This window comes from Pteronotus mesoamericanus, unplaced genomic scaffold, assembly GCF_021234165.1.
Source record: "Pteronotus mesoamericanus isolate MK-2021 breed Mesoamerican mustached bat unplaced genomic scaffold, CSHL_Meso_final contig_82, whole genome shotgun sequence".
NCBI lineage: Eukaryota > Metazoa > Chordata > Mammalia > Chiroptera > Mormoopidae > Pteronotus > Pteronotus mesoamericanus.
This window is the reverse complement of record NW_026555265.1, coordinates 5,539,536-5,683,714: the sequence shown is the minus strand read 5'-3', so window position 1 is coordinate 5,683,714 and position 144,179 is coordinate 5,539,536. Positions and strand designations below refer to the sequence as shown.

The following is a 144,179-nucleotide window of genomic DNA, read 5'->3' as shown; positions in this document are numbered from 1 at the left end:
TTAAAAACTCACAAAACAGGCTCCTAGTGGCTACATTCCGGCAGCATTTTCTTCTTGCAATCACTTTATCGTTTTCTACTTTTTAGACATCTTATAAATTCTCTCTATGTAACTGTTCACCTTGATGATAGCATGACCACCCTAATCTCATGAATATCCCTGTTAATGTTGCAAAATAGCCTGTTATTTAGAGATAATAGGGATAGTGTCTAAGTTATTGATTATTAAATCATAGAAAAAAGTTATTGAGAACAAAACTTCATTGAAACAAATTTAAAGAACTTTCTGTAGTTATTTTTTAATACATTGGCCCTTGTTACTTCTTAAAATTTTTCCCTACAAAGTCTTTCTTTGTGACTCTCTCCTTGCACCCATTCTCAGTCTCTGAGGTTCAAAGATTGCTGAATACACCAGTCATAGGATTGAGCATGTGACCCAGATGGGCCAAATGAATACTACATTCCTCTAACCACAGCGATTGGATCAGAGAGAGACATTTAAGTTAGCCTGGGCTGAGAAGACATGAGATTTTTTTCTGGCACCATCAAGAAAAGCCTCGCCCTCCTCTTGGGGTTGCTAAACTGAAAGAATATGAAATTCACATTCCAGTAGTGAACTTCACTCTCACACCAAAAGAGTTCAAATGCAAACCAACATAGGGAACTCAAACTCTGAAAGACTCTTAGTGACAGTGTTTAAACACCTGAATCCAGTTATGCCTGAAAATTTGTCTCTTACATTTCCCAGTTCTATGAAAAGAGAAAATTAGAACCCTTTTTGGGTAGTTATTTAGGCTAGATTTGAGTATGTTCCTCCTGCAGCTCAGGATCCAAACAGAGAAATTTTACTATTTAATTATGAGATATAAAGACATTTTCTTAATTTTAATGCTCACAAAAGTATAGGGTATTTTATTATTATTTCCAATATAATCTCTATGAAAATGGAAATATTATACTTAAGGAAGCAAATATTCAATATAATATATTCTCTACTCTAATCCTACATTCTCTAGAGCATTTAGAAGTTTTTAATGCAAGAACGATATTCTAGAGAAAAAGATTATAAACACTAGAAATAATTCGTATACTCCTTTTTACAAGTTATAAAACATCATAAGAATGTTAATTACTCATCCTCCTACTCCCATAACAAACTTTTAAGGTGTATGGAGTGTTAACAACCTCATTTTGAACATGGACAATTTAACCAAAATGACAGAGCTCAGGATGGGAGAAGGACTTGAAAACAAGTATCTCAATTAACTATTTACATGTTCATTAAACTACATCGACTTAAATCAGGATGAACAAAATCTGACTAAATTGAAAGAGTTAATCTAAATTGTGACTTTTCATTTTTATTTGGGTTCTGGAAATTACAAGGATTTCCTCTTTTACATTTGCAAAGCAGTTAATCTTTCTGTTCCATTTTTCTTTACCAGCCCTGTTCAAAGAGCCTATATCTGCATTATACATAAATATTGACTTTGCTCACCAATTTAAAATAAATGATATTTTTAAAGTATTACTTATGAAGAGTGTAGGGGAAACCCTTTTTCATTTATAACAAGAAAGTAAACAATTCTTAGACAGTTGCCTGGAGCTATTTTAAAATAACTTAATTTGACTCAAAAACCATTTATGGAGTTGATGCACTTATAAACCCTAGGAAAAGATGCTACTAGTTGTTATAGATAAAGATGACAAAAATGAGCAAGAGGACTAAGACACAGGCCACATCCTGGAAGAAAGAGGGAATACAGAATGGGCAAAGGGATAGTGTGTCTTTCTCAAGATTTAGAATTACAAACCACAAAATTTCTTCCATTAAAAAAAAATCTGCATTGCACATTAGGTCACTCAAAGTAATATCTTAGAGCCCAGGGTGGCCAACCTTTTGGCGTCTCTGTGCCACACTAGGAGAAGAGTTGTCTTGGGACATACATTAAATACGTTGCAACATATAATTTTTAAAAAATTCATAGTGTTTTAAGTAAATTTACAATTTTGTGTTAGGCTGCATTCACAGCCATTCTGGTCTGCATGCGGCCCATGGGCCACAGGTTGGACACCCCCATTAGGCCAAGATAGAATCAGAGCTGGATGCATGAAACCAAGAATGAAGTTCATAGACTGCTTTTGCATATCCTACTGTTATTACCAATAGAGACATGTACTATAGCTCCCTGGGCACTGGACACCAGAACCTCTAACACCGCTGGCCCAAAGGCCAGACACCTGTGCCACCAGGCTTGCTAAGAAATGGTTCCCAGGAGCGTGAGTGCTTCCTCACATTGCTTTCTTAGGAGGATGTCTCTGTTGGGAAGGTCTATGCTCCTGCTGCAAGGAAGGCTAGGAGGACACATTTCTGGTTTCTGGATTGATAACACAGACACAGAATTAAATCGAGGGAAATTCCTCAAATAGAGGAAGACTATTAAAGGGCTCCTGACATTTTCTAATCATGTCTACAAAATAGAGTAGAGAAAAATATAAGGTCGGTTTTTAGCATGAAATACTATGCCTTGTTTTAACAGGAAAGAGCCTTCTGATAGAAGAAGTGGGAGACAGACTTGTAGGTAGTCAGTCTGAGAAGGATTGTACTTGAAGCAAAGATTAGGCAGCAAAGGTGTACTGCCCAGCTCCCTAGTTATTCTACTCTCTTTACAGGGCTCATGTATCCCTTTGCTCTTTATGCCTTGCATATCTCAAATAAGGCAAATTATTCACTAAAGATGATTTTAGAAGGTTTCAAAGTAGTTTTATAGAGAAAATAATACTAAAATGTAAATTGTCTCACCAATGTCTCAAACTTTAAACTCATAGATGTCAAAATCTCAACTGAACCCAAGTATACTGAAGCAATTAGGCAAATATATAAAATAAAACTCCAAATTGTAAGATTAATACCCAAAGTAAAATGATGAAGCAAGCAAGCCAGTTCACATTCAATTCTTTGAAAGGACTTTCAGTGTGCTGAATTATGATAGCCTTGAGCTGGCATAAAGCTGGTTCTAAAGAAATCTTTCATCCTTGCTTTAAATGTACAACAAGCAGAGCATTAGAGAAATGAGCCAGCTTCTACCAAAGAAGGGTAAGGCTTAGTGATTACAATGCCCCTCAGGAAGGTATATGACACCAAATCACAGGACAAAATCCCTGACTGGTAAATATTAATGCTCCCACCTATGTCTTCTCAAAGGAATGATTAACTTCCAGATTGATGTTCACCCAGTGCATTTAAATTATTTTTTAATATTTAGGTTTAAAGGAATAAATTAAAAAAGTACCATACACTCGTTTTCTGTATGTCATATACACATTGTTTACATAATTGTATTATTTTCTGAAATTAATTTAATTAAAATATTAGGTATTATTATTTAAAAATAGAATATTATGTAATGATTATAATTTTGTCTGTGAAGAATTTCAGGACACTAAATGTCTTTAATACGTCACTTACATTTCTGAATGCAAAGAAAAAGAGTCTGGAAAGGCATGCCTAATTTTAACAGATTTTATTTGTTTAGATTTTTCTGTTTATTTGATTTTTAATCTCTATTTCTTCATACTTTCTTAGATTTACATAGTTTATAAAGCACATTTATAATGTTCATCAAGAAAGTAATAGTGAAGAATGAGTTTAGAGTATCAAATTACTTAATTGCAACAATTACTTGAGTGCAGTGTGAAATACATGATAATTTATTAATGTCTTAAATGTATGTAATACCCAGAAACTTATTTTTTAATAATAATTTTTTAATAAACTATTTGGAAAGTTGAGCTTTCTAAGCTGAACTACTTCTGTTACTGAACAGCAAGTGGGGTCCTTCTAGGCAAAATTCCAGAGGCAAATGTTTGGTAATAAAGGAAAGGAGTCTTTATTCAAAAGCTACACAATTTTGGAATAACAGCTTTCCATATGCATTAGACACTTAAGTCCATCAATTAAGACTAAAATATTTAACTTTTTAGTTACAGCTTTAATCACTTAAGCTTACCAATTAAGGCTAAAATCATTAACTCTTAAGTTCCCCATCATTTCCCCTGTTAATTTTTAATTATCTTATTTCTATAGGATTAGTTTACAAACTAAACAACGTACGATACAAAAGTTACTAATTTCTGGAAGGATGGCGGGTTTCTGTCTCAGAGCCCGTCCCCTCTAGAAAACCCAAAGAGGAATAACCCTGCCACCCGCTGCCAGGCCAGCCCAATCCTAAACTGTGCCCAGAGCTGCCTCTCCCATCCAAAATAGAGGTCTTTGGGAAACGCAGGCACGATCATCCAGGCATCCTCAAGGAAGAGAGCCAGAGAGCCAGTCTCTGCCCTTCTTTTATTTTAAATCTTCTGGCCCATAATCTTGTGCACTCCAGAGGTACCCAGCTTCTCAGCCAATCCTATCCTAAGCTGTTTACCATTGCCTCCGGCAACCTCCTTCTATGGCCTCTCTCTACTCCTTGTCCTTGATCTCATCAGATCTCTGTATCACTTCCTTATTGATAAAGAAATAGCAAGCTTAAGAATCAGTGATTAATATTTTCTCAAGATCTCAAATCAACATTATGAGCACCCCCTATTCAAGTATTGTTTACTGTAACACTTGGTGTCTCCAGACTGCTCTATTTCTGAGGTCTTTTATTTACATATTGTTCCCTGGTATGTGTTTCTGTGAGGTTTTACAGCTGTGATTCTTGCTCTTTAATGTCAGAATAATTCTCTTTGCCCTCCCTCTCTCCTCATTAGCAGAAGCATGAGTGAAAAGAGTATGTCTTTGGCATCGTAAAGCCTACACTTGAATTCAGATGTGAGCATTTACTAGTGTTCATGAGCTAACCATTTAATATTAAATCAGAACCTCAGTTCCCTCCTCTGTAAAGTAGGCACAGAGATAAATCATAGTACCCAATAAACTAGTGATTTTCAACATTTTTCATCTCATGCACATATAAACTAAATACCAAAATTCTGTGGCACACCAAAAATACGTTATATTTTTTGACAATCTAATAACAACAAAAAAATAAGTAGTTTTGATTCATTCACATTAGACAGTTATTGTGTTGACTGTTGTTATTTTTTTATTTAACAATCTAAGGGAAAAAATGTCAGTGCCCCTGACTAAATAGTCAGGTATAGCATGTTTTTAAAATTCTTGCAGGACACCAATGTACCACTTGTGGCACACTGGTTGAAAATCGCTGCAATAAACCAAATAGCATCTTGTAGTACCTAACAATAATAATACCCAGCAAGCATTTAATTTGTTGGAAAATTAAATTAATTGGGACATATAAGAGCAGTTTTCAAATTATAAAGCAATATACAAATTATTTCATTCTTTTCAATTCTAAAATTATTCATTTTAATAAACTATGGCTTTAAAAACCAGATAAACATATTAAGTATAATTAAGGGTATAAATAAAATCTAATAAATAAAGTTTTAAATGTTTCCAGGGGTGTGAATTGAACTAAAGATATCAAGTTTCATTTATTCAAAGACCTTGTACATATTTTTCCAGTTTCAATATTTCTAAATTGGGATGTGTCTTAAACTGATGATGCCTTGTAATTTCTGTCACCAGGTGACATTGGCAATGTGGTTGTTGCCTGCCTAAGTCCAAGCATCAAAAACACCATCCTCAACCTTTGCAAAATGGATAACTGAAGCTTGGGAAGAAATCTCAGAATAAAGGATGAAGCACTCTTAAGAAATGCTGCAACATCAATTCTCCTAATGGTACAGCAGATGGTATTGTGACAAATGGCATAGATGTAGATGGCTCTGAGTCCAAATACTGTCCGGCAGAGCCAGACTCTGAATGTGGAAGAGCATCAGAAAAATTTCACCAATTTCTTTATGTTTTACTTTTTAGGTAGGTACAAAGGGATATGCATTTTTATAAACTGCCACAAATGACTTAAAAAGCTCTGTCAATAAATGTAAAATGAAAAACGGTATGAAAGCATGTATTATATTTATTGGCAGCATTTTTCTCTCTTATTAACAGTGGTGCACCTTACAATCAATGTTGTCTTAGATACAATGAAAAGGAGTAAATGTTCAGTTATTAAGATTTTTTATTCTCCTGTTAATCTGAATACTTCAGCATGATTTTTATGAGGAGTATAGACATTCTCTTATAAAACTGTGGAATTACTATTACATCACAGAAAATAAACAATTCTTCTATAATAACATCAAAATTCCAGACCATGTTCAAACTTTTTCAATTTTCCAAACATGTCTTTGATACTTTGTTTTAAACCGCTATCCAATCAAGTATCATGCATTGCATTTGACTAAGATTGTCATTTGAATTAGCACTGTGTATTCCAACTACTTTCGGTAGGGAGAGATTTATTTTGTCCCCCTATTTTTATCTTATGGAGCTCTTTTCAAATATGAAATACTTAGCAACCTTATGAAATAATTTGTCTATCTGGAATTTATATTATTGTTTTTACTGAGTTTTTTAATCTCTGAGAAGAAAAAGAAATAGATTGCCATTTCTAAACTTAACTTTTATTTTTTTTTTTTATCATTTAGCAAAATTTAATATCCATTCTTTACAAATGATTAAATAAAATTAAAAGTGATAAATAATCCTTAACATGATGAAATTTTTATCTTGACTTAAAAATCCAACAACTTAGTGGAAAAAAACTGGGACTAACTTTTAAATTGTAGGAGGACTAGGTTGCTGTTAATGAACTAACTAAATTACTCTCTGGAGCAATATGTACACCACAGAGGCATTTCCTCTTAAAATCTCAGTGTAACATTCCCTGAGTGTTTGGGGTTGACTAATTGGGAGTAACCTCTTCATTTTGCTGAAACATTCAAATCTTTCTGTTGCCACATTGAAATACTTAGTTCCCTTACTGTCTCCTTTAAATGGAAGTTAGAGTTTTGAACATGAGGATTGCATCTTGGGAATGTTAGCATCTCTTGATAAATGATATTATTTTTTCAACAAAGAATTTACTATTCCATTATCGTAAAATGACTTAATGTTAGTGTTAAAAAATGTATAGACTTGAGGGAAGTTTATGGACTAAAGAGCAAAATAAATTGAATGTTCAAGATAGTAGGAAATGAACACTGTGCATTTCTTATTATGTTTCTCATTTAGGTCAAAGCAAAAGAAAAATGAGGCTTTTGGGAAAATAATTAGACACTAAAAGTCACATAATCTAATAGCCAATATAAGGTACAATGGAGATTATCAAATATAATATATTTAATTTTGGTTGAATAGTTTTCTATCAATGGGGTCAAAATATTTAACAAATTATTTGGCAACCCTAGTGATTATATTCCTATTCTAAGTTGTTCAGAAAGGATATTCTTATTCTAAGTTGTTCAGAGTGAATAGTTTGTCTGCTTCTAGTTCTCCATAGGGTTTTCCATAAGTAAAACTTTGAGACAGATTTCTGTAGGAAAAGTTTTCCTGTTTATAAAAATTATCTGTTATTCAGTTGCTAGTAAACAATAAGCTAACCCAGAAATGTGCAATATACAGTAATGTCTAATCATATGTTTAGCATAACATCTCTCATTAGATTGTTATATGGACTTATTTTCAGAAAGGATTAGTCTTAATTTCCAGTCAACTGATATGTTATTAAATAAATGAACAAACTCTGTCAATAACATTCCTTTTCTTCTATTTCTACTATACTCCCAAAATACTAATTTTTAAAAATTCAAATATTTGATCCTGGAATGGAAGCTTCCTCAATTATGCGTCTAAGAGCCATTATTACTCTCTCAGCACCAGAGCATCTTGGTAGGCACGTAGAGTGAAGGTTGTTCCTATTTTCCGAGGTTCCTGGTTGCAGAATTTAGAAATGCCAAAATACTGCTCCAAAATCAATGTGCAGCCAGTCCTCTAATAACATCGTTTCATTTAATGTCATTTCATTATAACAATGATGAGATTCCATGGTCACCTAACTCAAGTTTATATCAATTATCCTATGGTAAAATTGGTTCTGTTTTATGTTGTTTCACTTAAAGTTGTAGAACCTAATAATGGCATTAAGTGAGGACTTACTATATGTTAAAGGTTTACATTTATCAAATTAATTATGTTCATGCTCTGGAAAATTCAACCCTGTATATGTGACATCTTGGAGATAATATCATAAATATGTATTTGAGTCCCAACTTTTTGAGAGGCCCTAGAGTCTCCAGTCACTAACATTAAATCATTTACAGTCACCTTCAGTTCTGTAAATGATTTTCAACTATTTACTATAGCTCTTTGGTCATATGTGTATGTAAATATATGCCATGCTAAAGTTACCAAACATTGACATCCACAGCAATAAAAAGAAAAAAAAAGATTAAAAAACTATCAGTATCTTGTCCCACACAACTTTTGATAGGAAAAATAATTTTATATTTGTACAAGACTATAGCATTTTAATTTCATGGATACAATCAGAATGCATGTGAAAATAAACTAGAGTTTGAAAATCCCCAGAAATATTGACATTTCATCATTTTTTTAACTCACAGAGGAGATTTCTTTTACTTTACAAGATGATTTACCCCAACCGTGTCCATCTGTAAATAGCTGTATTCCCACGTGGTCTTACCATATCTCTGCAGTCTCACAAGAAAGTTTATCATATATCAAATCTAAACATAATCCTTCAAACTGTGCCTTAAATTATATGCTTCTTCCTTAAAAACTTCGCAACACCTTCTTTCTTTTCTTTATCACAACAGCTCCCTCTACAGCCTCCTTTCTTTTCATAAATAAGTAAATAAATAAATAAATAATCTCTCCCCCACTATTACAAAATAAATGTTCTAATTTTCAGGTTCTTCTAGCTATCATCTCATCTCCCTGATTTCCTCTGTGACCAAGTTCTTTATAAGAAGCCTAAATTTTTTCCCTTGCCACTCTGTATTCATCCCACTTCTATTTGATTTATGTCCTAATGTCTCCAGGAAAATTTTTCTCACAAAGATGATCAGTTACGCTATTATTCCTAACAAAGTTAACATATTTTTCCCTTAATCTTACTTTGTTTCTCTGAGTTATGGGTAAGTCCAGACCAAATTTTTATTGACATTGTCCCCTAGAAGGTTTCTAAGATACAATTCTTGCCTTTTTTCCATTGACGTATGTGGCAACTTCCCAACCTCTTACATGGGTTCTATTTCTCTCAGCTACCCCTTAAGAGATGGTATTTCTCAGGATTCCATCTTTGTTATTTTTGTCTCACTGTATTTGATCTGCCTGGGTGTCTACTTTCATACTTTCCATATCAATTAACACTGTGTAGATAAAGCACAGATCTATTCTTCTAAACTAGATGTCTTCCAAGGTCCTGTCCTCACTAAATGCCCTTTGCACTTGTCAATCTACTTATTCAAGGATCACCTTGGACTCCACAGGATCACTCAATACTTCACATTATCTTTCCAAATCTCCTCTTTTTTCAATCAATGGAAGCACCGCCTTACCTAAGTCAGAACACAAGAATTATGCCTGATACTTTCCTCTGCCCTACTCTTCATATACAATTGGTCGCCAAGTCCTGTTGAGCCTACCTGCAGAAGGTCTCTGGGTTCTGTCAGATGCCATTCCCCTGCACAGTTCCTGATGCTTCATTAACATTACGTGTTTAGCTCTTCTCCCCGCCTGCAATTTATTCACTTTCAATATTTCTACCACGCTATTACCAGGATGATCTTTCTAAAATGCAGGACTGATCAAGCTATTTCTCTTCTCCAACATTGCTTAAAACAGCTCATTGGATTCCTCCAGCCTTCAAAATAAAATATCGACCCTGAGGATTGCCTCTACAGCCTGGCACTGCCAATCTCCATGGTCTTGTCTCTTTGAACATTTGCTTTGCAGCCTATGTTTCAGTCATTTTGAAATGTATATACCAAATACTGACTTTTCAGTCCCACTGAAATCAATGCTCTGAATGAATCCAGACAAACATTTGCACCTCTGCATATCCACCTCTTTTGACTCAGCTTGAGCATCACCCAGAAAGCGTTGTTTGTTTTCTCCTAAGGGACTGGGGAAATTCTCTGGCTATGCATTCTCATAGTCCATTAACTAATCTGAGCTGTAAAATTGTCTTACTGTTTCAGGATAGTCTGTTTTTACCTTTATAGTCTCTACACCAGTAAATTCAGTGTCCCTTGAGGGCTTGAATCCTGTCTTCCTCTTCATATGCCCATGGTCTTTCTCAATGCTGGGTACATGCCATGCACTCCATCAGAGTTGAATGAATGAATGTATGCAAGCATTTACTAATACTCCTTTGTGGTTAGCCATATGATGAAAGCATAGAGTCTAATTTAAACTTAAAAATATTTACCTTTGTATAGGTGTATAGGTTGATGTATAACCCAAAAATAAATCAAGAATTCATCGGTTGGTCTTTCCTGTTGTAGCCATTAACATCTCTGTCCATAATGTTAAATACATGTCCCCAAGTAAACATTTGTGCACAGAAGTTTCTCATTCGGTATGGGGAAGATAAAAGGTGGTGGAAGGAGACTTAACTTGGGGTGGCAAATGTGATATACAGACGATGTATTATAGATTTGTACACCTGAAACCTATATAATTTTATTAACCAATGTCACCCCAATAAATTCAATAAAAGGGAAAATGAAAGTTTCTCATAGAAATAGAAAATATTTTAGGGAAAATTGGAAAATAAAATGATTAAAAATGCTTCTATAAATTGAAAGGACTGTTATTGTAACAAGGCACATGTAACTGGAATATGCAGATGAAAAATATCTTATGTAGGGAAAGGTATTCTATTGATCTATTGACATACTTGAAATTATAATTCCAATTTAATTAATATACCTTTAAAGAAAAGTACTATATGTGGGTCTCCCTAAAACATTATTTTAAAAATCAAATGCATCTATGAGACTTCAAAGAATGTTAGAAATAACATTGAGACCCAGGAAACATACCTTGCATAGAATCATACAGCATGTAAAAGGAAAAATCAGAAGATTATTAACCAATGTCATACCAGTAAAGTCAACATTTTTAAATTAAGTACATCAGATTCTCAAATAATATAATTGCCCACAATGTAATTTCATTTTCACATTGATGAGATGCCATAGGAACTTCACTCTTGTTATATCAATTAGCTTATAGTGAAATTGGTTTTGTTTTATGTCATTTTGCTTCAAGTCACAGAACCTATTGATAACATTAAGTGAGGATTCAGCGTACATCTATATTGGAAATGTTAGGTTTGATTTAAAATACTGTAACCTTTCGGGGTTTTTTCTCTGTAATCATAAAACCTTATTTAGACTCTTAAGACAAAATAAAAAGAATAGTGATTCTATGTGGTACTGACTCATTACAAGACTTTTTTATGTGAATGTAATGGGTACTAAAGGGGCAGTTTACACTTTATCTGCTTCCAGCATTAAATTCCTGTCAAGCAGGATCCCTGGAATACAACTTACATGCCATTAAACCGTTAATGTCCTTAATAAAGTAGGAACCTATAGTTAGATAATGTCAACCATAGCTTAACCGTTCTGAGGAGTCTAAACCATCAGATTATAAGAAAACATGCCCAGAAAAGCAAACAATCCCCTTCCAGGATGAATCCCACCACTATCAGGGCTCTCTACACCAAGTAACCTGGTGAGACGACATCAGATATACAGAAAGCAGGCCAGGAGATGGTAAGAGGGTGATACCTCTTTATTATGACTATTATTATGACTATTGTCACTTATCACGTTATGGGCCTTTTCATTAGTATCAATTAAATACAAGTTAATATGAAAAATAAAGACAATTACTGAAGAAGATGCAAGATACAAGAAACATTGTATGTAGGACAATGACACCTCAGTCCCCTTCAAAGTAGACAACTTAGAACCTCACACAGTTCTCCCAATCACCATCAGCTGCCCTATCATATTTTCCTGAACCTCATCAATGGTCTGAAATCTGTTCCTTGCAAAGATGATTTTGGTTTTGGGAAAAACCAGAAGTCACAGGGCACAAAATCTGGGCTGTAAGGGGGCATAGTCACTTGGGTGATTTGATATTTCACCAAAAAACTGCACAAGACCTTATGCGTGAGCAGCATATTATCATGTTGAAGATGCCAATCACCAGTTACATATAGCTGTGGCTTTCTGAATCATCCCAATAGTTTCCGTGGAGGAATGTTCAAGCTTAACACAAAACTTAGTGCAGATTCATTGCTCTACTCACTCAGTCATTTTAAATGTGACAGCCACACAGTATACATGCTCACTCAATGGTGTTTACTGTCCTCACTGACTAGTGCAGTGAAGTTGTCATTGTTTACGCAGGCACATTCCAGACCACTCTCCTTGGCTACATCAATGTCTCACAAACCATTCTTCTCATATTAACAATGGCTGGTCTTTTTCCAGACAGACCTCATATAATAAACAATACATGAAGCATTCTAGATAGAGTTCCCTGACTCAGGTCACTAGTATTTTTTATTTCCCTGAAATGTTTCAGATTCCAGGAGAAATTTGATGCTCACCTTTAAATGTTATTATATATTCTGAAGATTCTTACCCATTCAGGATAATAAAAACAAATTCTACAAGTTAAATAGTATAATATGCAGTTCACAAAATTCTCTCATATATGTTTCATTGATCTCCAAAGTCATGTAAGTTTTTAAAATATTTTATATTACTGAGTTGTATTAGGTTAAAGGATATTGCCTTAATTCGGAGTTCACACACATATTACCAGCTGGTAAATCCTAATATTGACCCCCTGTCTTTGGACACCAAGTCCAATGTCCTCTCCACTATTTAATTCTACAGTGTTGTTGAAAACAATGTTAAAAAGAAGATTATGTATTTTTTCTTCAACAAAATTATTCAAAGTAAGTAAATCAATTTTTGGTTTCGATTATATTTGCTCTGTTGAGATATGCTTCCATTACAAGAAAAGAGTACCCAAACTTTCGATTCTCTAAATAAAAAGTAGAAACTACTATTAAAGAATAAATAAACTTAAAAGATGGAAGGAGGGAAGGAAGAAAGGAGATAAAAAAAGGAAAGGGAACAAAAGATAGGTATTTCATTTTCAAGGAAAAAAAAAGGTGCACTGAGTAAAAGACTTTCCCCTTAAAACTCTTTAGCTCTTGTTAGTAAATTCTATATAAAATTCTTCATATGTAAATCTTCACATTTTCTGGGGAAATGAGTGTAAGACTAAATTATTTTTTTAGGGGCCAGAAAATAATAGGGCAAAATGTTCTAGGGGTAAAGAAAAAGCAACTAAATAAAGCAGAGCAAATCTTTGGGGGAGTTTATGAAATGCTGGGAATTTGAATTGAATCTTGAAAGAGGTTGAATTTCAACAGAAAAAAAAAAGAACATTTCATGCTACCAAAAAAGTAGGAGCAAAAACACAGAAGAAAAGTATATGGGAAAATACACATGCTGCAGCGTAATGGAAGCTTAGATTGTGTTTAAGGGCTCCTTCAGGTGGGTCAGAGTGCTCAATGAAGAAACATTGATCAGAAGGCAAATCTGTTTTCTTGTTGTGAAAGCAGTTTTTTTATCCCCAGTGAGAAAAGCAACAAGAGTCTCTGAGTTACAAACTACTGTTTTCCATGTTTTACTTTACAGAGAAACTTAAGCCCTAAACCTACAGTCCAGCTCTGTGCTTTTTCTTAGTTCTTATGCACAAGCAATAGGCCGTAGTTGTATTCCATTATAGACAGCCTCAATAGCTGCTTGTTGTGCAATGTACCTCTGCATCAATGTCATAAACAATTGGTTAATTTCTTCCACTGAAAAATCAAACACTTTCCCCTAAATACATGGACAGAACATTCCTTAAAGGATACTTGCGTTCGTTTAGTGTGGATTCTAATTGTAGTTCTTTCGAACAACCTGAATTAGCATCCCAACCTAGATCATCCTCATTTCTCTCTCAGAGCCTTTAACACACTTTTATCCACCGGAAACATTTCCAGTTCACACTGTTCAAGAAAACTGGGTTAAATGGTCATGTGTGCCAAGAGTAAGTTTATTTGCTCTTTTTCATTACTGTCTCAGTCCAGCACGTAAATCTTTAAGGAAAAAATTGACTATCATGTGGAAATAGCTTTAGAAAATTAAGGTTCATTGATTAGATGAGCTGCAAATTCCTTCTCTAAAAATTCTAATTAATCTTTTCAAATTCCTTTACAGGAAAATATTTTTTAAATATTTTGCTACTTTTCAAATTGCCTTATTACAATGGAAATTGTACCCTAGATTATTAGATACTGTGCAGTTGCACCTAATAGAGAAGTTAAGTTCTAAAATTAGCGCAGGTAAAAATCCAATTTTCAAAATTCTCCTCTATGTGTTTATATGTATGTATAAATATTCATATGTAAAATGCACTATGGCAATTTATTAAAGTTCCTACCAAAGATACAGAGAGAACAGACAGGAACTCATGAATTACAGAGTGAAAAGTGTATACAGTTGAAAATTAGTAAATTAAAGTACCATTTAATAAAACTTCATTATTTATTTATTTATTTCTAATTATATTTTACTGATTATACTAATGCAGTTGTCCCAATTTTTCCCCCTTTGCCCCCCTCCACATACCAACCCCACTCCCGCAGGGAGTCCCCACACCATTGTTCATGTCCATGGGTCATACATATAAGTTCTTTGGCTACTCCATTTCCTATACTGTACTTTACATCCCCATGGCTATTCTGTAACTACCTATTTGTACTTCTTAATCCCTTCACCTCTTCACCCATTCCTCCACACTCACCTCCCATTTGGCAACCATCAAAATGCTCTCTATGTGCATGATTCTGTTTCTGTTCTAGTTGTTCGCTTCGTTTGTTTTTTAGATTCAATTGTTAATAGATATGTGTATATTGCCATTTTATTGTTCATAGTTCTGATCTTCTTTTTCTTAAATAAGTTCCTTTAACACTTCATATAATAATAGTTTGGTGATGATGATCTCCTTTAGTTTTTTTCTTGACAGCAGAAATAATACACGGGGTTGGCAAAAGGAGGTTTACAGTTGTGAGTACACAACTGTTTGAGGAGCTCTGTATCTGCCCTTCGATTCTAAGTATCTTTGTTGAGTAGAGCAGTCATGGCTGTAGGTCCCTGCTTTTCATGACTTTGAATATTTCTTGCCAATCCTTTCTAACCTGCAAAGTTTCTTTTGAGAAAGCAGCTGGCAGTTGAATGGGGGCTCCCTTGCAGGTAACTAACTTCTTTTCTCTTGCTGCTTTTAAGATTCTTTCTTTATCTTTAATCTTTGACATTTTAATTATGATATGTCTTGGAGTGGGCCTCTTTGCATCTGTCTTGTTTAGGACTCTCTGTGTTTTCTAGACTTGCATGTCTATTTCCTTCACCAAGTTAGGAAAGTTTTCTTTCATTGTTTTTTCAAATAGAGTTCCAAGTTCTTGCTCTTTCTCTTCTCCTTCTGGTACCCCATGATATGAATGTTGGAATGCTTGAAGTTGTTCCAGAGACTGTTTACATTATTCTTGGTTTTTTGGATTCTTTTTTCTTGTTGTTCTGATTGGTTGATTTTGCTTCCTTATGTTTGCTTCCAAATCAACTGATTGATTTGATTATCAGCTTCATCCACTCTACTGTTGTTTCCTTAAAAATTGTTCTTTATCTCAATTAGTGTAACCTTAGTTTTTGACTGGATCTTTTTTATGTTGTTGAGGTTCTCACTAATTTCCTTGAATATCCTTATAACCAGTATTTTGAATTCTGCATTTGATAGATTGCTTATCTCTATTTTGTTTAGTTCTTTTTCTGGAGTTTTGATCTGTTTTTTCATTTGGGCCATGTTTCTTTGTCTTCTCATTTTGGCAACCTCCTTGTGTTTGTTTCTATAAATTAGGTAGAGCTGCAATGTATAACTCCCTGTCTTGGTAGTATGGCCTAATGTAGTGGATGTCTTATAGGGTCCAGTGGCATAGCCTCCCCTATCACCCAAGCTAGGGACTCAAGGTTGAGTGGGCTGAGTATATCCTTCCCTTGTAGTTGAGCCTTGATTGCTGTTGGCAGGTCAGTGGGAAAGATTTACCCAGGCCAGTCAGCTGCAAGGACTGGCTGTAACCACTGACCACCAACCTCTGCCCTCTGCGGAGGATCAGCTATGGAGGGGCAGAGTGGTGGTGTTCCAGCATGGTTTATATCTATCCACTAGGTGCACAGGACCTGTGGTTTCCCAGGTTGTGCAGGCCATGGTCAGCCCCAACCTGTGTTCTGCCCAGGACCAGGCTGCATGAGCTATAAAGCAATCTGAGATGGCTGCTACTTGAGCTGTGCTCGGGGATCCCCAGGCGAAGCCAAGTTCTGAATCTAGGCTGGCTGCTGCTAGTGCCAGGCCTGGGGCCACTTAGCAAGGGGTATGAGGGCTGAGGTCTTACTGAGGCCAGCTGTTGCTTGTTTGATAGGATTTAGGAAGTTGTGAAGCATAAGCCAAGACCAGCCATTCACATGGAAAAGATAGTTAACAGTTTGCATGGGCTCATAAGTTGGATGGGATGGAATCTCAGAGGATCTCCAGGAAGGTGACAAAAAGTGTTAGCCAAGTTGATGGAGTCACAGATATGGCACCCACCTGCTCTTCCTGTAGCAATTATTCTAGGTTACCAGTGTTCTCTTTTTGCTTGTGTGATGATACTCCAAATCAAATTGCTACTTTAAGTGACTAATGTGGTTTCCATTTTCCCATCGGGATTCTGACTAATGATATAAAGAATTTCCAGATGAGTGCCAGTCTGTATGTGTTTCACCATTGCCCAAATGACCATGGAATGGGTATGATGAGAAGATTAAAAACACATTAGAGAGCCAGGGGTACCCTTTGAAGCCAGCAAACATAGACACAAACACGTGCTGAACCCAGTGAGCAAAAGATATATCCTCTGAAGTTACCCAAATCAAAATAAAATTCCCTACACATCAATCACTCAGAAAAGAGGATGTGAAAGGAGAGCAATTTTGAGAGAGCTTTCCACTAGAAAGTAGGACAAAAAGGAGGGTGATGGTGAGGAATAATTCTATCTTCACTTTGAGAGCTTCAACATTATTTTATGCTTTTCAGCTTCAAAAATTGCCCTGTTCATAAAAATTTTGAGTAATTTAGGTATTTTCTGAACAAAGGTACAGACCACACAATGAGTTTCTTAGTTCAGGGATTTTCTTCATTAGCAACCAATTTCTGATTCCTCTCGAAAGGCACCTTAGAAATTTTGGTCTTGTTCAGCTATCACACTTTCATTTAGTGAAGGATTATATGAAAACTGAACAGCATCATTTTAATGTAACCTTGGGGATAAAATCAATGCTATTTTATATGTTAAACATTTTTATTCCAGAAAGCAGCATGGCACTTAAAATTCTTTTTGAATAAAGGAAATAAATAGCACTGATAGGCCACCCATTCCTGAAATGTAATTTTATAGCTACACTCAAGTCTTTGATATGTGAATCATAACAGAATTGCAATGAGGATTACAATAAGCACATTTATATTGACACCCTCTCAGTACTGCCAGCAGAAATAGTACATGGGGTTGGCAAAAGTAGGTTTACAGTTGTGAGTACACAAAAATACAGGGTTTATCCTTGAATTATTATTTATTAATTATTGTATTATTTTTCATATGAACAACCGTAAACTTATTTTTGCCTCACTCTGTATAATCAATTGAAAATAACCAAGGATCTTCAAGGCCTCTGAAATAGGGAGACATGTGTAGCTCACAGGTGTTAAGAACAACCACCTGTGAGTGTTCCAGCAGAACTATTAATTCATTATATCACTGTTTCTAGAGGCACACTATCTTATCAAAATAGTTTTACCCTGCTCACTTTAGACTTCAAAATACAATAGTGCAATTCCATATTTTTAGAAAGATGGTCAAATTCTTTTCATATCTCTTACTTAATCTGATCCACACAGAAGCATCATTGACTTGACAATGGAAAGCATGACAGCTTATGGAGGGGCCTGGGTTGGATCATGTGGCTACCGAACAGAAATCCAGGACTGAGCACTCAGAATCGTCAGAAAGCTGGGAAATGGGTCTTCACCATTCCCAAACAGAGACGGCATACTCAGCATTTAAATCTTATTTTCTCAAAGGAAAAAAAATGTTATATGATTTCAGACATGTTCCAGAGATGTCAGAGGATAAATTATTTCATCCAGATCCAGGAAGATTTTGTCCTGTATTCACAGGGACAGAAAAACAAATTACTGAGTTACATTACATTACTTTGGAGATAAAGTCTTTCCTTTGAAAGACAAAATCCAAAGAATGAAAACTTTAGTCTAACGGGAGCTAGAACTATCTTTGAAATACTCACAACTCACATGCGTATTAAAATATAAAGGATGTTGATGGAACTCTACAAGTTAAAAAGCAGTTTAAACATCTTATGCATAACTATAGTAGGTAGGTTTCCAAAACCTCAGCATAATGTAGAGCAGTGATTCTCAAAATACGGTCCCAGGTCCAGCAGCATCAGTATCACCTGAGGGCTTGTTAAAAAAGTAAAATCTTGGGCCAACTGAATCCTATACTCTGGGGGTGGCCTACATACAAATCTGTCTTTCACAAATGATCCCAGGTAATTCTGATGCATACTAAAGTTTCAAAATCTCAAGGCTTATGAGAATTAAATATAAGGTTAAATTTGAATTTATAAACAGATTCGATTGCCTGCTATGTAACCTAGGGTAAGTGCTTCAATTTCTCATAGCCTACATTTATTCAGCCAAATGAAAACTACACCTCTTTGTGTATCTTTTTTTAATTTGAAATAATCGTAATAGCCAGTACCCTAACAAGAGAGGAGAAGCAAACGATCGTTGCTCTAGGAAATTAGTACTAAGATAAAATTCCACTGACACCTGCTTCACCTTGAGCAATCCTTGGGCCATAAAAGTTTAAGAACTACAGACATTGCCAAAAGACTCCCAGATGGAGAAGACAATTCTGTAAGAATGCTGAGTATGGTTTATGCATTGAGGCAGAACTCAGGCCTCATCCATATTGCATTACTCCTTTGAAGAGTGAATGTACAAGATTTCAGGCAATAAATAATTTACCTAAACACCCATGGATCTTCTAAGTATTAGGGCTGTCTTTTTAAATAGGCCAAAACCTGTGAAAATTTGCCAAAGTAAGACAGTCATACTGAGCAGCAAAAACTATGCATTAGTGAGATCGAGGGCCAGTAATAGAATGACAATCATTCCTGGACTAATCTTATCCTTGGAAACTGGGGATTTTCTCATTCTCTTCCCACTGAGTCTGAGAGACCTCAAAACCTTGCCATGGGTCTTCCCAGTTGCTTCCAGGATAAGTCTAATCTAGCTAGTGTCTAGCTTCAGAAATCTAACTTTCCAGAACCTCCTGCACATCATTCCAACTGGTCTCCCTCATCCCCCAGGGTTGAGTTTAAGCATTTCTCCTTACCACAGTGTGGCCGGTGGTGGGCAGATAATACAGAACTTTCATGAACTAGGGACCTGTATTTTGGCTTAGTGGCTCCTAGAAGGTCCATCTCCTGGAAGATGCAGCCTCCTCTTCTTCTAAGTAGTTTCCATTGCTTCTCACTTGTAATCACCCTCTTTTTATTTGAATCCCTCAAGCACTAAGACTAGCCTTCCTGGCCATAAAAGGACTTAGGGTTTCTGAATCTAATCAGTGTCTCTAAAGGCTCTAGAATCTGGAAATTTGCTTAAAAGTCTCTCAAACCATTTCAGAAAGCTCCAAAGTTATGAAATTCCAGATAATATGTGAATTAGAAGGAAGCCCAAATCTTTCTGCAGTTCACCGTATGTGTGAGAACACCCAAAGATTGTCCTAGACTCTCCTGTGGAAGCCAGGTTAGCCAGGGACTCTATAACTTTCTTCCCCAAACCTGCAATAGTATATGCTCCCCCAGAGTCAGAATCGTAGCATCTAAACTACTCCTAGGTCTCATGAACATGCCCAGGCTGCCCCTTAACCCCCAGGAATCTCTTTCCTGACCCTGTCATGAGGTAAAATCCCCAGGAAGAACATGGTCCTAGAGGTCACTGGGAGCAATGGCATCCCAAAGACTCCCCTAGATCTTCTGGAGCAAGCAGAGGCTGTCAGGTTAGAGCAAAGCAGAGGCTCTCAGGTTAGCGCGAAGGTCAGCGGTCATTAGTCAGTGTTACTATCGAGGTTCGAAATGAAACCTGTTGCAATCCATCAGAGCTGCCTGTGAAGGTCTCAATGGCAGCACAAGGAGCTGCAAATCAACTTTGCTGAGGATGGCGCCATCAAGAACTGGAATGACACCTGCAGTTGGAGATCGTGTTCTGGCCACATCGAAAGGACATCAATTTTGAGACCTCCGAAATCTTATCCTAGGCTTGGGTAGTTAATATTACTGTGTCAGACAAGTCTTCTAGGCGGACGTAACCAGATTCTGGGGGAATGTCAACTTCATGTGAAGAGACACGATATGACTGAATATGAAGCTTAGTGTCAGGAGCTTGGTGTTAGAGATTTTCACTGGAAAAAAAAAAAGGAAAACCAACAAGCAAACAAAAACAGGCTAATCCAAATCTAGGGAAGCCTAGCTTCTAGGGAAATCTGACAGTTACTGGAAAACCTCATTGTTTTTACAGTGGAGACACCTACAGAAGAAATAGCAAGGCACAGAAGCTCTCTAATAGTACCGATCGCCTTCATTTAGTAAGACCCAAAATGTTCTCTAGGTAACTGAGACTCTGCTAAGCCATCCTGTAGTCACTTTTATAGGTCAGGTTTAGTATTAGCTGATGCTGATGTTTCCTTTACAAAAGTTCCTGAAACCAACTATTTTTTAAAATAAAACTCAAAGGTAACATGTTTTCTATAACAATTAAAAACAAAATAAAATTTTTTGTAAAATAAAACTAAATTTTTTCTTTCCAGAACAATCTGCCATATATTTACTTGTACTTTTTTCATATAAATACATATATACATATACATATGTCTCTATATATGTATAGACAGATGAACATGTATATGCATTTGGCTATTCATTAAATCTTTCTTGTGAAGCTCACAACTAGAATTGTACCTATTGTAGATCTAAGATAAATGGTAAGCAGCTTGAAGACTGTGTACTGGCACAAGCACCTACACATTATCCCAAGATGATCTTTTAAGTAGTAATTAAATGATATTGATGAGATGCTGCTGTACTGAGACAGTGGTATGATTACAAGGTATTTATAACTATAGACAATCCAGGACTGATAGTTTCCAAAGCTCAGCTTTGTCCCTTGTGACCACACATGCCTGAATGTGTAACGATTTCAGGATTTTGCAAGCTGTGCATAATAGTCAAAAGACCCCACTCTCTACTGGTGTCATGAATAACTTGTTGCTGCCTTTTACTTATCCTTTCATAAAGTGAAATAAATTTGGTGCTGAATACCGCCTATTCTTTCCCTCATGAATTTATCAATCCAGACCTGAGATCAATGCCACCAGTCAAGTAGAGTGGACATTGCAGTCCTAATTTGCATTTCCCTGACCACACTTAGGTTTCCCATCCTCATTTCTTCTCCAAACCATCTGTTTATATTTTTTAAAACTTTTTTACATAGGTTGTTTGGGCTTTTCTTAATTTGTTGGGAGATTTTGCATATTAGGTACAATAATTATTTATCAATAAGGGTTATGCTGTTTCCTCCTATATTATTCTTTCTTTTGTGACTTTGAGTGCTCTCGGCAGTGCAGAAGTTTTTATTTGTATATAGTTAAATTAGTCCTCTTGTGGTGATTTGGGTCTTCTTGGATTCCTAAGATTTATACAAAGCATTAAAATTTTTTTCTTGCAATTATTTTAATTTATCACTATAATTTACTTGATTTTGTTTAGACTACAATGTACCATTGCATATTGTATGCCTATATTAATTTCTTTTTTAAGATTTATTTATTTTTAGAGATTGGAAGGGAGGGAGAGAAGCATCAATATGCAGTTGCATCTTGTGCATCCCCTACTGGGGACCTGGCCTGCAACCCAGGCATGTGCCCTCCACTGGAAATTGAACCAGCAACTCTTTGCTTCGCAGGCCATCAGCTAGGGCATAATTTCTTTAAAAGGAAAGTCAGTTGCCCAATTACAACTTATTAAATAATTCAACCTTTTTCTTTTCTTCCTGAATTGAAATGCAGACTATTCAGATACTAAGAAATCATACACATGTTTATATTTAATTCTGTTTTCACCCTCTGTGCTGGTCTACTGATATATTTGTCTATTACTGGTGTGTGTGTGTGTGTGTGTGTGTGTGTACGTACTTTAAACCATAGTAGCATTATAGTAAGTTTTACTCTCTGGTATTCAAGTCTCCCACCTTTATTGTTTGTCAAAATATTCTTAAGGTTCTATTGGATAATGATATAAGTGTTTACACTGGATTTACAAAAATATAGTTTTGAGCAAGTCACTTTCCCTTTCTGAAACTTATTTAGAAAGTTAGATGAGTCATTCTCAATGTGTTCCATGGTGGTTCATGTATTTACACCCTAGTTTTCAGATCTTTCCTTCATGTTCCTGGGATTTCCTACTTCACGGCCAACTCAGTTGTGCTTCTACCAGGATATCCATTATGTTTCATCCGATATCCAGGCAGTTGTGCATGTGTGTATGCATGTGTGTTGGGGACAGGTTTCTGGTCAGATAGTGTGCCATACAGGTAGCTGTAATAGAAGTCCCCACATCTTTAAGTCTCAAGTAATTTGTATCTAAAATAGCAAGTTGAGCCAGGCTCACAGGGGCATCCAACCTTTTGGCATCTCTGGGCCACACTGAAAGAAAAAGAGTTGTCTTGGGCCACACATGAAATACACAAACACTAATGAAAACTGATGAGCAAGAAAAAAAAGCTTTTAAGTAAATTTACAATTTTGTGTCGGGCCACACTCATAGCCATCCTGGGCTGCATGTGGCCTGCGGGCCGCAGCTTGGACACCCCTGAAAGAGTGTTCCCTGGCACAACAGCATGGGCATCCCTTGAGAGATGATTAGAAATGCAGAACCTAGTCCCCAACTAGAAATGCATTTTTAATCAGGCCCCAGGGGATTGTTTTGCATATTCAAGCTTAAGGAGCACTGAACTACAGGTCCTCTTATATCCCTGCAACTCCAGCACTACAGAAGTCAATAATTAAGTCATAATCTTGGTTTTTCGTGATTGTTCTTACATGTCAGACTGAATTATATCTGGGAACATGCTCCGCGGTTTAAGGCTTCTTTAATGAGTTAGCAAGAAGGAGGGAGAAAAAGAGTAAATTAGGTTTTCCTGTCAACTTCCTGGTCCATGATAAATATAGACAATGCAGCCCCTGCTCACTTTTGTGATCACACGTCTCTGTTTCTTCCTTCCACTCTTTCCGCGGGTGTCTTCTCCCCAGCTGACGCTTGTTCTGCTGCCACAGCTCCACTTAACTTACACAGCGACACTGTAGCTATTTTATATATTCTCCTAAGACTATTTGAAAATGGGTCCTCTGGTATAAAAAATAAATCAAGAGCTTATTTATCTCTACTATTCTTATATTTTAGAATTAGTTAGAAAATGAGAGATCGCTTCATACCAATCAGAATGACTGCCATCAATAAATCAACAAACATTAAGTATCAGTGAGAATGTGGAGAAAGGGGAACCTTCGTGCCCTGTTGGTGGGAATGCAGACTGGTGCAGCCTCTGTAGAAAGCAGTATGGAGATACCTCAAAAAATTAGAAATGAAAACTGCATTATGACTCAGCAATTCCATTTCTTGGAATGTATTCAAAGAAACTTGAAACGCTATTTTGAAAGAAGATGTGTACTGCTGCGTTCAGTTCAGCATTATTTATAGGAACTAAGATTTAAAAGCAGCCCAAGTGCCCATCAGTAGATGAGTGCACAGAAAAGCTGTGGTACATTTACACAATGGAATACCACTTGTCTGTTAAAAAGAAGGAAATCTTACCTTTTGTGACAGGATGGGTGGACCTGGAGAGTATCATTCTAAGTGAAATAAGCCAGTCTGAGAAAGACAAATGCCATATGATTTCACTTATATGTGGAATCTGATGAGCAAAATCAACAAACAAAAAATAGAAACAGACTCATAGATACAGAGAATAGACTGAGAACTGTCAGAGAGGAGAAGGGTGGGGGAGGCTGGGTATAAAAAATGAAGAGCTTAAGCAAAAACAAAAACAAAACCACTCGTAGACAACAGTATGGTGATTATGAGACAGATAGGTGGTTGGGGGAGGTAGAGGAGCGTAAAGAAGGAATAAATGGTGATGGGAGGAGACTTCATTTTAGGTGGTGAACACACAAAACAATATACAGATACATATTATAGAATTGTACACTTGAAACCTGTACAATTTTATTAACCAGTGTCATCCCAATAAATTTAATAAAAGTTTTTTTAAAAAGAAAATAAAAGATACTTTACTTAAGAAATATAAATAGCCAATAAGTGTAGGAAAAAAGGCAACTCTTTAGAGACCAAGGAAATGTGACTTACCACAGATGTATTTCAACTATTAAGTTGAGAAGGATTAAAAATAATAGCCAGGATTATGCAGGATAAACATGTCTCTCAAAGAGGAAGCATATAACATTGCCCCCATACTGAAGGGAGGAATTTGTATCAAAAATTTTTTTTAAATTCATAGTAATCATATTTCCTGCAATTTGTCCTAAGAACACACTGGAAAAGATGCTCAGAGTTTTATCTATAGAGATAGCTCTCCAATAGTGTCTCTGTTAGGAGAAAGAGGAAAATAAACTTGAAATGACAAGTAAATGTAAACTAGTTTCAATTGTTTGTTGTAAAATCACAGTGGAACATTTACACAGAAAAAAATAGTCACAATACATTAATTTTAAAGGATGTGTTACAAAATAATATGATTTGATTTTAGTAAAATCAGCATGTGCATGTGCATGCGAGCTTTGCCTGAAAAAAGTAAATGAGTACCATCTATCACTCTGGATTTATAAGTCCTTTTTTTTTCTTCTGTATTTTCTAATTTATCTTTAACATTTGTGGCTTCATATATATATAATATGGAAAAATTTATTGCTATCTTTGAAAAAGTACAGTCTTTCTCTCAAGTCTGATGGAAGAAGAGAAGAAAGGAAAAAAAAACAAGGAAAAATGCACCTTGCTTTTTTAAATTCTCTATTTCTTCAGTGTTTAGAGGGAAACTCCAAATTAACAGATTGCCTTTTCAAGCACAATGACTGTTCTGCTGTAGCCAAACTAAATTACTTGGAGATTGATTATTCAATAAATAAATATGTAACTACTCTCTGGTCCTTAAAAAGAGATTTCTCTTTGTGACTAACTTTTGGTCTTTCTGGAAGCTTTTCGTACATTTGTCAATGGGTTTAAGAAAATTGTGTGTGTGTGTGTGTGTGTGTGTGTGTGTGTGTGTGTGTGTATTTATCAACACCACTCAATTCGTCAATTTTCAAAAGCTACAGGTAAAATTGAAGTGTTTAAAGTAGGTGAGACCTATTGATTAAAGTTTGAAGAAGAACGAGATTTTTTTTTTCATTTCACAGCTAAGAAAAACCAAATACAAGGGAAAGCCCTGAATTGATTTCAGTAAAATAGTCTCTAATATTTTGCAAATTAAGAAGCAAAATAAATATGTGCCTTATAATCTCAATTTCTAAACAAGATGAAATAAAATCTAACATAATTTTCAAATATAATAATTTTATTATTTTTCTCAATTTAACAAACATTAGTTATTCAAATTAGTCAAGAAAATAATAGACAAAAAAAGAAAAAATGTATTAAACTCACCCATAATCCCTCTGCTAAGGACTGACTATCCTAAACATTTATAAGCTAATTGTTCCAGTCTATATTCTATTTTTAAAATATACATGTACGTGTGATTTATAAAACTTGAATCATAGAATGACTATCATTTTATAAGCCTTCATTTCACTAAAAAATAAGTCATGAAGATATGTTATGGATTATTATCTTATAAATGTCATGGCAAAACAAGATGATCTACGCGACAGCTGACAAAAATTCATTTTCTTTTTCATTTATATTTTGAAATGTGCAACTCGCAAAAATAGGCGCTGTCATAGTAAAATATATCCTAAAATTCTTTCACCCAAACTCCCTAAATGTTAATATTTTTCTGCATGTGTTTATCTGTGCATGTCTCTCTCTCGCCCTTTCTCTCTCCCTCTCTCTTTCCCTCTCTCTGTATTATACATTTTTTCTGAACCTTTTAAGAGTAAGCTACGAACAGAATGATGTCCCTTTACTCTAAACACTTGAGGACAACTTTCTAAAACAAAAGACATTATCTTTCCTCAACACAGTAAAATTATTAAAATAAAAAATTTAACATTGATGGGATATTTCTGATATGTAGACTTTATGTAAATTTTTCCAAATGTCCCATTAATGTCATTTATAGAACAGGAATTGTCTTTCCCTCATCCAGGACCCAATCAAGGATCATGCATTGCATTAATGAATTGGGTAAAGTTGGATCACAGTGCACATTAAGATGTAGGTCTATTAAGAACTTTTTACTTAATCTTATAAAAATAGGAGGCATTGTCTATTTGAAGCAGGGGATAAGATTCTCAGATCCGATTTTGTTTCATGTTTTTATAAAGGCAATTCTGTTGTCATTACAGAAAATGGTTTTGAAGAAGAAGGTGCTTTAATCACTTCCTGGAAGAGTGAGCGGCCAGAGGACAGAGCAGGCACTGCCTGGACGGTGAGAAGGGAAGATAAAGGGAGGATCACAACGCAGCGCACACAGGTAACATCGTCTCCTACGGGAATAAAACAATTTGTGCTACCAGACCTTCTGTCATCGCTGGTATGAAAATTCACATACAAGAAAGAGGGCAAGAAATGGTGCCTGCTTTTAACTTATGTTTGCCAAGGATACTTTAAGATTGACCCTGTACTGGGTTGCTCGCATCTCAGTGGGAGGGAGCAGCACAGTTTCTCACCTACCCATTTTATTTCTAAAAGTTGTATACTGTCACAGTCCCCATTGTTAGATGTCAAATTAAGACAGGCCAAAAGGCTTGAAAGTCAGCCCCCAAAGTCTTTACTGTATCTAACTGTATCTAACTGTATTATCTAACAGTAATCAGTTAGAGATCATTCCTAGCCTTTTACTTGATTTCAAGTAATCATCTCTTTAGTTACTGATAGTACTAAACTTTTGTCATGTAACAAGCTAAATTGATTGACGGCTTATGGGTTGAAATGAAAATATATGCACAATATATTGTTTTATAATCCTGTAAAATCTAAACAGCCACCCTAACAAAACACACCCATCAATTAACTGAAAAAGCTTCACCAGAGCACCTAGTGCACCACCCATTTGTCTGCACAGGAATCTTCTGGGAACTGAGTTAAAAATGCAGATTCTGATTCCATTGGTTTGGGATGAAGCCTAAGATTCTACATTTCAATATTCTGCCGGGAGTAAGACCACATCATGAATAAGGAGATTGTGCAAATCTTCGATTGCCTGTCAGCAGATAATGGATTTTTACTTGAAAATGGAAACGGGACAGCAGGTTGGAAAGAGCACAAGGTGGGGTCAGGATGAAGCATCCGCGACCTGTCTGCCGTCGACAGACATTGTGGTTGTTCGGTGCCTCATTTCCACAATGTGGACATCAGCAATAGAAGAGTGAAGGGTTTTTCTATGACACGTGTTTTTAACAAGATTTTAATGGAATTCAAGCCTTCAGAATGATCAAGCTGAACCGTAGTTGTATAATTGCAGTAAACATATTTATTTGAAAACGGCAAATATTTTCCTGCTGAGAGTGCAATTTAAAATAGTTACCACGTGATTATAAAGAAAATGAAACACTAAATTACATCTGTAAAAAAGTGACCCTTTCTCTTTATGAAGTCACAGGCTGAAGGAAACAGTAAAATAAGAACGTAGTCAAAGAACCATGATTCAGGACGTTAAAATATTTCTTCCCACATAGGAAGATACACTACTTTCTGCCTCAGGTATGGCATTAGCAAAATATACTTTTTTTTAAAAAAATTTAGAATGAAGCACAGTTTTTTATTTCATTTCTACATCTACTTCTGAACTGATAGGAAGAAAGGAAAAACCAAGCATTGTCTCTTGCTTGAAGAAGCGTTCAGATCAGCAGAGTCAGGATCCCCCAAACAATAAATGGGGTCCAGTTGAAACACCCCAATTGAAAACTAGTGTAGACAGTGTATAGAACATTATTTCCTAATACTTTTCAAGGGGTAAATTGGAAAGTATGGAGAGAAAAAAGAAAGTGTGTGTGTGTGAGAGAGAGAGAGAGATCTTTAACTTGGCAGAAACTTATCGTGAGCATACTCATTCGCTTTCTCTCAGTCTTTGGAATTAGCTGTGTTTTTGAACCATCTGAGTATCCAGGGGTCACCTATTGCCAGCTGCCTGAGTCCTGTTGCTTTTGATCACTTTCCCTGACAGACGTGATGTGATCCTTACGGCCAGCGGCTCCTCTGCATCTGCCAACTTGGTGCGCACGGCTGGCTTTCATCTCTCTAGCAGGGCTGCCTCTGGGTGAAAGCACTTACTCCTTCCGAGGCCATCCCCCCTCCACGGGCCCTGTCATCTCCTGACATCCCAGGCACCCATGGCAGACGCAGTTCTCCCTCTGGCTTTGGTGTCAGATTCAAAGGCCTGCCCAGCTTCCATCAGCAGAAGCTGCCTCTTAATTGCTATAGATGAAGAAGTGCGGAACACGTCAACTAAAACAGAGTGGAGAGGGCAGAGCCAGATAGCAGAGATCTGGCGTATATACGAAGGTAGCCCGTTTCATGGTGAACAGATGTCTTTCTCTACACCTCACGGTTCTGCTTGATGAACGGACAGGCCACTTCCCCCCCAGCACCACAAACACAGCAACCGAAGTCAGCGTCTGTCTTATTTACCCTTTTCTTACTGACTTTTCTCTTTCCTGCGATTTGTTTTCTTTCTTAGCAAAAGGGTTTGTCCCTAGAACTACCACCTGTTTTCATTAGAGAAGGACCTCCAAACCACACACACAATTCATTTCTTTTTATTCATCTATTGGGTCCTTCGTTCTTTCCTATTATATTCGATTGACATGGCTAAAAACTTTATTTTTGGAGCTTGAAGGGGGATTCACTAAAGAAAGTTTAACAGATGAGTAAACTGAGGCCCAGAGAGGTAAACTGACTTGCGCAGGGCTCCACAGAGGCCCCACCTACTACCCGACATTTTATGTGGTGAGCACTTCCATTTCACAGCTGCGTTCCTATGCACATCATATTTCAATACCCTAACCTGAGACCTAGAGAGACAATCACATGCACTGGTTAAAAGGCAAGCCTGCTGTGCTGCATTGGCCCTGCATGTACTAGCCTTCCCTCCTGCAAAGTGAGAATTCATAGCTGCACCTGCCACATGGAGTTGCTGGGAGCATTAAGACTATTAGCGTTGGTAACGTTTTCTAGTCCTAACACATGGCGAGTTCTACTTCATGGACTCTTTCCATGAGGGAGTTTGGAAAAAAAAAAAAAAGAAATTGGAATGTCACTATGACCTCTCCTTGCTTGCCCTTCTCTGAAATAAGTCACAGATCCCCACGTGAGAGGTGCCCTCCCTGTACCAGGAGGAAGGAAGACATTCTGATCCCTGGAGGTAGGAATTTGGAATGAAGAAATCTACACAAACAAACCTGCTTAAACTAACACTTATCTTCCTAGTTACTTTTTGTTACTTTTCCATCATTTAATACCCCCAACCCAAACCCCTCTCTTGCCAGTTCTTCACAAAAGTATTGTTTTCTTTGTCTAAAATTACATAAAATCTTCCTACTTTGGTTATTTCTTCTGGTCTTTATTCTTCTATGAAGGCTCCCATGTACATGTCAAAATATAATAAAATTTGTATGACTCTTTTCCTGTTAAATTTGTCTTTGTTAAATTAATTTTCAGATTCAGCCAGGGACCTGAAGAGGGTGGAGAAAACCCTTTCCCTTCCTTACAAAATAAAGCATGTATTGTTCACTCAACTTATCTACTGTATCTAAATAAGTTAGAGGCCAGTGGTCTCTAATTTGGTAGATCAGCAGATTGAGAAATGTTATTTTTCCAAGTAAGCAAATTAAAAAATCCAGTAACTAGCACATCTCTCTTGTAAACTAAGAAAACACATAAATCCAATATGGTGGAAAGAGTATCATTTGAAAAGTAAAAATAATCCTTTCAAAAAGAAATAAGAATTCCGGCTTCTGATGAGAAAAAAGTTGTCAAGGACCAGTGACAGTACAAACACTGGGGTGTGGAAACCCTTTGCCTCTAACTCCTCATGTCTAAGGAAGAAGCCCGAGACTGTGTGTAGTCCCTTCCCTGCCTCCTTCCCACGGGGGCCAGGGAGGGTTAAAGCTCGGGGGCTTTGACTGTGAAAATATTTCCCAGGGTCCTAAATGAAGCAGCTGCCAATCACCCCAGCCTTAGCCAGTGTTCTTCAAATCTACACATAAATCCAGTCTGCCAGGATCAGAATCCAGAAAAAAATCATCAAAGGTAGAGCAATAGGCAAATCTGCAAAATGAAATGTAAGCTGGAGAAAAGAGCAAGCCCTGTCTTTTGCTGTGAAATTCATCTGTACTTCTAGGGAAGTCTGTAATAGTGATGTGTGAAAATAACAGATGTAAAGCTTAATAAAAGATCAATGCAGGCCTTAGCTGCATGAAATGTGTCCAATCTTAGAGTGGTGGCAGCCCTACTCAGTTTTCTGGAATTCAGATCAGGCCGGGAGGTAAGGTGCCAATAGGGACAGAGAGAGACTAAGACGGGCAAAATGGCAATCAGAAGTGCAAAGAGCCTGAGCTGTGTCACTAAGCGATGCTGCCAACTCAGGGATGTCTGTGTCAGAGAAGTGGAACTTCAGGGGAGGCGCAGTCCCTGTCTTCAAACATCTAAAGGGCTGTCAGCAGAAGAGAAAAGAGGACTCACTAGAGGATATAAGAAGGTCAGATGACTGGAAATAAAGAAAAACTGATTTATGCTGCATAAAGGAAAACTCTCGCTCTTACAGCTGTCCAAAGAAAGGAGAAGAATTAAAAAAAAAAAAACAACCCAACTGAGCAGTTTTCATGAACAGTAGTGATCTCCCTACAGAAGAAAATATTCTGAGAGGCCCGGTGAAGTTCCTTTAGTAAAGAATGCCCACACCAAGAACAAGGTAGACCACCTTAGTCTAACGAAAAGAGAGAACTCAAAGCTATAGTTTCTATCTGGGGGTTAGGGATCTTGATAATCTTGCCTTATGATCTTGAACATCTCTTGGCTTCTTTCTCTGTTTTGTTTTGGCCACAACCGAAACTATTAGAAATGATGAACTCAGAGCATCCTTCCAGTTTGAATGTGGTCTGGGTTGTGTTAATAAAAATAACTGGTTTGTTTGTTTTTCTTAGATTATGGCAACTGTCGTTTATTGAATATTAAATATTGAAAAAGGTTCTGTAAAATTTTGAAGTAGATTATATTATTATCTCTGTTTTATAGATTGGGAAACTAAGTTTCAGAATTGATATGTAATGCATCCAAGCACTGCAGTTAGCAAGAGAGTCAAAGATATCTTTTAACCCAAATCTTTCTGAAGCTCTTAAATCCCATGGTGCATGGCCTAAAAACAGTTCACATTTATTATCTTGAATGTATTCTCGTTTTACCCTAGCAGCCTTTGTTACATTGCCAAGTCCTATGCCTAGAAATTGACACAACATCCTGGTTACCCAAGGTTATCCAAGGATTACCTTGGAGATTAGCATCATAAAATTATTCTTCTTCCCAGATCTGTTTTCTTTGTTATTAATGCAAATTAATATTTATGACAATGTCTATTTTTATGTTCTGGGACTCAATGCCTATGTAAATGACAATTTGGACAACTTTGGATTCCATGTCCTTGACCCCAAACTACAGGCATATCTCTTTGCACACCACTTCAATTATTTATTCCTTGAGCTTATGTGCTTTTCGGGATATAAAACATCCACTTTCTGATCAAGGCATTTGATCCTGTACACTCACTCCCTCATTTCCTGACCTGTACACTCTGACCTCTGTGATCTCTTGGGGAATTATTCCCTCTTCTCCAACAATGTCACTTCCGTGCCCCTTGGCCTCATCCCAAGATTTCATGGTGCCCCACCTCAACCTCTTTCTATTGTTTGGCCTTTTGACTCTCCTTCTCATGGCCATCTGAACTTCAGCAACGGGTCACTCTCAACCATTTATATCTTCTGCTTCACACATGGACTGCTGATGCAGCTGCTGAAAACTGAGCAGCCACGAAGATTGATGCTGCCGTAAATGTGTAGAATCCAATCACAGCTGCTCTCAATCTATGGTTCTCAGCAATTCCTCGTCAGTCTCTCCATCATCTCCCCCAGCTATCATTCCAAACTGCCACCATTCTTCACAAGTTTCTAAAGCTCCCTTTTCTGTGACAGAATATGACTTTGCTTCTTATTTCATACTCCTGAAACTCCCAACATTACCCTCTCATTCGCAGCATAGGAAACTCTCTTCCACCACACATAAGAGAATGAAGGAAGGAAGGAAGGAAGGAAGGAAGGAAGGAAGGAAGGAAGGAAGGAAGGAAGGAAGGGAGGGAGGGAGGGAGGGAGGGAGGGAGGGAGGAAGGAATGGAGAGAGGAAGGAATGGAGGGAAGGAGGGGGAGGGAGGGGGGAGGGAGAGAGAGAGAGAAAGAAAGAAAGAAAGAAAGAAAGAAAGAAAGAAAGAAAGAAAGAAAGAAAGAAAGAAAGAAAGAAAGAAAGAAAGAAAAGAAAGAAAACTCCATCCAGTTCCTACCACCAAGTCTGTGCCACCTGCACACACTTTTCTCCTGCTATCCTGTTAGGTATGATCTGTTCTATAATGTTATTCATAAGGTCAAACCCTTATACAGAGGTCTATGTTATACATATGTAATGTGATGACTATGTGTGTCTAATTCCTTACTTTACCATGGATTTTATTCCATCGGCAGTTCCATTTCTCTCTCCAATAGTTGTGAAAATTCTTCAAATTCTCTTTGCTCTAATTGATCATCCCCATCAACTTTTAAGCATGCTCAAGTGTTCCTGACCCCCAATTACCCTTAATATGACTATAATTATAAGGAGTTGAGTCCTGTGTAGAGGGAAGAGCCTGGAACTGAATGTAGTAAAAAATGTGTTTGTGTTCCAGGGAGAGTATGGGTGATTCATTAATTGATTTAGATTCTACTTATCAATATTCTAAATATTTTTATAACTACATATGATACTTTTATGAAGTACTGTTTTTGTAAAAGTATGAGTTCTCCTAACACATCCAGCCAGTCCTTGAAAATGTGCCAAGTCTCTGAGAGCTTTAAGGTTTATGCTGTCTTGCCAGCTTAGCTCTCCCTCTGCTGGCAAAATGTCAGTACAACAGTCAAAAACACAGTCCGAAGGTTTAAAAACAGTGATTTATCAATTACTTTGCAGTTTATAAGATTTTACTTTCTCTATTGTATAACAGCTAGTTAACATGTTAAAATGGTACTCTCCATGTCTCCATTGGAGCTGATGTGTAATAGATATGTCATGAGCCACATGTGACTCCTGAGCACTTGAAATATACCTAGTTTCAATTGACAGTCCTGTTGAGGTAAAACACGTACTATATTTCAAGAGTTATTATGGAAAAAGGGCTTTAAATAATAATTACTAATTATTACACTTACTACTTGTTGATATTTTGTGTGTATGGGGTTAAATAAAATAGGAAAATTAATCTCACCACTTCCTTTATTATTGTTTTGTATGGTTACTAAAACATTTAAAGTTACATGCATGGATTCCATTGTATCTCCACTCTACAACATGCCTTGGATGCTATATTCTAAAGTTATAGTATCATGCATAAATATCAAAGTAAGCGGCTAAAAATAGTTGGATGGCTCCTGAAATCCTCACCTATATTTAGGACGTAAGACTGGGAAAGTAAAGATGGGAGAGGGATTGACTGCATTTTCTGCCACTTTAGGAGGGAATTGTTGATGTGTTGAGTACAAGAAGAGCCAGCTCCCCCACCCAGACAGGAGGGAGGGTGGGCAGTGCCTACGTCCGCATCAAGCCTACGAGGGGCATCAGGGCGCCCTGGCCCTGAGGGAGCTTGCCAAGAGGTGCCCAGGGTCTGTGGGAGCAGAATGAGAGGAGTGTGATTAGGGAAGTCACTGCACTTCTAGACTTTGTCAGAGTAAAGAATGCTTCTTTCTTCAGGCTAGAAGCAGGCTAACTGTATCAAAGTCACATTGCGTTGTTCATGCGCTCTCTGAGGGCCACCTAGAGGGACTGAGAAGATGACAGCACATGAAATTGGAGGTGAACTACTGAATACTGGGTAGTTCAAAAGACTCTGGGGATTCAATGCCAGTAATACACAGTGATGGGGCGTGAGGAGACAGGGGAGCAGATGCGTCATGTGACATTCGGTGCCCTTGTGAGTCGGCCAGCTTTCGCCGACTCCCTGTTTTAGCTAAAACTGCAAAGAGTCTTCTTTCACAAATCTCTGAACCTAAATGCGTGGCACTCATTTGGAATGCTCATTTCTGCAAAGAGATTCTATAAACAACTGATGGGTTGAAAACACACCTGCTGTTTCCCGGTGGCTTTCTCTGACCCTTATGTTAGATCCTCCCTAATATTCATTCATCCATTCATCAGACCTGAAGTAAAACTCTTGTTGAAATAACATTCTAGGCCCAAGATGGAGCTGCTCCTGCTCAGGGTGCCACATCAGCAGAGACTTAGATAACTTCTGTATCTCTGCAAATGCTCTCCTTGACCAGATATGCAGTATATCCATCAGCCAATCCCCAAACATCATGTTAACACTGGGCTCTATACTTACTTCCTTGTTCCTTCTCACCCAAACAAGGTTGACCAGGTGGCCCCAGCCAATCAGGTATATTATATTTTTCTCTTCCTTGTTCTTTATTTTTTATCCTATAAAAGCTTCCTGCCTTCTGCCTCATTTTTAAGTTCTTCAAAAAATGGACTATCCATTTCATGAAGTGTCCCTGAATTGTCTTTTTAAATCATTTTGAACACTGCATAGTAACTGGGGATCCCAAGAATGTCAGGGTTGGAGAGGATTTTAGGAGTCCTTTTTTTCTTTCCACCCATATATTTACTCAACATAGAAACTTCTACACTGAGCTCCAATGTTTCAGGCACTATGCCAGGCAACAAGAATAAAATTTAGTCCTAGCCAAGGTTGCATTTGGTTAAATATCACCATCCCCCTGTATAGCCCATACCACTGAGCAAATTCTCATATTAGAAATATTTTGTTCATATCTTTGCATACAATTATCAAAGAGCCTGCATGTTTGGACAAAGTGAGTTTAAAGTGTTTGGAGCACAGTGTGGTGGATAACTTGCTACTTCCTGAGGCAGTTCAACCTAAATGGTTTTGACTGTTAGAAAGTTCATTTGCTGCTTTGTCAAATTATCTTGGTAAAGTTTTCACATTTACAAAATGTTTTATAAAATGTTTCTTTTTCTCTAGTAATATTTAAATTTTTTAATTGATTGATTTTTGAGAGGAAGGGAGAACTAAAGACAGAGATAGAAACATTAATGTGCTGTTCCACTTGCTTATACATTTACTGATTGATTCTTGTATGTGCCCTAACTGGGGATCCATTCACAACCTTGGTGTATTGGGATGATGCTCTAACCAACCAACTGATCTACTCAACCAGGGCTCTAGTAATATTTTAAAGTTTTCCTTTTTCTGATATTTATCTCAGCTTTCTTATATCCATGGAACATCTTTTTTTCATTCTTTTACTCTCAGCATTTCTGTAGCACATATTTTAAGTATTTCTTTTATAAGAAGCATATCACTGGGTTTCATCACACTGACAATCCTCTGTCTTCCAACTATGGAGCATGTAACCCTCAAATATGTAAAATAACTACTGAAATAATTAGGTTTGAATTTATCATCCAATTCCTGGCTTTCCCTTTGTTCTACCTTATCTATGTTCCTTTCAGATTGATTATATTTTACTTATCCATTTCCCTCACTTTTACCTGGGTATTTTTATTTACGTTTTCTCCTCTTTTTGTCATTATAATGATTACAGCATGTATTCTTGACATATCAAAGTTAAATGAAAATTAGTATTTTTACCTCTTTCAAGGCATTGCAGGAACTTTCCTTTGCAATTCAGTGTGTTTGTAGACCAGTGCCATAAAAACATATGGGAGCTTGTTAAAAATGCAAAATTCCCAGTCCCACCCCAGACCTTTTGATCAAAATCTACCATTTAACAAGATTCCCAGATGATTCATGTTTTAAAAGTTTGAAAAATACTTCTTTACATACTTTATTTACTTTTTCATACTATATAGATAACATTTTTGTGTATTCTATTTTCATTTAGATTTTTAACACACAAGATACCTTATCATTTTTAGACAATATTTATTTATATTTACCAAGAAATATATATATATTTCTTTCTGAATTCCTGACCTTTCATCCAAAATCATTTTCCTTTTGCCAGAAGAACACATATATATTTACTCTAGTGTGGGATTTCCATAGTATTTGTTTGAAATTTTTTCCCTGTAATTTTAAAAGTTTCCTATGGGCATTTTCAAACATGTATGAGTCAAAAATATTTTTGAGAGGAGAGTTATTATAATAAGCATGATTTACCCATTGCCAATTATTGACATGTGGCCAATCTTTATTTTTATAACATTCATTTACTACTACTTAACATCTATATCATTTCATCTATAAATACTTCTTTAAAATATAGGAAGCTTTTGTTTAAAATTCAACCTCAATATCCTTTTCCTATCTAAAAAATTAACAGTTAAGTCTTTAGTCTCATCAAGTATCCAGCAAATGTTTACATTTCCCCAATCATCTTGCAGATTTTTTCAGTTTATTTTAAAGTATTGCTTGCATCTAATACTTTGTCCTCTTTTCATTTTCCTTACAAATATATTTTATTTTGAAGAACTTTTGTAATTTGTTTATAAAGTGTCTCATAGTCTGGATTTTGCAGATTGCAACCTTACGTTACTATTTAAAATGATCCTCAATGCCCCGTAATTCCTATAAATTAGTAAATAAATCTAGAAACTTGGTGATTGTGTTGCTAGTACTGTTATTTCCATTTGAAGGTACATTATATCTCACTTTCCCTCCTTTAATACCAACAAGAGTTGGCAATCATTGCCTAGCTCTATTAATTTTTTGAGGGGAGAAGACTGATCATAAACTCATTCTATCATTTGTGACTGCTAATTAAAATGTTCAATGAAGGGGAACATATCCTTATCAACTGTTCATTTATTTATCAATAAGATAAAAAAATCTTATTTAATAAAATGACAAAATGTTAATTATTCCCCCTATTAACCAGTTTTCAAAAAAAAAGGATTGGACCTAAGGATCTGTAGGTAAGCATTAAGGATTATTATAAGGGGATAAAGATCATTATAAGTACATTAATTGAAACTTACATGATGTGTCTCTATCCATTTCAGTTATTATCCTTATTGATGTACAAATTACCCCATCTTTTGAAGATTGAAGACATTCTGACATGACCCTAGAAGCCTCTGGTAGCTTCTTATTACAAGATATTCTAGTTTTATCTTGTAAATTTAAACCCCTACCTAAAATTTTGCATTTCTCTGTGAAAGACTACCTTCTTTTGCTAGGAACTATTACATAAAGGTAACACTTTTGGCATGAAGAATGTTCATTGCTAACAAGGTGTTCATTGTGTTTAGGTTTCTAGGCCTTTTCAGTGAACAGCGGTGATAAAAAAATACTATTAAAAATATGTATGTTTGTATGGAAAGAGAGGGAGAAAGAAGTACATACATAGATAAAATTACTTGAAATAGTTCCCTTCTTTGTAGTTATGTACCAGATGTATACAATTAATTTTTAAAATTTTACTTTACTTTTAAAGTTTTCTTTTTACTTACAAAATTTTCACAATTATTCAAAATAAGTAGGTGGTTCTAACATCAAATCTACAAAATAAGGTATATATCATGTGTCTAGCTTCTACATCTCCCATACACATATATTTCCTCCTTCCCTATAGCTAGCTTTTAAAACTTTTTATTAATATTCCATTTTTTTCTTACTATCAAAAGCATGTGTACATAGTAGCATCATTCTCACATTTCTCTTTTCCAGAGGCATGGTGGAAAAGCTTTATAATTTTTCCACCTTGTTTTTCTCACTTAAAATGTATCCTGGATCCTTGACCTGTGTGGCTCATTTGGTTGAGAATTGTCCCACAAAGCGAAAGGTCGCTGGTTCGATTCCCAGTCAGGGCACATGCCTGGATTGTGGGTTCAGTCCCTGGTTGGGGTAAATAAAACAGGCAACTGATCAATGTTTCTCTCTCATATCAATGTTTCTCTCCCTTTCTCCCTCCCTTCCCCTCTTTCTAAGAATAAATATCTTTTTTTAAAAAAATATATCTGGAAGATCACGCTATGGCTGAGATTTCCCTCATCCCTTTTAATAGCTGAACAATATACCATAGTTTATTACTCCCTTAGTTACTAATGAAAATTATAAGACAAATTTTCCTATGCTAATCTATAAAATGACTCAATTTGCTTTTTAGGAAATTGCCAAGAGTGATGTCAGCAAAGTGACCAGATAGGCAGATGCAAAATCCTGTTCCCTGACAGAAATATTAAAAAAACAAACAGAAACTGTCAAAATCAGAGTTGTCAGTACTCTGGAATATAGTAAGACGCTTACAGTAACCAAGTGAACACAGAATCAAGAAAAAAATTAACTTAAATACAGCAGGAAGGCGTTCAGATTTTTCACTTGCCTGCGCCCCACCCCGACTCTGGCCCAGCAGCAGTTCTGAAGGCTGCAGCCTGTGTTCCCAGTATGGGACCTTACTTCTTGGCTCCAGAAGGAAGGGAGACAAACTTACTTGCATATAATTGTGTAAGTTGGTTCTAACCCAACTGGGGAGCTACCTTAAGAAGTGATGCAAGGTGTTCATCTCTGTTTTGCCTCCCTTAAAACTCACCGAGGACAGAAAACCAGAGGGCATTACTTGAAAACAATGCAAAGTAGAGGAATTACTGTAAGACATTTGAGGCAAGGGATTACAGTGGAGATATACAATGGACAGTCTAAGTCTTAGGTGAAAAATCCGTGAAATTTCTTTGTGAAATTGGAGCAATCAAAAGCACTCATATTTATGGGGGAATTGAGAAAGTCATGCATGTGCCCAGGACAAGATGTGTACTCAGAAAAGACCTCAGGAGAACTTAGGCTCTGACCTCAGGTGGACCTTAGGCTCACTGAAAATCTGGCTAAGTGTTAAAGAAGGGCTTTAGAACACAATCTGCAAAGGAAATCAATCAAAGTACACGCTACATTAATGAGTAAAGGAAATACATACACACACATGCACAATCATTTCAATTGACACAGAAGCAGTATTTAATGAAATTTAACACCCTTTCATAATAGAAACCCTCAAAAACCTAGGAATGCAAGGAAACTCCTATGATAAGATAAAAAGCATTTATGGAAAACCTACAGCTAACATTTTACTCAGGACAGGGATGCCCACTTTTACTGCTATTTTCAACATTGTACTGGAATTCTAGCCAGATAAATTAGACATAAAAGAGAAATAAAGGTATCCAAATTGGCAAGAGAGAAGTAAAACTATTTCTGTTTTTCTATGATATGAGCACATATATTTGAAAATCCCAAAGAAACCACAAGACAGCTACTAGAGTTAATAAATGAAGTCAGCAAATTTGCAGGATACAAGATCAACACATAAAAATCGACTTGTCTTCAGAAGATCCACCCTAAAAGAAAAGCTAAAGAAAGTTTCTGGGCAGAAAAGATGTAATAAAAGAATCCTGGCTATCAGAAAGGAAGAAAGAACAACTGAAACAGTGTAAGTATGGATAAGTATAATTCTCTTCCATTAAATTTCCTAAAAGATTTGATGGCTGAAGCAAAAAAATTTAACACTGTTGAGGCAATTCAAAATATATGTACAGGAAATACTTAAGACAATTATAAATGGAGGGAGGGACATAAGAGAGGTAAGGTTTCTACTTGACCTGGAAAAATGACATTCACAGGCTGTATAATTATGTATTATACAATGTAACACCTAGAGCAACCACTAAAAATAGACTAGAAAAGGATGCCCTCAAAAATTATAATAAATTAATCAAAATGAAATTATAAAAATTGCTCAAGAAAACTGAGAAATGAAAAACAGAAAATAAAATATAAACTGGCCAAGTTAAGTTCTTACAGAGAATTAATAAGTATATTAACTGTAAGTGGTCTAAATATACCAATTATAAGATAAATATGGTAGAATTTATATTGAAAATATATAACTGTATACTTTCTACTAAAGATTCACTTCAAATATAACAATATAAGCAAGGTTGAAATTAAGAAGGTATAAAAAAATATATCATGCAAATTTTAATCTCCAAGTGGCAGAAGTGACTATTACCAGCATCAGATAATGTATATTTCAAAGCAAATTACAAGAGACAGAGAAGGGCATTATAAAATAGTGATAAAATGGTCACACCACCAAGAAGGCATAGTAATCCTAAATGTATATGTATCAAACAACAGAGCTGCAAAATACACAAAACTAAAACTAATAAAACTAAAAAAGGAGACAAATTTATAATTATAGTTGAAGACTTTAACGCCTCTCTTTTGGGAATTCACTAGAACTAGACAGGAAATCAGTCACTATATAGAAGAACTTAACAATGTCATCAGTCAACAAGATCTAATCAACATTTCTAGAACACTCCACCCCACAACAACAAAAAAATACATATGCTAAGATAAACAATATGCAGGGAAATGAAACAAACCTCAACAAATTGAACAGAATTGAAATCACAGAGTGTGTTCTCTACCCACAATAGAATCAAACTAGCAATTATCAGCAGGTATCAGGGAAACCGCCAAAAGTTTAGAAACTAAACAGAACACTTCAAAATTATCCATGGATCAAAGAGTAAATCTCAAGAGATTTTTTAAAAATACCTCATTCTGAACAAAAAAGAAAACACCCCATATCAAAATGTGCAGGCCAGTTAAAGCAGTGCAATTTAATTGAACAAAGCAGAGAAAATTGTATCATTCGATGCTTACAATGGAAAAGAGGAAAAAGTCTTAAATCAATAATCAAAGCTCTTTACTTCAAGAATCTAGAAAGGAACTAAAACAAACCCAAAACAAATAGGAAGAATTAATAAAAAGCAGAAATTAAAGTGAAAACAGAGAAATAGAAAAATAGCAATGAAACTAAAAGGTGATTCCTTTAAAAGTTCAGTAGATAGGCCTATAACAGAGCTAACAAAAAATAACAAAAAATAATAAAGAAAGTATTAATTACCAATGTCAGGAATAAAAGAGGAGTGATGAGTATCAAATGGTACCACTCATCACTACAAACCCAGAAGATATCAAAGAGAGGATATAATGAAGATTTCCACATACATAAATTTGAAACCTTGAATGAAATAGTTCAATTCCTTTAAAAATACTAACTCAATAGGAAATACATAATTTGAATAGCCCTGTAACTATTTTAAAAAACTGAATTTTTAAAAACTTCCAAAAAGAAATCTCCAGGCACAGATAAGTTCATTGGAAAATTCTTTATAAAAACCTTATGTAAAAAGAGCACCATTTCTACATAATCTCATTCACAAAATAGGACAATTCTCTATTTCTAAAATTGTCCTAATACAAACTTCAATGAAAGACAGTACCAAAAAAATACAGATTAATATCACTCACAAATATAAAGGCAAAACTCCTTAACAACATATTAGAAAATAGAATTCAAGACTACTATATAGAAAAGAAGTACACATCTCAACCAAGTGAGCTCTATTCCAGGGATGCAAGGCTGGCTCCATAGTCAAAAACCAATGCAATCTACACTATGACTTCATACATACAAGGCTAAACACACATGCACACACACACATTTGACAAATTCAACACAAAGTCATGATAAAAACTCTCAGAAAACAAAGAGGTAAAAGAAATCCCTCAACTTGATAGAGAGCATCATAAAAAGACAAATAGCTAACAATACACTAAAAATGTCAAAAGCAAATGCTTATCCCTGAGGTTGGAATCAAGGCAAGGATATACGCTCTCATTGCTTCCATTGAACACAGTGCTAGAAATTCTAGCTAGTACAATGAGGAAATGACAGGCATACAAATAGGTAAGGAGGCAGTAAAACTGTCCCTGTTTTAAAGATGACATGATTGTCTATATAGAAAACCAATCAACCTAAAAGAACAAGAATGACTGAATTCAGAAAGGCCACAGGATATAAGAAAAACATACCAAAATCAATTTATTTCTGTATGTTAGCAAGACATGGGAACACAAAATAACCATTTATAATTGCACAAAAATCAAATACTTAGGTACACCTAAAAAAACACATACTGAGTGCATATGCTAAAAGCTACAAAACACTGGTGAAAGATTTAAATAAACGGAGATATAACATTTCCTTCTTTCCTCCCTTCCTCCCTTCCCTCCTTCCCCTCCCTTCCTTCTTCTTTCTTTCTCTTTATTCCTTCCTTCCTTCCTTCCTTCCTTCCTTCCTTCCTTCCTTCCTTCCTTCCTTCCTTCCTTCCTTCCTTCCTTCCTTCCTTCCTTCTCTCTCTCTCTCTCTCCCCCACCTCCCTCTCTTTCTCCCTCTCTCTCTGGAAGACTCAACACAATAAAGATGTCAATTTTCCCCAATTTGATACAGAGGTTGCACATAATTCCTTTCAAAAACACAGCAATCTCTCTCGTAGATGTGTACAAAGTTAGTCTAAAATTTATATTCTAAGGCAAAAGAACTAAAATAGCTAAAACAATTTTGAAAAGAATAAAGTTAAGAAATCAGTTTACCCAATTCCAACAATTACTATCTATCTACAGCAATCAGGACTGTGGCACTGGCAAAGGAAGAGACAAATACAGCAATGGAAAGCAACAGAGAACTCAGGAACAGACCCATGCAATATATGCTCAGCTGATACTGATAAAGGTATAAAAGCAATTCAGTGGAGCAAACAATGGCCTTTTCAAAAGATGGTGCTGGAGCAATTGGACATATAGGCAAAAAGAAAAAAAAAGAAAAACAAAACTTGACCTAACACCTAGCCTTTACATAAAAATTAACTCAAAATGGATCAAGGTCTTAAATGCAAAACTTAAAACAAAACTTTTAGAAAAAATATACAGAAGAAAATATTCAGGATGGGGCTAGGCAAAGACATCTCAAGACTTCACACATTTTACATGATCCATAAAAGGAAAAACTGATATACACTTTTTGGTACTCACCACTGCAGGCCAGAAAAATCCATTGTCATCTATACATACACCTTTAAAGCCAAAGTCAGATATACCTGCAGATATATTTTCTCACACACTCACATACACCCACACTCACATATCTCTGCTGTGTTTGAGATGCCCAAGGTCTGGTGAGGTTCCAGGACAGCAGCTTGGCAGGTCAGGAGGAAAACCTTCCTGAGTCAAGCAAGCACTGAGAGCACTGTTTGTAAGGTAATGACACCAAATAATCCAGTGCAGCATGTTCAATTAAAATATGGCATGATTAACATGACCCAAACCAAGTCTGCATACTTAGGCACAGGAATTGGTGAGAAGCGTGTGTTTTGGGAGTGTAAAAGCAAGATATACTAGTGGGAGGTACAAGAGTTCACAAGACCATCCAAAGACCTTTTGATGAAGGAACCCCCATTTGAGGCTTGGGAATAAACATAGATTTTGGTTAATGGAACACATGTAAATTAAGGGCAGTGTGTTGGGAGTGGGGCTGGGAGTAGCAGAATAGTGCAGTCAGGAACCTAAGAACAGCAAAAGGCACAAACTTCCAGTTCTAAGATGAATACGTTTTGGATACTAACACATGGCATGGTGACTACAGTTATAACAGTGTGCTTTAAACTTGAAATTTGCTGAGAGTCGATTTCATGTTCTCATCGCACACATGCACACACACGCACAAAAGTAACTATGAGAGATATGTTAATTAGTTTGTGGTAACCATTTCAGTGTATCTACAAATCAAAACATGTGCACAGTTTTTGCCCAAAAAAAGCAAAAAAAAAAAAAAATTAAAAATCTTGTGTTTTTAAAAGCAAGATCAGAAATGATACCTCACAAATACCTAGAAGTTTTGGGGACTTGCCAGTCCCCAGTCGTGCATAAGGCTCTTCTCTTTCCCGAGCATCTTAAAAAAACCTGGCAGCCCTTTTCAGCAGGAATAGGAGAATGTTGGAGCTGGAGTGCTGAGAGATCACCAAATCGCGCTGCAGAGTGCCTTTTTAGTGAAAGAGCTGAGGTACAGAGAAGTGCTAGGGTCCCAGGGTTCTGAAGGAAGTGTATTTATAGCAGAGCCAGGATGGGGACACTATCTTCTTATTCCTGCAAATGTCTAGTAAAACTGTCTTTCGTTTACGCATGTAACCTAGATATGATGGGAAGGAGGAACCAAGTGGTCTTCTGCCCCTTGAAATGGGGGTGAAATTGTCTTCCACCCCCTACCTATGACTTGGAGTAGTCCAAAGTACTCTTAAAGATGTCTCTAAATTCCCGAGGTTTAGGGGGGTGGCTAATGTCCTCCTGGCTGCCTCGAAGAAGGGGCTTTCTAGGGCACTACCTTTCCACAGTCACACACACCATACCCACCCAGCTGTATTATCCATCCTCTGCTACAGATTCAAGAGAGCTTATGTGAATTATGTATTTTTAAAATTATTGTAGCTTTATTTTTATTGTATTTTCTTCATTGCCATGTAGTCTCCTTATACCCCCTCAGTCACCATGCCGTTGTCCATGTCCGTCCGTTCTTATCAGAATTATATATGGTTTTAAATGGGCTTCTAGATGTGTTAACTTTTTTCACTGGCAACTTGCATCCAGTTGCCAATTCTTTAGAAACGAAAGGCTAAAATTAACACACACACTGTCGTCAACTAAATAATGACACCTGCACATCACTGGTGCTCCTCAGGCACCCGCTTGTGATGTGTAATAGAGGCCTTTCTGATTCCCTATACTATCGCCCAGAGAAGAGAGGCCTAGAGAGTCTAGTCCAGGGAAACCAGTGACCTCTTCAAAGATCAGTTTAATAAGTCACTGAAAATAGTATCTTTTTAATAATCCCTGAAATAGTATCTTAAGTAACCCGCTAAATTTCTGCAGAATCACTTTCCACATCAAACCCAATAAACAAGCCTTACAAAGGTAAAATGAAACGGTCATCATTAATGTGTATTTTCAAAAGCCATGAAGTGTCCTGTGCAGTGCAGACGAAGCTGTTGCACTCACGGGGTCCTCAGTCGTTTGGATTATTGTATACATCCACATATTTGGGATTTTAACCCCCTCTAAATATACCAACCAAGCCACCACACACGGAACAAAGCCACTTTTCTAACCAATTTTAGACTTGGGTGCATTAGTCAGAATTGCAATGTATGCATCAGTATCATGTTGTAGGTAGTTTCAGAGAATGCATGGAACAGGAATAAGAGGAAATTTTACTGTAATTAAACAAAGACATATTAGAATTACTTTGTAAAGAAAAGAAAATAATCCTCCCAGAACTTTCCAAGTCCTTGCAGGTGGTAAAGAAAACATGAGCCAGAGACCGCTGACTTAACAAATGTATGACTTTATTACGAGAAAAGGACAATATTGGTGTTTGCCTCAGACCAGTCAGGAAAACAAGCACACAAACTTATACAATACTTTGGTTTAAAAATTATTCATAATATCAACGTTAATCCTGATGTTTAAAGAATCAAATGGAACACAGGTGTAAAAAACAAACCGTAAAACACAAGCTTGCATAGATGAATTAATGTAGATGTGTAAGTGGCATTTAAGGGAGGCTTGAGCACTGGAGAGTCCAAATGACACTGCCACCTCCACCTCCCAGGACACATGAGAGTCACCAGCACCATGTTTCTTATTTTCCTCAATGAGGTCATGAGCAGGAACAATGTGTGCTGTATGGTGAATTAAAATAGACTGTCTCCATCAGCTTATCCAGATGGGTGCATACATACCCACCAGTCCCCACTGTCATTCACCTTTAAGGCATCCACAAAGTGTCCCTCACAGTTTCACTTAATCTCTAGATAGGCATGTGGTCTGAGGTGGTCTCTGTTTTCTGTCCTCTGACAGGCAACTGTGTATTCCATTAAGGTTCTGTTCAGCTTTATGAAGTAACTACTTCAAAGCTGCCTTTCGCTCTGGGGCTTGGCTAGAAATCGATGTGCACTTAGGATAATGCCTCACCTGTTTTTTAAATATATCCACATTGCAAATGTCAAAAGGCTTCTTACCAAAGAATCTGAAACTGTCTGGGTACCATGTAGTATCTCTCTCAAAAGAGTACTTTCCCAGATTGTAAGACAAATGACAGCACCACCTCAAATTTCCTGAGCAACTTGATTTATACAAGCAAACTCTTGTACTTTGTAATTCAGCACCTTTCAAAATATAATATTGTGCTGGGATAGATTCTTCTTAAGGAAAACACCATTTCAGAGAATTCTCATTTTGGATCATTTTTTATATGCTATCTGCCCACTATATCTCATTATATACAATACTTCATGAAATAAATACTGGGTTGCCTTTAAGAGGCAGGTAAAAAATACAGCTATTTCTGAGAAAGGGCATTGGGCTTTCAGGTTATAGCAAGAGTTGAAGTTATAACCTGCAGGGATTTCAAAAACTAATTCAACCAGAAATTTTTAAGATATTCTAACAGCAAAAACCCTCTCCCTAAATTTAACAGCTAGATGCTATTTTAGCAATGACGGTCTGAAATTCAGTGCAACAAAAACATACCCTAAGTATATAATGTGTAACAGGAAATTCTCCTAGCTGTCTTAGCTGTTCATAATCCTTGCTCTTTGTGAAGGAAATGTCCCTCAAACCCTGTCTTTTAATTCTTCTATTCTTTACACATGAACCTCAGCAATAAATAATGGGGCACTGAGTTATACAATTAATTCTGTCCTTATCTGAAATGCTGAAACCAGCATAGTGCTGGCTCCCTATGCTATGAAGAGTTACTCAAAAGGAGAAAAAACATTTTCTCATTTGCTGAAAATACACAAATGTATATTAACTTTATTTGGAACATGTTTCTAGGCAATTTGTACAAACATATAGGGGAAAGAGTGGTTTTTAGGTCCAGATATTTCCACAAATCAACATGATTCCTTAGATGGTTGTTAGTTTGTGGCACCAACTACAACCTTTTAAGTAAACAGTCTGGTATCTTCCCTACCACAGCAAGTTTCCTGGTTAATTTTCTGTTAAAAATAATAAACCAGAAAGACTCTTCACACCAACAAATCTCCAATTTCAAGTAAAGGTCTCTATTTTGTTTGGTTTTCTCTTTCTGTTGTTAATGCTGTGCACTTCCATACTAAGAGCACGGATGAAATCCTTACAAAACAATAATGAGTTGACTTCAATGCATAATAGAACCTTTGGAAATATCTTCTACATAGTCATAATGGAAAAAGACAGTCAACTCTCAATTATCCAGGAGGTGATCACCTGAAGAATTTGGCCAGGAAGTTTTCCCCCTCCTACCAGCATTTTTGGTCATGCCACTGCTCACCCACAGATAGAGAGGCAAACCTGAAATGAAATGGTGTATGTGCTGGTGTATTGGTTACCCACAGCTCACTGGAACGAGGTCCAAACCTCCTGGTGGCAAGGATGTTGGGCGATAATGGAGAGTTGACAGTCATTTACATATAAGAAGTACAATACACTGACCTCGGTTGGAATCACACTAATTAAGGCAATACTGCTCCTGAGACATCGCTGACATAAAGTGCAGGTCTCATCAGAAAAGTGACTCTGTAGAAGGGAGATTTTCCCAGTTTACCACTTCCTTCTTGATTTCTCCAGAATGAAATATCAGCACTTCCAACAACAGTTAAATGACAGGAGCAACACCCTTTAATGATCTTATATATCATCAGGATAAAAGATTCTTCCCCAGGAATTTGGATGACTTTGTGCCCTTGCAGCATTATTAGGACAGTCCCCAGTCTGCTTCTCCCTGCCCATAGTACCTCCTACGGGCCAAAGGGAAAAGGGATGCTAGCAATAGGAAGATAAGCAGTTATGGCTTTACGACTCACAGGCACCACCAGATGTGAGAGAAAAATGGGACCATTTTATCTAGTCACTTCTCTGACAATGAGCAGTAAGTAATGAACAAAGGACTTTAAAAATCTGTTTTTACCTTTTTGTTGAATAAACACATTTTTATTTTTTTATGATTCTTCCTAAAATACCAATGTTATCAGAGTATGGCACACTATGTACAGTGAAATCTACCCAATCAGTGTTCCTTTCCCACATTAACATTCCCTACACAAACACTGTTTTCCCAAAAGGGAAAAAAAGAACAAAACCTTTGAGTGCAAGTTCTATTCTGCTCTCAGTCCTTCAGAAAGCTGATTACTCAGGTGTCTTGTTCCACCATTTGGCTGAAAATTTTACAGCCAATCACCACAGTTACCTTTTAAGAAAATCTTCGCTGAATAAATGAATAACCTTCGTATTCCCAAAGTGATTTTTATACAAAGGTAACACTCATTAAAAATCAAGGCTCTAAAAGGTTAACCACTTACGTGGTAAACTGAATGCACCATATTATAATAGATGTTTCAAAGAACAATTTGGCACAAGACGAATTTAGAGAGTATTTGACAGTCTTAAAGAAAAATAATTATCAGTTAAAAGTTAATTATTTTCATACCAAAAAAGTCCTGATATTGAGGAACAGGTATGGTCAAAGTCAGCAATGAATTTACTCATCACACAATTGTGGCTGCAGGCCACAGCAGAGAAGAAAAGGAGGAAACGGAACCAGTCTGTGATTTTGTGAGTTCAGTGGAACACCAGGCCAAAGGTCACACATTTTGGAATATGTTGATGTAGATCCAAGTGGCCACTGCCATTCTGAAAAGGTTTTCCTCCTGGGAGCATCTCTCCTTATCTTTCTTTTCTAATTTAGATGTTTCTCTATAATCAAAAGCCATATATTATTTTCTTGCAGTTCATTAGACTGTTGCTGGTTATTGTAAAGACATTTGAGAAATAGTAATTCAATGGTACACAGTCACTTTCTAAAAGTCTCAACGTTCTTTTAAAGCATGCATAGCAACTGTCTCGTCTCTCAGTAAAACAATCTGGCTGATAAAGGTTTGACACAGAGCCAAACTTTTTTTTTCAACTCAGAACATTTAGGTTACCCATCTCTCACCTAGCTTCCAGGCAAGGACTCACACAAACTGAGGCTGGGGAAGGGGCTGTATATGTCTACTATAAGGCTCCTTAACATATTGTGCTCATTTAGCAATACTGGTTAACAGAGCCTGGCCTGCAGAGAACAGAGGTATAGAAACAGAAAGATTTTCCAAGGCCAGAAGTATCAGTTTATATCACAACATTAAAGCATAATGCATTGTGGGCCTAAAAATTAAAGTGTGTGTGTTCCAACAGTAGGAACAGGAATAAAATAAAGGCTCTCGCACTTACATAAAAATGACAAAGTGAAAAGCAGAGGACACAGTGAAGAATGTTTGGCAGTTTTTTAAAATACTCTTGTTAGTTGCTTCTGTACTCTCAAAGATAATTGCATTACTTAAATGGGAATAAGAGGATTTAACTGGTTGACTTTGATTTCTGTCTCCTTATTCACAGGGAAAGAATTACTCTGATACTCTTTAAAGAGTGCTTTACAAAAAATTAAGTTAAAAAACTAATATTTTAAAAACCTAAAAAAAAAAAAATCAAATTTTCAACAGAGATGTTGAATTCAGTGTCACAAGGGAAAATTCACCTTTGGTCACTCACTATGACAGTTAAAACACTAACATCCTGCTTAAGTGGCCTGACATTTTGGAATGAAATATATCCAGTGAGCATTTTACAATAATAAATACAATTGGATAAAGTACATGAGAGGCAAGAGAAATGCAGAATTTTAAAAGTAAAATTGATCAATGCATGAGATATAAAAATAAACATTTATAAAATAAAAATATGGCAAATGATATTGCCCATTTGCCTTATTATCAAATAAAAATACTTTTTTTTTTCTTTAAAGCTACCATAAAAACTTTTAAAAAATAAAAAGCAAAATCACAGGGCAGACAAAGAAATATATGACATTACTGTAAGTCAACAGGCCTAAGCTTTGGATATTGAAACCACCGTCTCTGCAATTTGACTTAAAGCCACGATCAATTTTGTTGGCCCCTGACTAAATGAAGACTGTTCTTCATTCATTTCATCACGGCCATTCAAAGTCCTGTTATTTTCCCTTTCCTCGTTTCTCTGAAATGACTACCCTCCTTAGGGTTTTGTTTCTTTATCATTTTCCTAAAACTTAACTCTTAGATACCTTTGACCCTAATTCATATAATCCAAAAACTTTATGAAAATAAAGACCCTTCCGAAAATGAAAGACCAAAATCTACTCTCAAAACTACTCTTAATCGCTTCCTGAATATTGCCTGACTCTAAATATCTGGAAAGATAAGGCAAATTGAAGGCATTTCCCAATGGGAAAAGAATGGATTAAGAGCTTTTTTCTCTAGTTGCCTATACATTTCATTCCTAAACAAATACCATACAATGAACAATAATAGGCAGTGAAGCTGTGAAGGGACTATATATATATATATATATGTATTATACATATGTATATATACACATACATATATGTGTGTGTGTTTGTGTGTGTGTATATACACAGCATGAATGAAATTTGTGTTTACTAACTAGTATAGGAAAAGAAGCATTTCCATAAGGTTATAAGCTAGACAAAGCCTAGATTCCTTGAAGAGGAGTTTGAAGGTCTTGTATAAAGGATCTGATGATCAAGTATCATTAATGAATGTGTAGAATCAAATACATGCATAAAGAAGCACTTTCTCAACTTCATGTTGAATTAATCTAATTATTGGGACATACATGAAACATTTGTGAGAGGTTGCCAACAAATACTGTTACGTTTTTTAAGTAAGAGGAAAACTTCAATCTATGGCCAGAGAGAATGATGAGATCATCACTTATGGACACACCTCCCCAATTCCATTTGCCTTGGCTGTGTAATTAAGTGTAAAATAAGAGAAGGAATAGAACATTTTCATTTTTAATTGACTTCACACAGACCTGAGTTAAGATATAATAGTTTTTTTCCCCCAATAAATACTAATAAATGAGCAATACCCAGAGTCTTCAGAAGCCTTGCTACTGAGGAAGCAATAGCAAGAAAATGTTAGAGAAGAATATCTAGGCCAATTTTCCCTAGAGGATGTGTGAGGATATGCAAAACCTCTAAAGTCCTGGTAGTCAGAGTAACATATTTCAACTGTTCCAGGTGTTTTTAAAAATACTTTATGGTTGTGGTATTTTTCTTTTCTTGAACAGTACAAAAAACAAAAGTCTCTGTCTTTCAATATATCATACACTAATGCACTCCCAAAAACTATTTCCTATATTTTTATTAGGCATTTCATCCAAACATATTTTACCTTTATCATTATCTTTACTAAATTCTAACTCCTAAATAAAGCTTAGTCCCTAGATGCCAATATTCCATACATAAGAAAAATGGCATTTTACAGATCTCTCAGATAGTATATCCCAGGAAGCATACGCAGTGTAGAGGTGGTCAATATTCAGAAGCTTGATTTTTCTTGTACTGCCCAAATGATCAGAAATAACAAAAACATTTTAAATGCATTAAAATTATTTATGGTCAGAAAAACACTTGAGGATAAATCCCAGGAATACAAACATGGGAGGAAAAAATAAGCATGGAATGCATTCTGTATCATCCAGTAACATTTGCAACAGTGAGTCCGTTTTCAAGGCAGAGTCCTAGGTTTCTACTGCTTATAATGGAAACCTGGGGAAGGGAGGAAAAAAGAAGAAACACCATTAAGGAAAAAAATCTTTGAAACTAAGCAATTTACAAATGCAATGCAATCCCTATCAAAATACCAATGGCATTTTTCACAGAACTAAGAACAAATAATTCTAAGATTTATACGGAACCACAAAAGACCCAGAATAGCCACAGAGGTGTTAAACAAAGTTGAAAGTACCACACTACCTGTTATCAAACTACACTACAGGGTTCTAATAATCAAAACATCATAGAATGGGCATTAAAAACAGACACATGGATCAACAGAAGACAACAGAGACCCCAGAAATAAACCTATGCCTATATAATCAATTAATCTATGACAATGGAGGCAAGAATACACAATGAGGAAGAGAGTCACTTTAATAAAGGGTGCTGGGGAGACTGGACAGATACAGCAAAAGAATGAAACTAGATCACTTCCTTATACCATACATCAATACAATGATAAATTCAAAATGGATTCAGGACTTAGATGTAAGACTCAAAACAATAAAACTCCTAGAAGAAAACACAGGCAGTAAACTCTCTGACACCATTCTTCGCTATATACATGTATATATTTTGGATATGTATCCTTGGACAAAGAGAACAAAAACAAAAATAAATACACAGGACTACATCAAAGTAAAAAGGCTTTTGCAAAATGAAGGAAACCATCAGCCAAAGGAAAAGACAACCTACTGAATGAAGAGAAGATATTCACCAATTGTACATCCACTAAGAGGTTAATATTCAAAATACATAAGAAAGTCACACAACTTAACACCAAGAAAACACACAATCCAATTAAAAAATGGGCAGAGGACCTGAAGAGGCAATTCTTCAAAGAAGACATACAGATGGCCCACAGACATGTAAAAAAGATGCTCAACATCACTAATCATCAGGGAAATCCAAATGAAAGCAACTAGATATCACCTCATGCTTTTCAGAATGGCTATCATCAAACAATCAACAAACAAGTACTGGTGAGGATGTGGAGAAACAGAAACCCTCATGCACTGTTGGTAGGAAAACAGACTGGTGCAGCTACTGTGGAAAACAGTATACAGTATGGAGTTTCCTCAAAAAATTATAAACAAACTACCACAGATCCAGCAATTCCACTTTTGGGTATTTAGCCAAATAAACCAAAAACACCAATTCAAAAAGACATATATAAACCTATGTTTACTGCAGCATTATTTACAACAGCGAAGATACAAAAACAACTTAAGTGCCCATCTATAAACAAGTATATTAAAAAAGTCATGGTACACATATACAATAAGAAATCTTGCCATTTGTAACAACATGGGCAGATCTAGGGGGTATTAGTATAAGCGAAAAAAGTCAGAGAAAGACAAATACCATATGATTTCATTTACATGTGGAATCTTTTAAAAACAAACAAACAAACAAACAAACTGGAAACAAAACTCACAGATCCAGAGAACAAATTGATGAATGGGAAATGGGAGGAGAGTTGGGAGGATGGGTGAAAAAAGGTAAAGGGATTAAGATGTACAAATTGGTAGTTGTAAAAATAGTCATATGGATTAAAATACAGCACAAAAAATAAAGTTAATAATATTGTAATACTATTTATAGTGTCAGATGGGTACTAGATTTATCAAGGTGATCACTTCGTAAGTTATATCTAATGATTATACTGTACACATGAAACTAACATAACATTGGATGTCAACAATAACTTTAAAAGATTAAAAATAAAAAAGTAAAAATGAAAAATTGAAACCTCAAAACTCTCAGTTTGCATAGGCAAAATTATTTATCTTTATGTCTAGGCATTTCCAGTGAGTCATTTTTATTGTTCTTGACTATAAAATATTTACATATAGAATCAATGTGTTATTTTAATATTATGTACCAAATATATGTAAAGAACAGGAAGGCATCCCTTAAAAAAATAATGCAGGTATACAGTATATGAAAAAAAAACCATGAGCTACTTCCAGTTAAACCAAGGATGGGGAAAAGGCCACCGAAGATTGGAAATTGTAGTGTATGTGTTGTTTTGATAAAGTCCAACTACTCCCATCTTTTCAATGTCTTGTATCTTATTCTCAACACTGGATGACTGTCAGAATGAAGGAGGGTGGGATGGTGGGAAGAAGAGCCTTTAAAAAAATACCAATGACTAGCAGCAACTCTCCGCCCCTAGAAATTCTGAGTTAATTAGTCAGGAGTGGCATTGTATATTGGTATTTTATAATGACTGTAGGGGAAAAAAAAGTTTGAGAAGGCTGTCATTATATTTGGAAAGGATAATGAAAACATCACCTAAGAAATCTTTGAATAAACCATAACAAATAATAAACATGAATAAGACCTATTATTTGCTTTCAGACATTTTACCTATATGATTCTGACAACACAGACACTATTAAAATCTCTTCCATTTTTAGCCCTGCTGGTGTGGCTCAGTTGATTGGAGCAAGGTTCCGTAAGCCCAAGAGTTGTGGGTTTGATTTCCACACAGGGAACGTGCCCAGGTTGCAGGTTTGGTCCCCAGTTGGGGCACTAGCCAGAGGCCACTGATTGATGGATACGTCTCTCTCCCATCGACGTTTCTTTCCATCTCTCTCCCCGTCCCGTCCCCTCTTTAAGCATGTACTCAGGTGAAGATTAAAAAAAAAACAAAACACCTCCACTTTTAGATGAGAAAATTAATACAAGAGACTATTTTTTTATTATCTCATTTTATGACTCTTTAAAAAATACATTAGTGAATGTGTATGTTTTGAAGAGTAACTACAAACATTTCTTTCATTTTTAAAGATCTGGTCCAACTTAGATCTCATACTCTTTCCTCATTTTCCTTGCCCCATTTTTCTTTTGCATAAGTGCTTTGCTGTGTGTATGTATGTGTGTATTTTAAGTCTAATAAATAGATTTTTAGACTCCCAATAGATTTAAATGGTTATTTAAATACATATAAACAACTATCTTTCAGAATCTGATGAAGCAATGATATCTCTCTTCAGAAAGATGAAAATACATACAAAACTCTGCATTCAATTTAAGATGTTTTATGTCTGTGTTGTTAAAATTTTTTATTTATTAATAAATGAATACTATAATGTTCTGCTAGGAGGAATATTTTTCCAGTCCAGTGATCTTTAAGACAGCATTTGATTTTTCCACCATACCGTAAGGATTACTTAAAAGAATCCTAAACTTGACCATATACTATTTTCTTACCTTTATGAGAGGATTCTGGTTTTGAGAAATGACGTGTGGAATTATGCTGGTTAGTAAAATAAGTGTAACCCAAATCCTCAGCTTCTGTCACGGCAGGTGGTGGCGGCCTGAAGGGAAATCTGAATTTAGAGATATTCATAGTGGTGACAAGAATTCTACTGCTCATTGGATCGCACGGTAAAAATATTTTTGGTACAAATAGAAAGTCAGAATGTTTTAGAATTTTCACTTTACTTCCTGGCCAGTTGCATGAACTTGGATAAATTATTTTATCTTACTGTTCTCCTTTATTTTGATGCACATAATTCAATAAAAACACACGTTTTCGAACACCCAGTATGTGTGAGGCGTGGCGCTAAGGACTGGAGAAACAACGATTAATGAGATGTGACCACCATCACCAATGAAAAATTTACTTGGCTTTGGTAGGTTTTAAGAAGAAAAAGAGGAAAAAGGGAAGAAAAGCAACAAAGAAGATAATAAAGTTAAGGAAGGACGGTAGAAGAAGTGAGACAGGGAGGGCAGCAGGTAAAGTGAGGGGATGAAAGTGGAGAGAGAGGGAGGACATTGATTAACATACAAAATTTACTGCAAAATTCCTTAATCCACTAGGTGGCAAAGTAGAGCTTAGAGAAGGAAAAGGCAGTCATGTGTCTGCAACTTCTCAGGTCAAAAAAAAAACACTGTAAAAGAGTTGGGAAATTTTTACTATTCTAAACTTTTTATTATTTTAATCATGTTATAAAGATTTTTGCAATCATTTGGCTTTAATGAAGAATAAAATCTCTCCTTTTTTGTTTTGTTGTTGCGTTAAAGCATGGAACCATATAAGGTTAGTATTTGTCAATATATAACCATGTCCTAGGATGTTTTGTGTAATTATATATACAATCTGGAAGGCATGAGCATTCTGCAGTTTAGAAAGTAATACTAGTAAATACATTGGGCTCTGTCATATAAAAATAAAGGCAAATGTTTTCAAATGCCTCACCCTCTCCCAAAGCAATAGGCCTCTCCTGGGTATTCAGTATCTCAAAGAGGTCAGCATGGGGTATAAACTTGTGTACATAGTAAGGACTCCACTATGGGTTCTACATTAGTATATCACTTAAATTTTAAGCTAAGCCTGCATGTCGCACATACATTGTAGAGATAGATTATGTAAGATGAGGTAAGTGATCTGTCCAATTTCACACTGTTGTTAAGTGGCAGAGCCAGGGCTCAAACTCAAATGGATTTCAGAATCAGTGCTCTTAACTACCACACTGTAATACAGAGGTACTTATTTTTATTAGTGGCAGCATCTTTATTCAAAACTACATGTATGAAAAAAATAAAATACCAAGTAGTATTACCAATATAAAATCCTATGGTTAAAAGAATTTGGAACCTGGGTTGAAACTTTTTCCAAATACTAAGAGGTAGAATTAATTTAGACTGCCAAGTGGTTCTCTGTTTCCTTAGGAAGAGTTGAAAACTTTCATAATAGACAAAGAAATTTATTTGCGACCATGAATGCTACAAGCTCTAAGAACCTGCATCCCCTCTGCTACTATTATGACTACACTGAAGTAAACATCTTGACTTAGGTAGATCCAAGTTTTCCAATCCTTGAAACTGTCTTTTTCTATACAAATGGCTACACTTTTCTACCATGATTAATTCTGAAAGAGGAACACATAGATACTAACCAGGAAGCATACATTCCGATTATTAGTTGTACAGAGAGGTACAATAAGGGAATAGGCTTTAATTTTAAAGTATGAACATACAGGTTACATAATTTTTGTTTTGTCATATACATAATCTTTCTGTAAATTATATGTAAAGACAAATGTTTCTCTTAGGTCAAAAAAGACTTCAGTTCTACTAGTTGTAAGTCACTTTTCACTTATAGCCATTTTTCATACAGGATCATTTGATTATTTTTACAATATGCTAAACATTCTTAAGAGTGTCTATTACATTCCCAAAACTTGTTTTCAACTTTAATAAACCTTTTCAAATAGCTATTCCAGATTGTTCTGCCTTATCTGCTGTAAAGTTGTAAGTGTTCTAAGAATCCCTTGGACTTTTGAAGATGGCAAAATAATTCTAAAGAATTTAGTTCACTTGACTAAAAAAAAGCCTAAGAAATCACAGCTATTCACTTACTGAGAACAGATTAGTTAGTTGTTATTTCAAGTGAATATTGCAGGGATGTAAATAAAACTAAACCATATAGTACTAAAATCTGCTTTAAAAACTGTTTGGCATATGCTTAACTAAAAGCTACAAGAACCAATTTTACACAATTAGACAAACCACACTACTGTTGTACTTAAGCTTCACAAATCTGATATAATTTTCTAAAGAGTCCTTCTCTTCTGAAAGCCCATGAATTTAAAAATAGAATTTGGCTTTTCAGGACACTATGTTTACTTTAAAGAAACAAGTAAAGCGGCTTAAGTATGGGCAAATAAGGGGTAACAACAGTGTATATTTTCAGTGTAATGAAACATATTTTAAGAGTTAATAAATGTTATTAGAAATCAGGACCAAAATTCAATATGCTAATAATTTAGAATTTTCTAAATGTCAGATTTAGTGTTTTCTGTCTTTTTCTACTTAATGTTCTTTCCTTCTATTCCAATCATATTTTCTTTTGAAAAGCAACAGAAAGCAATGAAGGGAAAAAAAACTTGCTTCCCCAGAGGTTTAAAGGTTGACATATTGAGGTAAAAAGACAGCAGTTGCTCCATTACTATGGCCAAAGACTGCTTGAGATAAGTCAGAAAGTATCTACACCAGGCACAGTGATTTGATCTGGTGGGATTTATAACAGCCTGTAACGACTCAATGAATATTTGCCTAGGACACTGAGACTCATGCAGAAAGGAATTTAAGCACGTGTGAATGTCAGACACACCAATGCGATCACGAACCTCAGTAAAAAATTAAAGCCTGAGATTTTACTTAAGAAAAAGTATAACCTCATCTCTTCTTGGCTGAAGGCATCTGTTCAGTGAATACAGAGATAAGAACTGGTCCTAATAAAAAGCACATCCTTCCTTTCTATACCCCAGCTTCTGTAAAATTTCCCTTCCTTCTGATTCAACTTGCTCAATCCAATTTAAGACTAGAAACAAAAGTTTTAGAATACCCTGCGAGACCCGATGCCACCTCATGAGGGCAGATGCCTGGACGTCCTCCGTCAACATCCCTTTACTCACCCCAAAGTTAAGTTCCTCACTCTCTGCTGCAGGTATCAACTTACCGTGCTGGTCTGTCATTCTTAGATCGGTGAGCCTCATCGCTGTCTTTTGACTTTGAGTGTGCTGATTTAGAAGTTTTGGGCTACAGCAGAAAAAACACAAAACAAAGAAAACAACGAAAAAAAAAGCTTAGGTTTGGAATGTATCTGTATCATGCCAAACTACTCTCCTTTAATAATTTCAGGTTACTTACATTCAGTTGAAGACATAAAATATTTTTAAATACAACCACTCAGAGATTAAAAAGAACTTAGTCACCAAGGTATACTGGAGGCTGTCATAGTCAGATGAATGGGCTAAACCCAGACAAACATGCTCTCCCACAGGGTATGCCTGGCCACCCATTATTAACATAGTGGCTACACACCAGCTAACGAGAACTGGTGGGCTCCCCGAGTCCATGGAATCTAGGCGTCTGCTCTTACCCTTATTTCTGAACACCTGACCTAGGGAGGGTGATTTTCAAGTGAAACACTAAGGCTCATGTCAAGGCATTTTTCCAAGAGAAGAACTGTACCAGCACCAGTTCTAGAAAAGATCTAGGAAGCACAGAAGTTCTGATACCTGACAGAAATGTGGCCTTCCTCTCTTACTTTACCGACTTATAGTCCTTAATAATACCTACTCCTTCATAATCAGGTTAACAAAGAAATTGAGTAGCTCCTGGGCAATTATTTGTGGCTTAATTAATGGAGAAGCATTTGGGAAACTCTCTACTAAAAATGAAATGAGTTAGAAAAAATCCTGAATGTCAAAGATGGTAAAAGAGGGAGATAAGTATAAATAATTAACATGGAAATAATACTTTGATTTGCTTTCAGACTGACAACCGTGTAACTGAGCAACAGGAAGTAGATTACTATTATCATGATTCCTGTATCTTCTTTTTCCTCATAGCCAAGAATCACATAGGACCAGAGGCCCAAGGGAGGAATTTGTTAGAGAGAACAGGCGGATGCACACCCTAATTGCATCCATCCAGCTAATACAAACTTTCGCCCTAGAGACACTTTACTATATGAACTCTCCCCCTTCTCCTCTGATGGTCTTCCATTATGCTTTGATCAGCCAGCTTGACCTTGTATTTGTTAGTGTCTACAGTCTGCCTTCCTGCCTACGCTCTTCACTATCATAGGGAAATATCTTTGTCTCTCCCTGTAAGTCCAGAGAGATGCTTTGAACAAAGTAACTAATGAGTAAAGTCTGTTAAATGTATTTGCAGCCACCATATACAACAATTAGATTACTGTAGAGTAGAATGAATTGACATCACCGTCTGTTGTGTCTCCTAGTTCTGAAAGTTCTGCATTTCGAAGGGGAAGGCAATAGCTCAAGCTCATTCTAGACAGCGCTGCACTCTGATGTAAGCAATGACTGCTGGTGGCATCTGCCAGACTGCCAAGGACCAAGTGGCAAGAGAAATGATGAGTACATAATCAGGGATGAAACACAGTATCAGCACATAGGGAAAGCACAGACAGGAAGAAAAGGCTCCTGTGGAAATTTGAAAGCATATGAAAATGCTAAATTCTCCTACAAGTTAACTATAGTAAAACTAAGATTGCTCATAACCAGAAGACACTTGCATCCTGACTGCTCTTTAAATGAATGAGTTTTTCAATCTTAGTAACTTTTTACATAGTTACTTTCAAGAATTTAATATGATTTTTTTATAGTGAAACAACAAGTCAGATTCAGATTATGTGATACAGGTAATTTGTATACCCTAAATATATTTGCAGGGTTTAACCTAAAAACAGAGTCCCCTTTACATTTCTAATTTTACTTACCATTAAAAAAACAAAAACAAAAAACAAAAAAAAAACAAACAGGCCCTACCTTCCCATCAGGGTCATGTTTTCTTTTGTCCAATGATGACTTCTCTCGCTCCTTGGCTTTCTTGTAAGCTTTCTTTTCTTCAGCCATTAGAAGTCTAGCAATTTCCTAAAACAAATCCAGTCCATATTCTCATTGATTACAGAACTGCAGGTAGAAAATTACTGTCATATTTCCAAAGAGTACTGGCTAAACGAACTCATTAATGTGAACTCACCTCATCCTGGGCTACTTGAGCTGCTCTCATGTCCACCTGGGTTGCCTATAGTATAGAAAATATTAATTTAATTGGATTCTATTCTGTCCATTTTTTTAAATCTTACATAAAAATAAACTGGTATTTGAAACCAGTTGTGACTAACATCCTCAAGTTGGTAACTGGTGCATACATTCACCAGCCAGGGCAGGGTCTATTTTCACCAAATCCTACAGCAGATTCTTAGAGAATTATCAAAACTCCATATGGAGAGACAAGGATATGGAGTCTGTTGCTAATGTTTACTCAGTAAATAAAATTAAACACTATTCCTGTTGTTTGGATTTTTCTACCTATAAAAAAGGTATTAGTTTCTCAACTGATAAAGGACTGAAATACCTATTGTATAATCTACGAATGAATCAATTCGCACACACAAACTTATTCACATGAACTTGTGCTTTAAAATTTGCTCACCAAAATTTCTTCTTCCTGCAGCTTTCTGGCAATTTCAGCATCGTACCATTCCTGGCCCCGGTGGCTCACTCGCGATGGAGTAGAGACCGCTTCTTTCATCGCTCGTGGCTTTGTTCCTAGGAAAAACTCAATGTAATAAGTTGACCAAGTTTTGTTTTCTATAAATTTGGAAAATTTAAGGGGGAAACAGAGAAACCTTTACCTTAAATTTCACCTTTTTTTTTACTATCTAATGCTGACAATACAGTTGCCACTCCAAAATTCAGTGGAGGGTGCCCTTGAAATAATTTTTTCCCTGAGACATGGAAGAGGTGATGCCGATAACCCACACAGTGAAACGAAGCTACCCACCCAAACCTGCCTGGTAAAACCTCCCCTCGCACATAGTTTTCTCAGGAGCAGGGAATCAGCAAAGCACTGTGAGGCTTTTACAAAATAAAAAGTGAAAAAAAAAAAGTCAAGTCACTGAAATAAAACTAATTTAGAGAAAAGAAAGTTACAGAGTTGAGGTTACAGAAAGAGGCTAAGCTATCAGGACTGGAGGGCATGAGAAGCTGCCTTTTATGTGCCTCAGCCTTGCACACCTTTCCTCAGAGGCAACAGAAAGAGCTTCCTTCACCTGGGAGTTCTGGGACCAAGTGCCTGAGAACCACCCAGTGGTCCTGACATGGCTTCTGCTCTGATGGTCAACAAACTCTCTAGCTTTTTAGATCTCTCCTACAGCTTTGATCTGTTTAATGTTGTTGCTAAATATTATGGAAGATATAACAAAGGAAATAGCATGATGACTCTACAGTTCTGTTCTGAGAAAGGAATAGGTGGGGACTGATGGGATATCTTGGTGTTCTATTTTGAAATTTTATCTGTAGCACGTATTCCTTCTGTACTTTTTAATTAAGTAGTAAATGCTAATAATGGTCATTGCAAAATTATAGATATTTTACTCTTTGTACCTTTCATAAATTATAAGTATTCAACAATGTGAATGTATTATATTCAGAAATAATAAAAATGGTTAATGTGGTAAAGATGATTAACCATTTGAAACGGTGGCTTTCAGTAAATGGATTACTGATGGGAGAAAGAAAATTCACTCCTAATTGCCTGTTTCTTTCTATACCTTGTTCTCAACCATGGCTATGTACTAGAATCACTTGTGGTGCTTTAAATAAAAATAAAAATCTTTGACCCAAACCCCAGGGATTCTAATATAAGTAGCGAGGAAATACCTGATCTTTAGAATTTTTTTTTAAAAATCTTTAACAATTGATTCTTATCAGCACTGGAAATATCAGCTTAGTGTATTATGTCCATCAAAATAGCCATACATTTAAAACAGTTTTTACCAAAATGCTTCACCACACTTGATTTGCTTGCTTTAAATGAAAAAGAAAAAAGCAAAGAAAAGAAAATACCACCCAATTCTGGGCAAATGAATAAAGTCTAAGTTAGCTGGTGAAGCCTTTCTTTGTAAAGCTTTGAACCTAGCTCTGTGGTAAATTTTACAGCCACAGACTCATCTGCCTTTCCCACCGAAAAAGGACTATTAAACATGGTTTTCTTAGCTTCAGGCCAATTGATACATGATTACCCAGAATACAGAATCCACTTCAACTTCACATCATTTCTAGAGCTACTGAATCTTATGCCAGGCTGGCCTGTTTTTAACCCAGATTTCTAAGTGGTTTGGGGCAGTCACAAAAAAGGGGCATACACCCAAGGCTGGACCGTATTTAAATGGAATATAAACCTCCCTGAGTTATGATGAGTGTGGTCATAACTGCAGAGGAACATTTTAGGTAAAATAAATGAAATTATATAAGAAAGTTAGTATTGAGTAAAGTCAATGGACAAGATAGGTTACTATATCTAACTCCTATTTATAGAAAACTAGCACTTCAATGAGCAGCCCAAAGCTTAATTGAGGACAATAGGAAAGATGATACTTACACCTTGCTCCTTCAATTTTGCCATTCAGCGAAAGAAACAATATAGTGGGATACAATCAGCTTTCAAGATACTAAACTCTCTGCACTGTTATGCCTTACTCTACACAACAGAATTAACTGAGAAAATACTGTAATACCTATCAAAAATACTCGGAAGGCATTAAAATGCAATAGCCTTAATTGGCTTGACAGGTTGACAGGTTGACAAGATTGTGACTTCTAGGCAGTTTAAAAACAGTGATCAATAGAATAGAATAGAAAGCCCAGAAAAAAGCCTGTAACATATGATCATTTACAACAAAAGAACCAAAAATATACAACAGGGAAAGCAGTGAAACTGGACCACTGTCTTCCACCATATACAGAAATTAACTCAAAATGGAATAAAGACCTGAACATATGATCTGAACCATAAAACTCCTACAAGAAAATACAGGCAGTCAGATCCTTAACATTGGTCTTGCAGATGATTTTTTTTTTATTTGACACCAAAAGCAAAAGCAAATAAAAAAACAAAACAAGAAAACAAAACAAACAAAAAAACCCAAATGGGACCAATCAACCAAAAAGCATCTTCACAGCAAAAGAAATCATCAACAAAATCAAAAGGCAATCTATTAAATGGAAGAAAATATTTGCAAATCACGTATGTAGTAAACGGTTAATATCTAAAATATAGAAAGAACTTATAAAACTCAGTAACAAAAAATTATATACATATATGATTTAAAAATGGACATAGGATCTGAATAGACATTTTTTCAAAAGAAGACATACAGTCAATAGCTACATGAAAAGGTGCTCAACATCACTAATCAACAGGAAAATACAAATCAAAGCACCTGTTAAAGTGGCTAGTATCAAAAAAACAAAAAATGAGTATTGGTAAGAATGTGGAGAAATTAATACTGTTTATGGGAAAGTATACTGGTGCAACCATTATGAAAAACAGTTTGGATGTTCCTTGAAAAATTAAAAACAGAACTACTGTCTTACCTATAAATTTCAATTCTGTGTATTTATCTAAAGGAAATAAAAACACTAACTCAGAAAAATATATGCACCCCCATGTTTACTACAGCATTTTTTGCAGTATCTAAGACATGGAAATAACCTAAGAGCCCACTGAGAGGTGAATGAATAAAGGAGATGAGCCACATAGCCATGTGCCACTGAACAATGAGAACAGTTCTGAGAAATGCATTGTTAAGTAACTTGATCGATGTGGGAACATTATAGAGTATACTTACACAAAGCTAGATGATATAACCTGCACACTAGGCTATATGGTATGGCCTATTCCTCCTAGGCTACAAGCCTGTATAGCATGTTGCTGCACAAAACAATACAAGATTAAATCAAGTACAAGAGAAAATGGTAAAATCGAGAGACAAGGTAAACATGAGATGTATGAGGCTGCTGCTAGCCTAACAGGATATACTGTTTTACAGCAAAGTTTTTCTTAAGTAGAAAGAGTACACTAAAAAATTAGTAAGAGTACAGTAAATACATTAAGCCAGTAATACAATTGTTTATCATCATTATCAAGTACTATGTACTATATGTAATTGTACAGTTATACTTTTATACGACTAGTGGCTCAGGTTTGTTTACACCAGCATCACCACAAAGAGGTGAGTAATGCCTCGTGCTCTGATACTTAGATGGCTATGATGTCACTGGACAATAGAGATTTTTCAGCTCCATCATTTTTTTTTCTTTATTTATCCTCATCCAAGGACATTTTTCATTGTGTTTTAGAGGGAGAAAAAGGGAGGCATAGGCACTTTGACACAAGAAACATAAAATTGGTGGCCTCCCATAAGGACTCAGACGTAGCTAAATCACAGGGATTGAACCTGAGACCTATGCATGTGCCCTGACTGGGAATTGAACCAATAATCTTTCAGTTATGGGAGGATGCTCCAACCAAGACATACTGTCCAGGGCTCTACTGCATTCTCATAGGACCGCTATCGTATATACAGTTTGCCATTGACCAAAATGTCATTATTGGCTCATAACTATATATATAATGGAACATTATTGAGCCATAAAAATGAAATCTTGCCATTTGCAAAAACATGGATAGAACTGCAGAGCATTATACTAAGTGAAATAATTCAGAGAAAGCCAAATATCATATAACAGCAAATATATAAGAAATCTAAAAGGTAATGTGTTCATAGATACAGAACACATATCGGTAGGTGCCAGAGGTGGGGACGGAGCGGGGGCAAAATAGGTGATCTTAATAATGGGTCAAAAGCTACTGGCTTGCAGCTATAAAAAAAGAGCCATGGAAATATAAGATACGTATGTTGACTGTAGTTAATAATATTGTATTGCATACTAGAGAGCTACTAAGTGAGCAGATCTTAAAAGTTCTTATCCCACACACACACACAAATTGCACCTGTGTATGGTAACAGATGTTAATTAGATTCATTGTGGTAATCATTCTGCAATATATACAAATATCAAATCATTATTGTGTACACATTAAACTAGTATGTTACATGTCAACTATACCTTAATAAACAAATTGTTAGAATTTGAATACCTCGCTGAGTCCCAAATACTGGGTTGGCAAAAAAGTCTTTTACATTTTTTCCATATGATAGCTCTAGTAGTGCTTGCCTTTAACATGAATTCATTTGAAACAATTTAGTTAGATTGCATTGTGACAGTTGTCATATCAGTGTGCCTTTAAAAAAACATCAAAATTGGTGAATTTTTGTGTAGCCATTTTACTACTGAAAATGGAAAAAAAATAACATTTTTGGTGTATTATGCTTTATTATTTCAAGCAAGGTAAAAACATAACTGAAACACAAAGAAAGATCTGTGCAGTATATGATAGAGAAGGTGCTGTGACTGACTGAAAGTGTCAAAGGTGATTTGCAAAGTTTCTTGGTGTTACTGCCATTTTGACCAAATAATTTTTTGCTGTCGGGCTGTCTCATGCATTGGGAGATGTATAGCCGCACCCCTGGCCTCTATCCACTAGGAGCCAATAGCAGGAGATACCCAACATACTCAAAACAGAAATCAATAAAGTTACTGGTGAAAATGAAAAATGTGTCTTTTCTTTTACAGAAAAAACATAACAAATTTTTTGGCCAACCCAATACATAGTAGGAAAAGTTTATTTGATCTCTTGCTGTATCACTGGAACTTGCACATGTCTTAAGTAGAAAATCTCTATGGCTCAAAATAATTTCTAGATTTCTGGGCTGACAGGGCTGCCTGCCCACTCAGTGCAGTGCTCTCTGTACCAGAGGTAGAAAGAGCTTTTGTAAATATGTAAGAAGGAATTTCAGACAGTGCAGTCTAAGGCTGTCATTACAGAAAACTGAGAGGTGCTTTAAAAATTTTAAAAGCATAGTTAATTAAAGAAAATTAACAGAATACCATAGTCTGAAAATTCACTTTCAAAGGTCAGATCAACCATATTCCAAGAGTTCCACATTCATTTCTTAATCTAATTTTTGCTTGTCTTTTTCTGCATATCATTTGCCAGTTTGAGGACAAAGGACCCTTCCTCAAAAAAACAAAAATAAAACTTCTTTAGATAGATTCTGCTAAAAGTAAGGTAAAATGATGATCGATAGATTGACTGATATAATGCAAGAACATTTTGGTAATCGGCCAGCCTGACACGTGGGGAACGTCACAGCAGAAAGGCGAAGCAGCTTTATGGCCAAGAGAGGATGGAGGTTACCCCACAGAAAATTAATAGGCTGGTAAGAGGTAACAGCTCAATGGAGAAATCACCCTCAAAGGTCGTATGGTTTTACTGCCCTTTAGAAGGTTATCCAATTTTATATTTAATCTAGCAATTTTATCTTCAATTCCCTTTTCAGCTGACTCTGAAATCCTATCCTACAAATGCTTAGAACTATTTGTCGTCCTGCTAGTTTCTTCATTATTAAGTTAAATTTGGCCTATGCTAATAACTTCAGGAACAGACACGTGTGCCTAGTAAATATAATGTAATGTAATCTTCTAACCTATTCCAGGAGATTTGCAAAATCTAGCCTAGAGGGGCTAGGAAGGTAAAATTAGTTAATGAAGTTGAACAGAAAATGATAGACACAGCAGCTATGTTGTAGCCACATTAGTATCCCTGTGTTGGTAATTAAAAAATATGTGTGTGTGTATGTGTGTATGTGTGTGTAAGTAGAAATATATAAATAAATATATAAATACACACACACACACAGACACACACCCCCCCCACACACACACACCCACACCCACACCCACACCCACAAATGCCAGTAGTAGGGTCTGTGAATCGGTGTTTGGTTTCATATTAGTTTTGCCCTTCCTAAGCCTGTTTAAGATACCCTCAAGTATAACTAAAAGCCATAAAGCCACAAAGGTTAACGAGCACTCAGAGCACATTTATAAGGTGAGATTCATAGGATCAAAAATATAGACACGGGTATAATCACCATTCCTCCCCCAAACCTTACGACGCCAACATGTCTTTCTAAATCTGGATACAGTATAACTTACCTACAAAGCCTACTCTACATAGATTATATATTACTTCCTCCTCTATGTCCCCATAGCTCTTTGTTCACAGTATATCTAGTTGCTTGTTTACAGATCCATCTTTCTGGTTTGAGTTATTAACTCTCTGAGGCTTGGATCCAGGCATAAACCTGCAAACACAAAACCTGAGGCAAGAATATTTGTGGCAGATACAGAATATGCTTGTTGAACTGAATTTCTTATTTTCTTTATGATCAAGTCCTTTAATAACTTAAAGAATTAACATAATAGGAAGAAGCAACTAAATCAACTTGACTCTGCAGCCCAGAAACCAGCTTCCAGAACAGAAGTAGAGGCTGACTAGGCAATGAAGAAAGAACAGATGCCTCCTTGTTACTCCTTTCCCAGTAACCCTTGCATCTCTATCAAACTTCAAGAAAAGTAAAATGTCGGGTAGGCCAAAAAATCCGTATGATTTTTTCTGTAAAATAAAAGACAGATTTTTCATCTTCACCAATAACATTACTGATTTGGATATGTTGAGCATGTTGGCTAACTCCCACATGGTAGAATGCTGATTGTCCTCAATCAATGTCTCGATTTAACCTCTATCAACTTCAACTGGTCTACCCGACCATGGAGCATTGTCCAGTGAGAAATCTCTAGCACAGAACTTTGCAAACCACCCTTGACACGTTCGATCAGTCACAGCACCTTCTCATACACCGGTGCAAATCATTGTTTTGCATTTCAGTTGTGTTTTTACCTTCCTTGAAATAATAAAGCATAATATTCCAAAAATGTTGCTTATTTTCTTCCATCTTCAGTAATAAACAGCTACACAAAAATTCACCAATACACTGTGCGTATTTTTTTAAACACACAGTGATATGACAGTTGTTACATATACTCTAATAAAATTGTTTCAAATGGAGTTAAAGACAACTAAGCACTAGTAGAGCTATCTTATGAAGAGGAAAAAAAAAATGAACTTTTTGGCCAACCCAATAGATCCACGGACATAAGCAAGGTCAAATTAAAATACTAGACAGACTAGTGCTTGACTTATAGTGGTAGAGCCACAAGGTTCCCAGACAAAAATAGAACCATTACTGTGTCAATGGAACTTCAGAGTTAAGCCTCAGAGATTCCAGAAATTTGAGGCTTAAGTCTAATGGTCTCTTCATTCCTACACTTTGGAGTTAGTACAAATCTGGTTCCACACCACCACGGCCGAGTGAGTATAGCAATTTAGCAAGCAAGTCACAGTCTTTTTGCTGGTGGAAGGTCTTGCCTTCAATTTGTAAACAATGCCACATCTGTGAAGTGCAATAAAGTGAAGTGCCTATACCAAGAACTTACTTGATATTGGCACCTTAGGACACCAATTGAAGAGTTAAGAGTTGAAGAACATTAGGCATAGAAAGTACCCAAAGGTAAGGATTTTCAAACTTTAAGCACGTAAGCATCATCTCCAAGTCTAAAACAAGCTCAGAATGCCAGGCCACACTCCAGAGATGATAATATATGTGAGACCCCAAAATCTGCATTTTTAGAAAACAGCTCCGCTGATTCTGATGAAAACAGACTGAGGACCACAACACAAGAGCACTGTGTTAAGAGACTGCCTATCCAATCTCTAAGTTTACAGATGGGAAAGATAAGGTCAAGAAAATCTAGAACCCCAACTCTGTGGGTCTTCTACTTAGGCAAGCAAATACTATGAAGGCAGTGTCACCAGATCTTCTGGGTTCACTGAAGAAAAACAGAAATTCAGGAGCTTTGACTGGTATCCGAATCTCTGATGTATGACCTTGGCAAATGAAGAGCTGCATCTGGGATGGGCAGCATCTCCACTGCAGTCTGGGGTGGGGAGAAGCCTGTACAAATCAGGGTATTCTCTCAGAGACAGAAAGGGAAAGTTACAAATGTCGTCCTTCTTCACACTGACTTATGATTAAGTAAATACCTTATGTAATATTTGGCTCCGGGTGGCCTTCTAATAACTGCCCGTTATTACCTGTGTCATGGAGTTGGAGCAGCTCTTCACTCTCGGAGAAGGGAGGGGTCCTGGGCCTGTGCCTCCTCTCTCCGTGCTCACCTGGCCCACGCTCCCTCCCATACACAGCCTCCTTGCAGTGAATTCCTGCTTTTTGAGAAGATTTCGGTGCAAGTCCATTTTGGTGTCTGGACTGTTTTTCCCAATTCCGAGTTTGATGGCTACTGCTGGCCTCCCAGTCATCAGATTCCGTGCTCAGAAAGACCTCACCACGGATCTTGGGCGGGGGAGGTCTCCGGGGCCTCTCCTGTCCAGACCATTTTCTTTCACGTTGCTCAGGGTTAATTTGGGGAGGGTCCCTCACTTTGCCTGAGCTAGAAGACAGAGAAATCTGTGACCATAAACGATGGTGTTCCAGTTCGTCCAAGCTCTCTGGTGGATGCTGAGGCTTCTCCTTTCTCTGCTTCACAGTCTTTTCATGACTTTGGCGTTTACAAGACCTTGAGAGTCCAGAACCCAATTCCCTTGCCCTCCTTGACCGTGGCTGGTCTGAGTGGAGGTGGAAGAATGTGAAAAACAGAAATGCAGGTTAACTTAACGAGACTGAACTCACTATATGGGTGATACAGGGCCCAAGTTTAACCTATTTTAAAACGGAAAAGGCAACTTTTTAAACTTAACAAACTGAAAACAGGGGATGGGCATTTACTAGAAGGATTTGGGGTACATAACCAAAAAGGTAAAAACATGAATAAATTTAAAAAATTAAGTGAAATAAATCTGGAAGAAGAGCTTCATCATGATTAGGAAGAGTTAACAAAGTACTTTAATATTTGCCAATAACAAAAATTACAGCCATTAAATGTTAAATTATACTTACAAAACCAATTTGGAACTAGTATGTGAGGGAAAAATGGGAGTTGAGGGAATCTCATAAAACAGAAAAACTAAGCTTTGTGATTCCAGTCAGAGCTTTCAAGTATTCTTCTTGGAAATAACAATAAATCAACATCAGAATGTTGATAGTTTCCATGTAGTTCAGAGGAATGATCTACGGATTTTAGTATTCCTCTTTCCTTTCCCCTTAGGTGGCCAAAGCAAACATTCCCAGCCATATTGCAGTTCGATGTGGAAGAGAATGAAGTAGAGGAGTATTTTAAGTGAGTAAATCTCACTGTTATCTTTGGATAATTCTGCTCCCAATCTTACTTGAAACGTGGCAGAGGGAAAAATTAAAAAGGGACGCCGGATGGAAAACATAAAAAGGAGTCATTTCCTAAACTCATTTCAAAAAACTTTATGATCTGTAGTCTTTGTATAAAAATACAGTATGTGCTAAATATACAAGTCCCTAAGTTTAATACAACATTCAACAGCAGCACTCGGGTGCTTCTGTCAGGTCTCACATAGGCGCAAGCATAGTGGGGAAAAAAAGGAAGGAAATTAATATGCACTTTGAAAGAGTGTTTTTAACGTTTCTAAGACTTTTAATACATTTTCAAAATAATAAAAAGAAATCCTAATTCCATGGAAAATTGCTAAATTAGTTGGAATTAGCCACTTGCTGAATTGCATTTGAAACAGCTACCCCAAGTTGATGGGATATTACGGAAATAGACAACTATACATTTTCTTAGTTTCTAGGTCTTGTTTATTTTTTTTGGTTTTGTTTTGCTTTATGAGTTTCTTGTTTGTTTTTTTAATTTTGTTATTGTTAATGTAATGAAAGAATAGAGGAAAGGAAGATATATGTTAAATGTATCATTGATGCCATAAGCTTCTCAAACACTTGAAATTGTTTCTTTTTGAACTTGACAAGAAAATTTGCTTCAAAGGTGACATTTAAATTAAGCTGTCTTCTAAAAAGTCAGTAAAAATGCTTATCTTCATTATTTATGATTAAGTTTATTTTTTACGTAACAGTAAAAGTGAAACCACAGAACAATTACTATGTGATTAAAAAAATCTACTCTTTTAAACAAACTATTGTTTTAAGCGTAACTTGACAACTGAGAAAGAACCAATTGACTACTGCTGTGAATTAATCTAATATAGACCAGCTACTGAAATGAAGACCACATCCAGGGAACAATGATATACACTGTTAACACCAGAGTTCCCAAAGAGAGCTGCATGAGTGAATCTGCCTTTAAGGCCAAAAGAAACAAGAAGGGTTTTGTTTTCCACATGGGTCAGTGAGGTTATGATTATTTTGTTGTTGTTGTTTTTGAATTCCTTCTCAAAAGTTAAATGGTATTAGTAGTTTTACTTTAGAGAAATGTGTTGCAAGAATTAAAGCAGAGCTGTCACTACGTTTGCAGAGTTGATGGGATAAAAATATTTATTGTCTAGTTCACTGGCTATGGTAGCTTTAAATCTGGGAAAGAAAAGAAAGGATGGGGGGAGGAAATCAGTTTGAATCCTTTAAAACCCTCTTCAGTTAACTACTGAGACTTGTATGTGTCTTGAGACAAAGTTATCTGGCAAATATAATTGACTTCCAAATACAATTGTATACACACACACACATACATATACATGAATATATACACATGTTTTTTGTGCCTCCATATTTGTCTTTCAAAATAAGATTTTTGTTTAGAGATAAAAAATATGTTATACAGAAATAACATTAATATATGTATAAATAGTACTTGAGAGTTTATGTCTTCACCATAATTACATTATTTGATATTTTCAATATCTATGAGGATATATTATTATAATCCTCACTTTACAAATGAGAAAAAGGCTAGAGTGATTGATCACAAATAACTTCCTTAGATGTTGACTCCAAAGACCACTACTTAAAAAAAATCACTAACATACCTTCAATATAGGTAAGTGGCTTTGAAAGAAAAACATGGATTCACAAATGAGTAAGATCATTTCAGTTTAACAGAGGTGACAGATATTTGGTGTAATTACAAATTTGTACAAAATCTAAAAATGATCATTTTTAAAGTTAATTTATTAAATTTTAAGTAAAAAGCTGAAAAGATCACTTCTATAATAATATATTGTGATTATTATGTAAGGCAAAAAAATCACATTACATAAAGATAGAGAAGAACGATGAAATAGTATCTCTTATGTGTTGGGAAAAGACCACTAAAAAGAACATAAGGATTGCTTTGTAAAGACGAACTAGATTGCCATGTGATTTCTATAACTTCAACTGGGGTCCAACCCGAAGGCATAAACAAGGATCACGTGCTCAACAATACATAATCTCTCCTAACAATACAACTGAAGACAAATTCCAATATTTACATGCACATGCTCAGGAGGTCAATATTTCCTATTCCCAAACCCCTTCCAATTCCAAAAAGGTGGCATATATGCCACTGTCTATATGTTTACAGAAGCAGTTAAAAGAATATGTATAGACTTTTTTTTTTAACTTTTAGGTGTCCCTAAAAATTCACTGAATTCTGCCCTAGAGATATGAGGCAGGATGATGATACCGTGGTCAAAACAACTAGGTTTGAGTTCCAATTCAAGTTAATATAAGGTTTTAACACAGGCTAAAATTAGTATTTCAGGGTACTTCACTGCTTGCCATCCTAATGTTTTTACAGACTTACAAGTTCAAAGTAGTTACTTTTCTGTGCAGTAAAGAGGCCTCCAGAGCAGAATTAAAAATAAAAACAAATAAAAAACACCAGACTACATTTCTAAGATTTTAATTAAGTCTGAAGAATAACTCTTTATCTGCTGGTCTCTTGTATAGCAAAACATGGCAATAATTTTTCTTTTCAACTGCTGTAATACATGATTGCATTAGAAAAAACAATGTAAGAAAAATGGATATCAAAAAAGAGCTGGGCATTTTACATATGGAAAAAAAACACAGCAAGCAATAAATACAGAATCAACCTGCTTACCATTTATGCTGCAGAGCTGAGCTCTACTGATTATGATCAATTTAGAGCAACAATGTGACTGACCTAGCAAGGTGTACCTAAACTGTAGCAATCCTATCATCTATATACACATTCCTTTCATTCTACTTATCAAAGACAAACACTTACATACTTATATTTTATAATGAAATTATAGAGGCAATTGATCATTAGTTTGCAAGGACCTTTAAAATCCCTGCACTTAAAATCTTTACTTTCTAGAAGCAGCCTTTAGAATTCATTTGCTAGCCTAAGTATGGTCTTTAAGCTGAACTGCAATAAACACTCACACTAGAAACTATAGGAAATGTCTCTTTTAAAAGATCTTTAAAAAGGGCTGAGTAGTATTTGCAAATATTCGTTTCCCAACACACTTTTTGAAGATGAAGAAACTGCCACCACCACAGAAACTGCCACCACCAGGATGCAAGCACAGGTGCTAGAAGGAGAAACCGGAAAGGAACTTCTTTCCCTCAGAAAGTTTTCTATGTGGTAACCAAACAGCAAAGAAAGCATCAAGAGCAAAATAGCAACCAGAGAATCATGATTTTCATTTGTCATCAACAGACGAAATCATTGGCTTATGTTTAAAAGACAAGACTCATGGAGGAAAAGCTTTGTTACCTCGTAACTAATGTATGTTGCACCTTCTTTATTATTTGTGCCACTTGGCTGCTGCAAACCTCCTGACCAGATTTCCTCGAGAAAGACCCAGCCCACCATTTTTCACATCCCAATTTAGGTTCTCAGAATTTAATAACAGTATTCCCAGTGGCAACAGCACCAAAGAATACATACCAAATCTTACAAAACCATATTCAAGCTGTAACAGGCCTAAAAAATGGGCTCTGTCATCCAATAAAGAACATACGAATTCCTTAGATTCAGACAAAATTCGACCACAAATCTAAATGGGTCCTAAGGTCCCTTTATGGGCAAATTTAAAGGGTTGTCTCACAGTTGATGTAAGGAGAGAGTAGGTCATGACATAGGAAATGTTACCTCCATCTTCATAGTAGTAACTCTCTCCATAAGCATTGGCTCCAGAGGACTCTGGAAAGTGTTTCTTTCGCTTCTTCTCTTCCTGTAACTCCTTTTCTTGCAAAAGGCGGGCTATGTCCTGCAAATACACAGAGAATGAAGATAAATATTACCAAAGCATGAGCAAACTCCATATAATGACCCTACAGGTCAACGGTTCCACATTCCACTGCTAAACTTTTGTGGGCGGGCTCTGTCTATGGCTCTGCAGGCTTTCTGAGACTAAGCTCACACAGTTCAAATGCCATAGATGATTGCTCAACAGAACTGGCAGAAGACCCAGATGAGAGAGAGAGGCTTTTTTTTTTTTTACATTAAAATTTAAACCTAACTCAATCTGAAGATATTCAAGCCTAGTATTCCTAAAGTTGGTTATACAACAAAAATTGGTATCTATGGCCTCTTTTTCCAAAATGATGATTCGGCAAGTCTGTGTAGACATGGGTGCAGTAATCCATAAAATTTTATAAATTGCATTTATAATTTAATTTAAATACTTTTAAAAAGAATTTTTGGCTGATCCCCAATGAACTTTGCATTAGAGTATCACTGTTTTAACTGAAAAAGAGAAAACAGTTTTCCTCCTGTCTCCCCCCTACATCATCTCCAGGCAAATTTTCTGCAGTTACTCAGTGATAATTAATATTATCACCCTGTCCCCTAAAATATTACCATCCCCCCAGAAAAAAACAAAGATGTTTACAAATAACTGCAATACAATTAAATTATAAAACCTCAAAAGGAGGGTAAAAATGTCTACGGGCATACAAAAAGGGAATATTATCTCTCCTTAAAGGAATTAGTGCAAGGTTTTGCATCTGTGTTTGATTTTGGAGAAAGAACTGGAGTCTAATACACAAGTAAGTAAAGAGAACATCATCAGCGAAATTTTAACTGTTTTATGGGACACCAATCTACGGAATGATCAAAAGTCCAATTAGAACATAAGATGTGGACTCTTGTAAGAGAAAGGTGAGGCTAGAGAAGCAGTCTGAGGCTGAATCATAGGGACGCCTCACAGACAATCTTAAGAAAGTCTGGAGTCTATAATGTAAGCATGAAGGGTTAGGTTACTAAAAGTTTTAAGCAGAAGAGTGACAATGTTCTGGATCTAAAGCTTATTTCTGTGAAAGCCTCCAAAAATAGCACATAAATTTTGTATGGTGTACACTTTTTTGAAGAGAAGGTCCATAGCTGTCACTAGATTCTTAAAAGCTCATAAAAATATGGCAACTATACTCAAGACTGCAAACAGTAATTAAGAGTCATAGGTAGTCTGAGCTGCCTACTTCTTTATAATAAGGAATACAAGAAATGCTCAAATGTTAATGTAAATTTTGAAGCAAGAATTAATTACTGTTCTTCCTTTTGCAATTTTCTGAATAAATCAAAATGAAGAATATACTAAGACTGCAAAACAAACCTAAAAAAAAATCATCTGAATAAATCAATTTCTTTCACATCAGTGTAGAAATGAGTTGAATACTGAAGCTAGGTAAATTAGTAATGATTATCCATATACTCTGCTTTTAATGTTTATCAAAACAGGCTTACAAATCTGACTCTAAATTAAATAATGCCTAAATTAAAACCTATAAATACACTATTAATAACACTGCCTTTAATTGAGTGCTACCTATGTTGGAAGGTTCTCATAAAACTGTGTGAAAGATTTATGTATATATAGTTTGATAAATAATCTACTTTTATAAAAGCCCATATTATAGTGTCAAACATGAGTGGGGGGCACTCACAAAATGTTACTACTCAAAATGAGAAATAAAGAACACAAACCTACTTAACACACATGTAATTTTCATGCAAAGAAATCTGACTTTCTAACTCTTTAATGGAAAAAGTTCCCTAAGTCTGAAAATTAAGATGATTTTCTTTTTCCTTCCAGTTCAAGTCAGAGATGCTTTAGAGATACTATGAAAGGAATATAAACTACTAAAATGGATTTCTCTGGACTTCAATTCTTTATGCATACAATGAAGAGTTTAAAATACTCAATCTTGAAGTCAAATTTCTTGACTTCCTTATGTATCATTTTAATAAATCTGTCAGTGTTACCCGGTGTCAGCCACTGGCACAAGTTTATTACATTTGATGTCTTACAAAGTAATAAATATATAAATTAGTTAGGAAGACAGAGGGGTGGGACAGATAACAACTTATCTAAAAACTAGTGTATAGTATAGCAGAATTTCCCAAATTACTATACTTTTTACTGCAGAAATAAGGAAAAACTGCTAACACTTCCCTAAGTTGTCGTGTTTCCTAGGCACCCAACACTACATTTTCTAAGTGGTTTGTTCGTTTCACAAACAAAACAAAAAATTTTCTTTGTTATAATGGAATAAAAATATAAAGAAAAATTACCAGATCCAAATGTTAGCAGAAATTATTAAACTATACTCCAGGCACCTAACAACTACTTTCTTTTGAACTGAGTCCTAATAAATACAGAGTAATAAGCCACGTTCTCAGTGTGAAGACTCAGGAAGGAAACAAGGATGCATCACCTAGTCAAAGGAAGTAATTTTAATCAAGTAGAAAAATAATAATCATAATGTGGCATGCACCTTAGCACCCAAACCTTTTCTTGTTTTAAGCTCTCGGCTCTTTTCTGAATAACAAACGTTAGCTAGGCTTGAGGAGGGAAAGAATAAAAGATTCAATGGAAAATAGCTGCTATAACATAATTGTGGTTTAGCTGAAGTCAATTCTCCTCCTTGCTTTCCAATATTGTTACTGTGCAATGAGTTCAGTTGGGTGATTTCAATATAAAGAATTTCCCCTGGAACAAGTTGATGACGGCAACTATTAGTCACAATGCTTGGATGCAGCTTAGCCTCCTTTGACATAAATAATCTCCTTGGTTTTCAGCTTCCTTCCTGTTAAAGGTTAGTCTAGAACAGGGTGTCCCCAGCTCTGTTCATAAAAACACTGGTTACAAAAGATTCTCATAAAAAACTCAAAGCATTCAATGGAAAGCATGTATTATATCTAATTCTTTAAAATGCACATTAGCACATTCTAAAACTTTGATAAAAGAAATCTCTTATCTTCCAATAACTCAAGAATTTCCAAATTTACTTTGTGACAGCCTTTTTTATTTTTACATAAAAAATATAAACCTTATGGAATTATTGTTCCATAAAACATAACTTAGGAAAATTTATCTTAAAAAACTCATAAGCCCTTATAAAGTCATTTTCCATGATTATTTTTAAAAAACACTAATCATATTCATCGGTAGACTTATGTTAGACTAATACATATAGTAAAAGTCTGTGACATAGAAGATTTTCTAGTGAAGACATTTATTGGAATAAGAATTTAGCATTACATCTCATCTCTCCCTTTTGTGTTATCCAAGTCACACAACCGGAAAATCTGAAGCTGCGAGTGTTAAGGAAAGACACCGTTAAAAATCTCTAGAATGCTAAGGAAAGTCATTTTAATGAAAACAAAGATTTACTGATTCCTTTCAGGGAGCCAAATATTCTGTTTGAGACCTATAGAGAAACAAGATATGATCAATGTCCTGAAAGTCCTTATCTATTAAGTATTAGAAATAAATGATCACAAAACACGAGACATGCAAAGTGGGTGCTCTAACAGAGGCAGAAGTACAAACGAAGTGCCATGGAGTCCAGAGGAATCTGGCAGGTCTTCCTCAAGTAGCTAACATGTTAGTGCACCATGGAGTTGGTTTCCTTTTAGTATTTTTATGGTTTATATGATTTTATATCAGGGTTACTTCTCCCTAGGGAAATCATGGGTATCACAACAACCTGAAAGAAATCTAAAATTGTGATTGTCAAATGACTGTCAGAAAGAAGGAAGAAAAACAGAAAGCCATTCCATTAGATTGCTAAATTCTTTACCAACTAGCAATAAATGTATTAACATCTAACTCAGTAGGGAACTCAAAGCAGGTATAATCCCAAAAGGGTTACTCTTTAAGACCAGGAAAACAAGATAATTTCCATTCTATGGATATAAAAACATCAGTATAAACAGGATAAAAACAGAGAAGACTTTTTCTCAACCAGAAGCTGCCCATTCACGCCCCCTGTCTGGCCATATATGTATTAACTTATTTTTAGTAAGTCCCAAAACACAGGGAAAAATTTTAGTCCTAAAATGTATTACTATCTGAACTATTCCCAAAACTATACCAACTTACATAAAAATTCTTCTAGAACATGGAATTCTAATCAGTGAGAATGCTATGAAAAAGTACCATGGTTCACACTAGATTAATTTTTAATGTAAATTAGTTACTAAGTTTATCCCTCAGCAGTTCACATTAAAAATGATTTCAAATTGTTGGACTAGTGCCACAGACGTTTTATAACATGGTTGACCATGATGTTTACCTAAATAAAAAAAAATTTCTCTATAATAGTTTCTTAGAGTTTCAATAAGTTAAATTAACTAAACATATATTCCTCGGTTTTATTAAACACTGACAAATGCGTACGCTGGGATAAAAAAAATGACCCCAGTGAAATTGGTCCACTATTACTAATCACAAACTTACACAGTCCAGTATTCCCAAAGGCCCTTTCAACAGGGTGTCTAGAAAGGCATGCAACTACTATATTTAAGACACTGTGTAAGAGTTTAAAAAAGAAGAAAGAAGGAAGGTAAGTAGGGAGGAAGGAATAAAGAGAAATGAGGGGAAAGGAGAGAGAGAAAGGTGAGAGGCTACAGTGCCGGTAAGAATGCAAAAGATCTTTTTCCTTTCCTTTTTTTTTTTTTTTTAACTTTTCAACATCTGTCTCCTGGAAAAGAAATGCTGCTTTCCTTACATCTGCGCTCTGTTAAAAAAAGTAATAATGAAATAAAATTATACCATACCAAAGGTATACATGCAAATTTACCTTATATACATAATCTCATTTAAACCTCTTTAGTAGCTCTTTCAATTATGCGTAACTCATGGCTTCCCCAATTCAGAACCTGAATTTCTACATCGCTAAGTAAGATACTGAAAGTCACAGCTAAAAATTGAACAGCTAAGATTCCAACCCAGGGCAGCTAACTCCAAAGTCTACATGTTTTATGTCATGTCACAGTCCATCTTAGTCAGAAGCAGTCAGTCAGACCTGTACTGTACAAACATTTCTCTGGCATCTTATTATATAGTTTGGGACCAGTCACTTCTTCAGGTCATAATGTCTTCATCTGAAAAATGAAGTTATTCACTACACTGCTTACTTTATATAGTATCACCATGAAATTATGTATTGTGATTGCTATTTAGATTCTATATTCCTAAAATAAAGTGTTTTGGTTTCTCTTCATATCTGTTTTTCCCTGAAATGGGGGGGGGGGGGAGGAAGCAAAGTCATAGGACACCAACAGCATTTGTAAGAAGCCAACCATTACTCTGTTATTTTTAAATAGAAGCTTTCCTGTCTACAAAACATAATCACTTCTTTCAGTTCCCAATTTCAGTGCCAAAGCAGAGTCTTGACTATAGAGAAGCAACACATTCTGTAGTAAGAAAGAGCCACTGTGCTGATAACAGGAAGGGTAAAAAGTAATCCCTAATTCTTACTCGCAGTTCCGATTACCACAGAATCACGGTTTGTTTCTTAAAGAATCAGCTACATACACTCATACCAGGTGTTTCACACTCACCTGGCTATGAACAAGGAGGCCTATGGGAACAAAGATGGCTCAGTGGGAGCAGCAGCGTATATAGACTAGTTTACTGGTAGCCCCGATCCTATCTACTTAATATGGTGATCAAAGATGCCAGACAGAAGTGGATAGCCCTAGTTTATGTAAATTATTAACAGTGCTCCCTTTAACTGTGAAAAGCATTTGTGATTATACAATAAATACTATGATCATTCTACTATTAAAAATGATAAATCATTTTCTTCCTTATTATAAATCAAGACAATAGCCAAGTATAGCACAATAGGTGTGAAAGAAGGCAGGCACAGACTCAGTACAAAGTGAAAAATAAGAAATGCTGAAAACTTTAACAGAGAAGCAAGTAATAATAGTTAACTGCATATTCAAATTTTACAAACCAAGCACAACTGCTAATTTTAGTCATTTTTGGCTTTCAAAACAATTTAAAAATATATAAAGAATCAAACCAATCAATGCTTTGAGTCAGCACATCACAGGGAAGTGAAACAATTCCCCAAAAAAGAGTGAGAACAACAACTGCTCCTGGCCTCTCACAGTGACCACCCCCTGACCACTGTTCGGACTACACGTAAGTTCTGCTCTCATTCAAGTTTGGGGAACAGTCTACAGACAGACGCCCTGTATTGAGCTGAACAGTGTCCCTTAAAAATTCATTTCTGCCAAGGACTTTGGAATGTGATCTTATTTGGAAATAAGGTCTTTGCAGATATCATTAATTAAAAGGAGTCATATTGATTTGGGGTGGGTCCTCAATCCAATGACTGGTGTCACTAGAAAACAAGAGGACACGAAGGTACAGGGAAGAAAGCCATGTAAAATGGAGGTAGAGACTAAAGTGATGCAGCTACAAGCCAAGAAATGCCGAAGACTGTCAGGAGCCACCAGAATCTGGCGTGAGACAAAGAAGGGTCTTTCCCATAGGCGGCATGGCCCTGCCAACACCTTGATTTTAATTTCTAACCTCCGTAACATGACAGAATAAATTCCTCCTGTTTTAAGCCACCAAGTTTGCGGTACCGTTACAGCAGCCCTGGGAAACGAAATCACACATTATATTAAATTAGCCATTATCATCATTTAAGATTTCACCACATGCAACTGATTGCGGGGCAATAAACAATGGTCAATGGAGGGCAATACTTGGACTATGCATCCAAAAGAGGGGAGTTCTGTTGCCCATCCAGCAAGCCTACACTGAGCCCAGGAAAATGGAGAAGAATTGCTTCAGAGCTGAGCAACCCTTCCTCCATCAGGTGGAGGGGCATAACCAAGTTGTACCTCATCCTTCTTCTCCTGAATGCGGCGTCTCTCTGCCTCAATAGCCAGCTTTTCCTGGATTTCCTGAGCAATTTCACAGTCTTGTTGTTCACTGAAAAACAAAGGTCAAAATAAGATGAATCAAGAAAATAAGTAACAATTTACTGTCTCTCACTATGAGCCAGTGCATATATTTGTCTCACTCTATCTTTGAAACAGTGATGCAGGGGTTGATACTTGTCACCACCTTCAGATGAAAAAATTGAGGCCCAGAGTAGTGAAATCATTTCTCCAAAGTCAAAGAGAACGTAAGTGGCAGAACTAGAATCTGATCCCCAGAGACTACGATGAAAGCTACGTGCTTTTGCTACACTAGCATGTCATCGCGCACCACTAGGACCACTCTACAGTGCAACGGGCATGTTTGCTGCAAAGGAGAGGTGCACCATGAGATCGATGTCCACAAATATCCAGAAACAGAGAGAATACATACAAAAAAATTGAGTGAGATCACTAAAATGTCAGTAACACTGTGGTCGCCTAGAGGGGGTGATATGACTTGAAAAGAACTTTTATAAATTTTTAATTAGAGTTTTTTCAGTTTCAATAATGCTTTAAAAAAAGGAAAACATGTATATTCTGCAGCTTTGGTTCCCAGTAGAAACCTCTCTGGCTGATTCCATTTTACCTAATACTATGGCCACTAAGGAAAAACCAAATGCTGTTGATACTGCTGTTACTACAGTTTTGTTTGTTTTGGCATTCATGTGTTCAGCCAAGATATAAACATACCATCTTCTATGGTTGTAGGCATTATGCTCAGCACTGAGGATACAAACATGAATAAATCTTGCTCCTGTGCTCAGAAGCCCCCAACACATTTTGGTGGAAGAAATAAAAGAAGTATTTTGGTGGGAGACACAGCCTTTAAAGCAGTGCCCAGAAAATAGCAGTTCCCACAGAAGAGGCAGTGTGGCGCTCTCAAAGACGGCTACACGGCTACTTCTGGCTGCGGGTTCTAAGAAAAGTCAATGAATGGGCAGCTTAAAACTGGAATACACAGCTCTCGGGAGCCAACCCTTACACAAAAGGGTGAGCTAGGAAAGATGAACGTAAACATTCTTAAGAGTTTATGATCTACAAAGATGCTGGAATAAAATTGCAATTGTGATTTACATATGTAGTTCGTTTGCTAAACAAATATATCTTCTTATTCTCCTCCAGCCAGTAGAACTTAAAATAGTCAAGGAATCTCAGTGTTAGTTGTATAATCTGGTTCTTTAGTTAAATTTATTGGGGTGACACTGCTTAATAAAATTATGTAGGTTTCAGGTGTACAAGTCTGTAATACATCATCTGTGTATTGTACTGTGTGTTCACCACTCCAAGTTAAGTCTCCTTCAATCACCATCTACCCCCTCCTTATTCTCTCCACCACCCCCCTTATAATCTGCAGGATGGCAATCTTTTGTAATTGAAAAGTTTTGTTGGGGGGGAGTGATGGAGAGTGGCAGTACCCTACCTTCTTCGGAGAAACTGAAACCCAATATTCTATTCTAAGCAAAACTGAGGGAGAAAACGAAATAATTAAAATTATTCTCATTTGTACAAGGAAACAGTCACTTTCAACATGTCTGGAAATAGGTAGAGGTAGGTGAAAACAGGTATGTGCACACACCTGGGTGTATATGCACACACAAGACAGAAAGAGGATCCAGTGAATGAAAGGTTCCAGTGCCATGAAATCTACAGCATTTATTTCTTCCCTTGATGTTCAGCAGCCAAGACTGCCAGGATGTGAAAATCAAAAAACTTCATTTCTAACTTATTTATTTCAGCAAGGAATACCTCCAAAACCATGAAGACTTGGGCAGAAATATAATAATACCTGGTTCTTCTCTCAGTACTTATAACCCATCACTCTCCAAATATGATTCACATTTTACAGTGGTTTGTCTCTATAATCTCTCAATAACTTCGGTATACCCACTATCATTACCCTACTTTAGAATGTTAAACTTCTGCATCAACCTTAGACCTGGCCTTCATAACAGAGAACTGTGAATAATGTAAAAGGCAATTAATTTAGAATCCTTAAAATATTCCAGCTGGCTCTCATCTTCCCTCCATTTGTGACACAAGGCCTCCATACATCTCTGATCTGTCTCTTTTAACTCCGTAAACATGACCCCCAATGCAGGCCTCATCATCTCCCTCCTCTCTGCATCTCGATTGGCGACTGTCATCCATTCAAGCCTCACCATCTCTTAATGTGATCCCTGCTGAAGAGCAACCTTCAGTCTTGCCCCCTCCAGTCCTTTACCTATTCAGCCTCCAGAGTAAGTCTCTAAATAAAAATCTAAAACTTCTTCAATAGTTAATTCTCTATTATTTAAAATATAAAATCTAAAAAAATCTAAATTCTTTTACATAGCTTACTTTTTGGTCCAGCTTCTGGCCTCTTCTCCTACCTAACTGTGCTCCTCACTCCAGCAACAGTGAACATCCAGCAGCTACCACGCGATTCCTCGTTCTTCTCCCTCTTACTAGAATGGTTTTCCCTAATTATCACTATAAACTCCCAATTAACCATCCAGGTTCAGATTAAATATGTCATCTATGTTGGAAAGGTTTTCCCACTTTCTTCTCTCTTCATAGGCATGAAATTTACTATTCCGTTCTCTGTACCTCGTGCGTGTATCTCCACATAAAGTGTTCAGGGTGTGTTCCTAAGGCTACTAAAGGCAATGACTATGTTTATTCACATCTGTTGTCTCCAATACCTTCCATGGTGTCAAGGATAGCAAAGAGTAATTAAGAGTGTTTATTTACAAAATAAGGAAGATGAACAAAAAAGTGATGAATAAAGTCCTAACAATAAAAAAATAAAAAGGCAAACCCTTCTTTTCAAAGGCAGCAAAAAATAATAGGCTCTCCTATTTATTTAAACATGACAAATGGGAAAAAAAAAACCCAACTGAGGGGTGGGTCCTCTCAATTCTTCCTTTACTCCTTCTTCCTCAAAACAATTATCTTGTCATTAAATCCACCATTAGAGATTTAGGTATATAAGAGCTACTATCAAAGAAGAGATGTACTCAGGAGTCTTAGGGCACTGAAAAATAAAAAAAATAATTGTACTGTAAAAGAACTGAGATACGATCCTTCCATTACCTATTAAAGGAGAGGGCTGAGAAAGAACTTTAGTCAGACACTGAAGCTATGAAGAGAACTGAGTGTACAATTCAGAGTTTTCTGGAAGATTCTGCCTATACCTATAAAGCCTATACCAAGGGCTTTAAGGAATATAAGAGCAGCAAACACAGCTAGGAAATAGTAAAAGAACCCAGTTCAACTCATGAAGTTCTTTCACATACAGTTCTTCACTGGATCCCCAGACAACCTTTACAGCAGAGGGGACAGAAATCATCTTACCCATGTTTCAGGGAAGAATAATTGGGGGACCAAATGTCTCAAAGTCATACAGTTCAAATGCTGAGATTTCACACCAGAATCCACACATCCCAGAAACAAGCTAGCGTTCCAAAAACAAAGAAAATTTTCCAAATCAAAGAAAAAGATGGTCTCTCACACACACACACACACACACACACACACACACACACACACACTTTTTAATCTAACAGAGGAATCAGAATAAGAGAAGGAGTCTCCCTCTTCCCTGCCCTGGTTGCTGGCTCCAGAGAAAACCAGCCCTGGTATGATTCCCTCCCTCTTCCCAGCATCCTCACAGGTCTTTGTAGCGCTTCTGAAGCTGAGCCTGAGCTCTCAGATCTTCCTCTTGGAGCTGCTTAGCCACCTGGAGATCATGCTGGACCAAACGGTTCCGCTGAATGTTTGATGCCAAATGATGCTCAACTGGACAGAAAGATTTAGGAGAGGAATTACAGTGCGTTAGCTTGTTAATAATAAACCTCATAATAAACATAACAAGACTTTTCCACTGAAGAGTTTCTTATCCATCACTTTATTGTATATTCTCAATATTGCTGTATAATAGGCAGCACAGGAATTATTATCCCCATCTTTCCATTAAGTAAAAAGAAGATCAAGAAAGGTTAAGTAATTTGCCCTTGGTCGCATGGCGCATGGCAAAACAGTGGCAGTGCCAGGATTTCTACACAAATATTCTAAAGCCAAGGCCAGTGTTCTTTCTGCTCCACCCTATTTATAAGCTTCATTTTTCAATATTTATTTTTATTTTGACATATTAATGATTTACAAATTATATGTTCATTATTATGTACTTTTTGAACAACACATGTGATTTATTTTTCATAATTATATACATAGATACTCAGAAAAATCTACAGTCTAGATACCTTCATTGCCAGGAAAAAGGCCTTCAGGCCCCTATTCCCACGGGAAGAAACAGATCCCTATGCCAGCCTTTTACACACACCAGATACATGTGCGGATGAAAAAAGAGCCACATACTAAACCTAACAAGGTCAGAGGGGGCCTGCATGGTGGGCCTTACAAACTTAGATACTGAAAGCAACCACACAGGTTGGTCTGAAATTGAACTCATAATCTTAACTAAAAGTGAGTCACGGCAGGTAGTCATGTCCTAGTCCAGCACCTTCCTTGACGAAGGCCAACCTTTACCTTAACCAAGCCTGTCTATTGTCTTCCTGCATCTAAGGTAGTATACCTTTGAGATGTCAGGGCAATCCCTTTTTCCACACTCCTCAGGATACAAACCACACCAGAGTAGGAGACCACAGAACCCCTTGTTATCCTGTTTCCCTGCATACCATCACTATGTGCTATAAACATTAATTATTAATGTTTATACCCACCAATGTAAAAGAAGCATGTGCCTCTCCATTTCACACTTTATCCAGTCTCAGAGATTTCCCCGATTTGCCTTCTCCCACCTCCCTAATCTATCGCCAATGGATTTCATGTACCTCTCCCTATGCCTCCTTTTTGACTGTAATGTATAACATAAACTGCAAATCTGCCATTCTCAGGAGCATTTGCTCAATCTGTTGCGATTCTGCTTCTGGGCGACTGCCATCAGTTTGGCTCACATAAACTCACAAAACTTCTCTACAGATTTGGACATTTCTTGCATTGATACACCTACAACCAACGCCTCCCTCCTACAACATTTAGGCAAAAAACAGTTTCATTTAAACAAAGAAAAGTATCAAGTCCCTCTTTTCCCCTAATGTACCCAGCAGTCTTCTAACACCCAGCAGCTGTCACACTTCAAAATACCCAGAACTTCATTCGTCATCCAGGCGTCATCCGCTGAGACAAAACTCCCTCAGAGGGATGACTGGAGCTGCCTGGTGGCTGTGTTCTCTCCCTGCCTCGCCCTAAGAAACCCGCCTCAAGCTGCCACTACTAGAAAGAAAGCTGGAGGAGCCTGAATGAGGGCTGTTACTCACTCTCTTGTTCCTGCAGGTTGTGGGCCAGCGTGTGGTCCTCTAGGACTGCAAAATCTCGACACACTGCAGGTGATAAGGGGGAAAGAGCAGACAGGAAGGTTCATTAGCAGTATTTTAACATAAAAAAGAAAAGCATTTTTTTTTTTACTTCAAAAGTCAGTTCTCACATTTCAAGATGATGAACTTTATAATTTGCATTGCACAAAACTGTCTAGTTAGCCTAGTCTTCATTCACAAAACAAACAAAAACAAATTCACATAGTACCTGCTCGGTGACAAGCACAAAATAATGGTTACCTCTGGTCCCTGGCCTAAATATATTAACCACAGAATCAGAACCTAGAGGTCAAGGAATTCCAATCCACTTCTATAAAGGGAGGGCAAGTACTGCTGAAATAATAAGACAGGATGTTCTGCATACTGCAGCTGAGAGAAAGCTGAGTTCTCATGGGGTCAGAGGAATAAATAAACCTAGCTAATGCTTCAGCCTTCTTGGGTTCAGGGGATCCTCTCCCATAGACTTATGCCTATCCTGGTGTCAATGAGGAAACCCGTATCTTCATTAGTCCCTGTGGTAGAAACAGATCTCTGCTTTAAGGATAATCACATTCTTTAATAGGTCCACACCCTTAGACATGAGTTAGAACAGGTTCTCTGTATTTTTCTAAAAAGAATCTGCAAACCAAAAGAAAACAGAAATCTTGGCATATACCAGGAATCCACCCCTAACTCTGCCTCCAACTGGAGACCCAGAAAGAGCATTTGCTGACCTATTTTCTTAAAAACAAATGAGAAGAGAAGAGTCTCCAAGGTCCATTATACCCCAAATTGCAATTCAAACTCCTGCTTCTTAAAACAAACATGCAGGCAGGACTCTTACATAAAGTGCTGTTTTGTTTGTTTGTTTGTCTTAAGGATATGTAGCATAGGTGATATGTCCTTACACATTTGTGTAACTGACATTAAAAAAGAAAATTCCCCCAAAGCCTCAGACTACTGCAATGGTTAAGACTTACTTAACCACCCCCTACAGCTTACCAGAGGTTATGGATTTCCTTCTGCAGATCTGGATTTGCCTGTAAGGACATTTAACTAAAATGGAGTGCAGAATCGCGCCTTTGCCCTTCTTAGTATTGTATGCTTATATATACATTCATATAGCCTTGTCCTTTATTGCAACAGAAGAGTAGGTAGAGCTTGGAGACATCAAGGTTACTCTGATATGGTTTTATGATGGAGGAATCATTTCTGCCCCCAAACCATATTAAACTAAATATGATCTGATTAGTTTACCCTTGTTCAAATGCAACTACAAATACAGTAATTTCCACAGAAAGCCCTGTTCAGATATATTCTCAGCATATTCTAACAACTTGAGGTCCAGATGTGAGTAACCCAATATTTCACAGGATCAAAGTGCCTGCAAGATAAGCTAGTTTAATAGTTGAGAAAAATGAGAGCCAGAAAGAAGAAAGAACTTATCAAGGTTATACACTGGCTGCCGATAATAGTACTGGGAGTCAGTTTCCAAGCCAGCCAGAGTTCTTTCCTTCCCTGACACCAGGGGAGCCCTCCTGGACTCCAGGCAAACCTTGGTCGGAAAGGACTGGAAGGAGTTACTCTACAATAACGGACACGAATTCTCTAAAACACTTAGCTAATTAATCTTAATTAAGTGGCTAAGATATGTGTGTATTGAGTTCATAGAAAACAAATACTCAGAATGAATTAGCCAAAACAAACATAATCACATCTTGAGTGAAAGAATGCTATTTTAATACATGACCTTAATAATTGTAGCACTTTTATTATACAAAAGCTTATGTTTGTATATTAATGTCAGTATTAATTTTAGATAACTAAGATTAGATTAATTTTAGATTAACCTTAATGTTTTTCAACTTATTATTAGGTCAGAAAATCAATTTATTTAAGTCTGGGACAAACATTTAAAAATGTATCGGCTGGAAAATAGAGGATATCTCATATATACAGGAAATTATGGTTTAAAGAAACATGTTCAGTCATATATACACATGTGTTTATATGATATGTGTTGTCACAATGTAAAACATCACTCTGTAATTACAGTCAAATAGTTTAGAAGCCATTTCAATTTATGTTATTAGGTAAGAAAGTTACAGCAGAAAAAATATTTTGTATGTGTTTAATGTATTTAATGTATAATGTAAATTATAAAATTATTGCAGTTTACCATGTATACAACCATGTGAAGAAAGGCAATAATTTATATTTATTTTAGTAGACACATTAAAAACATAATGTGTATGTTAACAAACACCTGCAGTAAAAATATGTATTTTTTAATATATGGCACTGACACAAACTACATTTAGAATAGCAGTTACCTCTAGAGAAAAGGAAAGGCCAGGAGCACCTTAGTTGGATATGCTATGCTACTGCTTTGTAAGTGAACAAAGAAAACTGAGCAAATAAAGTGAACTATTAACATCTATTAAATTTAGGTGGTAGATCCTTTGGCTTAAATATTTCCTGTGTTTTGTGTAATGTTTTACATTTATATACATCACATTTATAATTTTATAATTACATAAAATTTTTAAAAAATCCACATTTTCTATCAATAGCATACCTTTAAGACATTTGACAAATCCTAACAGATGTGAGAATTTACATATTTCTAATTACCTTAACAATGACTCTTTTTAATGATTTTCTTAATATTTAAACATCAAGATTGAAGTATATTCAATTTTTGTGATTTGACCCTGAATTTTCTTACAGCAGATGATGAGTTTGTACCCACGAAACATGAGTATGGGCTGAGCTAGAAGACAGTGTAGGTCTTCAAAAGCTACATGGAAGTACACATACTCAAACACACAGAGAGCTGTACTGTTATTAAACTGACTTAGCACTTCAGAGTTCACTATGCACTCCCAAATATATAATTTCATTTATGCTGACACATTTTTGGCTCAATACACAATTTCCTCTGCATCCACTATATTTTCTTCTATGTATTCTCTGCATCGCTACTCTAATGCAAACTAGAAAACAATTACACACCCAGCCACCTTTGGAAAACAGTAACCAAACTGGGAATTACTGCAGACATTTCAGTCAGGCCAAGTTCAGAGTCAGGGTATTTGGGGTTTTTTTCTAATGTACTCTGACACTTTGAGGTAAACCGTATAAACAGCACTGAGGGTAAACAGCATAAGCTCATCTCACTACCCTTCCCAGTGGGCACATTTATGATGCACCACTGGACCTGGGCTTTCACCCCACACTTCTCAAGCTGTTTCACTCCTGTGTGCATTTTACTCACTCCAACCTCAGTCCGATCTCCTTGCCATGAAGCCAACCACACCATTCTTCATTCCCATCCAGACCTCAGTGGTCCTATAGCCTCTTCCCTACTGTAATAACCATCTTATTCTGCCTCCTTGCTGAGAAAATCATCCACAGAAAGAAATACACATTATCCCTAAACTAAGCAAACAGCTGCCTCCCCATCCAGTTGCAAACTCTTCAGGGCAGGGGACCTGTGGGACTAATCTCTGCAACTTCCACACAATTAATACTGGATATAGCATATAGTAATACTTCCAGAGATGCACAATAGGGAAAAATGAAGAAAAACTGGTGATTAAAGACAAAAAACAGTTAAGTTTCACAAACAAAAAAAACAATATTATGAACAGAATTAAGCTCGGCCCTCACAATGGCATTATAAAGATGTACAAAATTTTTCAAACATCATTTCAAGAAAATTAAAAACCTCCCCCATTTGCATTAAAGAAAATATAGCTTTAGTGATTTTCTTTAATCTAGGTATATATATATATAAAGAGCAATTTAATTTACATTAAGCCAAGCAAGTCTCAGAAATAAGAACTGGGATTTTATATATATAGATAGGTAGAGACTGATATTCTCTCTCTCCCCCCCCCCCATGCACGTGCACACACACACAGGGGTTGGCAAAAGTAAGTTTATAGTTGTTCATATGGAAAAATACTTGAAGGTTATGAGTATTACAATAGCTTTACTAATTCCAAAGAATGTCACAATGCAACTGTAAACCTTCTTTTGCCCAAGCCCAACGCTGTATATATACATACCCTTGAAGGGAAAGATGGTTTTCATTCACGGTGGAACTCCCTATATAAATGGCATAGTATGTACCTAGCAAACTCATTTATTCAACAAACATTTGCAGACTTTAGGATGAATAAGTCACTTCCAAGACATTAAGGAAGTGAAGATGACAAAATGGTAAATAAGAATATAATATAATAAATGTTATAAAGACTTATAGAAAAAGTCTTTGAAAGTATAAACCATGGAGCAGTTATGCTTGTTATGATTTGGAGGTAGGTTAAGGAGTGGGGGTGACTTGAGAAGGGCATATCAAGACTCCTTAAAGAGTTAACATACAAAATGAATCACAAAGGAAGGCTCAAATTCCTATGGACAGATATGGTAAGCGATCTTGGCAGAAGACCCGATTAACTCCACCCGAGCTAGACGGGAAGTGGGCTCATCCCCCGTCTGTCATTCGGCTACACACATCCCAAAACTGTCTGAAAATACAATTCCTATGACTCAATCTTTACAAGCTTCCACCCGCATAAAAGGGCCTGGATTAATAATACATTCACTAAAAGCTATTTCTTTCAACTGTGCTTGCAATTGCCTTTTATGTTCTGGTATAATTTTGCAAATTATTTGGGGTGGGTGTGTGTGTGTGGGGGGTGTGTGTGTGTGTGTGTGTAAATCGGGGTGGGGTGTGGTGTGTGTGTGTAAATCGGGGTGGGGTGGGTGTGTGTGTGTGTAAATGCTATTAGCAGATGGAACATACTCACTGTTGTGTGTGTGTGTGTGTGTGTGTGTGTGTGTGTGTGTGTGTGTAAATGCTATTAGCAGATGGAACATACTCACTGTTTTGAGACCAGAGATTATGCTTGCTTTCTTTTGTTCTGCACACATTCTCTATGAATGAGAGAGATGTTCCAGACTCATTCTTTGTCTTAAAAAGTTTGGTAATGGCAGTCAGGCACAACTGACATTGATAATGCACATTGTATCTTACAATGCAATCTCACATTCATTCCTCCTAACCATTTGAAAATAAAGGTTTTATCAATATCCTCATTTATGAGGAAACTAAGGCTCAGAGAAACAAAATAGTTTTACCAACATAATCCAACAAGTAAACAAAAGAAAAAAAAACAGGTGTATGTCTCAGTATGTCAGCGAAGAATGATATTAGTAACTACTAATTAAAATAAGACAAATATGCATTAGGTTCTTGGAAATTGAGGATGAAATAAAATTTAGGTAATTTTCTAGAACCCAAGATGAAGCAAAAAAATGGGACACAGTTTACTTTGTCTCACTGTCTGCCAAGAATAAGCCTCTAACAATCAAAGCTGGCCTGTGTGCACTTCTGAAAACAAGGGCAATAAAAAGTTCCTTTTATTTTCAGTGTTCCGTAAGTGACCTACAAGATAAACCCTAGGCAGTGACTGCAGTGGAGAATCCCAAAGAAAATTTCCCTGTGAAATCTAATTACTTTCCCCACTTCTCCACTCTCCATCCAACATCCATGAGTTTCCCTCCCTTTGGAAAGAGAATAATGAATTTTAGATGAATGTGTCTAAGAGATGTTACACCAATATAAACTAAGAAATAACATGTAAACCCCACGTCTTTGTGTGCTACCCTACAAAAATAAAAGTCTCCTAATTTATTAAAGAGTCTCATCTCTTTATTTAAAGCTCTAAAAAAATTGCTTCAGTAGAAGAGAAGAAATGGGATGCAGGGAAACTGAACAGACCTCATCCTAATGTAAAACCTTCGACATTCTCAGCCCCAGCACAGTTCATATACACAATTAAGATGACATCAATGTCCCCTCTGCCAATGCCAACACCAAAACCCTCCCCCACCCCACCACCTCTACCATCCGTGGCACGGGCAGCACTAGGGAGTGCGAACACTCTCCTGACCATCTGCCCCAATTATGAGCCCCCAAACAGCAAACACGGCTGGTCCCTCTGACAACTGAAATTTCTTTTTCAGGCAGATCATTGAAAACAATGAGAATACTATCTAAGTAATGTATGAACAATTAATTTACAGACATGTGCCACACAAACATGTTTCAACAACAGACTGCACATACGACAGTGGTTCCATAGATTATAATGGATTATAAGCAAAAGCTTTGTTTGCAATGTTGAAAGAAAAGGCTGGACCCAACTATGATGTTAAATCTACTGCTGGCTCTGGGTAGTTTAAATGGATGAGAAGGCTCGACATACTATCCACCCACCACACGTCCCCCAGCCCCAGCTGGGGCAAGAGGAGTGGGCTGGGGAGAAGGGGAGCCCAGGAGCACGCCTCTACCTGCCCCATACGCACATGCACACCCACTTGTGTGCACAAACTCACTACCCTTCCCTCCCTTTCTCTTTATCTCTTTCCTCCCAGTACAGTTCCTTCCTATCCCTACTCCCCATCTCTTTCCCATTCTCTCCTTCCCTTCTCCCTCTTATTAGTTCTCTTTTCAAGCTTTTCCTCTCTCATCTTTGTGCTTTTTCTCTCTTCCACCTTTCTAGGTATTCTAAGAAAGGTGGTACACTCAGGCAGGTGGCCAAATGTTGGGCCCTTTAGACCACAATTAAACACATCAGTCAATTTATGAAGAAATGATAGCTCTAAGACATGGAATAACGTTGTTAAATCAGTGGCATTCCAAGATCAGAATCCAGGACTATGAAAAAGGTGTTTACACGTTACACATGTTAAGCTAAGTGACCCGATGGTACACAGGATGTATGTGGCATTTGGGAGCAGAGAATGTGATGTGTGCTGAAGTGCTAGCAGGAATTTTCAGAATCTGGACCTCGTCTCCTGGGCCATTTGAAAAAACTGTCTCATGTCCTCAGGGGTTTCCTATAGTCACAGGCTGACACAGTCCTGAAAATTAGAAAATGTTAATAAATTAAGCATAAGGTAAATGAAGAACAAGTCAACGTAGACAGAACCAAAAAAAAAGGAGGGGGGAATATAATCTTGAGAAATCCTAGTAACAGAAAGACATTTTCAGGGTTAATTTTCCTGCTATGAACATTACAGAAAGATAGAAAGCTACCCTTCCCATTAAAAGCTCTATGTGATCCAGGATATTAAGAAGCTAGGAAAGTTCCTTGGCAAGTGGAATGGAAAAACTAAGGCAGGTAGCTGAACAAACTGGCCGAGCAATTTACAGCCAGATACAGGTCACCTACCTAGAGGTAACATCTAGGCCTCAGTTGTATTTCAGCACCAGGCCTAGAAAAGCAGCAAAACTGGGTAGGTGAAGCCAGAACCAACTGCAATGACTAAAGACCCCCTGCCCTGTCACTGACCAATCAGTGGAGACCATGACCCTGAAAGGACACACCTGGAGATCTGTTGAATATTCTGCTGAAACTCTCCCTTGAGACCTCCCCTAAGATTCCTGCCTGCAAGCAAAGGATAAAAACCCTCAAGACAGAAGACCCAGTTCAAGCTCTCGGAGCATGCCCGTGCCTTGCCTTCCGCGTCCGTCCGGCTCTTCTCCCTCCCGCCACAACCTCCGCCTAGGATCTGCATGAGACTTGCAACCAGGCAGGCAATGAGCAGCAGCAGCTCTTCCCAGTTAACTCCCTGAACCTGTCTCCAAGGCCCCCTTTTCTCTGACTTCCCAGTGAGCTACGGCAGCCCAGCCTGGGATGTCCTGTTGTTTCTTCCATGCTAAGTTCTTCCTTGTTTCATTGTAATCAGCTTTAATAAACACACACTTAAAGCACTTGGACTCATGCTGGAAAATTCTCTCCTGTACAAAGTCAAGAACCCACACACTATCAGTTGGCCCTAGGCAGGCCCACTTAGGGCCAGGTCCCCTGTCCGGTAACACAAGGATCAGAATGGTGTAATTCAGAGGATCTTTTGCAAAGTTCTACCAAAACTCTGATATGCTAAAGTCACCACCTTGGTTAGACCAACACACTGTCTTAGAGTATCAAAAATCTTTAATTCCAAGGATATATCTCTAAGAATAACAGTGACCCTGGCTGGTAGGTTGGGTACCCAAGTTTCCCCAAATATTATCAAATTTCAGTCACTGTTCATAAAAAGGTGCTGACTGATTAATCACCTTCTTAAAAGTATAGAAACTGATCACTAGAAAGGATTTTAGTAGTTGTTAATAATAGTTAAGTCTTGGTCTGTCCGAATAATCATCCAGACTCCTCTTAAATATTTCAGCCACAGAAAGCCCATTTTCTTTCAACACACCTCCCTTTCAGATAACTGTAGGGAAAACCATCTTCAGAAGGACAAAACCTGCCTGCCAATCACTAGAGATTATCCACTGGTCCTAGTTCCACCTTGGAGCGCTCACATTCCCAGAGTGTACATGGATATTTTAAGTAACTGTTGGCACTCTGAAGGCTGTTGTTTTACCTACAAATGACCAGCCAGGTGGCTTATCATAGGGGCCATGCACAGGTCAAGTCCTAAAGGTATCCCCCATGATATGGTAGATCCCAGGACTGACCTTGTAACCTACAGTGTTCTCTGACTACAGTTGAAATACCTGACTTTCAAGTTAAATTTTATTTAGAAACAAACTGAAAGGATAAACATCAAGATCCAAACATTGATTATGTACTCTAGGATTAATTTTCAATTTTCCTTTTTAAACATTGCTCTACTTTCCAACTATTTAACATGAATGGGAATCTTATTATCTGTAATCCTTTTGATTATAAGAAAAGATATATATTTTTTCATCTTATTTAAGCATCTCCACAGTGAAACAAATATTTACTAGGGAAAAAATGAGTTGCAGTAGCACTGTTTCATGGATTCAACTTTACTATTTCCTTAAGGTCACAGAATGAAAAGTTTTTTGTTTTTTTTTTTAACAGAAAAAAAGTATGCTAACAAAAAACAAAAAGGCCCTGAATACGTATCTGATCTTCCTGAGAAACAAAGCAAGCAGGGGAATATAAATGTTGTTCAGTTCCCATTATCATAAGAGAAAAATAACACTAGCTCTTCACTGGAAAGAACTGTTTTACTAGTACCAAACATTAAAGAATGTCATGCTGGAGTTTAAATAGAAATAACTAAATTATATGATGGACATTATCAATAGTTCAAGCATTAGTTTTAAATGTGTGCCTATATACACAGACACACACACACCTTCAATAAAAGCATAAAAATGAGCACAATGAAGAGACATTTTCAAAAGGAAAAGAAATTATTTAATCCCAACATTTCACTCTGATGCAATTTATCAAAATAGGTTCTTGAGTTACTTTTTTTTCCTAATCCCCCAAATTCAAAGTTAAATTAAAATCCCAGCAACCCAAACCACTCGTTTGGCAAGTAGATATATTATAGCTAACCACAGACACACTAGGTTGCAGGCAAGTGGGTTTTGAAAATGCTGAGATAATATAAGTCTTCAAATCAGAAGTACTACTTTAATATCACAGACCATCTACATCATTATCAGAGACCACAGAGTAACTGAGTAACTCATTGGAAAAGTGAAAATGGCAGAGTCAGAAATTTCCATCTGACAGGGTAAAATATTGGGAGTGAGCAGAACAGTGAAAAAAGGGGTGAGGAAAGGTAGCAGGGTGGGGCAGGGCTTGGGGGGGACAGCAATTTTACTTGCTGGTAGAACTGTTGGATAGAGATTAGATTTTCCATAGGAAATATCTGACTCAAGTTATCATAAATTATTAAAAATATGTACATCCACAAACAACTTCACAAGGTTCCTGTGCTGCAGGCATCGACTTTATGGATTGATGATTGTGAAGCCAAACCTTTCTGTTGGCAGTAACAAAACAAAAAGCCACCCAAGAAAAAGTAACAACTCAGATCTTGTCTATTCTTAGAAAATGCAGACGCAGATATTAACATAGATCACTCAAATCGAGCTTCTCCTCTTCTTAAAAACTATCTCACAATCTCAAAATGAGCTCATCCGGAGGTCATTTATCTGAGTTCCCAATAAAGTGATGCTTGGGTTCTGCATTTGTATTCCCACCAAGCAATCACTAGGCTCTCTTCCAAACACCAAGTGATCTGCACCCACATGGTCTGGTGTTGGATGGAACGGATATTAGAAAAGATTTCTTTAAACTGGACCAATCTGTATGTTCTATCTGTCCATCATCATTCCATCTACTAGGTCACACAGAAAAAAACTTCTTACACTGATATGGTAGCCACTAGTCACATGTAGCTATTTCTCTAAATTAACTAAGATTCAAATTTTTATATTCAGCTCTTTAGTTTCTCTAGCCACACTTCCAGTACTAAAAAGCCATATGGAGCTGGTACCCACCACTGTGGACAGTGTGGGATAAAGAACATCTCTACCACCACAGAAGCTCTATTGGACAGCACTGCTCTAAACAATAATCACAGTGTAATGGATAGTGCCGTGCTAATTTTGATAACTAGACAACTCAGTAGCATTTAAAACCATTTTAACTATGTGTGTGTGTGAGTGTGCATGTGTGCTTATGTTTACTCAACAGATATAACTCACTTTGCCAGTATGGACAACCAAGGGTTCTTGAATACCTATTACTGGTCTTGGGTTAGCCACTGATTTATCTTCAAAGTGCTTGCATATTACTCTCCTATGCTGCTTCTTTATCAGCCCTCATGGGATGGGTAGTTCAGCTAACCTCAGCAGGGTAAAAAGATCAAGCAAGCACTGTGTATACACAGTCACAGGAACCAAGTGAGCAAATCACTTCTTGGAAAGGAAAATGAACTGGTATTCAACACAGTTAAAGAAATTCAATTCTGGGAAATAAAACTGCTACTGAATAAACCCACCAGGTATCTAATAATTTACACCAAACATTAAAAAACTGGATTCTAATTAGCAAATGTGTACGTTGGTAAATTTCACTTGGCTTTGAAAACTAAACTGATTACAATTGGAGAAACATTCTCCCAAATTTACTACTTGCAGCACTTTCCTTAAAGAACAATTATATTTTACATGGATGCTTCATTTCAGAACAATGTAGGAATGTATAAATTTACACAGAAGTTAAATAAGTAATTGCTCTTAGTATTATAGAAATGATTAAAAGAAAGCACTCTTGCTTTAAAATAATTTAGTTTACTTTTAATGAATTTATAAAATTTCAAAATTAAACACAAAAATGACTATAAAAAAAATACTTAGAAAAAGATTAACTCTCATACAGCTTTTTTTTTTCCCTGTAGTACACTGCACAGAACACTGGTAACACGAGATATAAAGTTAATACTTACTGCACAAGGATTCAGTATGGTGTAACTAAGAGTACTCTTACTTTGAGTTCAGTCCTGGCTCTAACACCTATTGGATGAGTAAATTCAATAAATTACTATTACTTATATTTGCTCACCTGTAATATGAGAGTAATAATAACCACTGTAAGTACTTACACTGCAGAAATATTGTACATATTTTTTAACAAGTACTCACAAATTATTCTGATAAATATAGACATTCTATGTGGAAAACAATAGACCACTGATAAGCACATGGGGTTCTCAAAAGGGTAAATACCATTAGACAAGCAAGAGCAGACAAGATTTTTTTTTCCAAAGCAATTTTCCACTAATAAAATCCAGATAGTAAGAACTTTTTTAACTTTGATTCCATGTATCCCTAAAGAAACTCCAACCTTCTGCTGTTCCACTACTTGAATGGCACTTTTTCTGGCACTTAAACAAGCCCTCACATGGTTTGGCAGCCCTCACGTGGTTTGGTTTCTCTGTTTGCCTTAGCCTAGAAAGAAAAGCCACCCATCTCCTTAAACCTCTGCAGGATAAACCCAGTCATGCCCATTAAAACCCAAAAGATCACATCCAACCCAACTTAAGTACAAGTTTACACCAAGAGAAGAAAAACCATTTTGGTTTATTGGCTTCATATTACAAGAGAGTTTCCTTAAGTACTAGCTACTGCAAGTTCTGTTTATCCTTGAGTCAGATACTTCCAACTTTCTACTTCCCTTCTGCAAAGAGATACTTTAGCTAGCACTTTCTTTTCTATTAGGATTGGTAAATTAATTTCTGTTTCAAATAAATCATGAGAAATTCTCAAAATTTCCCAAAAACACTTTATTGTAAATAGTGGTCATGGAATAAGAAAGTACGGAAAAAATTTTCTCTTAGAATCCTGCTCCCATCAAGCACGTTGCAACATTCACATTTCCACTCTGATAACCATTTGTCAGAACTCTACGCACACTTCCAGTAATCTTGGATTACATAAATCTAAAAGTATAAAAAGAAAACAAATGGGTAAATCTTGAGATTTCTGGAATTCTACTCCCATATGCTCATTAGAAAAGATTTCTTTAAAGTGGACCAACCCGTAAGTTCCAATCCCATGGACTGCTGATGTTTACTGCCTGGAAACATATTTTTCTGAGAGATATCTTGAGATCATGGGTACATTCCTAGAATCAACTCAGCTTACACTAATCGAGGGGAATGCCTCCCAGAAGATCAGATTTATCTTCCTAATTATATTACAAGTAGGCTTACATTAAAATCAGATTCCCTCTCCTATAAATAGTCTATACAGAAGAAGGAAGTAACCCAACAATCAATTGGAAGGAGCTAGCCTGTGTCTCAAAGTACAACCAGAAAATTCCTATTCAGACAACAGGGAGCTGTGCATAGATTTTGAGAACCAATTCTGCCAATAACCACTGTGGCTCTCTATGTAGGCTCATCAAAAGAGATATTTTATTTTTTTGAAAAAGAAGTCTGTATTCGCCTTAGTGGTATTTAAGTTAAATGTTTTGATGGTTCTCTATTCCAAAAGAAAGTTGGAAACTCAGCTGGTGCTATAAGAAAAGAGAAGCAAAAACTAAACCTCAGTGGTAAACTTCAATAAGAAGGAACCTGGGATGTCTTCAATAATACAAATGTAAACAGAGTGCATGAAGTGGCAACTTGTTTGTTTGGATTTTGCCTGTTTTTTAAAGAGTATTTCAGAGAAGGAAAACAACTTTACAGATCAGGATTCAAATACTACTTACTTATAGGCTAAAAAACCTTGGGCAAGTTATTTAATATCTTTGAGTACCAGGTTCCTCAGCTATAAAATGAAGTTAAATATTTTGAGGCCTAAATTAGACAAGTGAAGGGCCAAAGAAAACATCCGTCACTCAGTAAGAGGAAGTTCAACAAATGGAACCTATTATATTGGCATCATCAGAGTTAATGAATTCTTATAATTAGTTATTTTCTATTAAGTACATCTACTAATCAGGTCCCATTAAGTCACTGATTATCACAGATCCAGTCCTTTTGTACTATAAAATGTGTAAGGGAATACGCAATCACTACTTCCTCTTACGAAGGTATGGAAGGTATAAAGGAAATGTTTCTGGGAAAATTATTAAAATATAATCAACAGCTTACTACCTTCCTATAGTTCTTTAACCTCCTATGTCCAACTGAGGGTGAACAAACTTCATAGACATGTCGTTGGCCTGAGGTAAAGGGAAAATCAGTATGTCTAGACTGTTTAATAAGCTCCACCACTTCAAACTTTTTCAGTTAAATTTCCAGAATTAGAAAACAAAATATAATTCTATGTGAAAATCATGTAATTATAGATTATAAAAATGGAAGAATCATCAAAATATCAGTATCAAGAAAGATAGGAGGGCCCCCAGCCAGTGTGGCACAGTTGGGCATCATCCTCCAAAGTCAAAGGTCATTGGTTTGATTCCCAGTCAGGGCACATGCTTGGCTTGTGGGTTTGGTCTCTGGTCAGTCAGGGCAGGTTGCGAGTTCAGTTGCCAGTAGAGGCACATGAGAGATCAAAGCACATAGGAGAGCCAACCTATCAATGTTTCTCTTTTATACAGCGGGTGTGCGTGTGCGTGCAAGTCTCTCTCTTCCTCTCTGTCTCTCTAAAATCAATAGACATATCCACAGGTGTGGATTAAAAAAAAAAGAAAGATAGGAGGGTAGTCTACTGAGTCAAAGTATTGCCAGTCAAAATCTAAACCACATGTTAACATGTAGATTAAAAATACTGTATGCCTAAAACTAGATAAAGTTCCTAATTTCTGTTCTTTGAGTTGCTCTACTAGAAGCTTTCTGCCAAATCCACATGACACTTTGGTATCTTTACTGTAAGAAAGGTGGACATTTCTTACCTATATTATAGAAATATAATTGCTTTATTGTAGCATGTAAGGAACAAAACAAGTTGAAAATACAAAGAATCCTATTCTTATAATTCCAGATACCTGTCAGAATTTTGGTTCTGGCTGTCAGCAGCTCACCAAATGACCTTTAACAAGTCACTCTCCACATCAGAACCCCAATGCCCTGACCTGTAAAAAACTAGTCTAAATTCTCTTTAAGAACACATTCAACTTAGATATACGGTTGTATGAAATGTAGCTCACTGAATATAAGTGATAATATATTTGTCTCTTGGATACAAGCACATCATCTAAAATGTGATAGTCACATCCTACATGAAAGACTATCCATATAGGATAACTGTCGTGTTAACTTTCTCCTACACCAAATACTGCTTTTGTCATTGTTGCTGTTGAGTTTACTATTTCTATCATATGAAATAGTTAACATCTGCTTTTATCTATCTGTACAGTAGTTTTAACCACTAATAAGTCTTAAAATAACTTTTCTTTTAATCTGATGCCTTATAAAAAGGTAGACTTATCCTGTTTTCAAGTAACAGCCCTCACAGAGCCTTCAGTAACAGTAAAATGAGACCATGTTATCAGTCACTTACTGTCCAATGAATACAAATGTAGACTGTGCCATTTACTAAAGGTATACCTGGGTCAGATGATCAGAGTACAAACTAAGAAGGTGAATAGCTTTTATATTTAGAAATATTCTTGAAGATCACCAAATTATTTAAGTTTAACTGGAATGTATTCTAAATGGCTTGGACTTCTCTATGTATTGCTACTGAAACTGGCTTCAGTACATCCTACCATATATTTGGTTATGTAATTCCCCTACAGAGGAAGTAAAAGAAAATCATGGGCAGCCTGCATCTGTGCACAGGAAGACATGCTATCCAAATACCTTTCTGCTCTAGAGGATTCACTTGCCTTGTTTTTCTAAGAGTCAAAAATTTTGATGATTTAAAAAAAAAAACTGAAAACTGATATAATATCTTTTTAGCAGTATCCATTTTTGTAGTACTGTATGTTTTTAAAAGTGTTAACATCTAATATTCTATATGTAGCTGAGAGTAGTTTCCCTAACTTAGAAAACTATTCTAAGTACAAATTAAAAATATCTATCCCCAAAGCAAAAACTCTTGAGCTTTCTGACTCTTTTGACCATAAACCATTCCATGTTTGTAATCTGTACACTCATCATTTGTTTCCAACCCCAAACCCTCTTATTCTTCACAATTAGCACCCCCTACAATCAAGAACTTAAGAAATACATGTTATGTTTGATCTATTAAGTTAAAACTTTAGAAAAACCTTGCCTCCTTTACCTAAAGATAAATATAAAGATGAAAAGAATAAACAAAAATTCTGAATGAATCCCAACCCCATTTAAGGAAACAACTGCATCCTCTAGTAACAGCAACAAAATGGCACCATATCACATTCCTTGAAAATGTGCACACATTAACAGGGTCATTCATAATTAAAATCGATCCATAAACAGGTAAGGTCATTGTCCCCGAAGGAGACTACTACGCATTTCAATCTTGAGTTAAGCTTAATACCAATAAACCTCTTACAGACATTTGAGAGATGGGAAAAACTCATACAAGAAAAATTAAATGACTTGCTAATCCTCTATTCCTACCTTAGTGAATTCATGCAAATGCTCATAGCTCTTATTCTAGTGTCATTAGTTCAGTTAGCTCATGCCAGTTGGCCTACTGAGCACAAGCTGTCAGATTGTCAGACAGGTCTTCTGGAGTATCGGCTATGTGTAATCATCTCCCAGGAACACTGAGATCAGTCAGAAAACAGTCTTCTTGAGAGAGAACTAGTAGACCAACATAGAGACAAAGACATGTTGCTTTAGGAAGTAGTTCTAAGTGGGCTGAAGACACACATAGGAAAGCATCAGGGTAGAGGTAACAGAATTGACATTTGGGCAGATCAGGGAAGGGTGGGGTGGACCCATGTAGCCTGTATTTGGCCAGTGTAGACAGGAATTTCAGGCAGAGGATTAGGAGTCACAGAAAAAGTAGTGTGAAAGAAAGAAAAGTGGGAGTTATTTACAGGGTAACTTGAACAGTAATGTCAAAAGACTATACTACAATGTTTTACAAAATGTTTTGATACACATTTCTTGAGTTAACACTTATCACAAGCTCCTGTATTTGGCATAGTAAACATTATCTCCAATAAACAAATAAAAAAACTGAAGCTTAGAAATACTGGGTGTTTTCTGAGTCCTTATACCTAGTAAGGGGTAAAGAGAAGACATAAAACTAGGTTTCACAAGTCTAAATTCAGGATACTTCCCTTTACAAAAAAGTTCATCTGCTGAAGTTAAATTTTATACTACAAGCTTGATTTTAACTTGGATATATTATTTAGTATATCAGTAAACTAGAGCAAATACTGCAAAATAATTCTAGAAGGAACTCAATTACTGAAAAGATGCATAGCAGAAATGTATACAGTAAAAAGGTAGCCTCCTGTTCTATTTAAAATGACAAAGAATATGACAGTTATATTTTATACTGCAAAGTAAGTAAGAATCATAGTTGTGTGCATTTACCTCCTTTCAGTTGCACAAATCCTTTCAACATCTGCTCCCCACCTCTGGGTGGAATACATGGGGAAAAACCATGAATAGGAAACAAAAAGAAGACTAAATAAAAATAGAATTTTGATACCCAAATATGAATAGCTACATAGAACCCTAATGCTTGTTACTGCAATACATTCTGCAGAATAGTCATCATGTTTCATTTAGTAATCAATTATAAATAAAAAATTAAGAACCTCAAGACAGTCTATGGGAGACAGGTGCCCTTTAGACTCTAACTGCCAATGGAAACTTTATATTACACATCCAGAAAAGGTTTTGTAACAAGGACCTCACTCAGTCATCATATCCAACTGCCTATAGTATTTCAGCAATGTCTCCTTCAGTTGTATGGTCATCAGTATATACCTATCCTGGTAAAATTATTAAAATTACACCCTTTTTATTGAGTGCCTGAGTTTGGCCTATAAATTATTTAATAACCCTGCCTTTAAGCCTCAGCGGTTATCCTAGTTTGGGAGCTTGAGTGCCTTTGAAACCAAGTTCCTGGAATTCAGAGATGTTAAAAGCATGGTAAAGTAGTCTATTAATATCTTCCTAATGATTTTCTAAACCTTGTCTGTGCCCTCCAACATACACACAGCCAAAATTATCTTACAAAGGTAACTGTGGAACTTTAATGGGGTAACTGTAAAAAGAAATTAGTGATGCTTTATGGGTACACTGAAGCCTAATTTGAAATAACGAGGTCTGACCACGGAAACCTGGGAAAAACAATAGAAACAGAAATGTCAAGTTAAAATCCAGCAATCATTGACAGGATAAGAAACCATTTGTAGACAAGGCCAGAAAGTGATTTGTAATTGCAGACTAAGAGTGAACAGTCCTTTCCAAAATAGCTGTTGACCCAGATGTCAGGCCAAACTCAAAACCTACAGATGGGAGGATGAGGATATTAATCAAGTTCCTGCTTTCTCTTTCTCTACGTGAGGTTTCCCACCTAGACATGACTTTCTGACAGTACTTATCAACCTGAACAGTCCACATTTTAAGGAACCTTATACTATGAAAAAAAAAAAGCTAATATTTTAAAGTATTTGGTGGGAAGGCGCTACTCAAAAATAGTGAATATAATACTTAAAAATAATGGACTCCTCTATATAATCAATAAAGAAAACAAATTTTGTTGTTGATGATGAGGCAGTGAAGAGAGGAAAGATCTCCTTATAAGTCATTCATTGTTTTACCATGAATTCAGTTAAAAGTCCTGAAGTAAAGTTAATGGAAAGTGACTCAACCTTTATGACTCATTAGAAAAGTTAAAGCCGAAAAAGTCCAGTGGAGACTCCCCTGGTATTTGATCAGTGAGGAGCTGTATCAGGACTGCAAATGCGCATTACACACTAAGCCTTCAAAGTCTGGTGGTAAATAAGCTGAGGTACTTCTTACACAAGTTTCCAAGAAGACAGAGGAATACTTCATTCATGCAAATGTCAATAACACCAAGTGAAGAGAGCCAGTAATAACTGATAAGCTAAAAACCATAAGCAAACTTTTTTTCAAAACTGAATCTGCTTACTTACGCACTTCACTCATGAAACTCCACTGAGCCTATCTCAGGGGGCTGGTATATTGCATATTTTACTTTTCATAAGATTCTACTTAGTTAATTTTGAAGCCCCTAGAAATTTATATGGAATTCAAAATTTTTTTCTTCTTAAAGAAAATGTCTATACTTTCAAAAGTCACTATAAAAAATAAAATATCCTGTCATAAAAGTTCTATCGACATAGTCCCCACCAGCATCATTTTATTAAATAATAGTTATAACAACTGATACAGTGGTAAATGAAATATCAAAAAAAAAGATTAAGGTTGTTTTTTTATTTTTATTTCACTGAAATGGTTTAAAGAAACCACAGTTTTTCTATAAAGTACCAGATGGTAAAAATTTTAATCTTTGCTGGTCTAAGGGTCTCTGCCACAATTAGTCATCTGTCATAGTAGCACAAAAGCAGCCATAAGCAGAATGTAAACAAATGAGCAAGAATATATTCCAATGAAACTTGGCTTATAGGCACTGAAACTTCATATCATTTTCACATGTCACAAAACATTCTTCTTCCTCTCTTTTTTTAAATCATTAAAAAAGGTAAAGATCGTTCTCGGCTCACCTGCCTCTTATATATAAAAACAAGCAGTGGGTGAGGTGGATTGGACCAAGGGCTATAATTGCAGATCTCTATTTTAGAGGAGCAAATCTGAATTTCTGAAAGAAGAAAGATGCCACTCATTCTTTAACACTGATAAAGAAAAGAGCTGTCACTGTAAAAACTCAAAGAAAAAAGGGTAGGGTAGCATCCCTGCATTCTCAGTCAGGATAATCCAAATGTTCATCGTATAAATCCAAGTGTATAATCTGGATATAAAAACTACAGATTCCTGGGACCATCTCTAAGAGATTCAATTAATATCAAGTAGGGCTAGGAATGGGTTTTTAGTAAAGTTCCCCAGATTATTTTCATGTTGTACCAAGACGTAAAAACCACTGACAGTTTTTTATAAGGCTAATACACACACACTCTGAAAAAAGTCCAGCCATTGTTAATGTAACAAGAATAGTTTGCACAACATAAACGTAACCCAGCAGCCAAGGAGAGCGGACTGGAATGCACGTGCATGAACAATGATGACTTCACTGTACTGGGCGGGGGGGTAGCAGCCACTGAGGGAGCATGTGTACTGTATGGCCACAGCATTCAAAATGACTCAGAGAGTAGAGCAACAAATCTGCATCAAATTTTGCATTAACCGTGAACATTTCTCCACGGAAACTATTTGGATGATTCAGAAGGCTGCAGCTATGGGCAAGTGGTGATTGGCAGCTTCATCACAACAATGCACCTGCTCATGCATCATGTCTTATGCAGAGTTTATTGGTGAAACATCAAATCACCCAGGTGACACAGGCCCCCCCCACAGCCTAGATTTGGTGCCTGCGACTGCTACCTCTTCCAAAAAGTAAAATCACCTTTGAAAGGGAAGAGATTTCAGTTTGTTGATGAGATTCAGGAAAATATGATGGGACAGCTGATGGCAAATGGGTGAACTGTGTGAGGTCCCAAGCTGCCTACTTACTATGAAGGGGACTGAGGCATCCTTGTCCTATGTACAACGTATCTTATATATTGCATCTTCGTCAATAAATGTCTCTTATTTTTCATATTACATGGCTGGATACCTTCTGGGCAGATAGATATATATATATACACGTGTGTGTGTGTGTAAATTTTTTTTAATAAAAGACTTGAATCTAGAATGTCCAAAGAACTCTCAAAACTCAAAAATAAAACAGCCTGATTCTTTTTTAAAAGGACAAAGGCTTAGAACACATTTCAACAAATGATATCATGGCAAATAACTACAAGACAAGGGGTTCAGCACCATCAGTCATTAGTGAAATGCAAATTGAAGCCACATAAAATAGTATTACACACCTATTAAAACAGCTTAAATTTTAATTAAAGAAAAAGAAAAAAAGACCCTGAAAATATAAAATGTGGTCAAGGATACTGAGCAGCTGCAGCTCACATACATTGCTGTTAAGAATGCAAAACAGTACAGCCACTTTGAAAAAGAGTCTGGCATATTTTTATAATGCTAAATATACACTTATGCCCACACCCACTAATCACACCCTAGGTGCTTACCCAAAAGGAATGAAAACTTAATGCTCCAAAAAAAAAAGTGTACATATGTTTACAGTGACTTTATAACTATGAAAAAGAGCAAACCACCAGTGAATGGATGAGCAAATTGTGGTGCAGCCATATAATGGAACTCAGCAATAAAAATGAACAAAATGACTGATACAACATAGTATCAGATATATTACGTTAAATGAAAGGAGCCAAACTCAAAAAGCTACTTATTGTATGATTCCATTTATTTGACATTTATGCACCGGCAAAAAACTACAGGGGCAGAAAATGAATCGGTGGCTGGCGGAGATGGGGGAAAAAGAAGTTTGGAGGTTATGTAACTGTTTTATATCTTGATTTTTGTGGTGGTTACAAGACTCTATACATTTGTCATATCCCAAAAATCTATACTAAGAATGATAAATCTTCACAGTATGTAAATTATGCCTGTTAATTTGACTATAAAAGGAAAACCTAATTTATAAATAATAGTAGTTATACTAGTTATAAACTAGTTATGCACTAGTTTATGAAAAAGTTTTCATTGTTTTTAAGACAATGTGTAGTTACCAACTGTTACATGCATACCAGTATACCTTAATGTGAGTGCCTGTGTTGTTTTTTTTCCATGAAAATTAACATTTACTTAGTATGTACAACATGCCAGACACTGGAATACTTCTAAATCTCCCCATTTCCATTTAACAAATATAGAAAGTTAAGGTTCACAGTAGCTAATATCTTGCCTAAGGTCACACAGTATGTGAATGAACAGTAATGTACATCAGGCCCACCTGGCCCTAGAGTCTAGCTCTCTTGCCTCAACATGCTCCCTTTCAACGAGTTTACTTTGAAATCAACCCATACCCTTCCTTGCCTCTTCTCTGTTGCTGTGTAAGATCACCCCTCTCCCGCAAAAAATTTAGTAGCTTAGCATAGTTTATGATTATCCCTCATGGCTCTGTGGGTCAGCAAGGCTTAGCTGGGTGGTCCTCACAGAGGGTCTCTCATGTGGAACGTGGCAGCTGAGGCCATAGTCACCTAAAGGCTCAGCCAGGCTGGACACCCGCATCACAGTATGGCTGGCAGTGGACGCTGGCTGCCGGCACAGAGCTCAGCTGGGGCTGTCAACCAGAGCCCTTTCACATGGGCTCCCCCTGGGGTTTTGGCTTTGCTGGCATGGCAGCTGGATTCCGTACGGGCCCTTGCCGAGAACAAGTGTTCCAAGAGACCCAGGCTGAGACCACAAGGCTCCCGGTGAATGAGCCTCCGAAGTCAGGCTGCATCACTTCCACTATATCCTACTGGTCAAACACAAGTCTCAGAGCCAGGCCAAGTTCAAGGAGAGGGGACTACACAAAGGTGTGAATACTGGGAGGCATGGCTCATTCGGAGGTCATCTTTGAGGACCAGCCTCACATATCCTCACCCTATAGTGAATTACAGATTATTTTAAATTTCTTCCTTGTACTATTCTAAATTTTCTATAATATATATGTATTCGTTTGTATTCACAAAAACAAATTTTTTAAGACATAATATGGTTTTTTCCAACTTATTTAAACTAAAAAAAAAACCAGTTCACCCATTTCTCACACACCCCTATTCAACATCTGGCAACCACCAATCTCTCTTCTCTGTATCTATGAACTTGCTTATGTACATACATACATACATACATACATATGTATGTATGCATTAGATTCCACATATATAAAGATCATACTTGGTCTTTCTCTGTCTGTCTGACTTACTTCACTTAACGTAAGGTCCTTGAGGTCCATTCATGTTGCAAATCTTAAAGTGCATGTGTTTTTTAAAATAAAACGATGGCAAAATAAATGTTTGTGTGTGTGTATATATTTGTCACGTCCTTTTAAAAGGAGTATATAGAACCCTGGCTGGTGCAGCTCAGTGGATTGAGTGCTGGCCTGCAAACCAAAGGGTCACTGATTCAATTCCCAGTCAGGACACACGCCTGGGATACAGGCCAGGTCCCCAGCAGGGGGTGCACGAGAGGCAACATTGAAGTTTCTCTCCCTCTCTTCTTCCCTCCCTTCCCCTCCCTTCCCCTCACTCTAAAAACAAATAAATAAAATGTTTTTTTAAGTACTATCTAGAAACCCCTTTATACTGGTTTCTAAATTCAAACATCTGGGACTTACACGGTCTAAATAATCCCCAAGGTCCCTCTGAATATAAAAACCAATTATCCTTTGTAGGTCTTATCCAAGATCTAGGATATCCTAATTTTACAGTGAAGCATAGCACACATTTAAATGGGTTATCCATTAAAACATTAATCCCAAGGCCCTTCCATTGGCTACTTCTGAAACTGCAAATGTACCTGTTAAAAGGTTTGTTTTTCCGCCTACAGGACAGGGTAGTTCCTTTTAAAATATGCTTCTGTACTTAGAGAAGTAGAATTTTAAGCCAAGTTTACTTAAGTTTTGTGGTATCTCTGTTAGAATATCATAGTGCTTTTTGTTACTGAGACAGAACTCATTTACCTCAAAAAACTGCTATGATTTTATAGAGATAAGAACTGAAAAAAAACCACAGCCTATGACTTTCTTTGAGTTTGTTTCCCTAATATATTTAATCTTAAAATGCCCATGCCATTAAACACTAGTCCCTTCAAGCTGAGTGTTCCAGAGAGGAAATGTGAGCCCTGGCTGATGTGGCTCAGTGGACTGAGCCACCGGCTTGCAAATCAGAGAGGAAATGTGTTTTTTAGGTAGAAAAAACAAGGAGGCAGGAGTGTAAACCCCTGTAGTTCACCCAGCAATTCATTTGCTGAATCCAAATAAAACCTAAAAAATGTTTTTAAATAAAAATACAATAAAACCTATGTTAACTCATTAACTGTCATATTCAACACTATCCTTAAAAGAACTTCAGATAATCTGAAATTGTTTTGTCATTCATTATTTTCATTTTACTGTTTTAAACATATGAAATACATCAGGGATGGGTCTCACATTTCTACAGAATAATTTAAAACAAAGAGAAGGGGGTAGATAGGGAGAGATAAGAACAGGGAGAAGGGAAGAAAGAAACGTGAGAAAGGACACAGAAGGTGGGAAAGGAGGTAGGAAGACTGAACTATGTGAATATTCGATTTTAAAGTCTTCTAAGTCTAGGTCCCAAGGTCCCAAGGTCCCAATTCCTAGATCTTAGCCTCTGTGGTTTGGTACAACTCATTCCTCCAAGCTGGCCTCAGAATTTCAGCTGGAAAATGAGGCAGCTGGCCTGGATCAGTGGTTTTTAATGTTTTCTACTCTGAGATCCTTTCTAAAAATACCAATTAACTTTACATTTCCCACAAGGAAGAAGTTGTCCTTTAAGTACCTGATAGTTAAAACAAACAAACAAAAATATTTAATGGTTTCAGAAATGCTATTTAAAGAATTTTTATTTTGCAAATAACAGCTATATCCATTTTTTTAAATCACTGATTCACTTTATAAGGTACTGCATATCTACATATAGCAATAAACTGAAAGATTTCTTTCTCCCTTACGTGAGAGGCATTTGGGGTCCTTGTAGTAATTTAGAGGATTCTTTACATCTCCTTGAACTCTGTATGACTGCCTCTCCACCACAGGGAAGATCGTGTCCATGCACAACAGGGCATTTTTTTATTGTGAAAGTACCCCTCCCTCAATAGGTGCCATATGATTCTTTCCAGCTGCCAAATTGCGGACGTTGCTTTATACTTAAGGAAAAAAACCTGTAACTCAAATAAAAATCAAAACCTCAAAACAGCATTTTAAAAAACCTTTTTCCTAAAATTTTATCCTTAATAATAACTACTTCAAAGACCAGAAGAAGTGCATTTTTTTAACTTTCTGTTATACCTATCTATGTTGGATGAATTCTACTCATAATATGCACCTATGAGAAAATAAACATAATTTTTTTAAGTTTTTATACATTAATACTGCCATTAAGATACATGATAGTCATGGTTAAAAGGCATCGTGTCTGCCCTTTAAGAGCTTATACTCAGAGAAAGAATATAAAATAATTATGCCAAAGATAGAATTCCTGTACTAACAGACAGCATCTATTAATGTATTCATTCTTTCACACATTCAAATATTTGCTGAATATTTGCTGGCTAAGTACAAGACCTAAAACCAGATGAGGATTAAAAAGCTAAGACACGAACCTCCGACTCCAGAAGATCCAGCCATGGCCTTATTAAAAAACCACCAAAAACCTCTGCTGTAGAATTCTGGAGCGAAGAGAAAGGGAGTTTGCCCTGGGGCCAGATAATGTCCATCTCACAGACGGCCATCACTAATGTGAGGCCTAGTGTGCACGTGATAAGCTGTAGGTCCCCTGGGACTACCTGCCTCACTCACTGCGCCGGACATGATTTTGTATCTTTCTCCTTAAAGTTCTGGATTTATGCCATTAATTTAATTTACCACTGTATGCCACTGGGGTGTTCTGGACCTAAAATGAATCAGTACTTTCTAGGTATATTTCTGAAAATGTATTAACCTTTACTTTGCATTAAAGAGAAAAGAATTTGCTCTCAGAATAGCTGGCTAACTTTACTTCAAGAAATGAGTCACTACTAGGTACAGGTATTTCAGATGTTAAGTGCGTGAGTACACATACACACAAACACAGCTAACTTAGGAGATGGTGAAATCTTCCATGTGAAGAATGGTAAGAGTACAAAATGCAAAGGAAAGGAAAGGTTGGCACTGGGAGAAGATGGGGCAGTTAGAACATAAGTGCTATGTGGCTAAAAGTGGGGAAAATTGCAAAGGAGTTAGTCAAATTTAAAAGGGTCTAGACAGGCTAATGCTCTTGAACCAAAAGTTTAGGATAATGTGAAACCATTACTAGATGGGGGGAAAGGAAAGATTACACTGATAATAAGCAATTAAAATTAAGTAGTGATATGGGAATACGATTGGAGAGAGCAAAAAGGAGTGTGGGGAGCCCGGATTGTTGTTTCAGAAAAGCAATTCAGCAAGGAAGCTAACAGGGACAAAAAAAATCTTAGTTTGTTAATTGATGAAAAAGAGCTTGTTTTTAGAAAAATATGTCCCCAACTCTGATCTAAACTAAGAAACTTCCAGAATATTGTTGGAATCTGACTGTACCTTTGTCTAGCATTCACAAATTTCATGATGCATTTGAGTTACATACTGATGAAAAAAATGTCTGGGAATTATTTCAAATGTTGTTGCATTGAACCTCAAATGTTTCAGAAGAAATAAAATATTATTCCTAAACACTGGCAACAGTATTTCTAGAACAGAAAATATGCAGATGTTCCAAATATGCTTTTAAACCAGGAATAATGATGTGTGTTGACATTTAGTCAGACTTAATTCTTTTCACCTACATATGAACTCAAATGTGTCCCTTTGTCTATTTTAAGAGAGATTTCCCAAGATAAAAATGCTGCCCTAGTTTGTTTTTTTTAAAGGTCTGTCCAAATGATGAATATCTTTGACTGCCTTAAAACTAATAAACAAGCACTGGATTTTAACCTAGAAGAGAAAATTTTCAAGTATTCCCTTTCCCTGATGTCAGCTGCTACTCATGACCTCTGTTGAGATATTCGCAACAAAGGTCACAGGGCTCCCCACCCCCTCCTAAAGAATTAATGCAGTGGGAAACGGCAGACACCCACTGCGTTATTATTCTCAATCTCTTTTGTAACCTACCCCATGATCCCAAGCTGTAATTGTATATAAACCTACTTAAGGTTTAAATGGAAAAAAGAAAAGTGGAGCAGACAGATTTTTTTTAAATGGGGTTTAAAAATCTGTGCCAGAATATTACGCAAACTAAACTTCCTTTTCAAACGAAGTTAGAGTTTCAGGATTAAGGACAGTCTCAGTGTTTGTGTGTGTTTTCCCTAATCACAGGCACAAGCTTTAAACTCTTTAATTAGGGTCCAAAGACATTGTTAGGGAGTAACTGTGCCATAATTAAGAGTTATATTAGAGAAAACTTTATTAGACTTGAATTCTTCCAAGATCAAAAACTAAACCACCATTAGGACCTCACTAGTATATAAAACATTTCCTTTGATAATCTTTGAACCAGAAAAGTCAGATGCTTAACAAAGACAATGATCTCAACAATTTCTGACCACCTTCAAAATCAACCAATATTTAATTCTAACTTAATGAAAGAGCCACACTGAATTTCCTTAACACTTTACCATAGTATGTAAACTGGATTGCCAAACACAACATTATATGACATGAAAGCCAATCTCATGTGCTGAACTCCAGAGTTAAGCAATAGAAACATCATGCATTTATAGCTGAAAGTGTTTGTTGCACCCCTTGAGAATGAATATACTAGGATTAATCATTTATATCTTGGTTAGAAACCAGAGGACCTAAGAGTAACACAAATACATATACGTAAAGTGAGTTTCAAGTTTCTTCCAGGTCACTGACATGTAGAGGGGGCTAGGCAAAATCACAGCACTATATAATTGATTCTTTACATGTTAAGGTTGTGTGGGAACTCTTAATGCTCATCCTATGCACTACCCACACTTAAGGAAGCACTACACACTGCACAAAGGTCACTTTCCCCACAGCAAAGACATCATACCCCCCATCCCTTACCCCCATCCCCCCCCCCCCCACAACACTCAAACACAACTCAGACCCAACATGCTAAAGACAAGCAGACAATTTCAAAGACTAGGGCTTTAAAGTGTGAATGTGCCTTTCTTATCAATCAGGCCCCCTAGTCTTGACAGTGCTGTGAAAACTCCATTTACATGTGAATGCCATAATCTTCACCAAAGCTGGGCTAGGCACTGAAGGGTTGAAAAATACTACTGCCAAGATGAGGGGCCTAAACTCTAACATCCTTCAGACACAAGGGGACAGGCCCACGCCCAGCCCCATTTACAATTCCACAGAAAACCTGGGACTCTGTCTCCTAGTGTTTGGATCTCTGGGAAACAAGACAGTCAAGCTTTCTTATGATTTTGGGGTCAATCTGAGCACCTACAAGCCCATCTGAATCAAATCAGTTTACAAAGAAAGATGCAGTTTCAAGAAAGCCAAGTTTCCTCTTTCCAATTCTACATTCCCAAGACACCTCAAGCCACAATGCTCACTTGAAATAGATGACAGCCAAAACAAAGACAACCTTTGCAAAACCAGATAGTACTCTGGAACTTCTATGCTTCCTAGGAACAAAGGACAGCCAAAGACAACTAAAGGCTAAGGTGATTCAGCACCCAAGATCTCAATTAAAAAAAAAAAAAGCTAGGTCTTGGAGCAGCGGATGAAAACAAGGGAAGTCAAAAGGCTACCTGCTGGTAGCCAAGACAGATCAGTGCTAATCGAGCTTTATTTTCCTGGACATCAGTACAGGGAGCCATTAAAAAATCAAGGACACCATTCAGTCTCTTTTCCCCTCGCTCAGTGCTTTCTGTAAGAAAACGCTTACAGCAGCTTCCCGTAAGCTCGCCGCGCTGGGCAGTGCCAACACTCAACTTTTAAACCTTGGGGAAGGTTGGAAAGTCAGCCAGCCAGACGCTGGGCTAGGAAAAGTACGGAGAAGGAGGGAAAGAGTCAAGTTTCAAAACAAAGGCTCCACTAGGAACTGAATGTCAAACCCTCCCCGCGTCCAAGCCTTCAAGCCAGCTAGGCTGGGCCTCAACTTTTAAGAACACAAATAAGTCGGATTTACCCAGTACCTTCTTGTTCACTAGAATATTCGCACAACCACTTGAAGAGGGTGGTTCTATCCTCTTCCCCCCACTCCCCTCCCCGCCAGTCTCCTTACACAGGAAAATACTGAGGCAAAATGATTTGGCCAAGGTCCCACAGTAGAGCCTAAACTTAATTCCCTACACGTCCAGGGCGAGCGAGCACACTGTGGGCGCCGAGGGAGGGCCGCGGGGGCCGAAGGGACGACGCCCCTGCCCGGAGCGAACCCCGGCCGGGAGAGGGGAGGGGCCCCGCGCGCGCTTCACGCCCCGGCTCCTACCTTCCTTGACTCCAGGCAGCTTGGACTGGTCGATGCTGACTTCAGCCATGATGGACCGGGGTCCTGGCTGCCCCTGGCCACCCGCTTCCCCGCCGCCGCCGGCACCTAGGTCTGCCCCCGCGCAGGAGCAGCGCCCGACGCAAATCCGGCCGACAGCACGCGCGGGCCGGGAGCAGGGGAGGGGCAGGGCAAGGGCTGCCGACAAAGGCAGAGGGAAACCGGCTCCGGCGCACCAGGCTGGCGGCCCAGCTGCCCCGCCGCAGCCACCTGCTCCCGCGCCCCCCGCCCTGATCGATACCAAATATCCGGAGCCCGGAAATGGACTCGGGCCGTCCAGTACGGAGGGAGAGAGGAGACAGAAAGGAGGGCGGGCGGTCGGGCGGGCCTGGGTGGGGTGGCGAGGGGAGGGGAACTGCAGGTCTGAAACCGCAGTTGCTAGAGGCTGGCGAGCGGAGCTCGGCTCCCGCGGCCGCCTCCCAGCTGTCTCCTTTGTGCGGTGTGACGTGCCTGAGCCTGGGGCCCCACTGTGCCTCCGCCCCTGCGCCCTGCCGCTCTACCAGCCGAGGGGTCGTGGTTTTGGATGGGGACTCCGTGTCCTGAAAGCCTCAGCAGAGGGCCACACGGGTCACCCAGAATATAATCGTTACTGTCAGCGGTGTACTTAGTATACTGTACTCTGGTTCTGGGGCTGAGATTTCCACCAATGTTTACTATGTGCTGCTTTTATATGTGGGCATAAAAAAAAATCTTTAATATAACGTGCAGAACTAGAGAGTGGCTGACAAAAACGTGGGCCAATTCACACCAGCTGGGGGAACTGAGTCATCCATTCATCAGAAATGCACGCATGTCTACCAAATGTGAAGTTAGGGGCTGATAAAAACGTGTGTTGAAAATCTCTCTCTTAGGACATTTCACACATTGGACTAGCGTTGTGACATTTTTATCTTCCCGAAATAGGCAACATCTTCTGTCTGCCACCTCCTGGCAACAAAATTCTCCGGCCCTAGGGAAAACCCGCCCCTGTAAGTGGCCTCTCTCCCAAATGTGTGTAATCATAGAACCTCTAGCCGCCACCACTCTTCCTTCCTCCCTCACCCACACACTTTCAACTAAGGATGTGTGTGTGTGGCCGAGACAGGTCAAGCAGAATACCTCCCTATTCCTATTATGTAAACTGGAACAGCTATGCAGTCTACTTCCTGTGGGGAAGGTTTGCTTTCACGAGTAGGCAATGAAGCTAAGCAAACTGAAGACAGAAACACAGGTAAGAGATGGAGAGGACATGCTCTGATGATATAACAGGAGCAAAGCAGGAGGCCCCAGGAGCAGCTGGGGTTTCTGCACCTCCTGGACTCTGGGATCTACCCCTGGTATCCTCTCAATTTAAACTAGTAATTTTACTATCTTAGGAGAGCAAAAATTGATTTTTTTTTTATTTTATTTATTGTTTCATCACTCAGCTCAGAGTCCCAATGTGAGAGGCCACATGGAAGAGATTTTATTTGGACTTCACGTCGAAAAAATAAGCAGACCCAAGGCTAGCAAAAATTTAGGAGAAGACTTTCTAGGCCAGAGGGTAGCAAACCATGGCCCACAGGTCAAATCCACCCACTGGTTTGATGCCTGCTTTCTATGTGTTTAAGTGATCACATTTTAAGTGATTATATAATATAATATTTCAGTTTTGCCACATAGGTCTTAAAGTCTAAAATATGTACTATTGGACCCTTTTCAGAAAAAGTCTGCTGACCCCTGTACTACGCAGAAAATATACCCAGTAAAATGTGTAAGAAAAAATGAGGTACTAGTAAAAAGGTACTTTTATGGGGATTTTTAAGTTCCCTGTCATCTTGTGAACTATTGTTTTTTAAACTTCTTATAGTCACAGAGAATATTTGTAATACCAATACTTTCTGTTTCCTTCCCCAAATCCATTGTCTCCACTGGTCTGTCATGCTCTACCCTGGGGGCTCGCATTTATGAAAACATGACCAGGGCCCCCTTGCCTTGTGGCTTCCTGTTGAGTTGGACCAAATCAAAGCACTGGCAGAAAATCAAGGGAGGAAAGAGATATGAGCATAGGTATTCCACTCTCCTTCTCCTGATGCTAAGCCAAAATTTTACCCATACAGTGTTTCTTTACCTGCAATAGCTTCAGAGAGGCCCCTTTTCCATGGCTCCAGCTCTCATTGGTCTCTAACACAGGTTCCTTCCAGTGCCCTTTCAGTCCTAAGATAGTAATGGCTTCTCACTCTCCCCAGTAACCTTGAGGTATCCCAACCCTCTCTAAATAGTCCCTTCATTATATTCTTTTCATTTAATCATTTTGAATGTGGCTTTTTTTCCTGCTGAGACTCTGACCAGTTTAAGACATGCCAAAGGATCACTGCTTTGTTTTCCTTAAAAATTCCCCTCCTTTGCTATGATCTCCACAAGGTCATAAGACATATTCCCCTATCCATATGATCTCTACTCCCCACTCTCTTTTCCTTTCTTAAACCCATTCCAATCATACTTTTTAGCCCCACCAGTCAAAAAATAAAGTTGTTTTTATTGGCTTTAACAAGGACCTCCATGTTGCCAAACTCAGAGGTCAATTCTCAGCCCTCCCCTGAAGGCCTAATGGTTACCATGCAATAGACATGATCCTACCTGCCTTCTTGAAATATTTTTCTTTCTTTCTTTCTTTCTTTCTTTCTTTTATTATTACTTAACTCATTTATCTCCCAAGATGATTCTATGCCACTAGCCATATTGTAAAAAAGTGACCTAAGCCAATGAATATTCAATTTGGAGATTCTCTTGGATCATGGTACCTGCCAATTATTGGAGATAGTTATAGGCTAGCAACTCCACCCAAAATCATTGTAACAGGGAAGTCTGAAACCAAATTCATATATGTAGATACACATACACATTTATCAGCAAATAGATGAAAAAAGTCATAAAACCTGCTCTGAAAGCCTGATAAAGTCTCAATTCCTTATCCTTTTATGGGCTCTGAGTCTATGGTCCATTAAAGAATCATGCATACAAAAACATTATTTTGGAATCATGTCGTGGACACCAATGCAAAAAGTAACATGACTAACTTATCAGAACTCAGGTCAGGAAATAATAAAAATCACAAACTTAAAGTAATAACAAGGACAAATATCTTTTATATCAGCATTTAATATGTAACAAAACTGTCAAAATAAAAATAAAGATATTTTCAGATAAATGAATTTTCATAAAATTTACAACCACCATATCTACACTACTACAATAAATACAAAAAGAAGTTCAAGAGGCTGAATGAAAGGATAACAAATGGAATTTTATATTTAAAGGAAAGAAAAAAGATCTAAATGTGAGGATAAGTTATAAAAAGATTAGCTTTTTTATCTTTTTCTTTTTACTTCCCTAAAAGACAATTTTGGAAGTTACACAAATTCTGTAATATATAGGTAAAGAAGTGTCAAAGGACACTTGTAATAAAGATGTTTCTAAGGAAAAAATGATTCAAAGGAAGTGTTCATAAAGAATGTAGAAGTAAAATTCATGACAAAAAGAGCACAAAGCAATGGGTGTATAAATGAAATTAAATTGCTATGAGGTAATGTAAATGACTAGGTAGAGTTAGGAGGAGGGAACATGACCAACTCATTTTATGTGTCCAGCATAGCAAAACCTGACAGAGATATTATATAAAGAGAGCAATATAAGACCAATATCCCTATGAAGATAGATGCAGAAATCCTCAACAAAATATTATTAAATCAGATCTACAAATACATAAACAAAATAACACGTAAACACTAATTCAGTTACTCCCAGGAATGCAAAATTAATTTAGTATTAAAAAATCAGACAATGTAATTCAACTCAGCCTCTTGATAATCTCAATAGACATTTTGACAAAATGGAACACCAGTTCATAATTAAATAAAAAAAAATAAAAACTCTCAGAATACCAGAAATAGAGGGAATCCTCCTCAATATAATAAAAGGTATCTATGAAAAACATACAGCTTAGTGAAATATTGCACTGTTTCCTCCTCAGATTGGAAACAGGGAAAGGATAAACACTCTCCCTAATTTGATTTAGTATTTTACCATGTGACACTCCACAGTGCAATAGAAGGGAAGAAAATAAAGTGCATTTTGACTGGAAAAGAAGTAAACCTTATTTAGATTAGATATGATTGTCGAAGTTGAAAACCTAAAGAAACCAGCCAATCAACTATTAGAAATAAAAAATTTAACAAAACACAGAATACACGGTCAATAATCAAAAATCAATTATATTTATATTTACTAGCAACAATTAGAGAATAAAATTTTTAAAAATCTATTTACTGTAGCACCAAAATATACAGAATTCTTAGGAATAAGTTTAACAAATATATGTAAGACTTCTAGTTTGAACACTGCAAAATGTTGCTCATAGAATTGAAGATGGCCTAAAGTGAAGAATTTTTGTATTCATGAATTGAAAGAATTAATATGTTCAAGAAGCCAGCTCTCTCAACATTGAACTGTAGATGCAATGCAATTTCATCTAAAATTCTAATAGGCTTTTTTAAGTAGAAATTGATTCTTATATAGAAATGCGAATGATTAGAATGGTCAAAACAATTTTGAAAATGAACAAATTAGGTGGACTTCTACTACCTGTTTTTAAGTCTTCTTATAAAATTAGTTATCAAGCTAGTTTATTACTGGCATAAGGAAATAATTCAGTGGAATGGAATAGAAAATCCAAAAACTGACCTATATACATTTAACTTACACATTATATACATTGAAACTTACTTATACACATTAAAAGATGCTAAGGTGTTCAATGGAAAAAAATAGTCTTTTCAGCAAGTGAGGAAACTGGAACTCATATATTACTACTGTTAGTGAAATGTTACAACTGCTTGACCGCTTGACAGCTAATGTTAAATATACACTTATCCTATTACCCTTCACTTCCTGTAAAAATGTAGCCTACAAAGAAAATGTCACCTTGCATTTGTTTTCTGTCTCATTTACCTTTCTCTTCATTCCTGTTGCTCTTACACCTCCTAAAAAAGTGTTAACTGTAGTAAATTTTGCCTCAAGTTTCTGTTTTCTAATGGCCCCAAGCAAAGACAACTGATAACAAAGGTTGATCCTCAGGAGCCAGTCCTCAGGATAAGATTTTGGTATCAGATCACTCATTTTCTGGAAGCCCAAGCAACTCATTCCACTGCTATATTATTAAATGTCATTTAATAATGACACTGGGGAGCTGTCAAAAATGGCAGACACTAATATACCATAGGAAGGGCCGGATATGAGTGGCAAAAATTCCTGGCCTGTAATGGAATAATAATTACTAAAGCTTTCTTTCACCTTTGGTTAAGTGGAGTGAAATGTAGGTGGAAGGAAGGGAATTTGGAGGTCAAGTAGCTGTTACTCCTGATCAGTTCAGAGGCATTTGTAATTACAAAATTTGCAAGAAATACCAAGAAAATAAAAAGTGCAGACTTAATGGGTCTCCTAAGATAAAGGAAAGGAATGTGTCCCTGGGGTCTGGCATAAGGATATATGGGAGTTTAACCCTTCTTAACTTCCTGATTTCTCATAGTAATGAGGCACAGAGCATGGGTCCCCTGATAATAGGGGACCACCCCCACAGGCAGGGGCACGCTCCTGCCTGGCAGGATTGTGGGAAGAGAACAGCAGAAGGTACAGTGTTTTAAGGCATATTGCCTAATAATGACAAAATTAACAGCCATGCCTTCCTGAAGAGAAGAAGGCTGCTGCCCAGAATGAATTGTGTACGTGACTTGTGACATAGCCGGTGGGGGGCGGGGCACGGGGGCAGAGCCCTCCCCAGATGCCTGTGCATCATTGGGAACTCTTGCCCTGATTAAAAATGAAAACCAGAAGAGAATAAAGGACACTGGGGAACTGACAAAAATGGTGGATACTAATGCACCATAGGAAGGGCTGGATATGAGGTCACTAAGCTATGAGTCAAGCATTTCACTTAGGGTGGGACGAATGTCAGAGATAGGAGAGCCTCTAGGTCAGAGGAGGTTTGCAGTGGAGTCAGCCACGAGGTCTGCCTGCCTGGAGAAGACAACGGCAGAGCTGACAGAGCTGCAGCGGCCCTCCAGGCCAAGCACAGACACATGAAGGGTGCTTGGAGCTGAACTGGGACCGTGAATGCTGAGCCGCAGACTTCTGTATATCTGAAAGGCGTACAGAGAAGTCACGCTCTTGGTATGGGGACTTTTGGTATGGGACTTTAGAGCTTGGTGTGAACTAACCCTCCCTTTAGGCTTTTGGTATTTGGATGTTTTTGCTTCTGGCCTTGCTCCCTGTGTGGATGGGAGCACTCAGAAAGTGCAGGGCCTACCAGGTGCCTAGACACCAGAGAGGTTGGGCTCCCACTCTCCCACTCCTGGAGACAGGGTCCTACACCTCAGGTGTAAGACAGTGTAACATGGCACATGGTTTCTTGAACTGCTACATGGGGGCTGAGAACAGCACACCCCAGATCCTGAAGGAGAGAGCTGCTGAGAGAGGATGGAGACTCTGAAACCCACAAGCGCACATCCCAGAGAGGATGGAGATTTGTTTGTGTGACCAACTTATGGACAGATAATAATACAGGGAACTTCTGGGCATAGTTTTGGCTTGAAGTATTTTGGGGAGCAATGGTAGTTCTGGGTCTTGTGGAAGAGAAGGGCTCTGAGAAAGAGTGCTCTCAGCAGCCCCCCACAAGTTTGGAACCCTGTTAGTAAAAACCTATTTCCTTCAACACTAATTGTCCAGTCGTGTAGATTGAGGGTGCCAGGTGGCTGAGCCCCAGTTTGCATGGCTAGCAGAATCAGTCCTTTCCACTCGCTAGAGGAAAACAACCTAACCTAAAGACCATGAGAGAAACTTTCTCAAAGCTGATGACTTTAATATGACCTCTGCTGTTCTCAGGATCCATGCCTACCATTCCTCATTGCCTCCAGAGCTGATCCCCAGAATCAGATTTAGTACAACCTGAGTAGGGAAGGACAAGCTTAAGAATTTGCTGATACCTCTCTTGAAGCCTGGAATTGGTGATGGCCTGCACTACAGGAAATGAAGTGGAGACACCAGAACACCCCCTGTTACTGAGGAATTTCTTCAGAAGACTCGAAAGAATTTATTATGCAAGACATGAGAACTAGCAACCTCAAACCCAAAGAATACCACCTTTATTAAGGCCACAAGGAATGTATGGGTGAGGAAGGCATTAACATCATTGAGAAGTTTAGGATTAGCTGCCTTCATCAGTGAGAATGCTGCTTTGGAGCTAAGCTATTTGACATATATGAAAAACAGTGCAAAGTTAATGTGTAGGAAATCTGGAGTGGCAATCGGGGCCTCAACAATCAGATTACCATGGTTTTCCTAGGAATAACAAAGATGGACAGTGGCAATACACATGCAGAGGGAGAGAAAGAAGAAAGAGAGAAGAGAGGGAGAGAGGGAGGTATGCCTCCCATCAAATGCCACAATGGAAAATCACTGTCCTTTTGCAGTTTCCATATATAAGTCTATTCGCAGAGCTAGGTACTGTTGATTGAAAGGGAGACCGGATCACTGCAGGTATATAAATTTCCTTCAACCTTCACCAGAGGGACTTGTAGCCATATGACAAGATAATTCATCCTGGGTGACTTTTAAAAGACTATTAAACTCAAGATCCGAAGTGACTGATATCAGACCTGAAATGTCATCTGAGACTGCTGATGAGAGAGGGTTCTTGTAGAACAGGTGTTAATGGACTTTAGAACAAAATCTGTCTCTCAGTGGGCCACTGTGACTATAACACTGTGTTTATTTCCATAGTCAACAAATGTATAACCAGGATGGATATACTTAGCAATTGGCAGAACTCTTTTATTATTTGACCTTTGGAATAGGAGCCAACTAGAGGTGCCAGTTGGAAGATTCTGAAGTTGTACTCCCCCACCCCAAAAATAGTAAATAAGAAACAACACCACATTACCAAGGAATTGAGGAGATTTGATCCATCTTCAAATATTTAAGAGCTGTAGCAAAGTTAGTCATGAGCATCCTCCTAATCAATTTATCTGGGTTCTGTGAAAATCAGCTGGATCATGGTAGATGATGGGAAATTAATATAATCTTAACCAGATTAAAACTCTGAGCAGTGATGTTCTACCAGATACCAAGAACTGTGAAGGGTCTGAGATTTTACTCCACTTGCAAGCTAACAAGTTAGCCTGTCACAATTTCATGGACACTGGCAGTAAACACAGGACTCCTGGGTTAAAGACTAAAGTACTTTGTTACTCACAGAAACAACAGTAAACACAGCATCAACATTCGCACAAGTTCCCCAATTCCCAAATCACACGGGATAATGCATGGAGGGCCAGGTGGCTCACACTCAATGAGGTGTGTTACAGGAGAGGAACCTGGTGCTTAGCGATTTCTGATCTTGACCTTGGCCTTGCTGGGCAATAATATCTTATGTACTATAAACAAAATGACCATATGCTCTGAAGGGAGATACTTTCTCTGTCTTCCAAGGTTGCTTGCTAAATGAACATTTTTTGAAAGATAGTCAGGAACAAAAAAAGTCAGTGCTTCTACTCATAACATATGCTGAAATGTGGGATGCCCATTAAGAATTGACTCCCAATAGGAGATGTATTCTGTTTATTGAAGTATTTTTGACCCAGCCTCTGACATTTGGTATGTTGTTATCAAATTAGTGAACCCTTTAGCGTGGAAGATCAAATGTACTTTGCCTTTACATGGCTGTGTTAACTGTCCTACTCTCTTTTGTAATCTAGTCCTCTGGTATCTTGACCATGATGCTTATTCTCACTTTCTGCAGAATAGTGGTCCACTCATAAATAGCGTCATTCCATTGGCTTGGTAAGCAAGAGATGACAAGGAACCTCAATATTCTCATAAGACACATGTGTGCCCAAAAGTGGAGTTAAACCTCACAAATATTTAGGGATAATATTTTTAGGATCTGGTAATCTGGGGCATACTGAATCATGCCCTCTAAAGCAATAGTTAGCAAGCAGGGTTATTTTTGCCCCCAAGAGACATTTGACAATGTCTGGAGACATTTCTAGTTTTTAAAAATTGGGGAAAGGGGGTGGCATCAAGTGGGTAATAGATGAAGAGTAGAGGCCAGGGAAGCACTTAAGCATCCTATAATGAACAGGAAAGCCCCCTCACAACAAAAAATTATCCAATCCCAAATCTCAGTAGTGCCAAGACTGAGATTGCTTTAAAGTAATCCATATTTTGCTGTGTGTAATGTGCACCCACATTTTTGGTCCAACCTTTCAGGAAAAAAATCTTTTGTTTTAATTTTTAATTCAATTTTTAATTTATTTATATTTAGATATTTGTTTTTTGTATTATAAAGGAATTTTTGCCTTTATTTTTTAACATGTTATGGTATAAGAAATTTTATGTAATGAATAATTACAAAACACAAGAGCAGATACAAGGTATTTCAAGCACCTGTATAATGAGCATCCTTATTTTTCCTTCAAAAAATTGGACAAAAAAGTGCTCAATATACACAGGAAAATATGATTAATATAATGTTGTTTCTTGCAACTCCTACATAACAAAAGGATATTCAGTGCATGTAGGCCCCTTAGAATTTTGGAGGGTACATTTACAGCAGCTGATCATACTACTGTGACCCTTTAACTGAATGACTTAGAGGCTGTACATTTTGAATGTGGCCCCGCACAAGAGATTCTTCTATAGTAGCTCCATGTTGCAGTGCAAGCTGCACTGCACTTGACACATATTCATGTGCCTCAGCTCTGCCTTCATCCCCGGCTCTAGCACTTGCCTTGCTTTTGAGCCACAGAGGTTTTAGCAATAGCTCTGGCCATTCCCATGGTGATAAAGACCCCACTATTTCTGCTTGTCCCACCAACACAAATAAAGCAGCCCCTACATAAAATACTGACTGCAATAGCCTATTGGTGGAATGAAATTGAGAAGGTTCTAGCTTCCCTACTGGATGCCTTGTAGTAGAACATGAATAATATAGTCTCAAAGTACAGGAAAATTAACACTCCATGGGGTAGACCAGTAAGATACAGGAGATGAGATAGAGGCCACAGAGAAGTCCTTGCCCTTTCAGCCCACTATGGACTATTCTGAGGTGCAGTGATTCCTTGAAGAGAGTTTAGGTTTTTCCTATAGGACTCAGTAATTGAACGTCTCTTCATGTAAGACCATAGCCAGCAAAGAAACACATCACCTTATATTCACCTTGTATTTGGTTTCCTTCTTTTCATGCTTTACTTTTCTTTTTTGTCTTATGCTTCTTTGTACTGCAGGGGAGGTAAAATTGTACCTCTTAGGGTGCTGGCTGAAACTGAGACTTAAATTGACATAGACCGATTAATAGGAGAAAAGCATAAAATGCATCTGATACAAGTTTTACATGACAGATAACACTTATAATTAAATAAAGTAGAGGGAGTTAGATTTAAATGCTTATATATACCTAATTGAACAAACAGCAGTAGATTGTGAAAATATGACAAGGCAAATGAGTTTGGGCTAGGGTGGTTAATTGGATGGAGAAGTGGCCACAAAGATAATTGTGAATGTAGTAGGGTTTATTTTTATATATTTTTCTCAGTGGTAAGACTGTTATTTTTCCTCCTGGTATAGGGAAGACATCTTTCATTTGGGGATTTGATCACCCATATCAGGAAGAAAAAGGGGAAGTCAGAGGGCTCTTATTGCACCTGCTGTTATTCAAGTGCCTTTAGCTCAAAATAATCCTTATGTCAAAGTGGCATATTTTGAGGTAGAATCTTCTGCCATCCTTCAGTACCCTTCAATAAAGCATTGACATGTAATTTTGCCTCAGATTTTGCTTACTTTTTTTCCCCCTAGAAGACTAAGGGTGAAACACAGTGTACTAAAATACGGAAAGCATATGGAAACATGGTCAGTAAGAAGACTGTAAAGATAGGTTGAGGCTAGGTCTTGGACAGACTTCAGTGTCAAGCAAAGGATTCAAAGTAAGTTTGGGTTCCAAGAATCTATGTTTATGTATTCACATGGTGTGGTAGGAACAGAATTCTGTATCAATAAAGTGACTCAGTTCCTGTCTAGCTTTCATTAGTTAATTGAACTGGGGAGTGAAGAATTCTGATTTCCTCTCTTCCCATAATTTCTATGAACCTCTCATTTAATTAGGTGGGTTGCACCTGTCTTGTTCCTGTTAGTTGCCCATCTTTCATGTGCTGGGGAAGAAAGGTCTGCCAGAGGTGACCCCAAGTTTTTTCAGGGAATTATTTAATGAGAAATCTATAGCAACTTCTAGTATGAAAATGTCCCCTCCTTAGCAGAGGAGACTAATTAGTGCTCAAGCAGCTTAAGAATCTTCCAATTGGTCTTCTGTACTATTATCAATATGTCTATGATGCTTTAGGCAATTTATGAAACTAACATGGAATCTTGTGGGTAAAACAAGAATAGGTATCAATTAATAAAATGGAGGGCAAGTAGATTATTTGCAAATTGTAAAAGATACTATGGTTCAAACATCCTTATGCCTAATTGATAGATAAAATCAGGGAGCAAGCTCAATTTATCACTTGTCCTTTTTAGTTATTAAAACAGTGTAGTCTTTCTTTATCTTATAGGGTAATTGAGGGAAAGTATAAGTGATATAAACATACCTATGTTTGGTGAGCTTCTGTACAATGAATCTTTGAGGTTATGAACAAGATGTGAGAATTATATTCAAATTGTATTAGAGGTGTCTTAATTTGCTTTTTGCAGAAGCATCCCTTGAGACAAGGATTCAAGCACAAGTAGTTTATTTGGGAGGAAATACCAGAAGAGATTGATGCAGAGGGTAAAGTGAGCCGGGGAAAGGAAGCTAGCCAACAGAGCCTGTAATCAAGCAGTTGCCACTGTGGGCAACTGGAGCATAATCCACGAAGTATCTCAGAGTGACAATGAAGAACACACTTCAGAGTTGTCCCAGTCAAGGTCAAGGAAGTTAGCATATTTAGTTTTCAAGTCCCTGTCTTTCATTGATTGGGGGCTGTTTTAGGGAGTTCTACTAGATTTCTTTTTAAATCCATGATCCAAGTTTCTCTTCTAAAATATATCCTTTCCCAGTAAAGGATCTGCTACCAAGTTCGATCCAAACAAGTTTGTCCCATCCTATTCTATGTCTGGCTGTGCACAAAACCATAACTCTAAGTGGCTTGGGTGTGAGGCAAGATCATGTATATAATACTCCATAGGCTACTGTTCACTGTGCCATGAAATACCAGGAAGAACACTGCAGAGGAGGAAGATGATAAAGAAATCAGGACTCACCAGTCATCATGAAATTCTTGAGCAGTGCATCACAGATTGAATTTAGGCATCCTGAATCCTACCAGCAGGTCTTTTCATAATGGAACACAGCTTCTTGGATGATTTTATCACTTATACCACTTAGTTCACTGATAGTCACATGGTTTGGGATGAATAGGTACTTGTGAATTAACTGAGATATTTCAAAATGAAAGGGGGATATATTTCTAGATTATATTGTACAAATTATTATATTAAATTCTCCCTTCACAGTGTGAATATCTGTTCAAAAGATGTAAGGGGTGTCTTGATGGAGATGTCTCATGCCAAAGTTATGTGTCGAGCTGAATCCCAGCAGCGAACAAAACTGATTGCTCCTATATCCTCCACCTTCCAGGGACTCTTTTTCCTCATAGCCCCTACCTGTTAGCAAAGCTCCCAGAAATGACAATAAATCTGAGTTCATCCTGTTGTAATAGTTAATAGACTCATGAACAGCTGAGCTAAAAATTCATATCGATGTAGGAGTTATAAATTACACAAATCAAGTTAAAAGCTTCATAAATATTGACTCTGCCTAATGGTTTCTGTCAGAGGGGAAAAAAATACTCGTTATGATAATGGCATTTTCTCCCTAAACCACTGCTCTTTGGACTGATGGCCTATAGAAGCATTAATATCACTGAGAATTTCGTTAATAAAACTGAATTGTTCAATATCTAATTTAATCCATTACTTAACATTGATAACATAGAATATTTCTCACAGTGAAATCTTGAAAAATATGGTAGGGAATGAAGAAAAATTTGTGGAAGGTAACTTCACATTGTGAATCAACTAGAACTAAGCAAAATGGATTATGCAAAGCCAAGAATGTTTGAACAACTATATTGTTTTCCTTTAAATCTTCAGGCCATCAGATACAATGATAGAAGTCCCCCTTTTGGCTTGACTAATGCTTACATGGCTCTTAAATATGTTTTATCCCACAAAAATGACTTACTGGCAGCCACCTAAAGAAGAGGAGACAGCTCAGTCAAGGAGAAGAAGCTGACGTATTGTTGATAAGCAGCGAGTCGCTCCTATAAATGAAAGAAAAGGAAGTAATAAACTAGAATACATGCATGCAAAACAAAACAACACAGGTCTACTGAGGAAAAAGGGCAATCATTCCAAGTTAAATAAAGCAGTGACTTTTTCATAATTCAAATCAATTGATTTTTTCATGAGGCTACTGTGGATCTATTATTTTGCTAGATACTATATTGGGTGTGAAAATGTATGACAAGAATCTTGAATTATCTTTTTTTATAGTTTTACATATCTATTTATTTTTAGAGAGAGAGGATAGGAGGGAGAAAAAGAGGGATAGGAAACCTCGATGTATGAGAGAAACATCAATCAGTTGCCTCTCTCATGTGCCCTAACCAGGAATCTAAATGGTGACCTTTCACTTTGCTGGAGAATGCCCATCCAACTGAGGCAAATCACTCAGGGTTTGAATTACCTTTTTTAAAAGATTAATATACACACTACAATGGGAGACCAGTAGGTTATAAGAACATGTTCAGCAGAATGTTGCCACAGAATGTTCAAAAGGAAAAGATCTCAGATATAATTAAACTCAACATTTTACACATTAAGGACCGTAACTTGGAGCTTGGAAATCCAAATGTTATATGGAAATGGCAGAAGGTGTTAATTTTTTTTCTAAAGTACGTGACCAAAGACTATTTAACCTGGCTGAATAACAATGTATTGAATGTTTCTTTAAGTGTGTTATTATGATGAATAATGTTTTTAAATCAATTTTCTTTGTAAACAGAAATTGTTTAAATTAGGGTAATCAATGGTGGGATAATTATTCACTTTAACCAACACTTATAAGCACAAACTATGTGGCAGATGCTAAGCTAAACTTTTTATATCTATTTTCTCGTCAATTCTTACCACAATCTGGAACATATAAATTACAATAAAAAATGAAGAATTACTATTCTTGTCCTCAAGGAACTCAAATTTAGTGGGAGATGCAGACACCAACTTAATTAGTAACAGATATAATGCAACAAGTGAAATGACACAAGTTATATTATGCCATAAATATATGGAAGGAGAAACAATTAATTCTGTCCTAAGGAGAAGATAAAGGAATTCTTATTTGAAGATATAATCTTGAGCTTCTGACTTTTTTTAAAAATAAGTTTTCTAGGTGGACTATATGAAGGATAAGAATCGTCTAGATGAGGGGAACTGTGTGAATAAAGAAATAGTCTCTTGAAAGTATTCTGTCTTCATTGCATAAGTGAGGCACAGTCTAAACCAGCTGTCAGGATAAGAGAAAGGGAAAAGCTGAACTCACGGTCAGAGATGAGCAAAAGGACCCCAGAGATTAGTTCCTAATTAGAGCAAAGTGAAAAAATTAACTGAAAATAGATGCATTACTTTATTACTCAGATAATTCCAAGCGAAAAAACTTTTAGATTAACTTGCAATCCAAATCCAAAAGACACACAAAAGAAGAGGAGGCACAGAAGTTATAGGGATTATCATAGTAAAATGCTTTTTGCTCCTGGGCGCCTCTGGAAAGAGCCTTGATTCAGACCCTCAGTGAATGGTCAGGTTGCCTGCCAGCTTCCTTCTCTGACATTTGGCCTCAGTACTGTTCTTCCTCACAGATACTGACACTCGTTCTCAAGCACTCAAACATTATAACAATTTATTGCCTGGCATAGACACACATAAAGGTGCTCACATATTATGAGTTAATTTTCCTATTAAACAAAATCATGTTTGGTTTCCTCTTCACCTCACTTCCTCAAAGCCAGTTAATTCCTTCACTTTGGAGGGAAAAAAATATGCCAGGCTTTGCTTTTTGTTGTCCTTTTTCCTTTGGGCACCAAAACTCTGAATTAAAAAATCAGCCTTGCCTAGTTTTAGAGACACTTGTCCTTTCATTTTTCTTGAGAAGCCTTCTTCTGCATCTAGAATAATTAGGAACCTTCTTCCCTCTAGCAGGTGGAATTTAAATTGGTTACAGTAATGGTAAGAACCCAAGTACATATAGAACTACAATTTTATCCTACCTATTTTTTTCACTTGTTTAATCATTAGATATTTTGCAAAGGGCTGTTATGATCCAGGACCTCTTCTGGGTGCTGGGGATATAGTTATGAAAAAGGCCAGCATAAACCATTGCATATTGAGTTGAATAGTGCAATGGAGACAATGCACAAAAACGTATGCAAGCAATTGACTAGATTTGGTACATGAGCTCTTCAGGAAATGCTCAGGGCAGTGGGAGACTATGATAGGCAGACTCACCTACTTTGGAAAAATCAGAGGAGATTTTGCTTAGGAAATGATAATTTTAAGTGAAGACTAAGATGGATTGTCTGTGTGCACGTGCATGTTTGTGTGTAGAAGGCAGTGTGCCTCCCCACAGGTGCAAAGTCCTTGTGGCAGAAAGTAGCTTGAAATTTTTGAAGAACTGAAAGAAGGTCAGTGTGGCTAAACTGTGGTCAGGGAAAGATGGGTCTGGACAAAATTGCAGATGTAGCTACAGCAGGTAATTCAGAACCTTATAGACCATATTATGACTTTCAACATTTATCCCAAGTATAACAGAAAAGAGTTGAAGGGTTTTAAGTAAAGTATTACAGACTGGTGTGTGCATTCCAAAAGATTACTCTTAAAAGCTTCAAGGAAAATGGATTTAAGGGGAGCAACAATGGGTAAGAAGAGACTTGGGAATAAGGATATTTCAGTGCAGATGATAGCTTCTTAATCTAGGGAGGTGGCAAGAAAGATAGAAGTGAAAAGATTGGAAAAATATTTGAGGATAATTGAAAGAACTTTGTAATTGATTGGAAACAATTGGAAATTAGGGAGAAAAAAGGGGTTTCTTGAATGAATAATTGGGTAAATGGTCATGTTACTTACTCAGGAAGTAAACATTGGAAGTTCAGTGAAACATTAGAGGAAAAATGAGTAGTTCAATTTTAAGCATGGTTGATAAACTAGTAAGAAACCTAGGTATAGCCCTGGGTAGCGGGCTCAGTTGGTTGAGCATCATCGCAGAACCTAAAAGTTGCCAGTTTGATTCTTGGTCAAGGCACAGTCCTGGATTGAAGTTTGTTCCCCAATCAGGGCATGTGCAAGAGGCAGCCAATTGATATTTCTCTTTCTCATTGACGTTTCTCGCCCTGTCTTTATCACTCTCTTTCTTCCTCTCATCCCCTCTCCCTAGAGTCAATAAAAGAAAAAGAAAAGAAATACAGTGTATACTCTGAAGAAGGGTGAGGACATAGAGAATCATTCAAGAATCACTGGCATGTAGATAGCGATTAAAGTCATGTGTTACCTAGAAAGGATTGAAACATGTTATGAAAAGAGAATCTGGAACTGAATCCTGAGTAAGTTCATCTTTTAAAGGTCAGGAGAGGAGGCAATTATAAAAGAAACTAAAAAAGGATGACTAGCAAAATAGGAAAAAAACCAGGGAGTTTTTCAATGAGAGGAGTGTGGTCAACCAAGGTGATTCTTCAAAGATATCCAAGAAAATGAGGATTGAAAAGTGTTCACTGGACTTAGTGTCAATGGGATCATTGAAAAAGACTGTTTTAGTGGAGTTGGAAGAGGAAGTTGAAAGCAACATTGAAATGAGTAGAAGAAAATATGTGGTAAAGAACTGGAAGCAAAAAATTATTTCAAGAAGTTTGGCCTTGATGTGATGGAGAAACTAAAGATAATAGGGGGAAGACTTAATGGGTATTTTTAATAAATATTTGTTGCTTGTTTTAAGATGGAAAAGAAAAAAATGTTTGTTTAAATGATAGTGGCACATGGAGGATCTGATCCTTGGTAGAATGATATATCACCTTTATAACTCCCAGTGCCATGGTAGCTGAAGGTAGAAGGTGAGTTTAGAGTCATTTATCATAACCAAGAGTCCTTGTTGACCAAGGAATCTCTATCTTTAATGTAAGGCCCAACCCAAACCTTTTTTTTTATAGTTTCTTCCTCTGGTCTGAATTCCAAGAGTCTGGCTTCCTGCTGCTTATGACATCTTTAGGCTTAGAGAATCTTTTTTCTTATACAGACACTGCTAATTTAATTTTGCATTCTCATAGACCCTGGATTTTGCATCCAGTTTTTCCTCTATTCCTGTTCCCGTAGAATATATTTGAGTCAATTTTTGCTCAGTGATTTTACATTAGTTATGATTCTGAAGAGTGTTTTGTTTTATATCCTGCGCTGTAAGTGAAGAGTCATATATTTGATTCTTGAAGTTCCCACCATGGGCCAGAATTAAAGGCGCTACTCACTTATACTCAGGTATCTTCCATGCTCTCAACGACTGTCAAAAATGCTACTTGAAAACGGACTAAGCTCCCACATTATAGTCTATTTGTTGGAAATATTTGCTGCTATGCCCATCCACTGGAATAAAGCTCCTTCTGGATGTTATTCTTTTTGGCATTCAATATTTGGTGTATGTGTTATTATTACTATTACTTTACCCTGAGTTCTGTGAAAGAAGTCTTCCTATCTCATGAATCTTCATAATAAAAATGTGATAAAATATCTCAGTGTCTTATTTCTAAATTTAAAAATATATAATCAAATGCCATGGAATGGGGACATTACTACTAAACTCACACAAGTAAAAAAGCTTATAAAAGAATACTACAAACAACTGTATGTCAACAATTAGATAACCTAGATAAAATGGGCAAATTCCTAGAAAGACACAAACTATCAAAATCAAATTAAGAAGAAGTGGAATAGACATATAAGAAGTAAGAATATTGAATTTGTATTTCAAAAAAATCTTCCCAAAAAGAAAAGTTAAAGACCAGATGACATCACTGTTGACCTCTACCTAATCTTTGAGGAATAAACACTAGTTCTTCAGAAACTCTTCAAAAAAATAAAGGAGGAGAAAATGCTTTCCAATACATTTTATGAGGCCAGTATTAGCTTGATACCAAAACTGGACAATGACATAACAAGAAAACTACAGAATAATGTCCATTATAGATTTAGATGCAAAAACTCTCAATAAAATACTAGCAGACTGAATTTAGTAACTTATACAAAGGATCATACACCATGACCAAATGGAATTAATCTCAGAAATATAAGGTTTGTTTAACATACAAAAACCAATCAGTGTAATATATCATAAACAGAATAAAGAACAAAATATCATCTCAATAGATGAAGGAAAACATTTGACAAAAATCTAACATTCTTTTATAATAAAAACACTCAACAAAGTAGGAGTTGAAGGTAATTTTCTGAACTTGGTAAAGGGCATCTACAAAAAATCCAGAACTAGTATCATACCAAAAGGTGAAAAGGTCAAAGCTTTCTCTCCTAAGATCAGACACAAGTCGATCTGCTCTCAACATTTCTACTTGACATAGTACTGGAGGTTACAGACGAAACAATTGGCTGAAAAAGGCACCCAGATAAGAAAGGAAAGGGTAAAACTCTATTTATAGATGACATGATCTTCCATACAGAAAATCTTAAAGAATATGCATACAAACAAACAACAAAAATAAAACTTGGAGTTAATAAATGAATTCAACAAAGTTGCAAGATCCAAGATACAAGATCAGTATGTGAAAATAAATTGCATTTTTATATTCTAGCAACAAATAATGGAAAATTAAATTAAAAAACAATTCTATTTATTATAGCATGAAAAGATAAAATGTTTAGGAGTAAATTAAACAAAATTAGAGTAACACTTGTTCACCAGAAACTACAAAACAGCCTTGAAATAAAGACTTACTTAGAAACACATCCTGAAGTCATGTATTGGAAAACTTAATATTTTTAATATGGTAGTATTTTCCAAACCCATCTGAAAATTTAATGCAATTCCCATCAAAATCCCAGTTGCTACATTTAACAGAAATTAGCAACCTTTCCTAAAATTTAAGGAAAATGAAACATCCAAAATACTTCTCAATTTCATATCTTACTTCAAAGATACATTAATCTGGAGTGTTGTACAAGCGTAAGGATAGACAAATTAATCAGTATAATAGAATTGAGAATCCAGAGATAAAAACATATCAGCTGAATTATATAAGGTGCTGAGACCATTCAATGGAAAAAAATATGTTTTTTTCAACAAATGGTGCTAGGCCAAGCAAATATCCCCATGTGAAAGAATAAAGTTGGACCCCTACCTCACACCACATAAAAAACAAAGCAAAATAAAGCAAAGGCCTACATTGGAGAGCTAAAGCTATGAAATTCTGAAAGAAAACATAGGTATTCATATTCCTGATGTTGGATTAGGCAATTGTTTCTTAGATATGACACTAAAAACACATAAAGCAAAAGAAAAAAATAATAGAAATAAAAAAATTTTAAAAAATAAGAAAAATAAGAAAAAATACCTAAATTAAAATCTTTTGTGCTTCAAGAAAGTTAAAATATAATCCATAGACATAGTAAGACACTAAATCAATATTCAGAAATCGATGGCATTTAAAAAAATATTTTATTTATTTATTTTTAGAGAGAGGGGAAGAGAAGGAGAAAAAGAGAGAACATCAATGCGTGGTTGCCTCTTTTACATCCCCAACTGGGGACCTGGCCTACAACCCTGTCATATGCCCTGACTGGGAATTGACCCCTTGGTTTGCAGGCCATCACTCAATCCACTGAGCCAGGGCAAAAATTGAGAGTATTTTTGTATACTAACAATGAAGTATCAGAAAGAGAAGCTAGAAAAAAGGTCCCATTTACTATAGCAAGAAGAAAAATAAAACACTTGGTAATAAATTTAACCAAGGAGGTAAAAGACCTGTACTCAGAAAACTAAAGAATACTGAAGAAAGAAATTGAGAAAGATACAAATAAATGGAAGCATACACTGTGTTCATGGATCGGAAGAATTAACATCATTAAAATCTCCATACTACCAAAAGCAATCTGTAGATACAAAGCAGTTCCTATTAAAATACCAATGGCACATTTCACTGATCCAGAACACGTACTTCAAAAATTTATATGGAATCAAAAAAGACCTTGAATATCCTTAGCAGTCATGAGAAGAATAAAGTCGGAAGGATCCCAGTACCTGATATAAAACTATACTAGATGGCCACAGTAATCAAAAGAACCTGATACTGGGATAAGAACAGACACATAGGTCAATGGGACGGAATAGAGAGCCCAGAAATAAACCCATGTCTCTGTGGTCAATTAATATTGACAAAGGAGGCATGAGCATACAATGGAGTAAAAATTGTCACTTCAATAAATGATATTGGGAGAACTGGGCTGGTACATGCAAAAACAAAAATGAAATTAGACCACCAACTTATACCATACACCAGAATAAGCTCAAAATGGATAAAGGACATAAATATAAGTTGTGATACCATAAAAGTCCTAGCAGAAAATATTGGCAGTGAAATTCCAGATATTCCATGTAGCAATATTTTTGCCAATATATCTCTGAGGGCAAAAGATAAAGAAAACAAATATGACTACATCAAATTAAGAACTTCTGCATTGCTAAAGAAATCATCATTGAAATGAAAAGGGAAAGGACTGCATGGAAAAACATATTCAGCAATGATACATCATATAAGGGTTTGAGCTCCAAAATATATAAAGAACTCATACAACTCAACACCAGGAAGACAAACAGTCCAGTTAAAAAATTGGCAAAGGTCCTGAACAGACACTTCTCCAAGAAGGACATACAGATGGTCTATAGACATGTGAAAAAATGCTCAACATCACTAGCCATCAGAGAGATGCAAATTAAAACCACAATGAGATATTGTCTCACCCCTGTCAGAATGGCTATCATTAATAAATCAACAAACAACAAGTGCTGGTGAGGCTGTGGAGAAAAGGGAACCCTACTACACTGCTGGTGGGAATGCAGACTGGTGCAGCCACTGTGGAAAAGAGTATGGAATTTCCTCAAAAAATTAAAAATGGAACTGCCTTATGACTTAGTGATTCCACTGCTGGGACTATACCCTAAGAATCCTGAAACACCAGTTGAAAAGAACTTATGCACCCCTATGTTCATAGCAATGTTATTTACAATAGACAAGATTTGTAAACAGCTTAAGTGCCCAACAGTAAATGAGTGGACCAAAAAACTGTGGTACATTTACACAACGGAATATTACACAGCAGAAAAAAAGGAACTCCTACCTTTTGTAACAGCTTAGATGGAACTGGAGAATACTATGCTAAGTGAAATAAGCCAGTTGGTGAAAGACAAATACCATACGATCTCCCTTATAAGAGGAATCTAATGAACAAAATGAACTACTGAGTAAAATAGAACCAGAGGCATGGAATCATGGAGTAGACTGACAGTGGGCAGAGGGGAGGTGAGAGGAGGGTAATGGTGGGAAGAAGGGAAGGGACTAGTCAAAGAATATGTATGCATGATACATGGGCATGGACAACAGTGTGGGGATTGACTATGGAAGCAGGAGTTGGGCTGAGTGGAGGAGGGCAAAGGGGGAAAAATTGGGACAACTGTAATAAAATAATAATAATACATATATATATAATCCATAGAATATGAATATATATTTGCAAATTACATTTCTGATAAGGAACTTGTATTCAGACTGTAAATAATTCTGACAATGATAAAAAGACAAATACTCAATTTATTGAAAACATCAAGGTATTTAAATAAACATTTCTAGTTTTATTTTGACAAATAAAGATCATTCAAAATCTTTAAATGAAAAAAAATTCTAGCATTGGCTTGTCAGAATGCCAGAGCCTCTACTCTTGGCTTCTTCCTCTCCCTGTTATTTTCATACACTCATTTAATTATATGTTAGTAACTCTACTGAGAATTAACAAGGTCAGAGAGGTCAAAATGAAATTGCTCAATTTTTTTACTTACTGGAAAAAAAACAACCTAAGTGTTGAATAGATCTGGGAAGTAATTAGTCAAATGCATATGACTTGTCATATACTCCATGTTTATGGACCTGGTTATCTGTGCCTTCCTTGTCACTCATTATGAGAAATAGTTAAGATGTAGGTGAATCTTAGAGCTATCTTTAAATTGCAATATAACTTGACATTGTCTTCACTAACAAAATTGAGATATTCTATAATTTAAACAGACACTAAATGATCAAAAGGATTATGCAAAGTTAAAATGTTTATTGTAAATTTTCTTTAAAATTGAAGTATCATCTATTATTGAGTCAACATTTTTCACCTCTGTTTTTTCCCAATTGTGGCAAATACAACTTGGGTTAAAAACTTGGCTCCACAGTTGGGTAGATCTAGGTTTCACTCTGCCTCTACCAATTTCCTTGCTGTAAAAGGGGAAAAATACAAAAAACAATTTATAATTGTGGGGGAGGACTATTGTGAGAACTAAATACGATACTCTACATGAGGAATTTAGAACAGGGCCTGGTATGGGATAGTTGTGCAGTACTAGGGAATAAATAATAACCTTGCTATATATTATTATTATATATACTAAGGGCTCTGGGAACAAATGGTCTAACTTCATGTATCCGTTGAATACAATGAATACTGAAAATGTGTTTTTATTTGAACAGTTAATTTGGTATACACTAGTGAGAAAAACTTATTAAAATTATTTTGATTGTTAAGAAGAGACAGATGAAAGATTTAATGTAAGGTCTTTGTAGACTTTTTGCCAAAATGGAAATGGTCATGGATGAGGAACTTAATGTTCAACATTTTGCTAACATCAATTTAAATATGACAGAAAAAGCATTCAGGAGATTGTGTCAGATTTCGTAAAACAAAAGTTTGTGAAACAAGTCTTCCAAATCAACCTTATGAGAGAAGGTATTAGAATTATTTTGCCTCTTTTAAGAAGTCAAACCCCATGAGAACTGGGGTTCCTTGTTCTGTTTAATATCAAAATTGAAAAAAATCTGAACAATTTAAAATATTTTTTAAATTAAGGAACCATGAGCTTTAATGTTTTTAAATGTCTTTACCATTTGTTCACATTTAACTTTCCCATGTCATTGGGTAATTTATTCTCAGTTCTTCATTTTGGATTATGAGATTTATTATTAGTATATTTTGTATCTTTTCACATTTTTAAATATTTAACTTATAATTATACTATTTTTCATCATATTTGTATATTCTTTGATTATCAAGTGATACTTTTTGCCATTTTTATACTGACATAATTTTTAAAAATAGATTTGAAAAAGCTGATCTATGTAACTTGTTAAATAAATAATGAGAGAATATCAGTGTTTTTGAATGACAGAAGATTTTGGAACACTTTTAGGATCAAATTTCAATGGCATTGTTTATTCTTGAACTTTTAGGCTCAAAAAAATAAGCACAGAAAAAGTTGTAATTATTCTTTCCACTCATTTAGCTTTATAACTAGTATAAAAATTTCAGAACACTATCTCATTTTGCCTTTAAATTACCAGAAATTTGTTATTATTTATTCATATATCAAATATGTTTTCACCTATTTTTTTCTTCAGATCACTCTGATATTTGCAATTAGGGACAGAAATGACTATGGCAATATCTGCTCTCAAAATACTTAAAATTTAATGGTTTCATTACAAAACTGTAATGAAAAGAAGAGAGAGAAAGCTAGAAAACTGAGAAGAGCTGGTAGAATTTGATCAGAGGCATAAGGTATGAGTAGATAAAATGGGGGTATAATAAAGGCATCCTGGTATGCAGAGATACATCAGGAAAGTTCTACCAGTGAAGAAAGTATAGGATATGTTAAGGAATTAACACACACACACACACACACACAAACCCAACAACCTGGTTTAAAAAAAGAGGCAAAGAACCTGAATAGACACTTCTCCAAAGATGGCCAATAGACATGTGTAAAGATGCTCACTGTCACTAATCATCAGAGAAATGCAAATTAAAATCACAATAAGCTATCAAATCACACTTGTCAGAATGGCCATCATCAATAAATCAACAAACAAGTGTTGGCAGGAGTGTGGAGAAAAGGGGGTCTATGAGCACTGTTGGCGGGATTATAAATTAGTGTAGTCACTGTGGAAAATGATATGGAGGTTTCTCAAAAAAGTAAAAATAACCTAAGTGTCCATTTACAGATGACTGACAAAGAAGAAGTAGTTTAGCCCTGGCTGGTGTGGCTCAGTGGATTGAGTGGCGGCCTGAGAAACAAAGAGTTGCCGGTTCGATTCCCAGTCAGGACACATGCCTGGGTTGCAGGCCAGGTCCTCTGTAGGGGGCTCTCCAGAGGCAACCACACATTGATGTTTCTCCCCCCTCTTCTTCCCTTCCCCTCTCTCTAAAATTAAATAATAAAATCTTTAAAAAAGAGAGATAGTTATATATATACAATAGAATATTACTTAGCCATAGAAAAAGAAGAAAATCTTGCCATTTGCCACAAAATGGATGGACCTACACATGGGTGTCCAACCTTCAGCCTGCAAGCCACATGCAGCCCAGGATGGCTGTGAATGCAGCCCAACACAAAATAGTAATTTACTTAAAAATCATGAGGGGTTTTTTTGTGATTACTTGTCTCAATGTATTTCATGTGTGGCCCTAGACAACCCTTTTTCTTCCAGTGTGGCCCAGAGATGCCAAGAGGCTGGACACCCTGAGAGGGTGTTATGCTCAGTGAAATTAGTCAGATGGAGAAAGACAAAATTGTATGATTTCACTTATATATGGAATCCAAAAACAAAATAAATAAACAGAGTGGGGAACAAAACTCATGATAATAGAGAACAAACTGATGTTTGCAAGATGGGAGTGTGGTTGGCAGGATGGGTGAAAAAGATGAAGAGATCAACAAGTACAAATTGGTAGTTACAAAATAGTCATGGGGATGTAAAGTATAGCATAAAGAATATAGTCAGTAATATATTCATAATTATGAATGGTGCCAGATGGGTACTGGATTTATCAGGGCGATCACTTTGTAAGTTATATAAATGTCTAATCACTATATTTTACACCTGATACTAATATAATATTGCATGTCAACTTCTAATTGGAAAATAAATTAATTTATAAAAGAAGTCTAATGTGACTGGTACATAAAGACATAGGGTGAAAAATGAGCCTGTGGGGAAAAAAAAGCATGAATATTATACTCAGTAGTTTAGGTTTTATTTATGGAATTTATTACACTTGATCTTAGCCAAAAGGCTGAGAAGTGATTATTATTCATGGAATTTATTAAAGCAATAGGTAAGTGAAAAGTTCAGTCATTGCAACTCTTTAACACCATCATGCACTGCCGTTTATGCATTTGGAACTGAGTGTTACAACTAATATATCTAAAATCTTTGGGGAGAAGAAGTAAATGCCAAGGTCAGAGGTCATTAGCATGTCTCCAGAGCCATAAAACTGGAATTGGGGATATACTGAGACTTTGACTAAAAAAAGAAAACCATCACAATTAAAGCAAGTATTAAAGAGAGTAATTGACTGGACATTTGCCAACTTTGAATTAATTAGATTTAGCTTTAATTTTTAAAAGTGCTGGTTGCAGCAAAATAAAACCATCCTTCCTTCTCCAATATAGTGAGACATTAATGTTGCCATTATTGCTCATTTCAAATTTGAGCTCTTCCCAGCTCTAATCTATTTGGTTGTTTAAAATGAAGAGATGGTTGCAAATAACATCACTGTCAGGAAAACCTCCATCTGGCTCTAAATTAGTCAAATGAAAGGCCTTGTTCCCATTTTCACCTGCCTTGCATGCACTCAGTCTTAGTATTAATAGGTTTGAGGTTAATTATTCCTGGAATCAGGACTTTAAACAACAAATTATGAAACTCTAACCAAAAGAATCTACATTCCTAGCTTTTGCTTTATGTTTATGTATGTGTCTGAGTGAATGGGCATGCCTAGGAATGCCTGCTTTTAATGAAATGAGCAGGTATTATATATATATTTATATAGGTATATTACATATATGTATATATAGATTAGGTTCTTCCTGTTGTTAATTGAGTAGTACTTCTCTAAACAGTGAATCATGCTAACAGAATGCATTACATTTGATAATTCTTTTCTTTGTTCAGATCATTTGTAATTTTTACTTATTGTCATTCGGTTACAGTTGTCCCGCGGTTTTCCCCATTGCTCACCCTTACCTCACCCTCCCCACTCCCACAGTCAATCCCTGCCGCATTGTCCCTGTCCATGAGTCCTCTGTTCATGTTCCTTCTCTTGCCCCTTCCCCTTCTTTCTGCCATTATCCCCCTCCCCCTCCCCTCTGGTCACTGTCTGTTTGTTCTTTATTTACAAGTCTCTGGTTCTATTTTGTAATTTAAGCATACTTGCCACCATTTGAAAGTGAGCTCCACAGCATTCCTCAGCCATAAACATATTCATCTTGAGCTGGATAGTCAATTTTGCTCTGTGTAACCGTGCAGAAACTTTATTTCTTAAATATGAACTTTTCTCCTTCGTTTGTTTTTGAGCACCCTGACTCACCTGCCTCCTTCTCCCTTGCATGTCCACTCCCTTAAATCATTGAGCCCTCAGGACTCAGCATCAAATAATCTTGGGAAGAAATCCTCGGATCTGATGACCACAGGGACAAGTTTCCGTCAAAATAGAGAAAACACCTAGGCCCCAGCTGTGTTTCAGCTCCATGCCCAAAAAAGCCCCAAAACCAGAATAAGTGGCACCATGGCTGACATCAAAGTCAGACGCCGTGTTCAATGACCGCCGTGCTGACTAATCAGTAGGGACCAACACCTAGGGTCACCTGACCATGGACCTAGTCCCTTAGACACCATGATTAATGATTTTTCCCTTATATAACCCATCCCCTGGAAGTCATCAGGGAGCTTACTTGTCTCCAGGCATGGTCTATTTCCTAAAAATAAATCCTTACTGTGTTGCAAACTCCTGTTCATGTCTCATTGGGCTTTGGCACTCACAAGCAAATGGACCCCTTTAGTCCAGTAACATCTGCTAACGCAGAAGATTTTTAATGTAAACAAGATTCTATCAACCATTCTGCTTTAGATTTCTAACTTTATTATCTATAATAGTCTTTCAGAATCAGTGTGTGTATGGCCATATCTTATCCAAGGTACATACATATGAATTTAAAATCCTATAGGTGAGCAAATTAATCCCAATATTCCTGTTTTCACCACTTTGATTTCTCTGCCATTACTGCAATAATGTTTTAAGACAATAATGTAATTCAGTCATCAAACATTCCCATCAGTAGTTGCTGTTTTAAATTAAATGTAATCTGTGATGCTGTTCTTTCCAAGTAAATTAACTTTAACCAACATTATACTAAATTAATTTCAACTACACTTTATTTTTTTCTAACTAGGAGGCACCTGATTCTCATGTTTATTCCATGACCAAAGATGGGGTATGTGGAAATAGTAACACAGTCAATTAGACATTCTCTGCATATATCTAAAGTACATCTTGTGGAAAGAAAAATAAAATTTTAATCAAGTGAATTTATTAGTAAATTACTTGTGAAAGAAGAGTGGCTCAAAGAAAAACACATCAAGATATAAACTTGTGTTGAAAGAAATTTGAGGGTAACGGTGCATGCGGATGTCTACCCAGGATTTCCAGAAGGACAATGCTAACATGCACATTATGCATTGACTATATCACATTTCTAACATATGTAAGGATTTATGTAAAATGAAATAATTTAACGCATGACATCTACAAATATATACATTGAAAGATAGAGAAAATAAATTTCTGTTCTTGTAATATTATATTTATCTTTCCTTAAAATTTTCAATGCATTCTGTAGTAAAAATAACTCAATCTTAGAATCAGTGGAGCTAGATTCATATAATGCCGCTTATTAGGCAAATTTAACCTGTTAAAATTTGTATATATTGCTTTACATTTAAAAAATAGTAACTTAAAATAGTACTCTTTAGTATTTACTCCATTTTGAAATTTTAGAGCTATCTATCATCCAACTGACCTCTTTGTCAGGAAGAGGGGGTTGTCTTTCACTTTTGTATTGTATAGAAAAAACAAGGTAGATTGTAATACTGTTTATATGACTGAGTTGAGAAAAGAGATCTAGTTTTTTGCTTTTGGATATAATTCAAGTTTTCTAGACTATATTGTCTTAAATGTGGTTTTAAAAGTCAATGAAAATTAAAGAGGTTCTTTTGACAATGGAAATAATGTTGTATACTCCCTTGTTATTTATTTATAGGGATTTTCCCATTGAAAAACAAATAGTCTGAAAAACCTAAATATAAGCTTGGGAATCAATCATTTTGGATTTTATCTATGGCGCTCACATTTTGTCTTTGACTAGTCAAAATCATTGCTCTTGGTAGGCTTCTGTTGC

General features: G+C 36.7%; 1 protein-coding gene across 2 annotated transcripts; it reads right to left on the bottom strand.

Annotated features, from left to right (window-relative positions):
* Positions 1 to 45,935: 45,935 nt before the first annotated feature.
* Positions 45,936 to 115,785, bottom strand: CCDC50 (coiled-coil domain containing 50). Of its 2 annotated transcripts, XM_054585129.1 has the most exons (12): positions 115,478 to 115,785; positions 86,970 to 87,032; positions 85,302 to 85,428; positions 81,571 to 81,661; positions 74,572 to 74,689; positions 69,686 to 70,213; positions 61,214 to 61,329; positions 60,758 to 60,802; positions 60,544 to 60,648; positions 58,707 to 58,786; positions 55,451 to 55,557; positions 45,937 to 52,222 (listed from the first exon to the last, which is right to left on the bottom strand). In XM_054585129.1, the coding sequence occupies exons 1-12, from the start codon at positions 115,524 to 115,526 to the stop codon at positions 52,203 to 52,205; spliced, it is 1,449 nt and encodes a 482-aa protein (XP_054441104.1). In that variant the 5' UTR covers positions 115,527 to 115,785; the 3' UTR covers positions 45,937 to 52,202. The 2 variants fall into 2 exon arrangements, with proteins under 2 accessions (XP_054441105.1, XP_054441104.1); XM_054585130.1 differs by lacking the exon at positions 69,686 to 70,213 and having other exon boundaries at positions 45,936 to 52,222.
* Between the last annotated feature and the right edge of the window lie 28,394 nt (positions 115,786 to 144,179).

Excerpts from the sequence above, each read along its gene's own strand:
- CCDC50 (XM_054585129.1), bottom strand. The coding sequence starts at position 115,526 with ATGGCTGAAGTCAGCATCGACCAGTCCAAGCTGCCTGGAGTCAAGGAA. Across the intron at positions 85,429-86,969 it reads CAACCTGCAGGAACAAGAGA|TTGAGCATCATTTGGCATCA; the intron begins GTGAGTAACAGC and ends CTTTCTGTCCAG. Across the intron at positions 58,787-60,543 it reads AACATGACCCTGATGGGAAG|CCCAAAACTTCTAAATCAGC; the intron begins GTAGGGCCTGTT and ends TTTCTGCTGTAG.